The sequence below is a fragment of the Strongylocentrotus purpuratus genome, unplaced genomic scaffold (genome assembly GCF_000002235.5).
Source record: "Strongylocentrotus purpuratus isolate Spur 01 unplaced genomic scaffold, Spur_5.0 spur5_scaffold_15, whole genome shotgun sequence".
Lineage (NCBI taxonomy): Eukaryota > Metazoa > Echinodermata > Echinoidea > Camarodonta > Strongylocentrotidae > Strongylocentrotus > Strongylocentrotus purpuratus.
The window spans coordinates 29,544,156-29,666,051 of NW_022145600.1; the positions used below are offsets into that span (position 1 = coordinate 29,544,156).

At 38.2% G+C, this 121,896-nt stretch overlaps 5 protein-coding genes and 1 non-coding gene across 7 annotated transcripts; 1 reads left to right on the forward strand and 5 right to left on the reverse strand.

Moving 5' to 3' along the window:
- Nucleotides 1-13,796: 13,796 nt before the first annotated feature.
- LOC593811 (neurofilament heavy polypeptide) lies at nt 13,797-30,920 on the reverse strand. Of its 2 annotated transcripts, XM_030986133.1 has the most exons (6): nt 30,822-30,920; nt 25,114-26,364; nt 24,570-24,772; nt 23,629-23,685; nt 17,321-17,414; nt 13,797-16,945 (listed from the first exon to the last, which is right to left on the reverse strand). In XM_030986133.1, exons 2-6 carry the CDS (start codon nt 26,342-26,344, stop codon nt 14,424-14,426), a joined length of 4,107 nt encoding a protein of 1,368 aa, XP_030841993.1. In that variant the 5' UTR covers nt 26,345-26,364; nt 30,822-30,920; the 3' UTR covers nt 13,797-14,423. The 2 variants fall into 2 exon arrangements, with proteins under 2 accessions (XP_030841993.1, XP_030841995.1); XM_030986135.1 differs by lacking the exon at nt 23,629-23,685.
- LOC115924175 (biorientation of chromosomes in cell division protein 1-like) lies at nt 27,210-30,941 on the reverse strand. Its single transcript, XM_030986042.1, has 3 exons — nt 30,822-30,941; nt 28,605-28,729; nt 27,210-27,399 (listed from the first exon to the last, which is right to left on the reverse strand). Exons 1-3 carry the CDS (start codon nt 30,939-30,941, stop codon nt 27,210-27,212), a joined length of 435 nt encoding a protein of 144 aa, XP_030841902.1.
- Nucleotides 30,942-33,875: 2,934 nt separating this feature from the next.
- On the reverse strand, nt 33,876-84,744 carry LOC591301 (kinetochore-associated protein 1). Its single transcript, XM_030986136.1, has 47 exons — nt 84,690-84,744; nt 84,242-84,303; nt 80,004-80,112; nt 79,347-79,490; nt 78,656-78,712; nt 77,736-77,843; nt 76,930-77,052; nt 76,484-76,627; nt 75,813-75,905; nt 74,579-74,682; nt 73,887-73,989; nt 73,092-73,232; nt 70,914-71,039; nt 69,649-69,783; nt 68,909-69,031; nt 67,852-67,916; nt 66,904-67,005; nt 65,807-65,982; nt 65,348-65,445; nt 63,282-63,486; nt 62,797-62,993; nt 62,103-62,204; nt 61,259-61,378; nt 60,650-60,766; nt 54,838-54,944; nt 54,119-54,311; nt 53,015-53,110; nt 51,932-52,027; nt 51,467-51,557; nt 51,014-51,072; nt 49,617-49,701; nt 48,937-49,080; nt 48,306-48,379; nt 47,740-47,947; nt 47,154-47,272; nt 45,774-45,841; nt 43,904-43,973; nt 42,917-43,032; nt 41,940-42,075; nt 40,899-40,994; nt 38,549-38,660; nt 37,749-37,812; nt 37,131-37,260; nt 36,231-36,317; nt 35,492-35,637; nt 34,718-34,811; nt 33,876-34,076 (listed from the first exon to the last, which is right to left on the reverse strand). Exons 1-47 carry the CDS (start codon nt 84,720-84,722, stop codon nt 33,993-33,995), a joined length of 5,262 nt encoding a protein of 1,753 aa, XP_030841996.1. The 5' UTR covers nt 84,723-84,744; the 3' UTR covers nt 33,876-33,992.
- A 182-nt stretch (nt 84,745-84,926) lies between these two features.
- LOC115924176 (kinetochore-associated protein 1-like) lies at nt 84,927-99,908 on the reverse strand. Its single transcript, XM_030986044.1, has 14 exons — nt 99,693-99,908; nt 96,726-96,846; nt 96,090-96,205; nt 94,381-94,456; nt 93,373-93,453; nt 92,887-92,921; nt 91,887-91,997; nt 90,773-90,857; nt 90,322-90,383; nt 89,363-89,457; nt 87,816-87,966; nt 87,160-87,339; nt 85,320-85,544; nt 84,927-84,938 (listed from the first exon to the last, which is right to left on the reverse strand). Exons 1-14 carry the CDS (start codon nt 99,822-99,824, stop codon nt 84,927-84,929), a joined length of 1,482 nt encoding a protein of 493 aa, XP_030841904.1. The 5' UTR covers nt 99,825-99,908.
- Nucleotides 99,909-102,528: 2,620 nt separating this feature from the next.
- TRNAK-CUU lies at nt 102,529-102,601 on the forward strand. The gene has a single exon. It is a non-coding gene; the product is annotated as a tRNA-Lys (tRNA).
- Nucleotides 102,602-104,167: 1,566 nt separating this feature from the next.
- Nucleotides 104,168-116,388, reverse strand: LOC115918655 (peroxisome proliferator-activated receptor gamma coactivator-related protein 1-like). Its single transcript, XM_030986137.1, has 9 exons — nt 116,153-116,388; nt 114,865-115,010; nt 113,564-113,804; nt 111,409-112,737; nt 110,480-110,561; nt 109,794-109,915; nt 108,940-108,998; nt 108,185-108,268; nt 104,168-107,453 (listed from the first exon to the last, which is right to left on the reverse strand). The coding sequence occupies exons 1-9, from the start codon at nt 116,374-116,376 to the stop codon at nt 107,305-107,307; spliced, it is 2,436 nt and encodes an 811-aa protein (XP_030841997.1). The 5' UTR covers nt 116,377-116,388; the 3' UTR covers nt 104,168-107,304.
- Between the last annotated feature and the right edge of the window lie 5,508 nt (nt 116,389-121,896).

A 121,896-nucleotide genomic window follows, 5' to 3' on the forward strand; every position in this document is an offset into this window, starting at 1 on the left:
AGCTTCAATTTATATTTTTTAGAAAGGGCTCAATATTTGGAATGACACATCTTTCCATATCAAACGCAGTCCTTTACTGATTTTTTTTTCACTAAAAGATAGTTAAAAATCACTATTACTGAATAAGCATAATTCTTAATTTACTTTATATAATTATGATCATGCTTTTCTCTCACTTTTATAATGTTTCATTTTTTTTATTAGCTTCTCTGTTTAAACTGTATTCATATACATCTGTCATGTTTTTTTGTTTGTTGTTATTTCTTTGGTGGCAGCACTCGTAAGCCTTTATAAGCTGTTTCCTCATCGATGCATCATTATTTCGTTATCTGTTCTGTACATTTGGTATAAAAAAGAATATATGAAATCCCTTTTAGACAGTTTCTTTTAATGAAAACATATTTTAGCAAAGAAGGAAATTAGAAAAACATATTACTGCGGTGTACATAATCGCATATTATAATCGCATATATAGATATAAAGTCCACCGTTAATAATGTGAATGACATTCTTTTAGAGGTGTTGTACTCGAGAGGTATAAGCACTTGACTGGAAATGCAAAGTCGTGGATTTGATCCCCGAAACGGCACTCATGTCCTTTGGCAAGACAGTAATCTACATTTGCCACTCCATACCCAGGAGAGACATGGAGGCTTGGAAGAATGACGAAAGCCTTTGTGATAGAAATTGCCATATGCCCTCACGATGACCATATGGTAGGAAAACTCCACAGAAGTGAAAATGGTGCACATTGTGCGTGACTGAATATGATGACCGGTGTAATAATAATAGTTGCAAATCGCTTAGAGACAGTATTCCGTAAAAAGTGCTACATAAATCCAGATTTATTATTACCATTTACGAAAACCTTTTGATTTCAACATTAAGCCTCATCGGTGTTAAATCCTGGTCGAGTTGGTGATTTGAAACTTCTCATAAAAATCCATATTGATGTTATTCATGTATTCATGACTTTGGAAGAATGTATTTTGTCACTAATTCCTCCTATTTCATATAAAATCTCAGCGTCATTCTCTCTCAGAGAGCTTAATGTGTCATAAAGGAAATGAACTCCAAGAAAAGTTTATAATAATATTTTTTTTATAGAAAATTCAGGTTTAAGAAAATTATCCTGCATGAATGCTCAGTCGAAAGGTTATTTTAACCGATATCATGGAAATTGAAGCAGGTTTCCTATTTCCACTTGATACTTGATATAACCTGATACTTGCTTGCAACTTGCTTTGAATGAAAGTATTTTTGTTTTAATTGTCAGGAAAACAAAACAATATTTTACTCTTTGTTGATATCCCAATCAAAGGTTTCCACAAATACTCATTTAGGAAATAGTATTCTAATTCCTACGAAATTTATATCATTCAAGAATATTGATTTGACGATATTTTAACTATTCAATTTCTTTATTTTCTGCTTTCATAAAAAGGCAATTCCCTTCCAATAGTAGCACGGTTCTCTTATGATACTATTGATTACAGGATTTTTTAAATTTAAACAAAATTATGTTATTAAGCCATCCACACGCTACTTTATTGGATAGAGTTAAAATATCAAAGAAACAATCACAAAATTATATATGTTTGCCTCACTTGGTTACGATTTGTTTCTCTCGATTTGTTTCTTCATACAAATACTAATTTAAGCGACTGTCATTTAATAACAATTTGTTAATGAGTACCAGATAAATCATGAATATATATTATTTTGTTCTCATAATATTGAATAATATTGTTTTTTTAGTCATAATGGTTTAGAAGGCTAGGTATTTAGAATATCTATCTAAAATAGGTATAGAGAGCAAGAAAGATACTGCACCGGATAATGGACTTGTGGCAGATTAGCCTTGTGCTATAAACAAGTTATCCAATAAAGTCTATACTACTGCTACTGGTACTACTATAGAGGTGTCGTGGTCGAGTGGATATGTCATCGGACTGTGGATCACAAGGTCCGCGGTTTGAGTCCCGCCGCGGTAGGACATTAATCTACATTTGCCACACTCAACCCAGGTGAGGTAAATGGGTACCTAGAAGGATTATTCCTTGAAATGCACTGTGCGCTGATTACGGCTACCGGAGCTAAAGCAAGGGTAATAATTTCGAAAGCTCTTTCGAAGTGCATAGTGATGTTATTTCATAACGTATTATGTGTTTTGCAAGAACTTAATATTATTATTACTACTACTGTCATGACTACTATACTGCTGCATGACATGTATGCCTTTAGAGTTATGCTTTCAATTAAACTAAAACAAAGTGAATATGCTTGTAATGAAAATAATGAATTGAGGAAATGCTTACGGAAGTGATTTTATTAGATTACATTTTCTTTATAAAACTATTTCCATCCTTATTCTTACGTTCTAGAATGCATACCAATCATGCCCCTTTTCATCTCGTTTGTATGCAGTTTTCTGGCTTTTCTCCAACATCAAAGCCGGTGACATCAATTTTACGAAAAACACATATGGATTACATTTTATGAGCTTTGCAATCAGAATGGATTTTTTAATAAATATTATAGAAATCCGTTTTAAATGACGATTATTTTCTGGCAAAGCCGGCCGTAGACGTTAAGTAAGGCTGACGTTTCGCACGAGACAGAGTGGAATCGAATATTCTTTTCTCCCGAGTCGGACGGGCGACAACCTTGGTAAGACAAAGGGCATTTTGAAATCGAATCCAGGCTTGTGTGTTTTGATACCTTAATGAAAACCATCAACATTTATCTTTGGCGCTCATTAAGAAGAGCCCAAGCCATTAGTGTCATCTGACGGAGCTATTAGGAGGCAGCTCTGTGGGATGATGCTAATTGAGTCTCACCATGGGATCGCCATCCTTAGACCGGAAGACAACACCGCCAGGTCCAGAGCGATGCGGTCCATCCATGTCAATGGAATCGGGGGCGGATTTAAGGGGGTGTAATCGGTCCGTGCCCCAATATTAAAAACGAACAGTCCGTATTTTACTAGTTCATTTAAACTTGACGCTGGGTCTAAGATCAGCTTCATTTTCAACAACGGACCATTTAGACCTCAGACTAACTTCCTTTCTTAAACCCGATTTTGAATAAAAGCTTTAGCCCGACGTCGGGATTAAATTTGAGTAGAATATGACTTTATAGGGTACAAAGAAACAAAAAACCTATATTATGTGTTCTTGTTCCTCCATTAGAATCAAATGGCAGTGTGAAAATCCTTTTTAGTGATTGCTTCTCAGAGATTCGTGCCCCGCTCCCCCTCCCCCGCCTTAAAGAATCCTGGATACGCCCCTGAATGAAATGAATCGTAATTACACAAGCTCTGACTGATATTAAGACCATGATGGTGAAATAGGAATACCTTAACCCTCATCGGTTATGACATAATGGAGATTTGTTTTGGCGTTTGATACTGTGATGATATGATTGCGACGGTCTGCCCTGCGATTAAAGCGAAACATAATCTATTACAGAAAGGATGAATGGGGTGAGAGGGAGGGGGGGGGGGGGGTAAAGGGGTTAGGAAGGCGGTATAATGATATTGATTCGGAACCAGGGCATGTCAAGAACAATCTATATTGACGGCGTTATAATTTGGGTAACGTTCATTACTCGGGTGATGTAAAAACTCAGGTAATATAATGATAGTAATGTAAAGCCTTGTATTATTTGAAAAGGAAGGTATTGACTATTATATCTGACAGCAGGCGCGTACGCAGGAATTTTTTAAGGGGGGGGGGGGTTAACATTTTTTAAATCGGGCCGCCTAAAAATTCGCATTGACTCAGCCAGCCGCTGAATAAGCGGAGGGGGGGGGGGGGGGGTTAAGAGGACACTTTTTTCTTTTTTTTGGTCTCGAAATTGAAAATTTGACATTTTGCTCCGATGGGGGGGGGGGGTAAGGTCGCCTTGTTTAGGTCAGCCATGGGAATAATTTTTTTTTTTTTTTTTTTATTAAAAAAAAAAAAAAAAAAAAACCCAAAGGGGGAGGGTTTTTTTTCAGGGGGTTTATACACATAAAAATACCAAAGGGGGGGGGGGGGGGTTAACCCCCCCAAACATCCCCCTGCGTACGCACCTGTCTGACAGGGGATAATCCAGGATTAAGGAAGGGGCAACATTTTTACAACATGAAGACAATTAAAAAGAAATTTCATTTTCAGGTGCTCTTGTTAGTTTAAAACTGGAGGAAGAGGGTATAAAAAAAACACTTTAAGGGGGCATATTTTCTTTTTGTTTAAATAAGAAATGCCAGTTGGATATTTTGAGGGGGACATGGTTAGATTGTCAACCATAAATTCGCCAGTGATATCTTTTGCATCATAGGACTGTGGCCTAATTCGGAGAAGGGGGGGGGGACGTCTCGTTATTACTCGACAATATAATTACTGATTTACAAGTGATGACAAAGACAGTATGATGACAGTTATGATTTCAGGATTCGATTCCTATTACAGTTATTGGAGCATTGTTGGCCTTTGGGCCACACTATATAAGTAAATTATCATAATTATGCTTTTATCAATAACCAAAGAAGGAGACGCGATGGCTAAGTGGTAAAGAGCAGTGGTTTCGTAACCAAGAGGTCCTGGGTTCGATACCAAGTCGATGTTCGCCTTATTACCGAGTCCTTCGGAGGGGACTTGAAACCGTCGGTCCAATAGTTGCTTACTTACAAGCATACACATGAATTACTAGTAGTCAAGTACAAACAACAAATCAACCCACCAAGACAGGGCTGTCGTTTTGTTTTGTTTTAGTAAAACAAATATTTGGCATTGTAAACTAAACGAAGACCTTACATTATAGGGTGGCGGCGGCGCAGAGGGCGCATTTCCTCCATCAGTGCGTTTGTTATGACTTGTGTATATTATGTCGACACTCATTTGCATATTTGATATAAACCAAATGTTTTTAAATCAATTTGTCTGCCCTTTCGTTCCCAACCACATCACTAACCAAACGAAACGCGGATTTTTAATTTCTTTATAGTCTTTTGTTATTGTTCTTGTTGGTCAGTATTTCGTTTATTTTATTGAAGAGATGGTGTTATGCTTAATAATAATTATGATGAACAGATTTAAACGAAACCGTCTAATTTAATTCAATTCAACTTTTATTGATTATAATCTTAATATTTTTAAAGATTATAATCTTAAAAAATAATTCGCAATGTTTACTTCAAATCAACAGCTAATGAGTTCTCCTCAAACAAATTCGTATTTGGTACGAGTCTCCAACCCCCTATGATAATCTCTCTCTCTCTCTCTCTCTCTCTCTCTCTCTCTCTCTCTCTCTCTCTCTCGTAGGGTAGGGATGTGTTGGATTTTAATCCAGGTACCGTCAAACTACATTCAGTCTGACAACATGGTTCGTATATATTAATGATTGCCTTTTGTTTCTCGCACACGACCTGACTTTACAAAGAAATGTTCGGATCGGACCTCGTCCTCGTCGTCAACAATCGGTAATTTCCGGACCTAATTGCCAATTTCCACACAGAGGGGTCCTCTCGTAGAACCTGAAAAAATACCGTACAAGCAAGATCAAACTGAAGAATTACAGACGGGTGAGAGAGAGGGAGAGGGAGAGAGAGAGAGAGAGAGAGAGAGAGAGGAAGAGAGAGAGAGAGAGAGATAGAGGGGGAGAGAGAAAGAGAGAGAGAGAGAGAGAGAGAGAGAGAGGGGGGGAGAGAGAGAAAGAGAGAGAGAGAGAGAGAGAGAGAGGAGGAGGAAAATGTGTATTGTCAGAAATTACTGAAATCTGCGGGTCCACGGCGCTTGCCCTCCCCTTCGCAACAAGCGGGGCATATTTCGGCATGGAATATGAACGCTGGCAAATTTTGGTCACAGCAGGAGAGCCGACGTAGAGTAATGGGCGGCCCTCCCCGGTGCCCCGCCGCTCAATTAGGGCGAGATGGGCATGATCTTGACTTCGAGTCGGCCCCCGCTCGCTGCGCTCACAATTACGGTTGAAATTGTTACCATTTAAGAGGCCCACCCTGCAATATTTTATCAATTTTGGTTTTTATTTGATATCGGCATGTTGCTCTGAGGGGGGTAACAGACTCCCTTGGACTCTCCTTTCCCCCTCGTACTTAGTTTCTGTTTTTAGCTTGTGTTTTCGAAACACTAAATTGTTAAAGACTGAAATACGGTGACTAGATGCTAAAGAGCTATAATTTTTATCTAAAAGTTCCCCAAATAATATATTCGTTTTTCAGCAAAGTGATTGCCCTTTAGTTTAATGAGAGACGGTTACGTCATAATGGGGTGGGTCTTATGCAAAAGCACAAAATTCAATTATGTGCAACCAAATTAGAGGTTACAACTCAAACTTTATTCCACACACTGGAATTTAAATCAATAAACTGTGTGGGCTATTTGCCTACTACTACACTAGGCCTATTTCAGAGACGTATTTAAAAATATGCTAAAAATGTGGTAAAAATAAACAAACACCAGAATAGTCAGTGTATCATAATTTATTAGTATACCAACGGTAATCATTCTCTGTAACGCCCTCTCCTACCCCCACTCTCTCTCTCTCTCTCTCTCTCTCTCTCTCTCTCTCTCTCTCTCTCCGTTCGTGCCTTTCTCTCTTCTCCCTGAACACATCTCTCTGTCTCTGTCCAACCGTCACTGTCCCTCTCTACAACCCTCCCCTTTGAATAATAGTATCTGTCCATGTCCATCTCTTCCCTATCTGTGTCTCTCCATACTTCTCTCCAACTCTCATGCCTATCAAAAGAAATTGTCTTATATAATTTTGTCTGTCTCTCCATGTCCCTCTCTTCTCACAGCACCCCCTCTCTCTCTCTCTCTCTCTCTCTCGCCCTCTCTCTCTCTCTTTGTCTCTTCTTTTTTTTCTCTTCGACTTCATCTTCTTTTGGATCCCTCTCTTTCTAATCTCTCTCCTGGCTCCTACCTCTCCGCCACCCCCCCCCCCCCCGGGGCCCATCTCTCTCTCTCTCTCTCTCTCTCTCTCCCTCCCTCCCTCTCTCTCTCTCTCTCTCCCTCCCTCCCTCTCTCCCTCTCTCTCTCCCTCCATCTTTCTCAAACCATTTAGGTTTCTCCTCCTCCATAATAATACTGTTCCACAAAAAAAAAAAAAAAAAAATCTGTAACACGAGTGCGCTATGTGAGGTCATACGCTGGGGGTGTTACAGCAGGTTTTCTCCCGGGGCCGGTCCCCCTGACAGAGACCCTCATTAGGCCTAGCACCAACTGGGCGCTTCCTTCTCGCGTCGGATCGTAAACAACCATTTAGTACCTGCTGAGAATTCAGCGTCGACCTTGCTACACTGACATCACATTTTTTTTCTTCTTAAAGCATTTCACAAAAAAGAACAGAGAAAAGTTCTCAGTTTTTTCAACTATATAATTGGTGGGATATCCGTTGGGAAATTTCCATCGTATATTACAAAAAAGCTACAAGCGCGTTCAAGCATTTCCGCAATTTACAGAATAAAAAGTAATAGTCACTCATTTGTCTTTTCTTCGACACAAAGAGATGGCAATTCAAAGATGGATGTCCTGCCGAGAGTAATCAATGTCTATATGACCGAATGATTTCAGATGGACAGCCGACAGCCACTTAATTATTAATAGCATTTTTACTCAGTTTGCATGGCATGAATTGGCGTTATATACGTCTTCACAATTTATTATTCCTTTATACAAAATGATGATACATGCGCTTGACTACACACCTCTTTCTTAAACGATTATATCTTGCACGCAAACACTGTGTCCACGATCTCCACTCCCTGGGTAGAATTCTTAAACCACCGCACACTATAATGATCCGATTTTGGAAGTATTTGTAATAGCATTTAATATAAACATTGAACTTATAAAATCTTAATGATTGAGAAATTTCATAGTCATATTATTTTGGTTAATAACATCTGAATTTCAGGAGATTTCAAGCTTCTTTGGATAAGGAAAAGCTAAATCGGCTCCGAATCGTAGGGTCGTCAGACCATTTTTCGTCAGTGTCTACGATTTGAAGCTTGAAGCCGATTCGTTTTTAATTCTGATTAAAGAGCTTAAATGCGCCAAAATTCCTGTCGTCGATATTCTTATCATCATTAAAAATGGGGAAGATGATTTTTGTTTAGATTTCCATATCAAATAGCAATTTCTTCGAAATTCGGATCGCAGGAGGGTCGCAGGAGGGTCGCAGGAGGATCGTGTAGTGTTCGCTGGACATTACCCTATATGGTCACAGAAAAGGCATGTATTAGTAGTAGATGAGAATAACTTTTAAATTTACATATTTTGTAATGCCACAATCAAATCCAAATAAACTAGTAGTTTTTTTAAGCAATGATTTGGAGAAGTTTTTTGCATCTTAAAGTACAAAACTACTTGTTTTATTATAGTAGACGTTTATTCTGAATGATTTAAGATTTAATAATCCCCAAAAAGTGTGTTGCTATGTAGTATTCAATGTAATATTAATACTATCCCTTTAAAATGCTCTATCTGATATTGTTTTAAACCTAAGGTTTTAAGTTGTAGCAAGGGCCACTGTCAAGTTGCTACAAAATATGACACCATTAAAATTATGTACTAGTAATTGTAAGTGCGAATTGATGCGAAACTCAATCTAACAATCGACTCTTTTTGTAGTCAGAATATCACAATTTATTCCAACAATATCTGATCATAAGCATAAATGCCGATTTTACCAATAATTTATATCAATTCAATTATAATTTAGTATTATTCAGTGATATATATATATATATATATATATATATATATATATATATATATATATATATATATATTGTTTGGCATGAAACTTGCAAAATAAAAAGCCTGCCAAATTTGCATTACCGAAGAGAAACAAACCTTGCTGGTTGTCATTACCGTAAATATTGAAATTATCGACATGTTTTAGTAATGTATTGATGATTTCGTTTCACTCTTACGAAAGGTATATACATGTACTACCCCGGTGTTTGGGTTTCTTTTTGTTTTCTTTAACCTCTCTCTCTCTCTCTCTCTCTCTCTCTCTCACCTATTTATCTATATATCTACCTAATTAGTGACCTATCTATCTACCCGCCTATCTCTATATCTATATATCTATGAACCCATATATAATATATCTATCTATTTAACCCGTTTATCTATCTATCTATCTATATCGATTCTATCTAGCTATCCCTTGCCCCCCACCCTTTCAATCAACAATCAATATAATGCACGCTTCTCCTCTCCCCATATTCCTCTTTTCGCCCCCTCTTCCTGCATCCCCTTTCCTCTTCCATCGCAGCCGTTGCAATCTCTTTTTCTCTACGTGCCATGGTAGTGTCGGCTGGTTTTGACCCCAAACCAAGCGCCCAATTACCGGGCTCCTCCCCGTTCCACAGAGTCGCTACCGCAGGACTGTCGAAAACCATTTACCAAACCTATTACTGTACGTAACGCATATAACAACACCCTCATTAATGATTGTAACCCTTGCAACAAAACATCCGGATACAGAAGGAAAAAATATGGTAAATTGTAAGTAATGCACCCCTCCGGGATAAAAAGAAGAGAAGAAGAGAAGGAAAAAAAAAGAAGTAGTAGAAGATGCAGAAGAATAAGAAGGAGAAAGAGATAAAGAAGAAGAAGAAGAAAAAAGACAAAGAAGAAAGAGAAGAAGAAGGAACAGAAGAATGAGAAAAAGAAGAAGAAGAAGACGAGGAAGAAAGAGAAGAATTGAGAAGAATATAAAAATATCATGAAAAGAATTATCTGGTATTCATAGGAAAACCTAGAATGTGATAGCCTGCTCTATTTCGAAAAACAAAGCTAATTCTTCCCGGGGCAATTTTCGAGTGAGCCTAGTTTCTTTAAATTGTTTCGAAAGTACAATGATCACATTTCTTTTTCCATAATTGCAATTCCCCTGAGAGCGAGAAAGTATGTTTCATTTGGCCAGAGGATAAGGAAAAAAAACATGAATTTTATTCAAAATATATAGATATAGTTTCCATTTCAATGCGAGGTGACTGAAAATATCATGTTGTCTCATAAATGTGATATTACACAAAAAAAAGGTTTAAACAAATTTCGAAACAATCGTTTCTGTCACTGTTGATAAATGAGCGCTACCTTGACACAATGGCAATACAGACTATTTTGATGAGGGTATAAATTGAAACAATTGCTTAACGCAGGACCTAACGAGTACAAAAACACATTCTCGTCTTCAGAAAGATACTCTAACGGTCTATTTTTGACAATTTGATCTCGATTGAGCGTCTCTCCAATTCACCCGCCAATTTTTCGCGCAATTTTAAAATCAGACGACGGTTTTAAATCAGGCATCTGCGCCTCCGGCAAAGAAAATTGCAGGTGGCCGATGCGGACCATGTAGAAATGTAATTTCCCAAATTAACTACCTTCTTAGATGTCCCATCAAAAGGAGGACGATGTCTAGTTGCAAAGTGGAAAGGTAATTGAATGAAAATTAGGAAATTTAAATTGCAATTCCGCGAGTCATTCACACATTCATGTAAAGATTAAGAAAGCGGTTCGGATTTCTTGGTATTTGAGGAGATTCCATCGAATCCCTTGGTTCTTGTAACCCCATATCTTCACCCCTGCTGGGAAAACTTGTCAAGTTCACGTTGATTTCATCCAACTTGTTTCACTTGCAATACTTTAGAGCTTGTAAAATATGTGTAGGGTTAACTAAATGATTATGAAGTAGCAATACGGTCACTATGATATACAGGTATATCTTGGAAAAAGTTGACCCCGATGCGAACTTATATCGTTCCTTTGCCCGCGACGATAAATTACGTATACTGTTTCTAAATTAAATTTTCTCATACATTTATTTCATGACAAAAAGATAACAACCATTGTTTTGTCGACATATAGTAGGCCCCACTGCTCCGTACATGAAATAACGTTTTGTTGCCATTTCTTATTCAATCATTAAAAATAATAGTGGGGGTGTCAGACTATACTATAAAACCATACGAAAGTACATGTAGAAGATATCATCGCCATAGAATTATCTCGAATGAGGGCGCTCATGCTGTTAATGACTCGACCGGGATTTTATTTTTATCACTCTTATATTTGGCACAAATATAAAGAACGGCGATGTCAAAGCTTCTTCAGTTAAAATTCGCCTTCATCTTTAAAGCTTTTGGGAGCACAGGAACGTCATATTGGCTGTAGGACTATAATACCATTCCATGCAGCCTCCCCATTCAGGCCCGTAGCCACGAGGGGGGGGGGGGGGGGGGGGGGAGGGGAGGGGGGGGAGAGGGGGGTACGATCAAAGATTGAACATGATTTTCAAACTATTGTGCTATAATCGGTATTGTTAACAATTTTGGGAGAGATTAGATTAGATCAGAAGATTATCAATAGAATATTGACATTATCAACAGTGATTTTTCGTAATTTAACACAATTCTGGACAGACATTCCATCAATCACCTGCACTCAAACACTCAGCACTAGATGGCGCTCTCCTGGTATTTCTATAGCTCGTCCTCCTTTTGATGGAACATCATAGCTAGTAAGGTTGTAGAACTAAAAAAAAGTTGAACATGAAAAAGCAAAATTAAAGGACAAAAATGGAAAATGTTACCCCTTAAGGCAGGGGAACTGATTGTATATATATTGTAATTCCTGTTCACTCCCTCACTTTCTCATCGATCCGGACACTTATCTACTCTCATTGTTTGCTTGTTTTTTATATTTTTATTTATTTAATAACGGTATAGTTACAGACCTCCACTGATACAAGACCCTCAAATAGTTATAATGAAATCTAGGAGTTAACAAAAAATGCACCATATCATTATATGTAAATATAATTTTTTTTGTTATCATGGGTTATGAAGCAGCACCTTCACCTTATACTTTTTGTTTATATAAGAAAATCTTTGTTCAGATTGCTTGATTTATATTGAACTAATTAATTTGCATAGAAGATATGTTGTAAAAATTGTTCCTTTTTATAAAGTTGCATCAAAAAATATTGATATAAAGTATTACCGTCACCTTTTGTAAAGGAATTGTAGCACAATTTGTACACTTGATTGAGTATGTACTATAATAGTTTGGAAACTTATGGAAAATATTTTTAAAATATGTCTGTGTTTATAATGTATGAAACAATGTACTACATGTATGTTTATACTGTAAGAACAATTGTTCCTATTCATCATTTTGTATAATTATGAATATCTGAATAAAGGCAAAAAAGCTTTAAAAAAAGAAGAAAAAGGTATTACCTAATTTCTTTCAATTTAGTTGGGCACTAGCACAAGCAGAGGTAGTGGGTGGTGGTGCGGGGGGGGGGGGGGTGAGGGGCTTATAGAGATGATTAAAATAGTTTCATTTGGGTAATATGCCTACAATTAATACTTATTATTTCTCATCTATTTTAATATCAATACATGTAGTAATTGTCCCTTCAACGTTATTTTAGACACCATCTCAACTCATACACAAATCAAACAATTAAGTTTGTAATGTCCTCACATATTTCGATAGGATCAGCCCTTCACCACTGGATACGCCAATGCACAAACCATACACCCTAAGAAGTTCTCAAATTTCATGTCACGACTGCATTATTTAGCTCAAAATATATTCGTCCATCCATTCTCTCAGAGTGCTAGCAATCAACTGCACTCATTCCATTTCTCAAGAATCTTCAACAAATTTTGAGTCCCCTTTATCAAATCACACTTTCGGTCTTTCTTCCTTTTCACAATACATGTACATGCATTTGTTGTGTACATTTGTACTGTACATGGATTTGTACTGTACATTCTTAACTCATGAACATAACCAGTAACAATGACAATTGAAAATACATGTATTATGTCGGATAGAAATCTTCGCTGAACATTTCTTGATTACCTCTTTGCTATTTCTCACAAAACAACATGAATGCAAGAAGTCATCGAAAGAAAATTGCATTGAAATGATATTTAATATCTTACAAAACACAGTAACATTGTGTAACATTACACATTTATAGGGTACTTTGTTGCACAGGCAAATTCAACATTTGAGCATACAGGTATTTACTGGGCCTGAAATATCCAGAATTCCAAATTGATTTCATATGTCTACGTTTGTATGATTAGAGGTGAATCTGAGAGCAGCAGAGAATATGTGACCATGAAACAAACAAAAATAAAATCTTGATTTCATTTTTACAAGGTTCTACTGTACATGGATTATTTGTTGCTTCATGAGAGGGGGGGGGGGGGGACGCAAGATATATCCACATATCTGCAACATTTAAACAACATTCTAGGACCAACAAAGCATACATGTACATGTATATCTATATTATTTTATCTATCTCAAATTATACATTCTGTTAGTAAACATTATGCATGCACACTTCATGATTCAGTTGAGAAAGAATGGAAAATTGTTCATGATCGATTCCCAAGAAGTTTGACACATCACAAGAAAAATTGTAAGTCCAGGCATAACGAGGTAATTCTTTATTCACAGAAATGTGAAATAAGTTATATTCAAATGCAGTCAATTGTACATTATTGAATGAAAATGATTTACAATGATGCCATTGCAAAAGGATTCCCAAACAGAATTTCATTTGTTGTAATAGATCATCAGAACATTAAGGATATTTTTCCTATATTTTGAATATTTGCATTTAAATTCAGGGTAGTATTGAGCTCCAGCTTTTATTTAAAAATTGATATGAATAATAGCATTTGTCAAATCAGGTATTTTTATTTATAATGACCAACTGGAGAAATTTTATTTGTTAAATCTAAAAGAATTCGTGATTTGAGTAGGGTTTCAAAACACGAAAGATGAACTACTTTTTCAAGGGCATCAAATTAACAAAGTTGGAATACAATCACATGTATAAAAAAAGGCAATTCTATTTCAGAAACATCAAACTTCATGACACTCCAACATGAATTTTCTTTTTTTTTAATAAAATCAAAATGATATTTAAGAAACTTGTAAAAGTTCTCCAGATTGTGTACACAAGTACCTGTAGACATTACAAAGCATTACAAAGCACATACTGAATATACAAAACGATGCAATACCATGCGATTAAAACAAAAATCACATGTGCAATACACATGTTTAATGTAAATAAAGTACATTGTATTTGCACCATGAAGTATACATGCATGTACCTTTGTCAAATTGATGAGAACAGCAATACAGGTACATTTTTTTGCTTTCAAAAGTACATGTAGTCAATGATCTTTAGTTCTTCCTTCAAATTAATTGAGCAATCTCTCAGAATCAGAGGAACGTTTCATGTGAATCAGAAGCACAAGTTTGTTGACATCCTACAGAACCTATACATCAAATTTAAACATGTTTTCAATGGAATGTCAATAAATTTGAACTTTTGAGCTGCCCAGATTCTCATTTATAATTCATCATCTATCGCTTCCTTTTCCTTTCTTCTCCTCCTGATGTCCTCCTCGCTGGTTTACCTGAAGCAGGTGCTTGATTGGTGTTACCTCTTGATCTCTTGTTGTCATAGTAATACATGTCTTCATAGCGATGAGGCCTCCTCTTCTCCTCATCTCTCCCACTCATCCGTCGGGTGAAGTGACGATGTGGTTGCTGGGGTTCAGAGGGTTGGTCAGAGTCATGTGGTGAGGGTGAAGGCGATGATGTCGATGGGGCAGATGGTGGGGTCACACCGCCTTGGCCTTTGCCCTTGGGTGCTGCCCTCTGCTCGCTCGGTGAGTACCTATTAGGAGGTGACACTCTCCTGGAGTAGCGGGATGATCGACGCTCTGTCGGGGCCGAAGGGACCCTCTCCTCCTGCTCCTTGACCGGTCCTGGGGAGTCTTTGGCCTGGCCAGCTGCCATCCCGCCAGATCTTGAACGTTCCCTGGTGAGGGGTTTCCTTTGGGCAGCTCCTTGTGTCGGAGGAGTAGGAGACTGGGCTGGTGGTGTTGGTGACTGTCGCCGTGTCCGCTTTCCAAGACCAAAGTACAAGTACTCATCATCTTTGCCTTGATGTGGGGAGAAGGTTCTCCTACGTGGGCGCTTTCCATACCCGGATGATTCCTCCGAAGGATCACTTTGACCACTAACGTTCCTGTAGCGTGACCCACGACCTGATGCCTGCTCCTTTTCCTCTGAAACTTCCCCTTCTTCCATTTCTGCAAGTTCTCCCTCTTCAATTTCTTCTTTTTTTCTGCTGTCTTCAATCTTTTCTTGGATTTTTCCATCACTTTTCGGAGTGCTTTCCCTTGTCCTGGTTCCTTCTGCATCACTTGATGATCCTGTGGAATAGCTATGTCCAAGACTTTTACCAGACCCACCAGGATTACTAACAAGTACTATGGGAATAGTTGCCTGTCCATCATTGCTCCCTTCTCTGATTCCTTCAAACTCTGACGGTTCATCCATGGTTGGAGTTGGTGGATTCTCTACAGATTGAGTATCAGAGAGTTCATCTCCTGATATATCTTCAGTGAGTTTGGTAATTGATTCTCCCTCTGCAAGGGGTGGGATTTCTTCATCTACCTCTCCTTCAGATTTCTCCTCTACCCTATCCCTATCCGCCTTGTCCTTCCCTGATGAAGATGGCATGATTTCATCAAGCTCTTCATCCGAAGATATTGCCTCAGTCTGCTGGAATATGGAGGGTAGTTTCACCGATTTATCTTCAGAAGAAACCTGCTCCTCTGTGATATCTCTCTCAGGGTCATCAAAATCCCCTTCCTCGCTTGATATCTCTTCTCTCTCGAGCACGACAAAGGTTGGTACTGTGTCTTCTGCAGGTGTATCAGTATTCTTCTCATCATCTTTTGTACTGATTTGTACTTCTTCCTCTTTGTCCACTTCCTGTTCTTTGTCAATGTCATCATTTTCTTGTGGTTCCTCTTTTTCCTCCTCCTCCAACTTTGCATCCTCCTCAGCATGATGATCCTCTGGAGTAACCCTCTCTTCTGTTGCCACATCCATCTCTTCATCTTTAATATTTCTATCTTTGTCCGAACTAGTATCACATTCTTTAGTATCAGTGACACCAATGTTTACTTGACTGGGAGACACCCTCAGTGTTTCGTTTTCTTCCATCTTTACATCAGTGGTGTCATTGGCAGTATCATCACTGGCTTTTCCAAACTCTGATCCTGTTTCAGCTTCTGTTTTCTCCTTGAGTACTATATCCACATTCTCACTGCTAAGTCTATCACTGTCTACCGTATTATCAGTTCTCTCTGGCTCTAGCTCATCAACCTTATCCGTACTACTCTTTCCAAATTGATCAATGTCTAATTCAGTTTCAGGACTTTTGATAGATTCATATCTTGAGCCACCCTTACTGTCTTCCTCAGGTTCTGGAGGAGCTTCATCAGGGCTTGTAGGTGATATCATTTCCAGCCTATCCTCTTCATTGGCACATTGCACTTCCTCATGCTGTTCAGCCTCATCCATAGCAACCGTTTCCAGAACTGCCTCTGGTGCGGATGGCGCTTCTCTCTCTGACTTCCACTTCTTCCGCTCTGCCGATGCTTGCAGCCATCTGGACTTTCTGACATTCTTGCCTGGAGCATGGAAGGTAAACCTGCTGTACGACTTCTTGCCTTCTTTCTCTTCCCTCGCCCTCATAGCAATGAACTTGGTCCTCTGCTGACTCTTCTTCAGAAGCTGCTTGTAAGCCATGTCCAAGGTGAGCAGGTGATGGAAAGGAATCTGGGAGTCCCGTCGCTTCTTGATGAGGAAGTCCTGTCTGAGGATACGCGGGGCTGTCCACTCGGTCTCCCTCCTGGGTTTGGAGTCCAGTGCTGCAGGGCTGTCTTCACTCTGAGATAGGAGGCTGCGCTGGCGCTTGGCTTCTCGTCGCTTCTCTTGGAGCTTCTGTTCCTTGAGCTGCTGCTTGGTGTAAGGCTTGCTCTCGGCTCCTTCGTCTTCACTTCTCCCTCTCCTCTGTCTCCTGGTTTCTGTGGAATAAACATAACGTAAACACCATGTGCTTGTGACAACAACCTAAAGAATGTTTCATTAAATACCAGTCACATTCAAAAGATTATTCATAAATTCTTGAACTCATGAATTTTGTGGTTTCATGCAAATAATTTAATGTTCACTGCTGTATCATTTGTATCCAATCTGTAAAATTGAAATATAGTTCATGGTTACTATAACAAAATAATACATTGTTCAGAATGAATGAAGTACAATTCATAATACTTCATTCTCTCTTTTTTAAATTTCTGTTTCAGATATTTGACAAAAAAAGAGAAAAGCCGTAAAACTAGGGTTGAAAGTTATACAAAAAGACAAATGGAAAGAGGGACAAAAAACGTAAGTCGTACCTATCTGAGATGGACTTGTAGCACTTTCCCTCAGATGTTCTCTCTCCTCCTTCATTTGTTGCCTGCGCTTTGCTCTCTCTTCTTTAGCCTCCGCCTGAACAAAGATCAAATGAGTGAGAAGGGGAAAAAAAGAAATGACATTATGTACAAGGCATTATGGAGACTAACAAAATTGTTTGCAATGAAAATTGATGCACCTTAACTTCACAACAATTGTTTAAATCTGAAACAATTAGTTCATGAAGGGTGCCACAAATTATATTATTTTGGTTTGAAGTTGTTTTGTTTTTGCTTTATTTTACAATGCCCTGCCATCACTTCCTGTATAAAATAACAGATTCGATTCAGAACACCACTAGCGATGCAAAGCCATGCAAAGTGTTGCATCCAGGTCAAATTTATTACAATTTTATATAACTGCTTTCATTCCAACAAACAAAACAAAATTTGTATGAGAATTCATTCATTCATTTCAAACATTATTCTGAGATGTCATTCTGCAAGACCAAATGGGGCAGGTGAATGGCAACATGTTTATTTTAATTGCCCTATATGGCCATAACCTGCCCTAGGCCAGCATAACATGTAACAACCTACTATGACTCTGCTTTGACATTAAAGAAGCAATTCCTTCCAATGTGGAAGAAGGTTAGGTGTGAATTTGAAAGTGAGACTCAGGGATCTCATACAAGAAAAACAATTAACCGAACATATTCATAGAATAAGAAAGACCAGGAGAGTGCAAAAAATATCATGAATGTATTTAATCATTTTGGCTAGTATTCTTGAAAGCAAACAATCATAAACCTCAAAAAGTGGGTTGAGTTGTTCTGCTGATCCCTGAAGCACTAAGTGACAGCGTATCTATCCCTAAAATCATCAAAATCCTGTTACTAATTGAATGAATAATATCATGTTCGATCAATTCACCATGATATTAATTTCACATTTCCATTTTATGATTAAATTTTTTCAAAAAATTGATTATTCACTTCAATAAAGTAATCTCTATGGAATAATCAGGCTGACACTTGGCTTTCCATAAATCAGCAGGCTAAGTTAAAGCCAGGATTAACTCAAGTTTGCTTTAAAAAAACATGAGCTGCAGTTATTTATAGCCTCCCTCTTACTGGTTAGAAACCAGAGGGAACAAAAGCACCACGCCATAATTTTAAGCATCCTTTAGCTTAAGATAACTTAAACCTCTAAAAGAAGCAAACAGGAAAACTACAAGCTCATTCAAAATGCAAAAAATATGAACGTTGGCTGAATAACACTTTGTTTCAAGACAAGTTTCTAGCATCAAGCATTACTAAAGCAAGCCTATTTCAGTCTTTTTATTCTATTTACATTTTTAGATGAATCAAATTTAAGCTAATGAAATGAGCTTGGCTGAATGGAAAGGGTTACAAGAAGGATTAGAACAAGCTCTTTAGTCATGCAAAAGAGAAGAGTAATTCAAAATTGTAGGTGGAGTAAGTGGAAATGTCATAGGAAAAGTGAGTGATCAAACAAGTAGGAGATAAACACTTGATTATGGATACCGGTACTGAAAAACCAGAAACTTTCATTTCTATGAATTTTGTCAAGAGTTTTCATCTTGGTCTAGACTATGCCAAAACAACAGTCATCTGTTTCCATGTGTTCACTGCATCATAAATTGCTGCACCAGGTTTGGTGGAATTACTAATTAAATGTGTACAGGCAGGGGCGTACGCAGGATTTTTTCGAGGGAGGGGGGGGGGGGGGGGAGGGGGGGGGGGTGTTTAAATAAATCGCGACAAAAATTAAGCAACGACTCAGCCAGCCGGGGGGGGGGGGGGGGGTTCGACCCCCCCCCCCCCCCCCCCCCCCCCTACGTATAGGTCTCCTAGGCAACCAACTATGACCTACAGGAAAATAATTCTAGCTTGCCATCAATCTTGAGTGTGAGGGGAATTTGTGATGATATTTTCAGGGGCGATTAGTGGAGGGCACAGTACATTACATTAAAACCTACGGGTCATCCTAAAAGATGAATCCACTCCTTGTGACTTTGACTATTAAAGAACACCTGATAGTGGGTAAACACCTAAATAGTATCAAATTAGTGAGAACCTGTGACTATAGGTCTTCAAAGTTTCTTTATGCTGCAAATTAAATGAGTCAAACACTGAACTGCACACTTCCAAAAAGAAATCCTGCAGCTGAAAGTTTAAAAGACCAAACGATCTTGTATCTGGTTTTACAGTGCCATTCATCCATGATGATTGCCCAAAGTTGATCTTCAGTCCATAGAAAGTTTGAAAATTAGACTGAAAATCTACTTAAAGCAAAAGTTGTAAACAATGATAGACGATATAATTCAGTGAAAGATCATGAAAAGGAATCCAAAAGTTCAACAGGTTCATTAACAATCAATAAAATAAGTGCTAAAATTAGTTAGGTTTAGAACTTGTTTTTATATATATATTTTACAATATTTGTAGTACCGGTAGTGTTACGGTTTCATTATTAATATGTTATCATCACTAGAGGTATTAATATGCTATATCTGTCAGAGCCTATAGTTGTGACATCTACCCACAGAACAAGAAGTATTCTTATTAACAATTAAATTCTTTCTACCCTTTTTATAATACCAAAGTTCGATCACTTTCTTGAAAGTATTGCAGGGGCTCTTTTCTTCCAATCTCAAACCAATTTGCAAATAATTAAACTATGTTTATGTCTACGTCAAAAGGTTGAACAGAACCTTCTCAAGATTGAGCAAAACAACCTCATTGTAATAGTATTCTCAATCTTTTTGGCAATGTCGGTAAGGTTGTGAATGGTAAATGTGTGAAAAGCAAACATTCGTTGTAGTTTGTAATTTGCAATAAATATGAATGATGTTTGGAAACTATGAAGGAAGGAAATTAAAAGACCGAAATGTGAGAAGAATGGATCAAAACCCCAAAAGAATGAAATGCAAAATTATGAAACAAAAGATATAGAAAAATGTGATAAAAAATTGAATAAATGTAAATGACTGTTTTTCCAATATGCCACCCTATGAATGTTAATGATAACCTTAGATCCCTCACTTAAAAATATGTTGCCCAAGAGTTTAATCTTTATAATCCCATTATAATTTTGAATATGCAAATAAGCTTGTCATTTCTTGAATGATCAACTCATGTAATTCAGTATTTAAGGCTATAAAGTCTTTTTTTAAGTGTTGTTAGATGGTATATTGCATTATGATGTTTAACATTATCTGCCTCAGTTCCTTTGACCTCCTCCCCCCCAAAAAAATAAAGGTCAAGATACCTAATATATAAATGACTAACATCACTTTCATCTCAACCTGGAAATCATCTCAATAGTAATCAGCACATGCTTGTATGTTTTTTTGTTATTTTCTTCTCCCCCCCCCCCTTTTTTCATGGCTTATAAATGTTTTTCATGATTCAAATATTGTGATCTATATCGTCGGTGGGGTGACAAAACCTTGTATCTCAATTTTTTGAGATTTTGATCTTTTTGCATAATTTTGTACCTAATGGCCTACGACACCACCTGATAAATCCATGGAATGCCTCCTGTCTCGGTTTTTTCACAAATTCCAAACAAAGGACGGTGTCACAGCACTAAATCTGTTGAGACAGGAAAGGTTTTTGCGCTCTCCTGAAAATTCATGATTTTTGAGATACGAGGTTTTGTCACCCCACCGACGATATATCAAAATGCACAGGGCCTACTGTTCAGGGAAACAACTGTGGCATCGACACCTGACCTTTAACCTCTTGACTGCATTCCCATTATAATACCAATACAATATTTAAATGGGTACTAAAGACAACCAAATTCTTAGACAGATGGACAACCCAGAAATGCATGAAACACCACCTTCAGTGGCAAAAGATGTGAGAGGTAAGCAAAAATTGGGGAAAAAATTCCAACGGTGAAAAGAAAACTGAAAACAACAAAAACTCTACTAATTTACCCCCAGAGTTGGGGTAGCTGAGCCTGATTAATCCCTTGACTCCCAGCTGCTGTTATTCCCACATGCCTAATACAAAGGCAGCCTGGTTACAGTACAGAAAGGGTTAAAGAACAGCAATGTTATGTCTCACGCCACACAGTTTAAACACACCAAAATGTCATAGCAATCAGAGATATATCAGCAATAATTGTTTGAGAAGAGGTTAATTGCAGTCCGTTTACTTTAAGCCTTTAAGAGTTGGTGGCAGAGTCATGATTCAGTCTGTTATTCTCAAAGTAAGCGTCATTTTTCTTCCATAAGTTATGCCTTAAAAAGCATATCCATGTTTTTGAGCTACCGGTAGTTTAAAATTGTATAAAAATTATGGGGTCTTTAAAGAGTTACTTTAAGCATAAGAATGCCTTAAAAAGCATATCAATGTTTTTAAGCTAGTTCAAAATTGTATACAAATTCTGGGGTCTTTAAAGAGTTAAATGAAGAATAAGAACAAGAATATTGTCACGAAAGCACGTTCCAAATTGAGAATCTCTTGTCAGAGTCTCAAGTTTCCTACACCAGACAAGTTTTAGTTAGTCTTTTTAAACTCACATGAAACCGGAAAAACTTTATAACTGGTATCACGCAATAGACACATAAAATATTACATCTAAAATAATTTGTTTGAAGTCAATTTATCAAGTAATGTCTACTTCCCTGGGTGTTGTTTTTGTGACTTTTTTCCTTCAAAAATATCAGACCGACTGTGACTGCTGATAGTAACCCAAGTATCAATCAGAATCAGTACAAATTTGTCTGACACCAAACCATGACTGAGCCACCAGAAATAATATCTATCTACACCAATTAAAAATAAATGCTTAAGAACTCACATCTTATAGATTATTTGGTCAGCAACTACCTACCTGGCTCTCTCCATGTGTATACATTTTCAACTAACATCATTTTTGTGACAAAATAAATTTGTAATTTACCTAATTTGTAATTATTAACCAACAGTTGGAAAACAGTTGGAAAAGATAAACATTTTTGAGTGGGCTTCAAATCTTTTTTTTCTTCTGACTTAAAACATGCCCTTAAAACACCATTTTACTTTTAATAAATAAGCTGCAATAGTATCTTTGCTTCGGATATTGCAAACAACATGTAAATAAGAACAAAATGAACAGCCCAAGAGAAATTCATTTTGCGGGTACAGGAATTTTCAAACTAACATTAATCAAGATTTTTCATACAAAAGAGTAGGCTATTTTCAAATTTTGATTTGAAAGCAATGCTGTTCACAACTTGTTGACAAAATATATGTGTGTGAAGTTTTAGTTAATGACCTAGAAAATGACAATGGAGAGAGTCAAATGGTTGTCCATTTCCCCAGCCCCCAAACCACAAAACAGACATGATACACCCCCATCCCCGAAACATAATTTCAAATAAATGCGATGATTTCCATTCTTCTTCCAACTTTCGACCTATGATTTCCCCATTTTTCCAACCACTTTATGAACTGAAATGAAGTTTGATCATGTGATGTGGTTTGTGTGCGGGACCTTTCACACTGGATGCACATGTGAACACATTACCTGGAGCATTATATAAGCAATTCTTTTGCGTGCATGTGCATGACACAACATCAATGTGGCCTCCATTGTGATGTCACAATGGATTTACTGTTGTGGCTCAATAGAATACCGAAGTGGTAACGGCATATTCGCTCGTCGTCCAGGTTACTGGTTCCAAACAACAGAGCCTGTGCATGAGGTTCACCTCGAAATAATTCAAGCAAAGGGCTGAAGCAGGGCCAATTACGTGATTAGCACTGGTGTGATCACCCCACCATTGTTTAGCTTAAAATTGTTTGGAACCAGCAACCTTAATTACTTGGCCAGTATGATGTCACACTTCGGTACTCTATACAGAGGACTTCATTGTGTAAATCTTTATGATCTCATTTTCATTTTCAAGGATCATACAAAATTCATCTTTGAATGCATGCAGTAGATGCAACGATCACCACACAACTGCTTCCCCAAATAATCATGCCAGAAATGTAATAAACATGGAAGTTACAGTTTGAAATCATGTAGGGAATTATCCCATGTTGAATTGATATTATTTGATGCATCAGGTGTACCGAGGTGACTATTGTAGATTGTCAGAATCAGCTTGTGAAGTGTAAATTGATAGACTGTGCCCTTTTTTCTCTTTTTAAAAATCATTTGTGTGTGAAGGTGAATCAGTATACAGTGTATGCAACAATTGTGCCTATCAATGCTCTGTGTGAACGCGTGCATGCATGCACCCAGTGTGACAGGGCCCTAAGAAGAGGAAGGTGTGAACAGGGCACCTTCTTGGCTTTGGATCCAGAAGCTTGGTGATGCTGATCAATCCAAACTTTCGTATCCTGTTTCATATTGGAACGGAAGACAAAGATATAACAAACACTTAGATTTGACTGGCCATTGTCATCATGGATTTTAGGGATTTGAAGTTACTTGCATATATTTTACAACAAATTGATATTTAAACAACAAAGCAGGTATGCTCTAAAGGACTCCTTCCATTTTGTGACAAGGTTATCCAATACAATGCTTTAAAAGAATATTAGGCACATTTGGTAATACCTAGGCTACAAACTATTTCCTCTCCTACCTCCAGTTACTAAATCCTAACTTTTACCAAATATTTGCCTTATGGTCTAGTCTAGTCTCTCACCCATATACACGTATGTCAGAATTATCATTCACACACCATTGGTGATGAGGGGGAAGCAGATATTTTAATGTTTATTATGCAGGAATTCAAATAGCTTTATATTATGGATGCTAGTGTGTCATTCTATTATTTCTATCTTAATAAATAAAACAATACTGACAACTTAATTGCACCACAACATAACCAGTATTCAAACCGAGCACTTGATTTCTAAATCATAATTTCAAAATTAATAGAAAAGGCATTATTTTCCCCAACATAAAAACATAAATCCCGCTGTGTCATGCTTACAATTATAAATGTATTTTATCAATTGTCACTTTAGCCTTCTTCATCCCGTTTAGTTTGAAACAATGCAAGATGAAGAGAATTCGAAAAAGGTCTTGGAACATTTAGCTGCATTAACATGGATAAATCTAAAGCAAATCTCTAACACGGACTAACATACTGCATTGCCATGCCAATGAATTCCCATTGCGATACATGCAGCACATTATAATACTATAGCTAGAACAGACAAAGATGGCCCTGCCCTGATGACAGACAGCACGACCATCTCACTAACTAACTTACCGCCCTCTTCCTCCTGTCTGCTTTCGTCTCCTCATCCTCAATGTCCACCATGTGCTGTCTCTTCCACCTAGCCTCTACCACCGGCCTAGGAGATGTCTTCCCTCCACCGGATGATGCAGGAGACACGCTTCGGTCGAGGATCTCCTCCTTGGAGGCCAGAAGCATGGGCTTGGCATCTGCCCTGGACTGGTCCGTTGGCTTTGCTGAAGGTTGGATATATTAGGAGTGTTGATAAAAGTCATAATCTTGATGACAAAATGTGAAACACCCCCCAGCATGGGTAATTGCAACTTACAGGCACAGATATCAATTTTAATTAAAGTCAAGGGTTCATCAAGTCGGATACAAATATCAAGGCCACAATGAACTGTTAGGAGTACCTTTTGGACCAGGCACCAGATGAAAGTCCGAGATGAAATCTTCAACAAACTAATATAAGTTTCTCGAACTGCTCTTATTGGAAGTAACACGCCTTTGTATTTTGTATGCAATAGATGGGGAAACAGGGTTTGCGAAAAGGTAAATTCTTTGGAAATTAACTTACCAGGCTTTTTGCCATAGTCATCGGTATCTTCTTCGCTTTCTTCACTGCTAGAAGATGAACTGGATGATGAACTGATCTTGTCATCAAATGACGAAAGGTCACTGGTATGCACAGAGCTAACAGTAACATCAGACACATGACTGTCAGAGTCAGAGGCATCAGCAGGGAAATAGTCTCTTCTATCTGGAGCAGAGTTACTACTAGTTCCTTCTTCAAAGTCCATGTCTGATCCTGAAGAGGATACATCCTCCAAGTCCTTGGACAGACTGTCCTCCTCCTTGGGAATCACAGGGGATGGCCTTGATTCCTCATCACTGTCTGAGGCATCGTGGGCAGCTGCTATTTCTTCCCTTGAGAATCCTCTGCGCTTTGGCCTTTCTGGTCTGGGAGTCCATTTCTCCTCATCCCCACTGCTCATTGGTTCATCCTTGACTTGAAGAGCAACTTGAGGATCTTGAGCTTCAGCCACTTTCAAATATTTGGTGTCGATAGGCAAATGTTTCCTTTTGCCCAGCAATGGACTGACTAGGACATCACCTGAGAGATCATCTTCCGGCAGTTTGATGCTCTTGACAGGACTGTCTTCTTCCTCAGGTTGCTGTCTACCCTCTTCTGTCTTAACTTTGGCAAGAGAGATGGGTTTCCCTTTGGGTGATCCACCCTGATCACCGGCAGCTCTTGATGTGGCCCTCATCAAAAGCCTTTTGGCTGTTGCTTTAGTGGGGTCCATCCGGACTACCCGGACCACCTTGGTGCCATCTGCTTTCCGAACCACCACCTTCTTCAGGATCACTCTCCTCTTTCCTAGGGCGACCTTCCCAGTAGATGCCTTTCCTGGAGTGGACTTGGAGGAGGAGGCAGGAGATGCAGTTTTTGGTGGACTGGTCTTCACGACTACCTTTGGCTTCTCTTCCTCGCTGTCAATGCTAAGCGGATCAGATGATATCGAGTCCAAACTTGGTGAAGAGGACACAGAAGATGTGTGCCTGGTTCTCTCTGGAATCGTGCTTGGTGGCAATGGAGGTGGGGATGCTTCTCTTGAGCGAGGTAGAGGAGGCTTTTCCTGGACGGCGCTTGAATCTGGCAAGGGTGGAGGCTGGGGTTGGTCTGGGGTTTCACCAGGAAGTGGGGGCTGATTGGGGAAGGAGGTTGAAGACTGCAGAGAGGTGTTAGCAGCACTCCACCCAGGAAGAGGACTGTCTGCAGGAGATCCTTTTACTCCAAGAACCATAGGACTAGAACCACTGCTCCCTGTATAGAATAAAATGCAAAATAAATCAAATTGACAGGGTAACATAAGTATTCTTCAATATTTTCATCAAAAAGGGGGTGGGGGAAATACACAACCTATAGAAAGGTTTACAGTTGAACCTCATTACAAGCTAATACAACTGTAGAGATCCTGACAAGGAACAACAGAAATTTTGGTACAAAACAATGTCTAAGAAATATTGAACCACTACATTTATTTTCAAGGTCTCGAACGCTTGATAGCAAAGTAAAAATAGGCAAAAGCAGGGACTTAAGTAGGAAAAAATCATGCAAGCATATTCAGGTTACTTTTTGCATTGAACACGATAACACAATTTTAATTTTGTTGCGACTGCTCGTGAAAGGCTACTTCAATGATTACGATATGTCATGTGCTTGGTTTAGAAAGGCAAAGTAGGAATTATGCAAGCTTACGATAATTTCAGTCATTGACTTGAGGAGACATGAGCACCGAAAGGTGGACCTGTGCGCTATACAAGTAGCCACTATTATTATTTATTATTATTATTATTATTATTAAAAAAACATATGTAAGACATTGGGTAAGAACAAAGGCTAGTTCACACACAATGTGGTAAACTGCTGTGGCAAAATTACAACTATTTTACATGTGGCAAATGGCAAATGGGGTTGAGAAAGTGTACATACAAGTAACAATAGGCCTAAAGGCATAACAACTTATATATGTCTTATACATGTTGTAAGGCACAAAAACGTGTTGTGCACTATTATTTCATTTTTTGAAGGGCAGTTTACCATGCCATGTGGGAATGGGGCTTAAGGGGTGATATAAAAGCAAATATGACTGAGAGTCACCACTAGGGTTACTGACCGGGTTGAGGGGGTATGGACCCACTCTCCATGCCCGGTTTGACATCACTGGAGGAGGGTGTGTTATCACTGTGAAGGTACTCCTTGACGACCGTCTCGATGCGAGGGAGGAAGATCTGCTGGAGCTGGGCGTCCACCACCTGCTCAATGACTCTCTCCACTCCTGAGGCAAGCATCTCAGATCTAGATAGTTTAAAGGCATCGTTTAACAATGTTAAAACTGAGAAGCACGGCCCTACGTGTTATCAGTGTCTGTGATATGGTGTAATATTGAAGCCCCCCAAAAAATCATGCATCAAAATGATCAAGAAGTGCCTCAAAAAAGTAAAAATCTTTGAGTGACCGGTTTTACCATACTCATTTTCCCTAATAGACTGTAGTAATATGAAAACCGTTGGTTTCGATTTCCAATCATAAATATCTTGATAATCAGACAGGCAATTGGCTTGTAAAAGTTATGGGGTTCCTGACTGACCTAAAGGTTTACAATTATCATTGCAGCATGAGCTAAATCCACGATTTTGTTTCAGAATCTGAGACAAAGTTACCTGATCCCTGTAATGATCACAGAGAGTGTGATGGGGTTACTCAAAGCAGAGGCAATCTGAGTACATTACAGCGTAATCTATCAATTATACTGTCACTCGTTAAGTTACAAGTTAATGAAATATTACAAAAATTAGGGATCAGCTGAATCATCTCATCTCACTTAATATCTGTAGCATGATTGTTTATTATCTTATCAAGTTAATATGTTCTGATAATATATCATTCCAAATTTGCTGAATTGTCCAGTATAACTTGTAAAGAAAAATATCACCTTGAACCAAAAAGTTAAACCCAAGATTTAAATTTGTAATGAAATTTTGGACAGAATTCTTTTCTTCTTTAAAGTGGCTCATTTTTTAATTTCAAGGTAAGTCATCAACCAGATCTAGTACTGCCATATTATTGAGACCGACATGTACACTGCAATAATGACATGAAGTTTAAAGGTATAGATCAGTTTTGGAAACGCCCCCCTCTCAAAAAATGAAATGTAAGCTCTATTACCAATCATGTGAAAGAATATGTTTTGACTAATACGTGATGATACAAGTTTTGATGGGAAACGGCCTACTAATTGATATATTTGGTAAATTATCATATCGGTCTTGCCTGGATAGATATCGCGAATGCACTTGAACATTGAAAATTTTGGCATATATTTCTGCTTTTTTGCGAATTTAGGTTGAAATATTGCCATCTAAACCTCTGAAGGCAATATTTAAACAATATTGAATGGATATTTTGCACCCAAAACCCTTGAACCGCAATTTTACCACTACCCCACTATATCTTTAATTCCAATCCCACGCTGAAAAAAGGAGGTTAAAAAGCTGCCTTACTCATTAATTTGTCTCCTGAGACTGTTCCTCAGCTGGTTCTTGTTCATGTCCGGTGTCCACACGAAATCGGTCAGGAAAGAGGAGACATAGCCCTCCACCCGGGTTCCCAGGTTCTGGTATGCTGGCTGATGTAATGCAACAATAAAAAAGAATGCAACTATGAAACAGATTTATTACAAAAAATAGAAAGGCCACTTCATAAAGGAGCTTTATATCTCAAACCATGGTTTAGGTAAGTGTAGTGCATATGTACGTAGCGTAATGATCATTATAAATTTATAATGTGAATTACTTGCATGAATTTAATGAGGATCTGAGATTAAAGTCGCTAACTTCACGCACATGCGCACGCACGCACCCTGGCCTACTACTGCAGAGACGCCAAGTTCAAAGATCGGCAATGCGTGACATTTTCATGATTCGGCGCGCAAGCGCGTGTGCGAGGGTATAACACACCTATAAGGTATAGCGTTTTTCAAAATCTAGCGCGCGTCGTGCGTAAGAGCATTTTCAGACCCTCGAAATGCGTGATGTCACGCCTAATGCTGGTACTTGCTAGCTCCGCTAATGTCGGTATGCACTTGTATTGTGCAGCCGTGTTTGCCGTGAAACCTGTGGCTGTGTGAAAGTGTTTACTAATAATCTATTAATGTCTTGGTTTTAAGGAAAAATACTCCCAAAAAGAAAAGAAAATTGACACGAAACAGGTATTAAAGAAAGATTAGGGTGTCTGATCGCGCACCCGATGTTGTGTGCTAAAATTCTTCCCATAGAGATTACACGCATCCCTATGCAGCCTACGTGCATTGCGCGACCATGCAAAAATTCGAGATCCAAACCTTTATCTGTTGTGATCCTGAAGGTGATACTCAATAAATGAGGTGTCATATGAAAGAGCAGGTGAATTCCAATATTTCCAAAGGGGCGTAGCCCCCGAAATTCTAAAAATATCTTGGTCAAAACAGCAATTTAAACATTGTGTCCTGGCTAACTCTGAGGTTTGTCACTTTTGAGATATGACGCCCAGATCGATAAGTATTCCCAGTCCTAAGGAACAATTCTATGTGCTTATATTTTCGCTAGCCCCCAGGGATCACAACTGATAACAGTTTAAAAATACCCTTCTCGCTATTTGGTGGATCAGCTAATTAGGAGGCGTGCGCTCCGCTCAGTCCAAACCATGGTTACATCGCGTAACATCTCCGCGTACGAACGAAACCCCAAATTCAATTACACATTATAGTGAATGAAAGTATGGGTGGCCGTTCGCGGCATAGAACCCGGAAGTGAATACACGTTGTAGTCAATGGCAATATCGCGGAGACATTGCCATTGACTACAACGTGTATTCACTTCCGGGTTCTATGCCGCGAACGGCCACCCATACTAGTCAATTGCACATATCGCGGAGACAGCGTGGCTCAAGCTGCAAGTCGCGCATTGGCTTAGCAACATGCGTACTATATGCATACGCTTGCATATCGCGCGATACAGCCGTTTGTCTGAATTTAGCAAAACAACATCACTCTGCGTGGACGTCTTTTTCGTCGATTTTGACCAAAATGATATGAATATACCAGCGTTTTGGAGGGGCTGTAACTTTTGATAGAAACATCGGTGAGACATAAAATTTGGAATGTATTATTCTGATAACATTTTTTATTCAAATATCAAACAAAAGTGGTGAAAAACAATCCCAAATTGAAAATTGAAAAATCGTTCAGACACCCTAGAAAGATAACAACTTTTAAACTGTTATTTGAACAATTGTGGAAGAATTAGATGATTTTTGGTGTTATAGTTAGGTATCTCCACACCGGAGTCACTCTCAGGTCGAAATCAATGGTCACAGTTGAGAACAAGCGCCACAATTAATGAATTTTAATGAAATTTTTTGGCACACACTGACTAACATAACTGACAGTGGGACACTACTCTACTCTCTAGCTCTTTGAGTCTTTCACATCCCTTTAATTTATTATGAGGGAATGATATCTAATTAAGCATTAGAGGGATGTATAAAATCCTGGTCAATTTCGGTTCAAACGTTAACTAGTTGCACACAGACAGATAGTTAGGGCACCCGGGCCCAATGCAATACTACAGCCTCCAACAAAAGAGTCCAAGCCCAGGGCCTAAGCCAGGGAGCTCCTCCGCCGCAGCATTGGGCGGCGGCGACAGAGCTCCGTGCCTGGCATTACACTCTCGTGAAATTACCTTTGTGTCCACATCTGCGAGACAGTCACGGCGAAACTGATCAAAAATTCCTTGAGATTTCACCCTGTCCACTATTCTGGTAACGAGAGCGGGATCAACTCCATTAGCTGTGGCTGACATGATGCCGAATAATGCAAGGAAATTGTAAAAATTGAACGCGTTATTAAATTCTTACGTGTGCATTTTTATGCTAGTACGGTACTCGGAGGATTTTAGACAAATCGACTACCTTTAATCTTGGCAACCCGACCACCGACAACTCGACTACTACCCTGGATAGGTCGACCCTATAGTAACCTGTTGAGTTTGCCAGGCGGACACGACAAACTTTACTTTTAAATCAATTCGGGTTAATTTATCATGCATTGCTATGAGATTGATAACATGATTTTTTGATAAGTACTTGCATGGTCATATTCATTGGGTCGAGGGTCTGCAGCCCCTGCCCCATTTGATCGCAATTAAGGATAAAACTGCATGAGAAGAGATCAAGACCAGAAGAGAAAGAGGGATGGCAGAAAGAAATGAAAAAGAAGTTCAATGGAGTAGAGAAAATTGAGAAAAGAAAATGAGACAGAAAGATTAAATTGGAACCAATAGGGCCTACAATGTTTGTGTGTGTCATTATTACTAGAAATGGGAGCAAATTTTTGCTTTATTCTGTTTTGTTTGCATTTTTGCATGGCAATCCAATCTTTGGTACCTAAAAGGTACAGCTATAATATACGAGAAGAAGGATGCAACACCACCCCCACTCCCCTCCATATTTTTCCAACTCTACGTTACCATACATTCACAATGTGGAGTATTCATGATTGTTATGACTTATCTAGTATTTATTTTGATGAGATTTTATTGTCAAATCACTTTATCACAATTTTTGCTTATTGGCAAAATGCAAGTCGATTTTTCGAGGATGCCAGTCACCCTGTGCCTAAGTTATTACGGCTTTCGGTCCTCTACATTTCTTTCCTTCTGTCTTTAGTATTTAATAATTTGTGAATTTAATATTGTCCCTTTGTATTCATTGGCAATGAGATCATACAATCTTACTGCTATATTCCATTTCCCTTTTATTGTTTATAAATATTCTGAACTCTTGTCGACAAAGCTTAAAATCTGTGAACCATTTTATCATAAGAAACAACATTCACTCTTTGTATCTAAAAAAAAAAATTAGGACCCCCCCCCCCCCCCCCCCCCTCTTGCTCTCTCTCTCTCTCACTCTCTCTCTCTCTCTCCATCTCTGGATCACTAGTGTATTTTAAGGATCAAGGGTGTAATCTGCATTCTTCTTGCATAAATTTACAAAGTTATTAATCTTAGTGATTTAAATCTTACTCGTGGCCTGTATCTCCCATCACATGGAAACCAACAGAGCAAAACTGAACACCAGCCTATTGAAACATACAACTGAACAGATTAAATATGAAGCATAACATTTATTGTGTATACTTGTATGAGTTTCTCGGTGAGGAAGTTCCGATAATGTACAATTTAGGCGACTTCTATGTATAAATTAAACAAAATAATAAAATACAAAATACAATTGCATTAAAATAACAAAGCGATGTCGATTCTGTACAGAAAATTCATTATTGGAGATCTAAATATTTCATTCCATGCATTGATTTTGTTTCTCAAAGCATTTTCCTTGTACTATATCACATTCATGAAAGGCACAATGTACAGCACTGAAATAGATTTTAATATTTTCTGTGATATTTTGCTCTTTCTGCTCTTCTATAACATGTGTAATTCATAGCGTTCCAGATCAAAAGATAATCCAAAAAATGTCACAAAAAGAAGACAGTGTACTTCTATAGCATTTAGCATTGTTGGTCAATTCAAAAAGTTTGGTAAAGATATGACAAATATGATCAAGGACCAAAAATAACAATAAACAAATTCTTAATTATGATCAGTCTTTTAATAGCCCAGAATTTTTTGGAAGACAATGCTTTCCCTTTACTAATATTCTCTTTTTGTTAACTTCTAATCCATCATTTATTACTGTATATGCAGTCCCAACATGAGCACATAAGGACCATTGGAATAATATATCAAAGTAAAAACCTCTCATATATGTATGATGCCATAGGTTGCAGCGCCGCATAGGCCGCACCCCGAACTTTGACATAGAAGATCAAAAATCATAATTCATTTAAAACATTATGTAAAATGTATGTTAATGACAAGTGCAACTTTATGAATGTCAAAGCCTAGCATTATCATTAACCAACATTGTGTTTATAACATGTCAATTGGTAATTATTGTATGTCATTTTATGAAGTTATTGACAATAGAGACGAGTAAAACCTTGAGATATTGCTTTGGAACAAACTTGTACCTTTTATTAGTCCTCTGCTTTATAACTGAAAATAATAACTAAACCAATACCAAAAACAAACAAAATCTCTATTTGGCATCAGCCAAAATCATTTGTTTTCTCTTTTTACATAGGTAATGGATATACTATCCTTATGACTGCATGGACAAGCAATCACTTAGTTGTCATGTAAACTCATTTAGATTATAGTGTCACAAGGTTATTTCACGGAAAGATATAGCAAAGATAGAAAGCAGTAAGGCTGGTCTAAATGAGGATGCTCTAGACAAGAAGAAGTTGAGGGAGGGAGTGTCATCATGGCGTGAAAGTCAGTAAAGCCTCGTCAGAGGGAAAATGCTGACTTTAGAAAGTGATGATGATGATGATGATGACGTCGATGCAGGATGTAAAATGTGATATTCAACTATAAGTGAGAAGCCTCTTATGCTCAAAGAAGTCCATAGTCAATCAACATACATGATCACAGTTTACTACAAGTTTTATAATGTTCTTTTTTATAATGTTTTTTCCTGTAACATGAGAGTAATTTTAATAGTTTCATACTTTTAATTAAATGTAATGTTAATTGTTATTGTATAATTGTTTTAAATGGGGGCACGCTACATGAGTCCTATCTCGCACCCCGGGGCAACGTGTCTGACACGGCCGGTTGTAGCAACTACTCCGAAGATCAAGATACATTAATCTTGATCTTAGGAGACACGAACAAACAAACGTATGAAATGTTCTTTGGTCTTGACAATCAAAGGAATGATAAGGCACAAAAGTAGTACTATCGGTAAAAAATTGAATTCAAGGGAGAACACTTCAGCTAAAAGCATCAATCAGCGTCGTCGTCTTCTTCCTTCATTAAATTCATGATGTTCATGGCATCATCCTCCAGACCATGGGATGCCAGGTAGACCTGGAGAAGAGAAAGATGAGAATGGGTTACTGTAACTTCATAAACATATGTGCATATTTAAAACGTGAATGTGGGAGTTCATAAAAGCATACTGCGTTTACTCTAGGTTTAAAATCCCTACTCAGAGGATTAAGTTAGTCCACTGTTTACAGAGCGCCTTGTTTCAAGGTTTCTTTATTTTCACATAATATAACATAATCAAATGAATATGCAATATATACAAATTCAATAACATGATATTAACCAAAGATTCAACAAATGATTATACAATTATTCAAATAAATTATTCATGATTGGCACAGAGCTAAAACAAAGTGGAGAAGTCTATTAAAAAAGCATGGCTTGTATTTTATAGACCTTGAGAACAAAAAAAGTTACAATTGCTCTGTAAAATAATTAGAAAATATATGAATAAAAATGCTTAGGTACATGTAATCCTACACCCACCCCCCCCCCTACGCTACGCTACAAAAAGGTTGTCTTTAACATTGGTGTATATACAACAAAATTAAAAATTGTATTATTTACTTTTTACTTTAGGAGAAGAATTGTCACTTGAAAAGGAACAAAGTTTATAGTACAGGTAACAAATCTAGAAATGCTAGAAATTGGCAAGCACAAAATGGAGGTTCGTTCCTAACCTTTAAGAGTTCCATGCCTGTTGATTCATGTGCAGTCGGTGTGACAGGGTAGTAGACATGAAACACATTCACAAGGTTGATGGCATCCCATAACCTGTGTAATAATGCAGACAAATATCAGGTGCAACAAGCTCTCAATAATTCTATTTTAATGGGCTGTTAGATTCACATGAAATAAGTTAATAAGGAGGAATTCAAGTCACAATTTGGCTTTTAAGTTGTAACACAGTTGGAATAGTTGCTTCAAAATGATGAGAAAGGATATGAAAGAGGATACTCGCTTTATGTATTTCAAAATAAACTGTCCCTTTATACAATTATACAACAGTATTCATACCATTGTTCTAACTTTAGTCCAGGTTTAAGAGAGTACATTTTGTCAACTGATTTATGGAGTGCCAAGTCAATTAACCCATAAATATTAATACAATTCTGAATTGAATTGAAGAACAAAAGTCATGCCGTTACAAAATTGATTTCTAATTCTAATTTCATGACTGGATTTTTGTCAAAGAATAACAGTTATTTGTACAGAATAAAGATCTTGACATTTGGTACTCCGTAAATCACTGGACTAAGTTCAACCTGGGTATAGTTTCACAAAACCATCATAAGAACGATTCACCGACATCCCATCGAAACACATGTTAATTGTAATACATGCGTTTCAAGGGGATGGTGGTGAACTTGTTCTTAGGACAGTTTCGTGAAACCATCCCCAGGTTTGACTTCGATAGTCCACCATTAAAAATATAAGCCTGAGCATGTTTGTACCTGTCTGCTTGTATTGTCCTCTGGACTAGCTCCTGGAGTTGATCATGCTTTGCCAGATGGTGGACCAGTCCCATGAAGTGCTTGGACTCTAGAAGGAGTTCATACATGCCCTTTGATGCTATGTGTCTGTACACTTCAGCTACAACCTATCAACATAAAAAGACAAACAATAGGGTAAATCTCTTACAGGGCTCTGCAAAAACAATTTTCCACAGGGGCTCTATGATGAAGGCTGGACATTATTTAATCAGTCAAAGAGACACGTTTCTATTAAAGATATCCACCAACGTAACCTTAACCCTAACCGTACTGTGTGGAAATAAGCAACCTGAGTTATATACTGGAGTTTTTCAGAAACATGCCTTTACACCTGATTAAATAATGCCTACCATAATGAAGACCCCCTGTTAAAAACGTTTAAGTTTTGGGGGTCCAGCGTTAAATTTTGGGTGGCCCATGTGAACATCATTCATGCTAGTTTCAAGCACAACCTTGTGCTTTCAATTTTTTATAGTTTAAACTGATAAGAAATTCACTGAAGAATTCTTTATTGTTGTATGTCATGTTTTCATATATTCAATTTCTATACTTACATGGTATACTTACAATAAAGAGGAGACAAAGAAAAATTGAATGATAAGAACTGCTCCAAGCAGTCTTTATGGATATAAACTGAACATTTTTTTAATACAAACCTGATCTTTAATCAAATAACAATAAAAAGATGACAATGGCTTACATGTTCATGTTCTGGTAGGGGTTGTTTCTTTTCCATAAGTTGAGACAGAGAATCTAAGATGATAATGTGACGTGTATCCAAGAGGGTCTGTAAAGGAGCAAACAAAACAAACTAAATTCTACTCCTCAATCCTATCAAAACAAAAAATTAAGATAGCAATCCAGTGTATCTACATATATTGCATTATATATAGAGTTGCATATTAGAACAAATGCTCTCTAGCATTGTTTCTAAAAGCTACAAACATATGTGATATCCTTCATTAGTATTACATTCAATCTACCGGTAGTCATTTGGTAATTAATTAAATAAAAATAGAAGCATCAATCAATCAGTCAATGATCAGTTCATCAAACCATCAGATAACCTACTAAATTAACCGCTTACTTAATCGATTCGTCAATCACACAAACAACCTATAAATCATTCATTCAACCAGGTGATCTGATAATTGCTTCGGTGTCACTTGCTCTGGTTTCAATCGCTCAATGCTTTATTTCTCCAAACACACATGGATAGGATTATGGTTGCGAATTAGATTTAGGGCTTTTGTTAAGGTAGGTATAGTGCTTGGTCCTGCCTCTTGTTACCTCACTAATGATTGACAGATGATGTCACAAGATGAGTGAAATCTGGAGCTTTTTTTAGGGTGGAGCTTAGCAGGTCTGAGAGAATTATTTTACAAAATATTTAAAAATTGAAGAAATATATTTAGAGTTGTGTGCAGACCTGCACACCAACAGGAATCAACTTATATTTGGATGTCACCCGACCTTCAAGTAGATCTGAGTCTTTGTGAGACACCCCCTAGGTGTCCTACAGGTGTACAACCATTAATCAATCAATTAATACATTTATTTATCATAGTAGAAATGAATATGAAGCAAGAGATGTTCTTACATCAATCTGAGTGTCTCTCTTGGTTTTGTCTGGTATGTGTAGAAGGCAAGCCAGTGCCTCTGCATGCATATCGACCCTCAGAAACTGACAGCTAAGCCGTATGAAATCAAGATCATACAGGACCGGACACCTAACATACAAATCAAGCACAGATAAACAGTGACTGACATTTACATTTCAACTTTGTTAATTCCTTGTGGGTCTTGGGAGACTAATCCCGCCCCAAAACAATAGTATTTACCATGGTCCATTGTATCAGGATGAAGGATTACAAGTGGGAACATATATCTTCCTAAAACTGAAACAGTTTTACAAGTTGGAATAGCTGAACAAACAAAAATCCCTTGAAAAGGTATTTAATGCTTCATTTGACAATGAAAAAGCAGTATAATAGAAATTAAAAAAAACTCTTTACAGACAAATAAAAAAGCAGGTACACTAATAAAAGAAGAACAAGATAATCTATAATAATTACAACTGTATATCCATTTTCTATTTCTCTGTTACAGACAACATATCAAAAGTAATCCAGTCATGTCTCGACAGAAAGTTAATAAAGTGACATTTGTGTCAGTAATGACCTGTGACCCTAAACAAATATTATAGGACCTCACTTACTTCTGAACCAGTGACAGCACATTTCTACACCTCTCCGATTGTTCCTCACTCAGTGGCGTACAGCCTGCAAAGAAACATCGGTTGGAAGATTAATAGTCCAGTCAAAAAAGCAATTTAATCAAAACGAATTGGAAAAGAATATATTCCACTGCATAGTATGTAAATTAAAAGGGATGGAATGAATCTAAAAATTGTTTTCACTGTGTTTACTGACCTTATAAACATCACTTAAAAAGCCTGTCTGCACTACTTGCGCCCTCTATATAGCCTACAATGCCTAAGCGGTACCTGTTGGTCCCCCATGGTCCCCTTTTTCTTATGTTAATTGAGAGCTGATTTGATGAAATAACCACCTGTCAGTAACCACGGCACGGACGTCTATTCCCTCCTGGCCAAACTAGTGCAGACAGGCTTCAAGTATAGCACTCAAAGTGCAATATATGAATTTTCTAATTTGGCAACTCAAGAACTTGTAGGAAAAGGCATCCAGTACAAGAATCAAAAGCACCAGTATATAAAGTGAGAGTGGGGTGGTGAGCACTAGATGGTGGTGAGCACTAGATGGTGGTGGTGGTTGGTGGTGGTGGTTATTTTACCTGACTGTTAAGAAAGCATAAATGCTTGTAAGTAAGCAACCAGACGGCCGACGGCTTTAGGTCCTCTCAGACGGACCTGGTAATGAGGATTAATGCCTTACCAAAGGGCACTAGCGCATCGCCTTGGTTTCGAACCCGGGTCACCGGATCATGAGACCACTGCTATACTGACTGAGCTATTGCGCCTCCTTATGAGATACTCACTTGACATGAACGGAGTAGCGAGGATGACAGACCACACCTTAGGAAGACACTGAATGGACCTCAGTTCCCTTAGCCCAGCTAGTTGGACCAATACATACTCCAGATAATCCAGCTATGTTTAGAATCAAGAATAATGTATCAAACAAGAGACATACATGTATATTAGCGGTCATGTTGAAGAGAAACATCATATGTAATGCAGTACTTGTAAATTAAGTGAGAATCTCAATATATTGGACCAGTCTGTATAAGTAAGCATATTGCAAATTAACAAAAGACATTTTAAACAGACGAAGATTCCCTCTCTACATTTCAAAATAACAACTCTTAAAGTAATAGAGGTGCTGTGTAAATACACAACAGAATTTTGTTAATAGGGTGATGACCATGTCATTAATTTTCTATGAAATTGTAAGTATTACTTCACAAAATGAAGTAAAACTACCTATTCAAAAGGGAGATCATAAAACAAATACCTGCATATACTACATATAATTTAGACACCAGCTAAATCTTTAAGAGCTGAGCCCCTTTTGAAATAACACTATTATTATGACAATCCCCTTTACCTTGTAGATTTATTGAGAGTGTCTTAGAGCCTGTCTGCACTAGTTTGGCCAAAAGGGATTAGACCTCCCTGCATGGACACTGACAGGTGGTTATCTCATCAAATTGGCTCTCAATTAACATATGAAAAAAAGGATCATGGGGGACCAACAGGCACCGATTGGGCATTGTTTGCTACATGTATATAGAGGAGGCACTTTGATTGGCTGAATAGGAAGATTCAGGCTGCTACTTGCCAGAATCGTTGACACTGTCGAAGAGAAGCTACCTACTACACAGGCAGGTTTCAGGAAAGGTAAATCAACCACCGACCAAGTAGTCAGGCTTGTAAACGACATAGAGACGGCCTTCCAGAAGAAGCAGAAGTTTGGTGCAGTTCTTGTCGACCTTACTGCGGCATTTGACACAGTATGGCACCGTGGCTTATACCTCAAGACCCTGCAGACCATTCCAGATGTAAGAATCGTGAAATTCATCATGCTGCTTGTACAAGACCGGTCATTTGTCCTCGAAACATCAAACGGCGAATGCAGTAGGAAGAGGAAACTCCGCAATGGTGTGCCGCAAGGCTCTGTCCTCGCTCCGATACTTTTCAACATCTATGTCTCTGATATGCCCAAAGGGGAATGCATGCAGTACTCCTACGCAGACGACACCGCACTGGGGTTCAACAACCACTCCTTCGAAGCAATCGAAACATCACTGGAGAAGGACCTGAAAATGCTAGCCGAGTTCTTCAACAGATGGCATCTCAAGATAAGCATAACAAAGACTGTATCCTCCGTCTTCCACCTGGCTTACCGATGCGCCAACCGAGAGCTGAATATCTCACTAGATGGGTCTAGGCTGAACTTCGTCTCAACACCAAAGTACCTAGGTGTCACTCTTGACCGAAGCCTCACCTTCCACGAGCATGCCAAAGCCACAGCCCAAAAGACCCAAGCCAGAGTGTCTCTCCTAAAGAAGCTTGCAGGGACCGGATGGGGAGCTAATTTCACCACCCTTCGCACCTCCACTCTAGCTCTTGCCTTCTCCACTGCCGAGTATGCTGCACCTGCATGGAGCCACAGCACCCATGTACACAAGGTTGATGTTGTCCTCAATGACGCTATGAGACTAATCAGCGGAACACTCACTGCAACACCAGTCAGCAACCTGCCAATATTATCTGGCATACCACCAGCTCAGCTCAGACGAGATGCGCAGTATGCTAAGCTTGCCCAAAAGCATGACAGAGATAAATGCCTTGTTCCTGCCCCCTCTGCCTTTGAAGGACAGCGTCTCCCTAGAAGACACTTTGCAACACAGGCTGCTGAGCTGCGGCCTGAGAACCCCCCCTCCACCTTAGCCACTTGGATAACAAAACGCTGGTCAGACCAGTGGAATTCGTCCACTACCAACCTGAAGGAGTTCATCCCAAAGCCCTGTGCAAAACCAAGTGGCAGCGACCTCCCAAGAAAAGCCTGGGTCAACCTAAACCGTGTCAGAACTGGAGTTGGCCGCACACAATATTTCCTACATAAAATTGGAGCTGAATCATCACCAAACTGCGCCTGTGGAGAGATCCAAACTATGGATCATGTCATTGATGATTGTCCGATCCACAAATCCCCCCACGGCGCTTCCGGACTTCGTGAGCTCGATGATGAGACGATCTGTTGGCTCAATAACGATCTTCCTATCTAGATGATGTACTCCCTGATATTCTTTGCACGAACGAACGAGAGGAGGCAAGTAGCTACAAGTAGTGCAGACAGGCTTTAAGACAGTGTATATTATTTACCATTCCAAATTTTTGGAGCTGTTGAAGCATACTGTTCCACAGATGTTTGTCATGGACCTCGTACTCCAGACAAAGCTTGGCAATCAGTTGAACACTCTGAGGATAAAAATAATTATGAAAGACTTAAAAATGTACTTGTGCAGCTTATGCCATAATACTTCTAAACGATTTCAAGTAGAACAGAGTTTAACACTTTTTGGCAGTACAATTGCCACACTCCACCCAGGTGAGGTACATGGGTACACTGGCAGGAATAGGTTCCTTGAAATGCTCGAGCACTGTAACAGCAGCCGTCCTAAAACCAGGGTAATGATAATGGAGCACCAGGAGTGGCAATGTGCCAGACATGAGCGCTATCAAGACTTCACTGTTATCATTATTATTATAATTAACCACTGAAATACAGATACTCACTCTTATAGGTTTGACTATGAAAACCCCTTATTTTCTAAATGAAATTTTAAACAAGTTCAGGAACTGTACGCTTTGACATTATTGCACATTATATCCAAGATGAACGAGGACAAAATAATCTTAAGAAGACAAAAAATGGTGTCGTGAAATATTCTCTGTGATACATCATCATGAATTTGGATTAAGAGTAAAAATGAAAATCTTTAACTTCCAATTTTCATCATGATGCAGGCTGTAGGTTAGGGTTAGGGTTCATGTTAGGTCCGAGTTAGAAGTAAGCAGAACAAGTTTGTAGAACCAGTGAAGAGAGGGTGTCATAGGACCTCCTATGGGGCGTTGCAAGAAAGTTGCAAACAATTGCAAATCCCCAAAATCAAGCGTAAGTCTTGCAATTCATTGCAAATTTGCAATTGATCGCAACTCAACTTTCTTGCAATGCCCCATTAGTAAGAGAGAGAGAGAGGGGGGGGGGGGGGACGTTATTGTTAAAACTGTAATCTTAACAAAATCCTAGGAAAATTAGGAGACTAGTGCAAGAAAGTTGAGTTGCAATCGATTGTAAATACCAGTTGCAAATTTTGTATCTTGCAATCGATCGCAACTTTCTTGCAACGCCCCACTACTCACCCTGGGCTCATGGTTGTGGTTCTTCCATAGACCCCTGACCAGACTGGCCTTGTTGGAGGATGTCAATGTGGACAGATCCATGGCAATGTTGAGAGCCTCAAACTCACTCAGATACACCAGATTCTTCAAGTACTCTCTGTCAAAGGAAATTAGTATTTAAAGGCATCGTTTTACAATATTAAATCTGAGATGCATGGCCCTACGAGTTATCAGTGTTTGTGATATGGTGTAATATTGAAGCCCTAGAAAAATTGTGCTTCAAATTTCGAAATGATCATGAAGTGCCTCAAAAAAGTAAAAATCTTTACCATACTCATTTTTCCAAATAGACTGTAGTGTTATAAAAACTGTTTCGAAAAAAAAGAAAAAAAAAAAATGTGGTTTCCAATCATAAAAGTCATTGGATTCCAGACTGACCTAAAGGTTTATAATTATGATTGCAGCATGAGCTAAATCCAGGATTTTGTTTCAGAATCTGAGGCAATGTCACCAAGTCACTTTAATGTAAGAGATCATAGTTGATTGTTGGTTACTCATGAGGATTTATGATCCCAATTGCATTATAGTATGATACATAATATTTTTATTTCCTTCTCTATCCCTTCTCACTGTAAAATGCAACAAACTCAAAGAGGGAAATCAGAATGTCAGAGAGAATTTAAGAGATTTTTAATGATATACCTGTATCATTGATCAATTTAAACTGATTCGCATTGTAGATTTAACAATTTCTAATGTATTGTCAACAAAACTCATCATATTTTCACTTCTTTAAATATATGGTATCAGAATTTGGTCAAATGTTCCAAGCTATTTCTAGTTATATTTGTAATATGAGAGAACTTCAGGAGCAAACCATCCAATGCATTGCTACAATATCATTCTTTCATATAGTACTAAAAATAATGAAAATACAAATTATTTTTGAAAATTCTCAAAACCTTGCTCAACTTTCTCTTTACATTCTCATTACATACCTGAGCTCAGAGGCAGACTGTTTGGAGACTTGAGAAATGACGGCATCGTCGGAGAGAGAGAAGAGACAACGTAGTGCCCTCACCTGGCATCCCGTAGTGACGTGAGTCGAGGTTTGCTAGAAAGAAAAAAAACAATACATCATCGATACTTGTAAAATCCCATCGTCATTCCTCCTCACTCATATATACATGTATATTATTTTCTGTGCATGACTATATCTTTGTTTTTGTTTTTCGTCAACTTAACAATTATTGTATTGATTTTTGTATGAGTATATGTATGTTATATATGTGTATCGCAATACCATGTAACACAACAAATTTTCATTGTTTAATGGACAATAAATATGAACCTTATGAACAACATTACAACAAGAGTCATACTTCTCTTCATGAGAGATTCAACAATGCACCATAGAATCGGGGAGCAGTATTTGCTCAATTTGATTCCATTTTTGTTGACCCTGTTCATACCTCCTGCCTAAACATAGCCGCAAATATTGCTGCTCCTTTATGGATATGTTAGCAAAAGCAGCAAATGTGAAAGGGTATTGCCAAATTACGAAGTATTTTCCTGTCTCATATTGCAGAGCTATTCTACAGGCTTGTACCCTAGTAATGAGAACTAGGAATATAACACACTGCCTTTAACATGACCGGTAAGCAAGGAAAATACGATACCAAAATCCAGAACCAGTGTAAATCAGCAATTTGACGGTATAAAAAGGGTATTCAAAGAATGTTATTTGATTTACCAAAAGTGTATCTGTCGAAAGCAACAATAGAATTTTGTGTATTTGTGAGAAAAAATTGTATTTCACATGAATATTATGAATTTCAAGTTCCATTTCCAACACAGCCTTATCATTGAGTGGATAATTTTTATTTTTTTAATTTTTTTTTTGGATAATGAGAAAGAAAGACTGGATGTTGAGACAAAGAGCCACAAAATGAAAACACAGAGAAGAAGAACACAGAGAAAATTACCTTGAATGCAACATTTAACAAGAAGAGAACTGTACTCTCTGGATTCTGTCTTTGCAGCAGATATTTCAACCTAGATATTGAAGCAGGAGAAAAATGGATTTTTATTCAAGTTTAAAATTATGCATACTTTATCCATCGTCATAATAAAACGGACAGGCACACATGACATTGAACAGGGATGTCAAGCACATTGATCTTTGTTGAGGTGGTGGCACAGTCATGGATGGAGGCCCCATGTGCAGGAGAATCACAACCTATGCACATTGAGAACCCGCGACATACTTTGTGGGTGAGTAGGGGGACACCCTGGTGAAGTATCCCCCCCCCCCCCCCCCCCCCAAACAAAAAAAAAAAAAAAAAAAAAAAAAAATCCTAATCAAGATAGACATGAGGGTTATAGTGATTAAGTAATAGTGATTAAGTCGTCCCCCACCCACTGCCAGGCACAGGTGATGCTGAATACTATGAGAGGGAGGAGGAGAGAGTGAAAAAAAAAGAGAGAAGAAAAAGGAGGAAGAGGAAGACTAGAAGCAGTGGGAAGAGAATACGGAAAAATAGAAAGAGGAGAAGGAGATGTTTGAAAAGGAACAAAGTGAGATGGAAAAGAGGAAAGTGAGATGGAAAAGAGGAAAGTGAGATGGAAAAGAGGAAAGTAAGATGGAAAAGAGGAAAGTGAAATGGATGGAAAAGTGGAAAGTGAGATGGAAAAGTGGAAAGTGAGATGGAAGAGAGGAAAGTGAGATGGAAAAGAGGAAAGTGAGATGGAAAAGAGGAAAGTGAGAGGGAAAAGAGGAAAGTGAGATGGAAAAGAGGAAAGTGAGATGGAAAAGAGGAAAGTGAGAGGGAAAAGAGGAAAGTGAGATGGAAAAGAGGAAAGTGAGATGGAAAAGAGGAAAGTGAGATGGAAAAGAGGAAAGTGAGATGGAAAAGAGGAAAGTGAGATGGAACAGAGGAAAGTGAGATGGAAAAGAGGAAAGTGAGATGGAAAAGAGGAAAGTGAGATGGAAAAGTGGAAAGTGAGATGGAAAAGAGGAAAGTGAGATGGAAAAGAGGAAAGTGAGATGGAAAAGAGGAAAGTGAGATGGAAAAGAGGAAAGTGAGATGGAAAAGAGGAAAGTGAGATGGAAAAGAGGAAAGTGAAATGGAAAAGAGAAAAGTGAGATGGAAAAGAGGAAAGTGAGATGGAAAAGAGGAAAGTGAGATGGAAAAGAGGAAAGTGAGATGGAAAAGTGGAAAGTGAGATGGAAAAGTGGAAAGTGAGATGGAAAAGAGGAAAGTGAGATGGAAAAGAGGAAAGTGAGATGGAAAAGAGGAAAGTGAGATGGAAAAGTGGAAAGTGAGATGGAAAAGAGGAAAGTGAGATGGAAAAGAGGAAAGTGAGATGGAAAAGAGGAAAGTGAGATGGAAAAGAGGAAAGTGAGAGGGAAAAGAGGAAAGTGAGATGGAAAAGAGGAAAGTGAGATGGAAAAGAGGAAAGTGAGATGGAACAGAGGAAAGTGAGATGGAAAAGAGGAAAGTGAGATGGAAAAGAGGAAAGTGAGATGGAAAAGAGGAAAGTGAGAGGGAAAAGAGGAAAGTGAGATGGAAAAGAGGAAAGTGAGATGGAACAGAGGAAAGTGAGATGGAAAAGAGGAAAGTGAGATGGAAAAGAGGAAAGTGAGATGGAAAAGAGGAAAGTGAGATGGAAAAGAGGAAAGTGAGATGGAAAAGAGGAAAGTGGTGAAGGAGCGGAGGTGGAGGAGAACAAGGAGAAGATAAGGGAAAGAGATGAATAGGAAGAAAATGAGGAGTAGATAGAGGATGTGGAGGAGGAGAATGAGGAAAATAAACAGGAGTAGGAGGAGAAGGAGAAGAATAAGTAGATCAATACCTCATGAGACTTCTCTCTTCTTCTGGAATCTCATCCTCTCCTGATGACCCAAATGAGAAGTTCATGGTCTACGAGTGAATGACAAAAACACAACGCAACATATAATTTATTTTTTTTAGTTTGGTGATCTAGGCATAATATTTATTTCATTTTAGCATACTTCACAATGCATATCTGTATCTCCCATTCTGTTTCAAAACAAACCAACAACAACAAAAAAAGATAAAAACAAAATAAATATCCCATTACTTCTTCCTAACACATTATACCAGTGCACCTATTTTTCTACAGGGGAGCCTCATTACAAAGATCTAATGAACACTGTTATAACAAACTAGTGGGAACCTCAATACAAAGAACACTGTAATAAATTCAAATTACAAGTAAGCAATTTTGCTGGTCCCACTCCCTTGGTATTTTAATAGTTTTTAGCCCCTGATATAGCAAGGTTTCAACACAAAAAGGAAATTACTACAGTCGCAGGAAAAACTAGATGGAACTTTGACTGCACGCAGTCGAAAATGATGCCTCCGTCATAGAGCAATTTTACAAACCAAAACAGAAGAAATTTTTCAAATTCAAGTTCAATTGTATCCATTAACAGGTTCTCAGAATATCGTGATTACAAGCAATTTATCACATACATATATGACCCTTTGATCTTTGACCTCATGACCCTAAATTCTACTCAGTTCATTGGCTCTGCAAGATGTCCTGAGTTAAATAGTAATCCATCTGTCAGTTCTAATGAGAATGCGTTCACAAGCTATTTTTGCATACATAATGAGCCCATAACCTTTGACCTTATGAACCAAGAATCTAATCAGTTCATCAGCTCTGCAAGTAACATACATGACCTAAGTTGGCATGAATCCATCAATCGGTTCTTGAGATAACGCGATCACGAGCTGTTTTTGCATACATAATGAGCCCTGTGACCTTTGACCTTTAACCTCGTGACCCCAAAATCTATTCAGTTCATTGGCTCTGCAAGATACATACATGACCAAAGTTTGGCAGAAATCCATCAATCGGTTCTTCAGATAACGCGATCACGAGCTGTTTTTGCATACATAATGAGCCCTGTGACCTTTGACCTTTGACCTCGTGACCCCAAATCTAATCAGTTCATCGGCTCTGCAAGATACATACATGACCAAAGTTTGGCAGGAATCCATCAATCGGTTCTTCAGATAACGCGATCACGAGAACGGGACGTACGTACGTACGTACAGACGGACGGACGGACGGACGGACAACCCGAAAACATAATGTTTCCGGCTACTTCGTAACAGAGGCATAAAAATTGTTATAACACAGTCCCGCTTTAATCCTCATTTCATGATTAAATATTTTTCAAATATCTGGAAGGTAACGAACCGTTTCTTCTTGTTTGCTCATGACGGGTTGAGGCATCCATTGTTCCATCAGATGAATTCTAATCTTCTCTAAATTACTGTTGTTTATCTTGGCAATCTCCTCCACTGCAGCATTAATGTCTAGTGCACAGAATAAACAAATAAAATAAATAATGGAGTTAACATATTTAAAGCGTATATGTAATTACATATATTGAAACCCTGATTTTTTGCTTGATTTTAGTTGTTAGTATAGATATCTTGACTGCTATGAGACGCATTGCGGTTTCTATAGGCTCAAGGGGAAGTTACATCCTGATATGCCCCCGAGGCCCGTCATTTGCCTGGGTGGCAATTTTAGTAAAGAAATCAGTATCCTGGGAGCCAGATATTACAGACAATCAGGGAACAATCAAAGTTAATTTCTAATGGAATCTTACAAAGATTCCGAAACCTTATGATGATGAATTAATGGTTGCGAGATTTTTTAGTATGTTTACACAAATTGAAACTTCAATGAGATTACTTACAAATAGCCCTCTAAAAAACACTATAAAGCAATTATTTGTGTAACAGTCCACGCCCACTGACTGACCACAAAACCATACCTGGTAGGTTATGCTGGTAACCCTGCAGACACTGCTCAATGCTAGGGTGTTCGTAGAGCTTGAAGATGAGCTTAGCAGGTGTAGCGATCATCTGAACGTGCAAAGGATCGGCCAGGCCATGCCTCCGGAGAGCCTCCTCCGTGCAGACAGCTCGGTGCTCGGCAACCAGACGCTGGTGGGTGGCACAAGCCTTCTGGTGGTCAGGAGTCTGCCGTAAACAGGAGGTAAAAAGAAAAAATAATTCTAAGCTTCGTTTACAAAAATTGCCTCAAGAAAACTGCCATAGCAAAATTTAAAAGACCTTTCATCTGTTTGGAGCCAGACAGGTATTAACTCGCACACTGTATTACACAGAGTCCTATGCCCAACTGGCTATGAACTGACAATATTAAAGCAGATCGCAACTCACATTTTAGTTTCAAGCACCTGATATAGCAAGGTTTCAATACGGCAAGGTTTCTGTACCTTATCACACAAAAATAAGAGAGTACGCTTTGTTGTGTGTAAAACCCCTTTGTTCATCGCCATTTGCCATTCATTACGTAATAAGGAGGTCATATACTTACCCCTTCTTCACTCAACTCTTGCCATCTGCTAGCTAGTCGCTCACACATTTTCAGAGCCATCTCCTTCTGTTTACCTGGAAATTCAAGATGAATGAACATTATTGAGGTGTCGTGGTCAAGTGGATCACAAGGTCAGTGGTTCGTGTCCCGCCGCGGCACTAATGCAGAGTCCACGCAGAGCCAACGCAGAGCTAATGCAGAATAATCCAGAGCAAGCACACTTCTGGATCTAAAATGACAATATCTGCATATCTAAACAGGACGAGTTGGCTTGATTGCCTTTCAAATGTTTCGCAATCATTCCAAACACAGGAACATTAAACCAATACAAAATTTAGAAAACATTTTCCGTAATTCAAAAGATACTCATTATTTTGAACGCTTGGGCACATACAATAAACCAGAGCATCACATCATAGCTTTTCAGCCAACAGGATATACTGACAAATACGGTGAAACCTGTCTATTAGGATCACCAAAAGGAGACAAGAAAAGTGGTCTTTATGTACAGGTTCCTTTAGTACATGTTTCAAAGAGAAACCAATTCAACGGAAACAAAAAATGTGGTCTTTGTAGACAGGTGGTCACTAAAGCAGGTTTGACTGTACATAGGTCAGACAGGATTACTTACTGACTTGGAGCTCCTTGGCTATGAATCTAGCTGTCACGACGGCCATCTCAGGCTGCTTCACTTTGAGCAAAATGTTCTTGACCTTAGCTAGAGTATCCATGTCCAGCTTACAGGGTGGCCGGAATCCTTTGTCGCCCCTGCCATCTGTCATCAAAAAGAAATGATATAATAATTCGTTTTTCTTTCATTTTCTAAAATTAGATTCTAGATACGGTACATCCTGACAGAAAGGCACATTTTGTCATTGCCGGATGTATCATGTGATGATCTTGCATTTTTCACAAACGACGGGTATGATAAAGATGAAAAATGATTTAAGAAATAGCTCAAGTGCAACTGGAAAAATTTGGCAGCTTTGCCAGTCGTCTTTGAAAAGAAACTTCTCTCCTATTCGAATTGGTAATTTTATTTCCTGAGGCTGTTTCATTCTAAGAAACATACAAACACACATACAATTTGAAGCAAAAAAAAGATAGATGCCATTTTTTTCTGTACGTCATTCAAAAGTGGTTGGGAAAAATAATTGTGTATGAGAGCAAGCCCAAGGGATATCAGAAAAAAAATAAGACAAAAAATGACACTGGCTATGTTAATTTTTTTTTATTTTTGTGCATTCTTGCTCATTTATGTGTAAGACTATTAGTTAAACCCATGAGAGGAAACAGGTAGTATGACCTTACCTTCACCTGTAGCAACTTTCTGACCCAGCTGTCTTGCCTTGACTATGTTTTGGATGGTGGTCACATACAGCTGATCGGTGGAAAGCTGGAGAGGGAAACAGACAGTTAAACCAGAACTGCACTACTTGTACTACGCTCCTTGCGCCCTCTTTACAGCCAACAATGCCCAAGCAGTACCCGTTGATCCCCCATGGTCCCCTTTTTTTAATGTTAATTGAGAGCTGATTTGATGAGATAACCACCTGCCAGTGACCACGCAGGGAGGTCTAATCTCTCCTGGCCAAACTAGTGCAGATAGGCTTTAAACGCAGTGAACAAAAGTAAATATGTTTTTATTGTGTAGAGGTTTCATGGTCTAGTGGATTCGTCACTGGACTGTGGATCACACAGTTAGCAGTTTGAGTCCTGCCGCGGCACTCATGTCCTTTGGCAAGACATTAATCTACATTTGCCATTCTCCACCCAGGTGAGGTAAATTGGTACCCGATAAGAAAAAATTCCTTGGACGCTTTAGTGCCTTATTATGGCGGCTCAGCTACAGTCAGGGTAATAATAATACATGAGATTTATAAGGCGCCAAATCCACTTGACAGTCAAATGCTCAAGGCGCAGCTTGTGCAAAAGATGAAATACATGATACATATATACAAAAGTGCAATAGGAAATGTACAGATATGAAAGGTAACGGTAATCAATTATAAGCTAAATTAAACAGATATTTCTTAAGATTGTAATAATGTGATACTTTGTATTAAGCGCAGTATAGTATATTCATATAGTAGCTATGCTATATAAATGGACCTATTATTATCCTTATAATTGGGAATTGATAAGATATTTAATTAAGCCCATATTTAAGACTCGCAGTGAAGATTCAATTCCCAAAAAATTTACTTAGAAATCACTGTGAACTGTTATCACGCTCTAAATTATACGTTGTAGTAAAGTTTGTTAAATAAAATGTCAAGATGTGATTTAAGATTCTGCCCACCAACCCAAACAGAAAAGAAGAGGCTCACAAATTTATTTGTGGGGACATGGCATTAAAAGTGTATGTTTATGTGAAGACACGGCTGATGCACATAACACGTATCTTGCAAATTGTACACAACAGGATCGCTTGATTTTAATGTGTTCACGTATACTTCTATTTGATTCAATTCAAATGAGGGTTTATCCAAGACTTGTCAAAAAATCCAAAGACTAAAAATGCAAGTTTACATCAAACATACAATACTAAAAAAAAAGCATTCAAAAACATATATAAAATTTCTGAAGAATTGCTGAAGAACAGCCTTCAGCTGTGTAAAATGAATCAAATGAAGAGGAAATGACAGGCACAATTTTTATAACAATTGAAAAACAAAAATATAACAAATGATAATTGAGAAACTTACCCGTAGTACTTCAGCGATAGGTAGGAGTTCAGCCAGAGTGTCTTCACTGAGTTCACGACCTGCAAGTCAAAGTTCATAAACAGGTTAAACAGCATCCATTGTATCACCTGCACCCCTTTTGTTCTTTATGATTTAGGATGAATAGTAAACCCTTTTTTTTGTGTATGCCAAATTTGAAAGCAATTGGCCAAACTAGGCAATCACAATCAACTAAAATAAGTATAATCATGCAAATAATTATGCCTCTCAAATTTACCCGTTCTACTTTTATCAACTAATGATTTTCTTAAGGGCAACTATGCCAAAGGGTTGTTTCGCTTTTGCTCAGTGTATTTTCCACAGCTTTAATGACATAAGCATTTTAACAATTGACAGAAATACTCAAAATGTACTTATCGGTGTTACAAAGCTCTGTATTTTTAATTCAGTTAAATCTAAATTCATCTAACTCACAGAGAATTTTCCACTGTCCACCTTTCAAGAGAGGATGGAATGGTAGTCGTGTCTTTGAGAGCGGTGGTAGCGGTTTTGTGGTAAGCATCAGCTGAAAGGAAATTTAATGGAAGTTAGAAAATATGACGCAACATGAAATTCCATCGCATAACACTTACTTCCAAATACATATGACAACCTTCTACCCGTCAACGTGCAAGCTTTAGTTTCGTTTGAATCTTTAGCTTTTTAGTTATTAGCAGTATTTTACACCTAGTACATGTATGTATACCATGGGGACACATATAAGTGATAAATGAAAAGTGATACTAAAAATATTTATAAAAGGTGGCTAATCAGCATATTTTTTTTCTTCAATTATTTAAATTTAGTTTTTCTTTCATTTGTAAATGATGCATCCTGCTGTAGACCAGTGCAATCCACCACCCCTCCTATCTTAAATGCAAAAGAATGGACTTTGCTTACCCCTTCATCTTCTCCACTCTGTTGAAACATGATCTCATACTCTGACGGGGGCTTACGACGTGTATATGCCTCCAGGTAGTCCAGAAGTTGCAGACCCTACATGTATGTTAAAAAGATCAAAAAAACAAATTTGTATTAAAATTAATAATATTCCATATACTGTACATACAAATGAAATCCCAAGGCGAGTTTGGCTCGTTTTCTTTTACCTGACTGCTGTTAAAGTATGTGTATGCCTGTAATGTGAGCTGGTTAACTTGCAGACCTATGGCTGTAAAGTCCTCTCTGAGGGACTTGGTAATGACGATTAATGCCTTACCAAAGGGCTCACCCATCAACTTGGTTTCAAACCCGGGCCCTCCCGGTGAAGAGACCACTGCTTTACACCGAGTCATTTTAATTCCTTGATATTGGGTACATCATGCATTTTCTATTGAAATCACTAGTGCTTTTGATATGTTTGGTGATATAAAGAAACTTCAAAAGGTGGAAAAGGAAACAAAACAACCCAAACTGTAAGGCTTTTGTTTATAAAGGTGGACTAAGTTAAACCTGGTAAAACTGATTTATGGAGCATTAAGCTCCTTATGCTGTCCAAATTACTGTTCTTCTGTAAGAAAATGAATAATGAATTAAATCCAGTCATGAAATAAAAATGAGAAATTGATTTAATGTTGACAAGATCTTTGTTTAAGCAATAATAATAATAATAATAATTAAGCTTAAAACTATGTTTCATAGCGTTTTACATTGTAATTTTTATTACCGTCATTGGATTCAAATGCTATCTGCACATGATAGTGCACAGGCTTCGCTTCCTGAGGCGTATTTCGGCCAGGCACAATTTTTACAAGCCCAATCATAACCATAATAACATCTGCATCCTAGCAGGTGCCATTTTAACACCTAGGTGGAGAGTGGCAAATGTAGACTAATGTCTTGCCAAAGGACATTAAGTAATCCACGAAGCAATGGACTACCCCTACCCTATTAAACCTGGACTAAAGTTCATACGCTCTCATGAATAGCAGCCTAAATGAATATCTGATATTAAAATCGTTCTAGAGCACTGTTTATACATACCACCTCAGTAGAATGGGTTTGGTCCGTCACATCTAAGCAGCTATCGCTGATAATACCTAGCACTAGACGAAGCATCTCATAGTCATAGCAGTCAATCTGTGAGTTAAAATAAGGACAAATAACATCAGCAAGAACAAAAATGCACAAGAAGTAGTCAAGTTTTGAGTCCAAGCCCACAATAAAACGATCCCTTTCCATTTGTTTTACACTATTAAAGACTATATGCCAACTCGCGAGTTGAATATGGTCCGATCTGCAAAGCAGCTGCCATCGGGAATAGCTAGAACTAGACAAATCATCATTATGGAAGTAGCAGTCAATCTGTGTGTCAAAACAAGGCAAATTCATGGCAAAGAAAATGGTCAAGAAGGTGCGTGTACATGATGTAGGCAAGTTTCAAGGCCAAATCCAGAGTAAAACAACACCAATCGTTTTAAGGGATTGGTCACATATTGATAATTTGATAATGCTTATGATAATACATGTATACAATTGGTCTGTGCTGAAAATTTACTGGATTCAAGAAAATCGGTAATGAAGGATCATGAACAAATCAGTGAGCACCATAAATTTTCTAAACATATTGATTTTATATCGTTATCATTACCGGTTACATATTTGACGCCTAGGTGAAGAGTGGCAAATTTAGATTGATGTCTTGCCAAAAGATATAAGTGCCATGCCAGGACTTGAACCGCAAACCAAGTGATTGTCAGTTTGGTGAAATACCCACTAGACCACGACACCTTCACGTCATTAATCATTGCAAAAACAAGTTGCAACAATGGCTGTGTGTCTGTAATCCATGAAAATATCTGTACACAAAATATTGTCTTATAATAATAATAATAATAATAACCATAATAATATTCCACTTTTATATAGCGCTTAATACAAATGTCTCTAAGTGCTTTACAGATATACTATCACCCCGATCATTGGATTCAATACTTGCCCCCACACAATGTGTGCACAATCTCCACTCCCTGGGGAGTATTCCAGCCAGGCGTTACGTGACGCTCAGAAACTGTTTGATCAACAATGACGGTTGCATCCTACTGGGTACCCACACCTGGGTGGAGAGTAATTGCTGAACATATTCACCTTATCTACATTTGCCTTCAGCATCTGAACGAGAGCTCCTCTTTTTTGGATCATAGAAACGGCTGAGAGGATCACTTTCTTGTCCAGAGGCTTTTTGCTGTTGCCATGGTGATCTTCCCTTTCACTGTCACTAGGCAACAGCAGCAGACGAACATACATCATGAGCGCCTCCTGCTCATCTAGTTTGAAATCTCTGTACAAGGCAAATCAATCAAGGAAAGAAGCATAAGAGTATTAATTTTTTTTTACCCGAATGTTAAGATAGTATAGGCTTGTATAGAGGCAAACAGTGCACCTAATGCTTAAAGCCTATCTGAGGGACTTGGTACGCGTAACTAAATGCCTTATCAAAGGGCAGTAAAGTATCTGCTTGGTTCAGACCTGCCAGTTACAAGATCTACCACTAGGCCATCATAACACAATGACAGACTTGAGCGCAATACAAAAACCCACTTTTATTATTATTATTATAAAGCATAATTGTTCTTTGACTTTGACTACTACACATATCTTCTCATCCTTATGTATTTCAAATGTTGATTTCTCTCATTTTATTGTATAAGATTGTTTTTACATTTCTTTGGGATGAAATCCAAACTATGGGTGCTTACTTACAAGCATACCGGTACACATGCTTTCTTAGCAGTCAGGCAAAACTAAATATTTACAAAAAAACTAACCTTGGTGGTTGCAATAAATGAATATTAAAGTAGACTTGCCTGCAGTATTCAGTGATGAGTTCTAGACTGGTTTGTGGGTGAGTGATAAGCTGAGGTAACAACAGACGTTTCTTCTCCATGCTGTTGAACGCATCTTTGAAAGACACCTGGTATAAAGATCAAAGACAATCGAACAGTGATTGGATTTCTGCAACTAGATGCAACATATGATACACAGATTTTACACGCACCATTGCAATTATGGCTGATTACGAACCGTTACCAGTAGCTTTTTTTATTCTGATGAAATTTGTAAGACCCTACCGGACATAAATCATCTACAAGGCTGTGAGAGAATAAACATACACTGTCGCTCATAAAGGTGGAATATTTTTTTTTTACCCCAATTTATGGAATTATTTCAAAAATAATTTAAAAATAATAGATCTAGATAATAGTATACATACTCAGATTTTATTGAATAACAATTTGCCAATGTGTGTTTTGCGTGACTGCTAAAGCATGTGTATGCTACTATGCTTATCAACTAGGGGACCTACGCCCTTAAGTCATAAATGACTGTGCGCCCATGCCTTGAGCCATAATGCATGGCCTTCCAGAGGATTTTTTTTTATGTTGGGGACCAGGGTAAAATGCAATAAATTATTGAAAATTTATTGCATTTTCTGTGTTTTTTTTTTATTTATGTAATGATATGGATATTCTCGTGTTTACGTTTTCCTCAAAGGTTCATTGACGTACATGTACAAGGCAAATTCCTGGTAGATTTCGCTAGAACTATTTTTACAAACATACATGGTGAATTCCTTGTAAGCTATTTTTAACACCTGTTCCGAGACGTTGCGCTCTTAATTTTGGCTTTTTCGGCTTGGCCGATTGGATTAGGTGTCGCTGGGCGTGTCGCCACAGTTGACTTAAATTTAATCAGGCAAATTTGGGAAATAGATTTGTATTACAATTGGAAGGGTTTTTCCTTGTTGCCGGGTCTGTTCACACTATCGAAATAGTATGAGAGGGGAAGTGAGGATTACAGGTGTGTAATAGCCAGAAGCATGTGGGCTCGCTAGTGTGGACGGACATAGCAACATTTATCCCTTGTTATATTCCAGGGTTGTTGGGTCTCCGGGTGATTTGCATCTCTTGTTTGAGAGATTAGAATGTAAGAGACACAGGTGGGTGCGTGAAAGAAGTATGTGAGGAATAGAGATGCGGATCATCCGGAGCGCCTTATATCCTGGGGGTAAATTCGCCAAGAAATATAGGACCTTTTAATACGGAAACTAATTATGGGTGGATTGATATTACGCAATGCGTCTGTGTGACACGCCTCAATTTTTGGGTGCGCGAGGCGTGTCAGTTCGGGGGTATAAAAACCGAGTTGCGTCTCTAGAGCGGGAGCTCTCTTCCGTTACGATCGACATGAGTTGCTAATCTGTTTCGATTGGGTTGCCCAGCCCCAAAACATGAACTTCGTGATTTATTAATTCTTCGTTTATTTTAATAAATCTTCAACTCCAATCAAGAATTTGTTTCAGTGACTTTGATTTATCTTCGTTTTCTACACTTCAAGAACTAAAGCTATACTTTAACATTTTCTGAGTCGGTACTAGGCGGGGCGGTTTTGGCCACCGGGCCGTCTCGCCGTGGATCGCTTCAATTGGTAGTACGGATGGGGTAAGACACTTGTTTATCACTTCAACCATTACCATTGAACTTCAAGATATATTAGCGACGTCAGCGGAGAGCTGCAGAGATTTTTGTTAGCTCACATCCGTCAACTAGTTATATGTGGATCTGTTAGGGTTGTCACGAGGACGGAGTCCAAGAACCCCTGGGCTTCGAACTAACTTTTTTTTTTGTCGGCCGCTCAGCATCGAAGAGTATTGAGAGGAGTGAAATTTTCTTCTGCTGGTGGTTTCCTGACGAGGGAGCCCAGGAGCTTATTTCCGCAGAGCTACAGCGCGACGAAGCGACGGTGGAAGCGTAGCTGGTGATTCTTTTATGCTGGGAAAACGGTAGTACTTTAGGGCCGCGTGGGTGTCATCTTGAAGGGGCTCGCTGCTTGTGTCAGCGGGGAGGTGATATCGTCACTTCATTCATGGTCGGCGGCACATGCCTTCAGTGTTGCATGCTTGCATCGTTCCGGTGAATTAGAAGGCCGCGGTGCCGGGAAACTAGGTACGTTCAGCTGGTCTCGTAGCTGGTCTACGGGTTTTCTGCGTAGCCTAACGGTTCGTCCTGTGATCTCCGTAGACGTGAAATCTTGCAGTCAACTACATCGACGCGACACAACATCATCGCCATCGAGAGGGACTACAAGACTGTGTATCTACGGCGATCTAAGGCGTGTTCAGACATCATCTAGGAGGGAGTATTTCTGAGGGTGACGGATGCAGGCAGCGGATTGACATCTCTGGTATGTCTTGAACTTAGAACACTTTATCTATATATGATAATTGATTCTATGCCTTGTTGCGTATGGCATTATATACAATTAGATACATCTTTTGATGTATACCATTATTCAGAACATTTAGTGTATTATCTGACGGCATAATTCATTAATTGACTGGTAAATTTATATAATCCTTGTAAACGAGAACAGTAGTGAAGGTGTGTTTTTTTCATATATACATATGGTAACTAAGAATATGGTTCTGGTTTCACTCTGGCTCGCCTACATGTAGTATACATCTCTTCCAAAAATTAAGGTAAGCAGTATTTAGGGGTTTTATACTATATATGGTAACCCGAGGTTGCATCCCTTGCCTTAATGTTCATATTAGACTAAGTATTTAATAATATTTACATTAGATAATAATTATGGCGGAAGAGTTGGTTAAAGATTTGGTAACGGGTTTTACCGAAGCTCTACAGGGTATCCGGATTACACCTACTGGTAGGACAACCGCTACGTTGGATAGATTTTCAGGGCAGGGTGGTATGTTATTAGAAGATTGGTTAGAAGAGGTTGACCTATATTGTGAACAGTCACAAATTTCAGAGACCCAAAAGGTCAGTGTGATCAAGGCTCATTTGGAGGGGCCGGCACGTAAAGAGTTACGATGTTATTTTGAATCACTAGATACAAATCAAATAGTTACTATTTTGCAGAACCACTTTGGTACGTGTGCATAGTGACAATCCTGACCAACAGTCGTTTGCAGAGCCTAGCTCTTCAAGTTCTGGCATATTTCCATCTTACACAAAAGATCAGTTAATCCAAATGCAGAAAGAAGACCCCGAACTGAAGTTTGTATGGGAGCGGTGGTCCCAAAATTGGGCACCCGGTGATGAATACTTCAAACATCCTTCAGAACCTGATAATGTTAAATCATGGTTGACTCATTGGTCTCGCCTTTCATTGAAAGATGGTTTGTTAGTAAGAAGAGTGCTAGACCCTGTATTTGGGCAGATATTCCAAGTTTTACTTCCTCAATGTTTACGTAAGAATGTGTTGGTAGGATGTCATGATGAATGGGGACATCAAGGTAGAAATAAGACCTAATTTCACTGATGTACATGTACATGATAAAGTATGTCCTCGTAAACAGCAAGATAAATACATGGGAGAGTATATGTTGGTTCCTAATTTTGATCAAGTAGGTATAGTATAGATCCAGTAGGGGAGGAGGATGTAGCAGGGCGAGCTGGAGATGATAATGTTAATGTTCCAGGGAATCAGGATGGTGCCATCCCAAGAAGGTCGCAAAGACAAACTAAGGGTAGACATTCTAACCCTTTTAATTTACCAAAATCAGTTTTGCGCTGATTATCTACAAATTTTGAGATATTCTATGTACAGTCTGATATTTCGTATTTTTTATTGAAGGGACCGTAATATTGACGGTTAATTATCACGGTAATTAGTCGTTTACATCAAATTGGAGAGTTAATAATGTTAATTATCAAACTTTTACTGTTTTAGGGCTGGGCACCCGTCCTGATTTTATTTGGGGTCATTTATGGTTATGGTGATTTTTGCCAAATTGCGTGTTGAAATTGGTTGTATATTCCATAGGTCTGCTTATTACAATTTTTTATATTTTTCCAGTTACACGTATCGTTGTCTTTTCCAGTGTTCGGAGAAGGTGCATGTATTTTCACTAGTATATTTCAATTTTTAAGTAGTTTCTGATTACATATGGATGTTTACAAGTGGCAGGAGAAGTCCCAACAACCGGTTGGAGGAGGTCTGGGGTATCCGGCTCTGACCGCCGGGGTTGTGACACTTCCCTAAGCTTCGCAAACAGTTTCAGGCTATAATTACAAGTAGTTGGAGACATGATAGTGGTAGGTTTCATAGTCTGCTGTAGGGAAATTTGGGCGTTTTTGTTAACCATGCAGGAATAGGACACTCGAGGAAAAAAAAGAAGAAAATTTTGGAGTTTGAGGGTTTGTTTAATTGACTATTGCGTTCAGGTTGTGCAATTACTTGCAAAATATTGACATGCTGTTTTAATATGCAAAGGGTGTCATTAATGGGAGGTGATATTTCTAAGTATGTTTGAACTAGTGGGTATTTTTGTGAGTTGGATTACCAGTTTGATATGTGTGTTTATATATTGTAATTTGGAAGCCATGTTGGCTTTATATGATGTATATGAAGTTATTGTAGATGTTTTAGGGCTGGGCAGCCATGTACGTGTGTGTAACTTGGAGGGGAACGTATATACGACGAGAATTTCTATTTTTTTTTTTTGCGATCTTATGGGACAGATCGTTTCAGTAGGGGAGTTTGTAATGATATGGATATTCTCGTGTTTACGTTTTCCTCAAAGGTTCATTGACGTACATGTACAAGGCAAATTCCTGGTAGATTTCGCTAGAACTATTTTTACAAACATACATGGTGAATTCCTTGTAAGCTATTTTTAACACCTGTTCCGAGACGTTGCGCTCTTAATTTTGGCTTTTTCGGCTTGGCCGATTGGATTAGGTGTCGCTGGGCGTGTCGCCACAGTTGACTTAAATTTAATCAGGCAAATTTGGGAAATAGATTTGTATTACAATTGGAAGGGTTTTTCCTTGTTGCCGGGTCTGTTCACACTATCGAAATAGTATGAGAGGGGAAGTGAGGATTACAGGTGTGTAATAGCCAGAAGCATGTGGGCTCGCTAGTGTGGACGGACATAGCAACATTTATCCCTTGTTATATTCCAGGGTTGTTGGGTCTCCGGGTGATTTGCATCTCTTGTTTGAGAGATTAGAATGTAAGAGACACAGGTGGGTGCGTGAAAGAAGTATGTGAGGAATAGAGATGCGGATCATCCGGAGCGCCTTATATCCTGGGGGTAAATTCGCCAAGAAATATAGGACCTTTTAATACGGAAACTAATTATGGGTGGATTGATATTACGCAATGCGTCTGTGTGACACGCCTCAATTTTTGGGTGCGCGAGGCGTGTCAGTTCGGGGGTATAAAAACCGAGTTGCGTCTCTAGAGCGGGAGCTCTCTTCCGTTACGATCGACATGAGTTGCTAATCTGTTTCGATTGGGTTGCCCAGCCCCAAAACATGAACTTCGTGATTTATTAATTCTTCGTTTATTTTAATAAATCTTCAACTCCAATCAAGAATTTGTTTCAGTGACTTTGATTTATCTTCGTTTTCTACACTTCAAGAACTAAAGCTATACTTTAACATTTTCTGAGTCGGTACTAGGCGGGGCGGTTTTGGCCACCGGGCCGTCTCGCCGTGGATCGCTTCAATTATAGAAACTGCCCCTACCCTAGCCCCCTTACAGCAGAGAGCTCAGTGAAAATGCATAGAATCTTTGTTGCAAGCAACTGCCATTCATTTACACATAAACAAAAAACAGCAGGCTCTCAATAGGAAATAGAAAACTTACCTTAATCTTAAGGAGTCTATCTCCCCATAATGCACTAGTAGCGAGGTCTTGGAACACAGTCTGTATTTTTGCATCCTGATTCATCTTAGCCATCTCACATCCTACTTGGGCTATTGCCTGGTGAAAAACAAATGAAGCCTTTTGATGTGAAGCAAGTATATTTTATACATACAATAACCTAATTATCTACTTTAAAAAATACATATCACTCAATTTTTTCAATATTTTTTTCAATTGAGTGATAGAATACATCCCAAGGTATTCATTGTTACTCTTCTAAGGGTCTGAAAATTTTGAGGTAATCTGAATAACATTACAATCTAAAAACAGCATCCATGTGTACAAATGTCTTTACTAAGCTGTAATTCCCAAATAACAGAAACACATTGATATTCTTCATCTTTTTTCTTTCCTTTTTTACTCCCTACATTTCATCTTTTAGTGACATTGAGCAATTTTTGTTTACATCAAGGGAAAAAATAACAAACACTTGCTCTGTTAAAATTAAATATACAAATTGAATCGAACATGAAATGCTTCAATATGACACTAATTTTAGTATTATCTGAGGCTTTCCTACAAAAAAATGACATTCATTCTAGGGCTTACTAAGATTTTCTTGTAGTTTTGTCCAGCATTGTAGACAAGCTTCTTGATCTGTTCTTTGGATGGCTGAATGGTGAGGTAACACAGCGCCAAGAACTTATCCACAGTCCGACAGCTGAATATCTGGACGAGGTGTAAATCAAATCAATGTGCGGTTATTTATTTGACTAAAATCAATGGCATTTCCACGATAGGGTAACAGGTAGTTTTTCAAAGATTCTGAAAAAAGGACCTTTCTCTAATTTTTATTTTTTGAGTGTATAAATGTACAATTTGTTTTGTGAATTCATATTAAAGGTTATACAGGTGTGTTTATATTCTACCTGCTCTCTTACCATTCTCCCCTCTTCTTATCATTATGTCTTTGTATACATTATTGGCTTGTGTAGTCTTGTATTATTTGTCTGTTTTATTTTGTTTTTTGTGTCTGTGTCTCCATGTCTTGTCTTGCCAAATACATTAGGCATGGTGCCCAACACAATGTGCTTCAAAGGCAGGGTATTTTACCGACATCGCTACAACTGCTGTAAGCTATTTTCAATTGTGCCATCTTTTGGTTCCTGTAGTCACGCAACATCAAATGCACGTCATGTAGTTGGTGATGCATTGTGAGACATGGCTGTAGACACGTCGGGACGTTGTGAGCTGCAGGTGGCAATATACATATAACTGAAGTAGTGTCAGTAGAATACCCTGCCTTTAAGGGATCAACTCCTCCTTTCTTGCATGTCAATATGAATGTCATAAAATGAAATTATTATTCTTTTGAAATGAAAATTAAATGAAATGAGAACTAATCAAATGAGGACTAATATTGTTGCCACCAATAAAAGCTCTCCTTGCTCACCTTGTTAAGTAGAATAGATGACAGATTGCTGATGTTCTGCTTAGCAACAGGCATAACCTCAGCCATTTCTTTCATTTCTTTCTCTACAGCTGCTAATGTAACCTAAAGAAAACCATTTACTTGTTAGAGATTGCAAACATTGATTTTAAGAAATAATCAAAACTCTAACATAAATTATTAGAAAGTAGTACAGTGGACATTCTAATTTTAAACTGATGTGGCTAAGTCCGAATAATAAGTATCATCTGCACCTTCATGTGTCCTCTATTTATAGTAAATATCATAACCCGCTAATCATCATCACGTTAATCATCATCATCATCTTTATCATCATTCATCATCATCATTATTGATTCCATCATCATCATCATCATCATCATCATCATCATCATCATCATCATCATCATCATCATCATCATCATCATCATCATCATCATCATCATCATCATCATCATCATCATCATTACAAACATAACCATCATCATAAGCAACATCACCAACACCACCACCACCGCCACCACCACCACTGCCGCCGCCGCCACCACCACCACCACCACCACCACCACCACCTCCTCCTCCACCACCCCCACCATCATCATCATCATCATCACCAACATCCCCATCATCAACATTACCATCATCAGCTTCAGAGTGTCAAGTTGCAGGGTTGTACCCTCTAGGTACATGTACTCACCTCATCTTGTAGTGATCTGTTCCCGGTGTTGACTGAGAGATGGACCAGGGACATGGCAAGCAACTCCATGACATAATGAAAGGCCAGGCAGCACTGGTTATGCTCCTTGAATGTCTGACACAGGTACTTGGTAGAGGCTGCAACCTGACCAATGTAACCTGACTGGACGGCTTCTTGCTTATTACTCTCTTTGGAATCTAAAGCGAGTCAGGAAAAAAAGTTCACACTTTTGAAATAACATTTTGATTAACTCTTAATCTGCTTCTCAAATGATTTCCCAGTGCCACAATGAAAGTAAATGGACAGATATACCAAATGCTTCTGAAGCATTTGAAACAAGATTTTTAAACTGTTTCCAGTGAAGATTACTCTACACCAGGAGACCTGCAGTTGGCACAAGTGAGTTTTGACATTGAGGGATTATTTATGAAAAGAGTTGTAAGTCCCAGATGAAACTGTTATTTCCTGCAAGATAAATTTCCTACCTTTGAGCAAGACAGGTTGTCCAGACACCCTGGCCTGCTGGAACGGCAGAGCGTCCTTTGGCCTGACCGTCGGCTGACATGCCAGAGCAAACTCTGCTGCTACAGGAATGACATCTTGAGATGATAAAACGAGTGAATCTTCCTTGAAGAACATCTCATAGGTGTACTCCTCGTAGGGATCTTTCTTGGTCTCTGCAGCCCCAATCTAAAATGCAAAAGTATGGATAAGTCAGCAGAATGCAGAGCTGTCAACCTTGTGCAACTAAAAAAAGGAGCCATGATGGCAACAAAAAACGGAATTTCAAGCAAAAAAAAAGGAATTCATGAAAAAAATCTTACAACCCCGGCGACACACTACCAATGCAAAAATGTCCATTCCTCTTGCTGTTATTTCCGTATTATAGTTCGTCCCTCTTTGCTCATAGAATACATGGCCATTTGCCAGTATGTTCTTCAAGCGAATGTTGCCTTTTCCTGGCAGATTTAGCACTGACAACTTGAACGCCCGAACGTGCGATACCGATAATATACGTAATATACATGCAGCGCAAGGCAGTAAGACAAAGAACTTGTATTTGTTAGAACCGTGCACCCACCTATTACTGTCAAACATTTTAAGAAGAAAAAAACATACTACCGTAATTTTGAGAAAAAGACATAATTCCAGGATAAACGTAATGGTTGGCAGCTCTTGCTTTGACACATATGGTGTGATAACAACAGGGTCATATGCTCTAGCAAAGGACCAGCTGACATAGCAAGCTACATCGCTCACATGGGCAGCTACAGAGACAGAGGGAGATAGAGAGAAAGGAGGTAAACTAAATAGAGTTGCAGCAATCTCATTGACACATATGGTGTGATGACCACAGGGTCATATGCTCTAGCAAAGGACCAGCTGACATAGCAAGCTGAAACCCTCACATGGGCACCTACAGAGACAGATAGAGAGAGAAAGGAGGTAAACTAAATAGAGCTGCAGCAATCTCACTGACACATATGGTGTGATGACCACAGGGTCATATGCTCTAGCAAAGGACCAGCTGACATAGCAAGCTACATCGCTCACATGGGCACCTACAGAGACAGATAGAGAGAGAAAGGAGGTAAACTAAATAGAGCTGCAGCAATCTCACTGACACATATGGTGTGATGACCACAGGGTCATATGCTCTAGCAAAGGACCAGCTGACATAGCAAGCTACATCGCCCACATGGGCACCTACAGAGACAGATAGAGAGAGAAAGGAGGTAAACTAAATAGAGCTGCAGCAATCTCACTGACACATATGGTGTGATGACCACAGGGTCATATGCTCTAGCAAAGGACCAGCTGACATAGCAAGCTACATCGCTCACATGGGCACCTACAGAGACAGATAGAGAGAGAAAGGAGGTAAACTAAATAGAGCTGCAGCAATCTCATTGACACATATGGTGTGATGACCACATGGTCATATGCTCTAGCAAAGGACCAGCTGACATAGCAAGCTGTATCCCTTACATGGGCACCTACAGAGACAGAGACAGAAAGAGACAAAAGAAACTACAGGCCAAACATGTAGACGTATCCACGACACACCTAGATGTTATGCGGTTCAAACCTTCATCAAGGTACTACCGTATGTTCTTCAGGAAAACATTGATCACAAGGCTCAAAATTAGTAATTTTGGGAATAAATCAGTAAATTCCTATGCGGCGCTATAAATCTTTTAGAAACGGCATGCCAACACTTGGCGGACGCATGCCACATGATTATCTTTGGTGCCTTACTCACACAAAGTTGCAAAACATCAGTTTTCCATGACTATTAAGAGAATACTTGATACTTTTACGTCTGTCTCAGTGAGTGTTGGATGGCCGCCATACTGCACAGCACTCGCTACAATAGATCACATTTACGCCCCCCCTCCAAAAAAAAAAGAAGGAAATCTGTACTAGTTGGCAGCTCTGCCTAGCATGCTTGAGTGCCTTATCATGGTGGCCTAGCTAAAGCTGGTGATAGTTTGTACATATAAAGGGACATTCATCCAGTCACAGGAAAGTTTCTTGTCATGTTTATTACCTGCACTGAGATACCATAGTCTCCACTCTCACACTGGTCACACAGGTCTCTCAAGGAGCGGACCTTGGTGCTAAGATCAAGGCAGTCTGCAAGTAATTCTACAGGGAAAACAAACAAATAAAGAAACAAATTACACTTCATTTCTAATAGGTTCACAAAATCATTGAAAAATGTCTTTAATAAAGGCATGTGTAGAACATATTCAGTGCAATCGCAAATATTATCACATTATCAAACCAACCCTACTGTCCATATTTTGTGGAATTCTGACAAATATTTTTGAATGAGATCATTGTTTCAAAACTTATGCTTAACTCCCTAAAAAATCTGAACCTGACCTAATTGCCCATACTCGATTTTTAACACACTACAGTTGTATCTGTTGACAGCAAGGAGACTAAAACCAAAACTAGTCAAACGATTAAACAAGCAAAACAACATTTTAATAGGTTGGTGTACCTGGGTTACAGGAAGCAGTTGCTTTTTGGGTTAGATTTAAGAGTTGTTTGATGTGATCACCTCCCGATGGCCCACCCAAGATGTCATGCTCATTGGCCAGCTGGGTGCAGATAGTGTGGGAGACATGGTAGAGGGTGTAGGCTACCTCGGGGGAACAGTCAGGCTCACACAGATCACTGGATGGAGAAAGGTGAAGTGAGAGAATTCAGGGGGAGGGGAAAGAGAGGGGAGGGGAGGGGAGAGAGGGGAGAGAGGGGAGGGGAGAGAGAGAGAGAGTGAGAGAGCGAGAGGGGGGAGAGAGAGAGGGAGGGGAGAGAGGGGAATGGGAGAAAGGGGGAGAGGGGGAGGGAAGGGAGAGGAGAGGAGAGAGAGGGGAGGGGAGAGAGGGGAGGGGAGAGAGGGGGAGGGGAGAGAGGGGGAGGGGAGAGAGAGGGGGAGAGGGAGGGGAGAGAGGGGGTGGGGAGACAGGGGAGACAGAGGGAGACAGGGGGAGGGAGAGAGGGGAGGGGAGAGAGGGGGAGGGAGAGAGGGGAGGGGAGAGAGGGGGAGGGAGAGAGGGGAGGGGAGAGAGGGGAGGAGAGAGGGAGGGAGAGAGGGGGAGGGGAGGGAGAGAGGGGGGGGGGGAGGGAGGGGGAGGGAGAGAGGGGAGGGGAGAGAGGGGGAGGGGAGAGGGGGGAGGGGAGGGAGAGAGGGGAGGGGAGAGAGGGGAGAGAAAGAGATAGATAAACAGATGGAAAGAGAGAAATAAGTGCGGAAGGGGGAGTTGTGAGTTAAAAGGAAATCAAACTACAGATTCATCAGGTATATTACAGAGTTGCTCCACCATCACCACCACTACCACCACTACCTCTAATAATAATGATATTAACTGTTTCTTATAAAGCGCTTTATCGAGTTATGTTTAATCAATTCCAACTTTAAATATTCATAACTTTCTTACTATTTTACACAAGCTTTCCTCAAACTTTCACTGATTTGTTTCTTTCATTTATCTGCTTTTATCAACACCAGCTTTAATATAACATCAAGGTGAATTTTGCCTGCCTCTGCTTAGCTCTTCATACTATTGTATACATGAACACTTGGCCCTATCTCACCTGCATATAGTGACAGCTGTGTTGATCTCTCCTGTCTGAGCAGCTTTGAGAGCAATCTCACCTCTCAGCTCACTGGTCGATACACCTAGGATTTCACCAAGTCTATCAGAAAACGTTCAGAAAACAGAATTATAATCATTCACTGTCCTTCAAAGACCCACTGCACTAGTTTGGCCAGGAGGAATTAAGACCTCCCTGCACGGTCACTGACAGGTGATTATCTCATCAATTAAGCTCTCAATTAACATTGTAAAAAGAAGATCATGGGGGATCTACGGGCTGTTTTCTATATAGAGGAAGCAAGTAGGTAGAAGTAGTGGAGTGGGGCTTTAAATTGTATTTAATCTCATATCTTTTTTAAGACAAAATGTAACAATATTGGTTTGTTCAGATTTTAAAACCTCTAACAGAAGGAGGATGCTATGAATAATTCACATCACACATCAATCTAGCCCCTGTGACAATGGTAGAAATGAAAATATCTTTACTAATTGATCAAACATATTTAATATTTAGAACACTGAACATTGTCATACTCTGTTAAATGAAACATTTGTTAGACATGTAATTGGATAATTCTACTGGTTCCAAGTCTTTGTCTTATATTGTTTTAGCCCTGACGAAACGAGATTTCAATATAACGACATGCTTTCCTTGGTACCAAGGAGACTGTTACACAAGGGACCTGGTCGGATGACAAAAGCCTTTGTGTTAGTGAATGCCATATGCCCTTACCATGACCATGTAGTAGCAATACACCCCAGGGAGAGGAGATGGTGCACATTGTGCGTGAATGAATCCGAAGACAGGGGCAATAATATATGTAAAGCACTTAGACGGTATTTTGTATTAAGCGCTTTATAAATCCAGATTATTATCAAATATTATTACCATCACATTAGTCCTCCATTACATTTGACTTGCATTCCAAGACCTTAAAGAACTCACCTCAAAACTCTGACAAAGTTTCCTGGTTTGAGATCCCTTGACTTCCTCTCGGCAGCTCCACAATTCTGAGAAAAACAACAGCAATAAGAAAATCTAAACATCATCTTGTTCTTAACAATGCTCAGTAAAGAGTATGTGCTTATCGCAGGGTTCTCACTCTTCTTTAAAAAAAAATCAATTCCATTACTTTCTCATGACTTCTCAATGATCACAAAAAATCCATGACTTTTTTCTTAGCGATAATTCTCTCTGGTTTAACCTTATCAAGTTTTTCATTTGTGTAAATGACAGATTTGTTTCTTTACTAGGATATTCATTCACTGATATTATCTGTTGTATATTGATTTTCCATGACTTTCCTTTAACTTATCCAGGCTTTTAAATATGTTTTCTGTTTTCTATAACTTTTTGTGGTTTTCAATAACTGATTTTGAAGGATTCATAACTTTTTTATTTGTTGTCCGATTTTTCTCAAACTTTCATCGAATTGTTTCTCTCATTTTCTGCTTCTATTAAAATCAATTAAATATCAGGGTTGAATTCCCCTTTAACCTTTTCAAATTTTTCATTTGTGTAAATGACAGATTTGTTTCTTTACTAGAATATTCATTCATTGATATTTCCCTGTTGTATTTTGATATCCCATGACTCTCCCTTCATTTATCCAGGCTTTAAAATATACTTTCAGTTTTCTATAACTTTTTGTGGTTTTTCAATTACTGCAGGAAGTTGGAACCCTCTCTTCAGTGTAGAAAAATAATTTGTAAAGCAAGTGCAGACGATTCAGACAATGGATATTCTGTACTTCCGTTGCTCCACAGCCTTATTGGTGGAAGAAATTAAATGGATGAATGAAATTACAGTCAAACCTGCTTTAATGACCACCTGTATAGAAAAACCACCTGTCTATAAATACTGCATTTTTTGTCTCCCTTGTGCAGAGTTTCCAATTGAAACCCATACCAAAGGAACTTGTACACAAAGACCACCTGCTCATTAAGACCACATTTACCGTCTCCCTGGAGCGGTCTTTAAACACAGGTTTCACTGTACCCACCTCTTTCTTTCTGATTCCTGTGCGAATCTCTTTGTAGTGTTCAACGACGACCTTCTTGAGAAGCTGTAATCTGAAGACATCGTCCCTGTAACTACCCAATGGAACAAGAAGACCGTATTCCAACTGCAGTAAAAAAAAAAAAAAAAACAATAGAGAAAAATCACCCTCCATCGGTGAATTTCCACTTTGACAAAATACAATTTTCAATCAAATGTGACATTTTTATCTGTAGGTATATGCAATCAATTAAAAACTAGCTTCGATAAAAATTGTAAATTAGTAAGTAAGTTGGAATGCCATGTACTTGCCTAGGTTATGTTAATTGGACTAACCTCAGTCTGCATTTTCTATTTTGTTTGATAGTTCCTTTTACCACATTATGTATATAGCCAGGGCTGCACACTAGTGTTTTTCATTGGGTGTCCGGACTTGAATTTTGGGGCCTATATTGCCTTGAGCTCTATGTAGAAAATCTGAAATTCTGGCTGCCCAATATGTCCCGGGCGCTTGTTAGCATGAGCCCTGCTATAGTCAACTATCTAGCAATATATTGCTTCTATATAACATGAATTTGGATAAGAAAAAATTGGGGAAAAAAAAATAAAATTGGGAAACCGATTTAAATCAAGTAATTATCAGGCCTGAATACCTGAATTAAAATAATTTAATAATTAAAACAGAGAAAGAGAGCAAACAGAGGGCATATAATTCAAAAATATTCAAATCTTGAAAGATATTACCTGCAGATAGAGAAGACTTTGAAGCTCTTCTTCTTTAAGATTGTCTTGTGTTGGATCTTTACTGAGCTCCATATAGAGATCAGTCTGCAGCAATCTTATAGCAGCCTGCCCTACCAACACCCGATAGTCTTTGCTCTGAAAAAACATGAGAGATTAAAGATAAAGTTGACTTCCGGTCATGCGATTGCATTGTGAAAGAAACTGTGTTGAATCGATCAGAAAAAGTGATCATGTAGCATAACTCTTGGTGTGTACTGCAATGTTCTGGTGTTGATCTAAATGATAAGAAATCTGGCCCAGTCTTGGTAAAGTAACAAGCACTGTACACAGAAAGATGTATATGGAACTACACAGACCTGTGGCATAAAAATTGGGCTCTTTTTTAAGCTGTTAGTTTTCATATTAAGAATACGGAGGCATGATTTGAAGAGCCATGCTTTTCAGGGAACATATTGTTCTGATGTTCTTCCACACTTGCATAATAACAATGATAATGCTCACAAATTATTTTTCACCTCTTCCCAGAACTCAACTTTCTCTATAACTAGATCAACATGAGGCTCTCTGTGATCTTGAAATTAGCCAATTGTTTGATGTAAGATATACCACAGATCAATTCAGTAATACGATACATGAAAACATGAAATTAATAATTTCTATGATGGCCAATATGATAAATTCCACACATGCAAGACTGGCACAAGAAATGGCATCACAGCACAATATTTGAAAGATCCGTGTTCATGCAAAGCTGATCTTTGGGCAAATTTTGGTGCAACAATCTTTTCTTTAATAAAAGTGTCAATCGAATGTGTACAGTGACATTTTGAGGGTTGTTCTCTCCTTTTGAGAAAGGGTAAAGTAAGGTTTGAGGCAGCTGATGAGTAGAGTCACACACCTTCAACTCCCCCCCCCCCCCCCACCCCTAAAAAAAAATTATTTCTCAAGATTTGTCTCCGTTACTATTTATGACTCTTTGTTTTGTTATTTGCCGCTTGTTTGTTTGCATATTTGATTGTTTTGTTTGTTTGTTTGATTGTGCAAGTGTGTGCTTGTAAAATGGCAACTAGCCGGAATGCTCCCCAGGGAGTGGAGAATGTGCATATATCGTTTGCGGGTGAGCCTGAATCAGATGAGGGTAATAATATATACTGCGCCTAGAAACAAAGTATTAGGCGCGTTATAAATGTGATCTATTTTCATTATTATTATTATTGTTTTGTTTGTTTATGCAATGATTTGATTTTCTTATTATGAGCATTCACCTCTTCATCACAGAAGGTATCTGCGGGGTCGTTCATGATGATCTCAGCCCAGGACAAGATCCGAGACAGACAGAGCAAAGCTTCTTGGTGCGGCAGATCACACAACAAATCCAGGCATTTCTCAACCTTAAAACAAAAAAGAAAATTAAACATGGTTGTGATATTAAAAATGTTTTATCAGCCTATATTCACAAGTACTGTTTGGAGGAGAGGGATACAATAATGGCGTAGGTGCTGGACTGGGATTTAAACCTTGAACCCTTGAATAGAGAGTCAAGAGAACAAGGGAAACGCTCTCGGCGGTCTCGCCTGCATAACGCAATTCAATATGATAAACCAGAACGTCAATGACGTAGCGCTCATCCGCATCTCACAACAACAAATATCGTAAATTTTATGTGGTACACTTTTGAACTGGTCAAAAAATAGAAATTTGATGCCCTGGAAGGGATATAATTTCATTTCATTTGCATAAAGTACCATAAATAATCAATGGAGCAAAATCTCACAATTCTGTGTAGAAGTTTATTGTTCCAAATTTAGCTCTACCAGATAAGGCAAAATCGGTCAAGAAATGAGGGAAAAGAAGCAATTTTTGTTATTTTTGGAATAAATTTGCATAAATTACCATAATTAATTAATGGAGAACAATTTCAAAATTCTGTGTAGAAGTTTAGTGTACCAAAGTTAGCTCTACGATATATAAAGCAAACGAAATCAAAATCGGTCGAGAAATGAAGGAGAAGAAGCCTTTTTTGTGATTTCGAATAAATTTGCATAAATTAGCATAGATAATGAATTTCAAGATTCTGTGAAGAAATTTTAAATTCCCTCCTAGCCCTATCATATGAAACAATCAGAATCAAAATCGGTTGAAAAATAACGAAGAAGAAGCATTTTGAAAATCTTAATGTTGATGCCACAACAAAGTCTAAGTTTGTTGACCTTAAATGGCCTTTGACCTTAACTTAGTGACCTGAAATTCTACTCACATGATTGGGGAGACTTGATAACCCTATAGTCCAAGTTTCATTGACTAAGAACTTATACTTTCAAAATTATATCAAAAATTCAAAAACTTAACCTTAGGTTAAGTTTTCGATGATGATGCTACAACATAGTCCAAGTCTGTTGACCTGAAATGACCTTTGACCTTGACTTTGTGATCTGAAATTCTACTCACATGATTGGGGATACTTGATTACCCTATAGTCAAAGTTTAATTGACTAAGAACTTATACTTTAAAAATTATACCAAAAATTCAAAAACTTAACCTTAGGTTAAGTTTTTGATGTTGACGCCGTCGCCGTCGCCGTCGCCGTCGCCTCGCCGTCGCCGTCGCCGCCGCCGTCACCGGAAAAGCGGCGCCTATGTCTCGCTTTTTGCTACGCAGGCGAGACAAGGCGAGACAATAAACCACTATACCATGACACATCCAAACATTAGGCTAGGTGAATCCCTTCCCAAAAGCATAGACTTAGTCCATCGATTAATCCATCGAGTGCCAATTGTCAACCTCTCTGTCCTCTACAAATCACAATACTGTAACTTGTAAAAGTAAAGTAATAGTATTGTCATAACAAATCTAAATCAGGACAAGTCATTGGATAATTTTGCGCAAAATGGCTGCATGCGCATACAGATATCTACCCGAGCAAGGATGATTTGATTTATTTATTTCTGTTTGATTTTCTTTTTCTTTTTCATTTTTACAAATATATAACAAATAAACATTGCAAATTTACACATGACAAAAGAATATATGTAGAATAAAGGATAGGATAGGGGTCTTTATTGCGCAATTTCAATTTGTTTTATATGACAATCAACATACTTTTTACTAACATAAAATATACCATAGTATTTTGAATACAAACAGGATCTTTTTTCACATAACACAAATACAAATACCACATTTCTGAATTTTCTGGATTTAGGATGGCAACGCGATAGCTCAGTGGTAGAGCAGTGGTCTCGTAACCGGGAGGTCCCAAGTTCGAAACGAAGTTGATGCACTAGTACCCTTTGGTAAGTCATTGATCCTCATTACCAGTTCCTCTGAGAGGACTTAAAGCAGTCGGTCCCCCGGTTGTTTACTTACAAGCATACACATGCTTTCTTAGCAGTCAAGTAAAACAAACAATCAAAAAAAAAAAAAAAAAAACAAACAAACATACCTGATTTGACCTGATGAGGTATTGGAGTCTGAAGAGATAGGCATCCATCTTGGAGAGTTCACTGGAGTGAGCTTTGACAACACGTAAGGCATCCTCTAGAACCGCAGGGTCCTCCCGACTCAAGATATTCTTCACCGCAATCTAGGAGAAACACAGCAAGGATCACATTATGATTCATTTTTTCTTTTCTTCTTTGTCTTCAACCATGTTTTACATTGGTGTATCAATTCATTTTCATACTGCAATCTACGATATACACGACAAGGATCATATTCATCAATATTTTTCTTCTCTTCTTCGTCCTTAATCATGGTTTACAATAGTGCATCAAGAAGACTCTATATGTCAATTATGATTTCATTTTCATACTCTGTATATTCTTCACTTCACATATTTTTCACAAGAATTGCCTATGGTTTCTTTTTAATCAATCATGGTTTACAATGGGGCATCAAAAACTCTCTTAATTTTAGATCTATGTTAATGCTTATATGAGACAAGAAAGTAGTGTCCTGATTACAATTTAGCTGGATTATTGATGTCCCCTTGAACATCGGTAGCAGGATTTTATATTCAATCCTGTACTTGTCCGGTAGCCAACGCAGTTCAGTGAGAGCTGGGACCTGTTTCACAAAGCCTTTTTTCAATGACAAATGACAAAAATCAGTGACAAATCTGCTGATAACCAATCAGAAGCAAGGATTTCAGTAGCTTATAACAAAGACTGTCATTTGTCACTGATGACAAGTTTTGTGAAATGGGGGCCAGGTGTGATGTGATAAAGTAATAACTAACCTTCATACTATCTGTATCTCCTAGGCATACCGATGTCAGGTCATACTTCATGAACATGTCTCTCAATTTCATAATACCATGACGTTCCTCCAGCTGGGCAACCCTGTGATCATAGGAAATTAGAAATATGGATTGGAAACTCTTTTGCATAAACAAATCAGCTAAAATCAGTAAAAGGATTTAATGGTACTGCATCTCTAATAGATCTTCACCTAGTTGTACATGTATGTTTGTTGATCAATGATCCTGTGACCTTTAACATACGTAAGACCCCATGAACTTATACTCTTTTCACTGAATCTTTTAAAACTTATACATGCTTAAGCACTGTTTGGTCAGGAGTGATCCAACTTTTCTAGGTAACACTTTAACAAGATATTTTCTGGGATTTTTAACACTTTCATGACCCTGAGAATATTCACTTTATATATCACCTGAATTCTATTCAGCTCGTTGCTACATACTTGAACCATATTTTTGTTGTTGATATCATTGGTTTAATGGAAGAGAAGTAAAATACCAGTGATCAACCTGATGCAAGGGCTACAAAAGGAGCTTTTTGGAACAATATGGTCACTAAAATTGATAGCTATGGAACCTAGAGAGGGTGAGAGAGAGAGAGAGAGAGAAGGGGGAAACAAAGAAAGGGGGGGGGGGGATATTACAGAAATGTGTGGGAGGGCTTTTCTTACATAGGATGTTTGAGGGACAAGCCATACTGGACCACCTGTTCCATTCCCCTGCTCCATGGTACGGGTGCCTTCTGCATCAGAGCTAGTATGGCTCCACACTGACTCTAAAACGATAAAGATAATACCAGCTACTTTAAGATTGTGCAAATATCCATCCAGGGATGCTCAAGCCGCTTACAAGCCACCTACAGGTATTACTAATACATCGGCTTTAGCTAAGCTGCCCTAAATGAAAGCATTCATGGCATTACTTCCTACCAAGTACCCATTTACTTCACCTGGGTTGAGAGTGGCACATGTATATTATTTACCAGTAAAAAGACATTAGTACCAATGCTGGGACTTGAGTGTAAACAGGGATACTAACATTAATAAATAAAAAATACCTTCAAAGCAACCATATTTAACCCATTCTGAATCGAACAGTTAACACACCATTGTGATTTAAAATAGAAAGGTCATATCATATCTCCATCAGTCAATCATATTTTTAGATTAAATTTTAAGTTGCCAATCACTCAAACATACAATTTCTTGTAGTAAGAGTTAAGATACATATAATATAAATATACTTTTTCTACTATTGATTGTAAGGAATTTTATTTGTTACAGAGCACAAAAATGAAAGAAAGATTGAACATAGCATTGAAATAAACTATTATACAGTGATGGATCAGAAATCGAGAAAACTAGATGGACCTTTGACTGCACGCAGTCGAAAATGATGCCTCCGCCATAGAGCGATTTTACAGACCAAAACAAATTTTTTTTTTAAATTCAAGTATGATTATACTCCATTGACAGATTCTCAGAGTATCTTGACTACAAGCTTTTTTCATATGTACGACCCTTTGACCTCGTGACCTTAAAATCTAATCAGTTCATTGGCTCTGGAAGATACATACATGTCCTGAGTTAGATAGTAATCCATCCATCAGTTCTCATGAAAATACGTTCACAAGCTATTTTTGCACACATAATGAGCCCTGTGACCTTTGACATTTAACCTCGTGACCCCAAAATCTAATCAGTTCATATGCTCTGCAAGATACATACATGACCTAAGTTTGGTAGGAATCCATCAGTCGGTTCTTGAGATATCGCGATCACAAGAACGGGACGTACGGACGGACAACCCGAAAACATAATGCCTCCGGCTAATTGGTAACGGAGTCATAAAATATCTGGTCACAGACTAGATTTGCTTGATGAAACAAATTTAAATGTTACTCACAGTAAGATCCTTGATGCATCTTATGACAGTGATGGCTTTGGCTTCCCAGGATGCTTCATAGGTGGCGAACAGACTCGGTACAGACAGAAGGTCCTGTATGCAAGAATGCAGTTTGTATTCACAAAGACATATTAAGTTTCAATACTGATTAACTGGGTAGAGTAAATCCACTGATTTATGGAATGCAAAGTGTTTACCTCATTATCCTGTCACAAATTAAAATCATGTCAACACAAAAAAGTGCTTAGAGGATACATGGAGATTCCCAATATGTCAGGGTAGAGTGAACAACAAACAGGCAAGTTCTTCCCAATCAACTCAATGTCAACTGACCAGTTTGCCATTATGAGATTTACATTATGAGATTTACATCTAAACTTTCAAACAGGGAGTGGAGAATGTGCATACATCGTGTACGGGTAAGCCTGAATCCAATGACCGGGGTAATACTATACTTATCTGTAAAGCGCCTCCGGTCCTGAAAAGCGCTATAGAAGAACGAGCTATTATTATTATTATTATTATCTGTCCAAAATTGTTCTAACTTTTAACAGTCTACTTTCCTGATGTTTATGGGTTTTTTTCACCCAATACAACTAGTTAAAACATCAAATTACCTTTGCTTTACTTAACCGTCTTGTTTTCATAGTTATAACAGACTAGAATCGTACCTGTATGTATTTCAAGAGCAGGTTGTCCACCTCTAGCTTGTGATCCTTAGCATAGGGTATGATGCATTTGGTGATGGTCCCCGGAACAAGCTCGGGAGCAGCAACCCTCTCCAGCATCCTGAACGAGATGCTCTCTGTCGTTTCCTTCAAAGCAACGACAATACAACATTAGAGCATGAAGCCTTTGAGTCTTGAATGATGAAATGTAGTTAAACAAATATTTAAAAAAATAAAAAGTACAAAATGATAATAAAAATAAAAAATAATAATACAAAGAAGAAAAAAATAAAGTTTTTAAAAAAATCAACAAAAAAAAAAAAAAATCAAAACAAAATCAACAACAACAAAAATCTGAGTTCTGGTTACAGCAAATGTCTAAAATAAACGATTGCCAGTAAAATTTGGGCAGTTGGACTGCATTCTATTTCAATTAGTCCAGAGCTCACCTTGCAAAACTGGTCGAGAGTTAGGAAACACCTGTATCTGGTATGGAGGATTCTGAGCTCTTGAAGGTTGTGGACCAGTTCTTTTAGTCTCTCCATGGACTCCTTGCAGTCACTTCCGTTTGTCTGAGATAAAAGAAGAGATGAAAAATTTATATCCCTTTAAAGAAATGGAGCAAAAATAAAAAGGAAAAATTATAACACAAAACTAGACAGAGAGAGAGTCTAATAGAGCATGTAAGAAAGAGGAGGGGGAATTGATTTTCAATTTTTGGATAAATGTTCTTTCCTCTTCTATGCAATCAAGGTCCAAAGCTAATGTTCATAATACTCTACTAAAGGTAAGGGGCGCACCTTTAAAGAGAAGGTTGAGTTCTGGGAAGAGGTGAAATAATTTGTGAGCGTTATCATTGTTATTATGCAAGTGTCAAAGAACATCAGATAGAACATGTTCCCTAAGAAGCATGGTTCTTGATGATATGCCTTCATATTCTAAATATATGGCATGTAAAAGCAAAAACATCGGGACAGATTTTTATGCCACACGTTTGTGTAGTCCCATACACATCTTTGTGTGTACAGTGCTTGTAACTTTACCAAGACTTGGCCAAATTTGTTATCGTTTTGATGATTTCAGAACCTTGCAGTACACACCAATACTTATATGCTAGATGATCAACCTTTTCTGATCGATTCTACAACATTTCTTTCACAATGCAATCGCATGACCAGAACTGGTCTATACCTTTAAGGGTTTAGTTTCTTTGTCTACCTTCTCAACTGCAGATGGAGATAAAAACTCAACATACCTCTGTTAGTGCTTGTGAGAAATGGGTTCCACTGGATGACTTGATAAGCTGCTGGTTACCTTTCAACATTAATTCAGCTAACTCTAGACCGTTGCTGGGCCATCCTGTCTGTGGATTAATAAATAACAAACAAAAACGTATTATTCTATATTCTGTATTCTATTCTTTTTTTCTGTATGTACATGAATTCTATTCAATAAAGAGAATACAATACTGGATACTTGTTTGAAATTTTTTAACATTTGTCAACCACATTACTCTATATTCTGTATTCTATTCTTTTTCTGTATGTACATGAATTCTATTCTACAAAGAGAATACAATTGTTCTAACTTTTTAATCTTTGTCAAGCACATCCCCTCTATACATCTCCTCACTGTTTCAGCAACAGAGAAAATCATATTCACTTTGATTTATATCAGCTCCTTCCTTTCTCATTCCAATGGCTTCAAATCATTCCAAAATATTTGCACCGTGACTATGGAATAAACTCCCTACATTTCTACGACAAAGAACTTGAAAAGATATACATCTACAATATTAAATTTGTCCTTAGACTAAGAGACAGCACCTTGTATCCACTGGAGAAGGCGCTATATAAACCAGTTATTATTATCATTTATCATTATTCTTGCTTTGTCAGCACAGTTCACGCAGCCTAGCTAGTAGAGTTGTGTGACAAATTCTCCTGCATTGCTTCCCCCCCCCCACCCCCCGCAATTTCCTACACTAACCAAATTCTTATCTTCAACCCTTTACATTAACTTCTCCTCTCGAAAACATAAACACAATGCATACTTCCAACCTATACAATTACTTTTATCCTCCAAAATCATCCCTGGGATTCTGCAAAAAAAGTAACTCGCTCTGTTTAGACCAAGAGAAAGCACTTTCCTGACAAGATGTATATGGTTACATACCTTTTCAGTCACTTCCAGGCAGGTCACTCTTTCCTCAATCCATGAGATCACTAGCTTCTGAAAAATCAATCAGTCAATCAAGATGAAACGTGAGGGCAATTTTACGACAAATTATCCAATAATAATTGAACTGTGGTCAATTTCTAACACAAGACAAGCCCTGGGGCCTGTTTCTCGAAACCATCATAAGTCTAATCTCATAGATACGCTTGTTAATCTTATAGCACACGTTTCAATGGGTTGTCCAAGAAGTTAGACTTATGACGGTTTCAAGAAACGGGCCCCAGACCCTTAATCTTTGATTAAATACAGCCTGGAGTAAATGGATCATTACCACAGCAGCATTAACTCTGTAAAATGCAATCAAACTGTGATATTTTGTAATCAAATGTATAAAGCCTGAAATCACTTCACTTCACATCTACATCGTAAATTTACTTGTAAATATTAGTGATGTTTTTAGTTGGCTCATAACTCTTTATAATAATAATAATAAAAATGGTGCTTATAAAGCGCTTACCACTGAAGTCTCAAAACGCTATAACAACAAAACACAATGATAACAATTACATATTAAACAAAACAAAAAGAAAAAAACCTACAAGTCACAATACATACAAAATATATACATCAATGTGAACCAGAGTAAGTTAATCATCAAAAGCAAAAGCAAATGATGACTGCACTTTACCTTGCCATGGTGGAAGCTCTGATACACAAAGGGAATGATGTCATCCCTGAGCCATGGTATGATGTCATACGATGGGGAATCCCCTGGTATGGACCTCAGCATGTTATCCAGCAAGTCTTCAGACATCACCGCTACAAAGGCTTCCTGTCATGGTATGAGTGAAAATGAAAGTCAAGTCAATGCGTGTATAATACAAAAACCAGTGATGCCATTTGTGCAGATCTGCCAACCTCTGGAATTCAAAAATGGTTTTCTTTAATCCAAAAAGTTGTATTTTACTAACAAAAATTGTATTATAAAAAAAAAACCACGGATCAATGCCTTCTACAGTTCCTACATACAGGAAGAATTTTTTGTATGGATCATTGGTTGAATATGCATGATTTCATCACAAGTGGTGTATTCGATGAACCATGAACTCCCCCAATTTGCCAATGTAAGATGCTTGTAGGATACTTTACAGGACAGAATGGGTTAAAAATGGCACACATACACACACACACACAAATCCCCCCAAAAAACAAACAAAACAAACAATTGAGGCATATCGCACTGTCGTATTTACTTCTAAAAATCGTACGAAATACGAATAAATCGTACTGGTTGGCAACTCTGTTTGTGGGGCGCTAAGTGGAACATTTATGATGTTAGCCATACCTTGTGTCTATTCCAAATGACTGAAGCTCGGCTGAGGTTGGCTTGGCTGAGATGAAGGAAGTGCTCATCTAGAATAGATCCCGACAGGAAAGCATCCCATCTTGTCGGGCTGGACAAAAAGAGGTCACACAAATAATAATATTTTTAAGAATGTAATGTAATACATGTAGCATTTGTTTACTTACTGGTATATTATTCCTTACTGCCCATTGTCTATTACCTATGTTTTGTCTTATATTTGCTTACTAACTTTTTTGTAAATTAGTTTATAATTCATTTATATGTTTAATTATGTTTTAAAAAAATATTTTAAAAATCAATTTTTTGTTTTTTAATTTTCTTTTGGTGACAAATCGGCAAACATTTATATTAAGGGTAACCCGACACATGCTCCGCCGACGATTGCTCCTCCGACATTTACTCCGCAAAACGCGACAATTGCTCCGCGACATTTGCTCCGCGACATTTGCTCCGACGTCAAATGCTCCGCCGACAGTTGCTCCGCCGACAGTTGCTCCGCCGACAGTTGCTCCGCCGACAATTGCTCCGCCGACAGATGCTCCGCCGACAATTGCTCCGCCGACAATTGCTCTGCCGATAATTGCTCCGCCGTCAATTGCTCCGCAAAACGCGACAATTGCTCCGCCGACATTTGCTCCGCCTGAAGCGACACTTGCTCCGCCGACATTTGCTCCGCCGACAATTGCTCCGCCGACAATTGCTCCGCCGACAATTGCTCCGCCTGAAGCGACAATTGCTCCGCCGACATTTGCTCCGCCGACAATTGCTCCGCCGACAATTGCTCCGCCTGAAGCGACAATTGCTCCGCCGACATTTGCTCCGCCGACATTTGCTCCACCGACATTTGCTCCGCCGACAATTGCTCCGCCCAAAAAGTGTCCCATAAACTACAAATGCTACTAGTACTACGACAAATGCTTCGCCGACAATATTTTCTTTACACCTATTTTTTTCGTTTCTTTTTTTCTTCTTCATTTTCTGAATGCATTTCTTGAAATAATGTAGATGAAATGAAATGAATGAATGTTGATGAAGTGGGAGGAAAAAGGAGTTACCTAAAAGTCATTTCGAATATACTGAAATAACTTTCCATCTATCACTGTACCTCCCATATAATGTATACTAAACACTCATTACATGTCGTGGGAAGTTTTTAAAAAAAAGTAGAGCAGCAAGCCACATTCCCCAATACGCGCATACCTCCTAGTTAATTTCAAGTAGCTCATCAATATGTAATACCTGAAATTACCTCGATCAATGCATCTTACTAGGTAAAGCATTATACAATGTAATAGGTCATCATGGAAGTTTAGAAAATAAGTAAGGGGGATTTACCAAGTGTTGATCTTTTTAAGAGTTTTATAAAGAAACAAAAAGATATTGAATATTTCTCAGCGAAAAAAAGGAACAAGCTTGTTTCGCATTTTAAGAAATGGCGATTTGACTTATGATACTCATGTTGATTTAACTTTTATTCCTGTGCCCCCTCACTCCCCTTTATGCACTGGAGTTCAAACTATGATTTATATGTGTACAGTGTATTTTTTTTTTTTACTATAATGTTTTTTTTTATAACTTTCTTGTCCTTTCATTATTGTTAGTTGTTCTTATACATATTGGTTTTTTTGTTTGTCTAATTATTACCAATGACTTGTAAATATGTAATTTTTATATGATTGAAAATTTAATAAACACACAAATATAAAAAAAAAGTTTAGAAAATAAGGGCACTTATATACGTAAGGAAGAGAACCCATTCAGACGGGAAAATGAGATGGCAGCCTTTCTGCTTATTCACATTTATACAAATCATTTTGTTGCAGTTTGATGTTAGTTCTTCATGATAAGCCAATTGCTCTTCTTCCGGTGGCTTCGTGAGTCCCTTAAATTATTTAGTGAAAACAAAGTACTCGAATGAAACGGAGTGTTTTGCACAATAACATATATATATTAAAGCTACATACACTTAACTAAAGGAAAGAAACCTTTAGAAAATGGACTGGATATTATTGAAAATATTATTCTAAACAAGAATGTACTACATGATTGTATTACTTTACGTTTCAATTTCACGAGAGAAATAGAACTCGAGAGGGGGAGCAGAGAAGAAGTGATGGAAATGAAAGAAGACTAATAGCATGAGAGGAAAGAAAAGAGCAAAGAAGACAAGAAAACGGTGTAAACAGGAAAAGGAGGAGCATGGGAGAGAGAGAAAGAGAGAGAGAGAGAGAGAGAGATAGCCTTGAGCTTTGGATCAGCTAATGAGTAATACATGAAACAGATTTTGAGCGGAGTAATTATCTTTCGCCGGAGAACTTGCGTAAGGAGCTATAATTTTATTTTTTATTTTTTTAAATCAAACATTATGGGGAATAGCAAAAAACGGTTGTCTTTTTTGCTCTTTTCTTTCCTCTCATGTTATTAGTCTTCTTTCATTGAGGTAATTTCAGGTCTTACATATTGATGAGCTGTTTGAAATTAACTAGGAGGTATGCGCGTATTGGGAAATGTGGCTTGCTGCTCTACTTTAAAAAAAAAAAACTTCCCATGACATGTAATGAGTGTTTAGTGTACATTATGTGGGACGTACAGTGATAGATGGAAAGTTATTTCAGTATATTCGAAATGACTTTTAGGCAACTGCTTTTTCCTCCCACATTATCAACATTCATTCATTTCATTTCATTTACATAATGTCATGAAATGCATTCAAAAAATGAAGAAAAAAAGAAAGAAACAAAAACAACCCGTGAAAAAAAAATATTGTCGGCGAAGCATTTGTCGTAGTACTAGTAGCATTTGTATTTAATGGGACACTTTTTGGGCGGAGCAAATGTCGTCGGAGCAAATGTCACCGGAGCAAGTGTCGCTTCATGCGGAGCAAATGTCGTCGGAGCAATTGTCGGCGGAGCAAATGTCACTGGAGCAATTGTCGCTTCAGGCGGAGCAATTGTCGGCGGAGCAATTGTCGACGGAGCAATTGTCGGCGGAGCAATTGTCGGCGGAGCAAATGTCGTCGGAGCAATTGTCGGCGGAGCATATGTCACCGGAGCAATTGTCGCTTCAGGCGGAGCAATTGTCGGCGGAGCAATTGACGGCGGAGCAAATGTCGGCGGAGCAAATGTCGGCGGAGCAAATGTCGGCGGAGCAAGTGTCGCTTCAGGCGGAGCAAATGTCGGCGGAGCAAATGTCGGCGGAGCAATTGTCGCGTTTTGCGGAGCAATTGACTGCGGAGCAATTGTCGGCGGAGCAATTGTCGGAGGAGCAATTGTCGGCGGAGCATCTGTCGGCGGAGCAATTGTCGGCGGAGCAACTGTCGGCGGAGCAACTGTCGGCGGAGCACCTGTCGGCGGAGCATTTGACGTCGGAGCAAATGTCGCGGAGCAAATGTCCCGGAGCAATTGTCGCGTTTTGCGGAGTAAATGTCGGCGGAGCAATCGTCGGCGGAGCATGTGTCATGGAACCATATTAAGCGCTAAAGAAATATGACTTGATAATATTTTTCTTATATAAAACAAAAATGTGATGATTGAGGGTTTGTTTTACCTGACTGCTAAGAAAGTAATTATATGTTTGTATTAGTAAGCAACTGAGGGGACCTACAGCTTTAAATACTATCTGAGGGACTAGGTAATGTGGATTAGCACTACACAGTACGCGCACATCGATTAGGCTTAAATCCTGGGACCCAAACTAACCCTTGTTTATGCTCGACCATTGAGCTGTCATGGTAATACCAATTACTATTGTATTTGAAGTAAAAGATTAATCGCCCTTCATCAGTTATTGGTTGTGTGTGTGTGTGTGTGTGTGTGTGTGTAGTTTGCTTTTTAAAAATCGGCTCGAAATGCACAATTATTTCATTGATTCTTTTAAACATTTTGTATATTTTTTTTACTGCCAATATATGAAGGGCCTTCAAATAAAGTGTTGACATTACCAATGAATTCTTCATCACAAATATAATGCATGTTTAATCGTTACTTCTGATGACAATGAAATGTCTTTGAAAATCAAAAATGCAGTTAGATCGTATATTGTGTGGTTGGCTCAAGATTCTCTCAAAAGACAATTTTCCACAGACCCCCATTCTGTGTCTTTTGGGCCCAGTATTCAACACTTATCCTGCAACCGATCAAATATGTGTAAGATGATGAAATCATAAATAATGCAATATTTGAAATTTAAGGACAGTTTGCTACAAATATTTGATTTACCTGTATTCACTGGTTCCGTACACAAGGCTGAAGGTGGCCAGTCTGTGTAATGTATCCAGAATCTTTCAAAATAAATAAGAAAAACAGTAAATGTTTGATTAAATAGGTTAAATACCTTTTTATGCAAAAGACAAGCAAAGACATTAGGACTGTACAGTGTGCTGTAAAGCTTTCCTCCCATAACACATTTCAGTCTTCAAGACATTGTTCCGAAATATAAAAAAATGATTTTGAATATTAACTCTTGTCCCCACATACATCATAGTCAAATGATTAAAAATTCACATATTTTTTATTTTATTTATCCAACATCATTCAGCTTTCTCAATTCTTTTTCTCTATTTTTGTTGTTCTGTTTTCATCCAGCTCAATGTATTACTAGGTTAGATTGCCCTTTAAGTAGGCAATTTAATTTGATGTGACCATTACTGGATGGACCGAGACTCACCATAGAGAGTTGATCTTCCGTCTTGTTTTCCATTTCATCTTTACCCTTTATCTTTGCGAGCTGAAAATAAATTTGTGATGCACTGGTGATAAATTCAATTACTGAGAATAATACTTCACTTCTACCGTTAATAAAATATATTTGGATGCCAGAGTAAAAATGCATTGGGCAATATATCATTAGAGACAATAGACTGGAAAAAAGTGTTTAGTACCAAATTCTTTTTATTTAGAAAAGTCAACTCTTTGTCTGCAAAAAGAAAGCTGGACCATGATTCAACAAAAGTTCATCATGCCAAATAAAATTACCCCCAAAAATTAGAGCACTTCATATCAAAAACTGTTTTGGTGTTTGTACAATATACTGATGAAAAATACATTTGTCAAGTTCTATATATATTTAGATCATGCCCTGCATCAATGAGATACTTTATCAAGAGCTCTCTAGCGATTACTCAGATGACAGCCAGGTGAGTTCAGAGTTTCAACATAAGGATTTCGTTAAAAGTTACCCTGCTTTTTTGTGACTTTACTTATTCAATGGCCTCCACTTCGCATATGAATTCATGGAAACACATATTTATAATATCACAATTCCCAGTCGTCGGATTATACATTGTGCTTCACTCACTCTAGTCCTAGCATATTGCAGGATTTTTGCCGTGTCTTCAAAGGCAGGCATGGCAGCCTTGGAGCAGACATCAACCACAAACTCAACATCAGCGATCTTCTCTAGGCATGCCATCATGTCCCCGCACAGCTTGTTATCATCCCCTACAGGGCTCCCTCGTAGGGCGGCAGGGCTCCAGGATGATGCTTGCTCTAGAAGGGCCAAGGCCTTGCTTCGGTAGACAAGCTGCAAAGTGATAAATAAATGAACAAAATCAAATAAGAGGTAGTGTTGCTATTAGTGAAACCATGAAATGAACCTGAAGAATATCTTTGCTCCCAGGTTTAGATTTTAGGTTAGGTTTGGTATGGGATTGGGGACAGTGTTTGGTCCAAGATGATGCTTGCTCTAAAAGAGCCAAGGCTTTGCTTCTATAGACAAGCTGCAAAGTGATGCAAAAAAATAAATAATGATATTAATATGTCCATTTATATTTAGTTAGCGCTGCTACTATATGAAAATACTCTAATGCACTTTATTACCCCGGCTGAGCCACCATGATATGGAGCTAAAGCAGTCAAGGAATTTCTTCCTACTTTGGGTACCTATTTATTTCCCCCGGGTGGAGAGTGACAGATTAGAGTAGATTAATAATAATAATAATAATAATAATATTGGCATTTATATAGCGCTCTTACAGACATACATGTGTATCACAGCGCTTTACAACATTACATTACTTAATTGACATTGATAGCAAACAAAGGGTAGTGCCGCGGCGAGACTCGAACCACAAACTTTGTGATCCTCAGTCCGGTGACCTATCTACATCTACTAGACCACGACACCTTCTACTAAAGCAACAAATAAGTATAGGTGTTGCTATTCATGAAGCAATAAAATGAACCTGAAGAATACCAAGGATCAATGCTGAACCAACCTTTGCTATTTTAAGGACGATTCCTCCCGGGCTTAAGTTTTAGGTTAGGTTAGTTTTTGGATTGGGGATAGTGTTCGGTTTAGGGTTGATGTTAGGATTTTGGTTCATGTACAAAATTTACCACATAGCAACTGTTACAGGAGCATGTGTAGTACAACCCAATGTTTCTGGTAACATTTCTTAAGACTGTATGAACAATCTTATGGCTTTCCTCTTTAAATAAAAGTTTCAGTTGTGATGCTTCAAATGCAAGGATAAATTGGTGCATTCTTTTTGCTTAAGTTGATTTTTTTTGCTTATTGCAACAAGGATGGACAAATCTAAAGTATGATGATAGGAATGCGAGGATACTTTATAAAGTACAGCTTCTCTGGTTTCAAAATAGTTTCTCAAAGACTGGAAACATCCTAGATAAACATAAAGGTTCCATCCCACCTGAACGATAAAGCTATATCATTCCAAAATTATAATACTTATGAAGCGTGTATCAAGTACACTTTCTCTGGTTTCGAAATAGTTTCTCAAAGACAGGAAATATCCTAGATAAACATAAAGGTTCCATCCCATCTGAACGATAAAGCTATATCATTCCAAAATTATAATACTTATGAAGCGTGTATCAAGTACACTTTCTCTGGTTTCGAAATAGTTTCTCAAAGACAGGAAATATCCTAGATAAACATAAAGGTCCCATCCCACCTGAACGATAAAGCTATATCATTCCAAAATTATAATACTTATGAAGCGTGTATCAAGTACACTTTCTCTGGTTTCGAAATAGTTTCTCAAAGACAGGAAATATCCTAGATAAACATAAAGGTTCCATCCCACCTGAATGATAAACTGGAAATAATTGTTATAGGTCCCACCGCAACTATTTATGTTTATGCAAGGGAGCGAGAATGTACTGAGATTGCTTACTTCAGTGTTGAGGCTGAAAAGCTTGGCAAACTTCTCCGCTTCATCAAACTCCTTCTTGTGCAGGAGACGATGAAAACGAGTCTCAGGTAGCGCCTCCATCAGACATCGTACCATCAACATACCGACCGTGCTGGAACCATCCTCATCTTCATTGCGCCCTTCTACCAGGAAGATGGAGTCCTGTTTAATAGAGAGAAAGAAAGTGTTAAGAAACAAAATGTGAAAATTACTTAAGATGAGAGGGCCAGGAATATAAAATTAACAACTAAATTATTCATACCCTTACCAATTTTTGTAATTTTTGAAGTGAGTGAAAAATTAATTTGTCATGATTTATGTCTTTTGAGAATGTTATATATTAAAGCTTACATCTAAAAGTATCCAACAAAGGCCCTAATTCAACCAGTCCACGTTTCATTTTTGAGTTATGAAAAACACCAAACAAATGTTGACATTTCACATACAAATGGCTTAGAATTCCTTTTTTTTTCTTCAATGAAAAAAGACATGAGGTCTACACTGGAAAATGAATACATAAATACTTAATGAATGATGACATTCTAAATAAAGAAATTTATTCTTTTATTATGTTCTATCATACCCCCAAAACTACCGATCACATTGCATAACTTGTGGAAGAAAAGAAAAAAACTTGCCTGATTGTTTGGTGTGTCTGCTAGCACGGAGAGAGGACCGACGGAGAGTGTGTAGGTGCACTGCATGCTGGGAAGGTCGTAGACTTTCAAGTTACTTTCATTTTTGTCCGGGACCGTCAACATCACAAGCTGGAATTGGGGTTTTGCCTCACTACAAATCAAAATGTCATTCATAAATTAAGTCAGACTATACTTTTTAATACATGTGTGTGTAATTTGGTTTATCAGACGTGTATCAATCAGATATGATTATTTACGTCTGGCGACCGACCTTTAACCTCACCATCCGACAGACATGAGTCAGTTTCAAACTGGGGTCGCCTGAGCCAGTTTGTAAGTGAAGACAGAGAGCTGACCAAGTGAACGTGCCGCCAGACCAAGTCACATCTCCCTGAACATGCCAACAACAAAGTCTTTTAGGGTGTGAATGCATCTATGTATGAAAACTACATTTCCATATTTAAGCTACCTATTTAAGCTACCTATTTAAGCTACCTATTTAAGCTACCAAAGGAACTAAAGGTACTTGTGTTTTTCTTTAGGCTAAAGTTATAGCATTTCAGTCATATATAAGATAGAATACCATTCAAGAATTCCCCTCCAAATATAAGGAACTGGAAACAGGGCTTTCTATTGAATAGCAAACGGTTAGATTTCAAATAAAATGTTAAAAGAATCAGCAAATATTTTCCTATAGATGGGAAGCAAGTGAAACACTTTGGAGTTTAAAAGTTCCAATATCATGGCGCAATTAGCATCAACAGGTTTTCATTTCTCATTAAGATACAACTGCCCTATGGTTGCCACGACTGTAGGATTACATAATAATAATAATAATAGTGGAGTCTGGTATAGTGCTCATGTCTGGCACATTGCCTCTCCTTGCGCTCCATTATTGGTACCCTGGCCGTTCCAGCTGCCGTTCCAGCACTCGAGCATTTTAAGAAATTGATTCCTGCCAGGTTCCCGAGATACTTTGCTACTGCAGATCCCATCTATTAAAACAAAAATAATGCTATATTATCGAGCATTTGCTTGTGCAGCCCCAAAACTCTGGAATAACTTGCCATTTAAAGTCAGGAAAACTGAAAACACATCTTTTCAATTAACTGTAAATCTAAGCACATCAGGAGGTCTTGAAGCACAGTAGAATATATAGTTAATGTTGGATAGTTTCTGCGCTTTATAAATGTATTATTATTATCTACTTCATCTGGGTCCAGAGAGGCAAATGTAGATTAATGTCTTGATACAGGACATAAGTGCTGCAGCAGGCATCTGAACCCCGTACCTTGTAGCTCACAGACCAGAGACTTATCCACTGGACCACAACACCTCTACTCTACTGATGCTGGTAAAGTATGGTAAAATCGGTCACTCAAAGATTTTTTTACTTTTTTGAGGCACTTATTGATCATTTTGAAGCGCAATCTTCTTAGGGCTTCAGTATTACACCATATCACAGACACTGATAACATGTAGGGCCATGCATCTCAGATTTGGCATTGCTAAACAATGCCTTTAAGATTTTCCTAGCACTTGCTCACCTGTTGTTGTTGTCAGCAGTAAGGAAGAAGTCCCTCACTTTCAGCGGCCATGAACACACAAGTATTAGAGAAGCATTCCAACAACACAATTTATGCTGCATATCAGAAAAAATGTTCAATTGTTATTAGTAATGATAATAATATGTCCATTTATATAGCGCAGCTACTATATGAATATACTCTACAACGCTTAATAATAATAATAATAATACACAACATTTATTAGGCGCTTAATATGGGTGTTTCTAAGCGCACCATTGTCTGACTAAAAATTACCAACCAAAACTTTTAATAAACACACAAAATATAAATCTGCTCTTTATTCAATAAATTATGCATATGTAATAGAAATAAAAGTACAAATGAGATCAAATTAGTGTTAAAACTAATTCCAATCACCACTAGAACTTGGAAAGTAAATGCCAAGAAAAATGCCAACAAGTATCATTGATAACAGTATAAACTGACACAAAGTATCATATTATTACCCGGCTGTAGCTGAGCCACCATGAAAGGCGCTAAAGCATTAAAGGAATTTCTTCCTACCGGTTACCCATTTCCTTCACCTGGGTGGAGAGTGGCAAATGTAAATTAATGTCTTGCTAAAGGGCGGTGTCGCGTCAGGACTTGACCCATTAACTATGTGATCCACCGTCTAGTGAGGTACCCACTAGACGACCACAACACCTCTACTTATTAACCATCATTATTATCATATAGACACATTGAGTGACAAAGACAAAGACTGGGGGAGAAGGAGAACAAAGAAAGAAAGAGAGAGAGAGAGGGAGATAGAGAGAGAGAGAAAGATAGAGAGAGAAAGATAGGGAGCGAGACAAGAAGAGAGGGAAAAAAGAGAAAGAGAGAACAACAGAAGTAGAACAGAGGGAGAGAGAGACAGTGAAATTAGGAGCAGGCAGGGGGGAGTGACAAATATTAACATAAAAAACAAGTGTTACCTCATCATCTAAAGTAAAGATGTATTTCCCACTGACAACACATTTGATGAGTTGTTCTCCAGCTGAAAGGGGATAGAAACAAAGTATTATTTACCTTCAGACATAAAAAGCAATATTAAAAATCATAAAAAACATTAAAAACATTTGTATCAATATCATATCAGAGAAGTCAAGCAAATTTGAAGTGCAAATACCCAAATTTAAATTTTCTGACAGTGGCAAAAAAAACTGCAGACCTGTAGACTGGAATGAAAATGAAAAGACCTATGAATTTTGTTCAATGAAAAATGGCTGAAATTGCTTTCATCTTCAAGTTTGATTTGCCCTAAGTTAAACAATAATTGAGTCGAATCTTTCCTCTTCCATGGCACCTAAAAATAACACTCTTTTCTCACATATGTTCCAATAAGACACTAATGGAAACGAAAACACAACATACAAGTACACTCACCCATGAACATATTTTTCTTCAGTCTTCGGCGAACAGTTATCCGCTTCTGACATTTCCAAATGGCCAAAACATAGTCACCTCCACCCTGAATGGACAAAGATTACACAAATACATGTAGCATTATAAAACAGGTAGTGTCATTGCATTGTACAGATATTTAGATTGATTTTCAACTTCATGGACTTGTAAATTCTTATTTCTGAATCAAGTGGAGAGTTGTGTAAGGATTGTTGACCAGCTTGGTGATGTACAGGGAATAGTTTTCAAATCATAAAACATTACCTAGGTTACTACAGTCAAACCTGCATTAGTGACCACCTGTCTACAAATACCACATTTTTTTGTTTCCCTTGAAAATGGTTTCTCATTGAAACATGTACCAAAGGAACCTGTCTACAAAGACCACATTTGTGTTTCCCTTGACCGATTGCTATAGACAGGTTTGACTGTATCTACATACATTCACATCCTCACAGCACTGTACAACACATACTCCAGCAACAGTTGCTCTGTGCGAACCCATTGACTACTGAACTCCTTCATTCCTGTAGACTTAAGTCAGGAACCACACGGTTCCAGTAGGCAACAGGTTACTAGTGTACATTGACTAAATTCTCAACTAAAATTCTAGATCAAACATCATACCTAACCCCAACCCTATGCCTATGCCTAAACCCAACCTAACACCAACTGCAACCTTAACCTATATCTCGAACAAACTGAAACCTGGAGCATACGTCAGAGCATACACCATGGACCCATTGAATGAATTACAAATGTTCAATCACTTGAGCCGCAGGAACATTGAAATCTCTTTCTAATTAAGACATCTCTTCTAAAATTAGCCAAACACTGTCAAAATCTTTGATTATCCAATCCCCACTTCATGATAATATCAGGCGGTTACTTTCCTGGGCCCTATTTCACAAAACTTGTCATCAGTGACAAATGACAGTTTTTGTTATAAGTTAGTGAAATCCATGCTTCTGATTGGTTATCAGCAGATTTGTCACTGATTTTTGTCATTTGTCATTGAAAGAAGGTTTTGTGAAACGGGTCCCTGAAGTACATATAACTTGTCCCATCACATTTCAGAGGGGGTGGTTTCACTTACTGCAGTCACAATATGTATCTGTCCACCCACAACAATGGTTGCTAGGTCAGTGACACCTTCCTCGTGGACAGCAGACAAATCTGTTTCGTCCAAAGCAATCTCTCCTTGCAGCTTCATGGAACATGACAAAGAGATTTACATTTTAATAAATAATGACATTTTACAATTAAGGACTTTTACAATAAACAACATTAATACAATGAATAATATCAGACAAGTCTGTTTCGTTCAATGCAATCTGACCTTGTAGCTTCATAGAATATAACAGATCTAAAGGTACAACTTTAGAAAAATTGATTCAAAGTTTCATTTACCGGTATACATTTTTATAAACACACTATGTAAAATCTTGTTTCATGCCAAACAATTTGGGCCCTGTTTCATAAAACTTGTTATCAATAAAAAAACAAATACTACAATGCTATGACAAAATTGCTCTCAGCCAGTCAAATGCCATAATTTCAGTAGCTTATCACAGTTAGTGTAATTTTTTATTGATAACAAGTTTGATGAAACAGGGCTCTGACCTTGTATCTTCACAGAATAGGACAAAGAGATTTACATTTCCTCAAAAATCTGTTTCAGCCAAAGCAATCAATACAAAAGAGGATAAAGGGATTTACAATTAATTACTGTTGAGTGGTGAGATGCTTTTTAATGTTCATCTTTTGGTCAGCTCTGTTCAGCCCGAGTCTCAATAAAAATGAAACAATTCAATTGTATCCTAAATCTGATGTGATAGCTTCTTCTTTATTGATGTGGTAGCAGCAGTGGGATATTGGGTAACATTTAATTTGTTCTGTTTCTTTGATAAAATATATTCAAATTTACTTATTTATACAAAAATTAACTGCTTTGTGGGGCAAGAAACTGCACTGTATAGTGCAGTGTCATGATCACCAAGAAGCTGTACTTTGAACCATGACCTGAAAAATCAGCAGTCCAGTACACAAGTGAGTGTACCAAGCCTCAGATTGTGGCCAAACATAGTTTTTGTTACCTGTTTGGCAGATGCTAAGTCTCCATTCTGGATCACTGTAATAATAAACAAAAATTCCATCAGATTAATATGCATAGATCAAACCACAGCACACAACACAACATATAAAATTCATATTATAAAAACATATATAAAAAATCATATCATCCAATATCATGACAATAAGGATATCTTTAATAACAATGATATTGGAAACTTGTATAGCACTCATATCCACCTTTAAGGGGCTCAATATTATCACAGCTCTTTCTTTTTTGGGGGAGCACTCACAGCATTCAAGGAATTAATTCCTGTTAAGGACCAATTCAACGCCTGGCTTGAGGGGTGGCAAATGTAGAATGATATCTTGCCAATATAAGTGCTGAGCCTGTGCTTGAACCTACGACCTTCGCATCTACCTTCAAGTATTTTAACCACACAACTACAACATCTCTATGCTTTAAAATCATGATCTTATAAAAACAGGGATAGTAAAATTATCCTCACCGTCGTGAAGTTTCCTCAGGTCTACATTGGACAGCCTGAATAGCATGCTTGTTGATGCTAACAGCAGAATAACATGTTTACCTGCAAACATCAAAAGACATGATCATCTTATTGAGATATCATCATATTATCATTTATTATAAAAGTACTTTATGATATAACTTCTTCAATGTTTCTTTCTGAGAATAAGTATATATATTAATAATAAATGTTCTAAGCAGCATCTCTAAAGATGAGATGCTGTAAAAATTTGAATGGAACACAGTGTCTTTCACCAAACTGGATAGTTTTTCCATCTCACAATCAGTATTCTTCTTTGAGGTGGTGTTGGTGTTGGTGTTGGTGATGGAGGTGGTAGTGAAGTTGGGAATGTTACTGGAGCTGGAGTTGGTGGTGGTAATGGTGATGATGATAATATAGGTGATGGTATTGGTGGTGGGATGGTAGTTAAGTTGGGAATGTTGTGGAGTTAGAGTTGGATGTGGTAGTAGTAATCATGACGATGATACAGGTAATGGGGGTGGTGGTGGAGATGATGGTATTGGTGGTGGTGGTAGTGGAAATAATTGTGGAGTAAGAAGTGGTGGCAGTGCTGATGGAGTTGTTGTTGGTGGTGGCGGTGTTAGTGGTGGCAGTGGTGATGGTGGTAGTGGTGATGTTGGTAGTGGTGTTAGTGGTGGTTGTATGAGCAGTACCTATTACAATATCTGTAGCACTAGCACTAGTTTGATTCGATTTTATTTTATTTTATTTATTTTTCCACTCAAATATCCACAAATTAAAAATGACATATATGTATTACAATATATAATAGAACAAATGAATTACAAGTAACGAAATACTGATAAATATGTATGTAATAAAATAAGTTTACAGAGTACATTTAAGTTTTGAGAATAAGACAAAATATTTTATATTGCTTGATTTAACTGAGAGGGGAAAAGTGTTAGCAAGGGAGGCATTAGAGGGGGCCAAGGTAAAAAAAAAAATTGACAAATAAATATCTACCTTCCGTATCCTCCGTAATGCTGATCTGTTTAAAACAGACACTGTCCAATTCATCCTCGCTTCTTTCCAGTAGTGTCTATGGTGAAGCAAAAAGATATAGAAATCAAAGAAAAACAGTCATTGATATAACTACCGGTAATGACCATACAGAACAATTCTATATTTCAGAATCATTAAAAAACTAGATGGAATTTTGACTGCGCGCAGTCGAAAATGATGCCTCCGCCAAAGAGCAATTTAAACAAGTTTGGAGTTTAAATCTCCAGTGGTTCTTGAGATATCATGATAACAATCTCAATGTATGGAATTTCACAAGTTGACCTCTGTGACCCTTGACCTTTGACCTACATGCTCCAAAATCTAATCAGATTGTCTTCCTATGGTGATACACACTATCATTAAGTTTGAAGTTTAAATCTCCAGTGGTTCTTGAGATATTATGATATGGTGATACATACTATCATTAAGTTTGAAGTGAAAATTCTCCAGTGGTTCTTGAGATATCGCGATAACGATCTCAATGTATGGAATTTCATAAGTTGACCTCTGTGACCCTTGACCTTTGACCTACGTGCTCCAACATCTAATCAGATTGTCTTACTATGGTGATACACACTATCATTAAGTTTGAAGTTTAAATCTCCAGTGGTTCTTGAGATATTATGATAACAATCTCAATGTATGGAATTTCATAAGTTGACCTCTGTGACCCTTGACCTTTGACCTACGTGCTCCAAAATCTAATCAGATCGTCTTCCTATGGTGATACATACTATCCTTAAGTTTGAAGTTTTTACATCTCCAGTGGTTCTTGAGATATCATGATAACAATCTCAATGTATGGAATTTCATAAGTTGACCTCTATGACCCTTGACCTTTGACCTACGTGCTCCAAAATGTAATCAGATTGTTTTCCTATAGTGATACACACTATCACTAAGTTTGAAGTTTAAATCTCCAGTGGTTCTTGAGATATCATGATAACAATCTCAATGTATGGAATTTCATAAGTTGACCTCTGTGACCCTTGACCTTTGACATACGTGCTCCAAAATCTAATCAGATTGTCTTCCTATGGTGATACATACTATCCTTAAGTTTGAAGTTTAAATCTCAAATGGTTCTTGAGATATCGCGCTAACAAACTCAATACAAGGAATTTCATAAGTTGACCTCTGTGACCTGTGACCTTTGACCTACGTACTCCAAAATCTAATCAGATCGTCTTCCTATGGTGATAAATACTATTCCCGAGTCTTAAGTTTAAATCTTAAATGGTTCTTGAGATATTGTGATAACGGTCAAACGGGACGGACGTACGAACGTACGGACGGACAACCCGAAAACATGATGCCTCCGGCACCACCTTCGGTGGCGGAGGCATAAAAACATTATTGCCTCTGCCAGAGGTCACTCACATGGAGTTAAGTGTGCATAAGTTGAATCTGTTGGGAGTGCAATAAAATGATGCAACAATTCAACTTAGTAATATTCAATAACACATATTATGCATTGTTTGGTCATAAGAATTGATTTGACTCAAGGAAAATTCAATGAATCGTGTGTTTGGGCACTTACACATGACTAAAAATATGCAAGGTGATATATCCCTGAACACATTTTCAAGTTTGCAATAAGGACAACAACAACAAAGTAATATTCTTCAAATTTGACCATTGACCTTTGACCTCGTGAGTGAAGACCATACCTGTGAGATGAGAAGCCTGTTCAAGCCACTTTGGTACACATGGACAGTTCCGTTTCGTTCAGCAAGGATCAAGAATGGCAGGTCATTTGCCCAAGCTGCGAGTTCTATCACAGACTCTGAAAACATAAACATGTCAGAAGATTGATTAAAGAGGTCCGTGTAAACCTAGAATAGCTTTATTAACATTAAGATAGAAGTAATTAATACATACATAAAAGAATTATGAAATGTAGGTGACATAGAACTCCTGAATTTCAAAATAGTTCATGAAAGAAGAGAGCCACTTACAAATTTTCAGCCCATGACATATATGTAAGCTTCATGAAATATTTCTGGGCCTATTCCATAGCTACATTATTGTTGTCTTTCTCTTCTCCTCCTCATTTGCTTTCTTCCTTTCCCTTCTTCTCCTTCTTCTTCTTCTCCTTCATCTTCTTTTCCTTTTATTTGCTTCTCCTTCTTCTCCTTCATCTTTTTCTTCTCCTCTTCTTCTCCTTCATCTTCTTCTCCTTCTTTTACTTTATCTCATTCTTCTCCATCTTATCTCTTTCTACTCGTTTGTGACAAGCAGTATCTGCCCGTGATCTGGAGGCAATTGTGATTGTGAGCTTAAACTCGGCTTATCGCTTGACTTACCAAAACTTAGAGCGGCGCTCAGGGCCTGGCAACCGTCATTGAACAAAGAAGCATTTGTATCTGCTGTAACACACATACCAGCCTGAGAGCCGGATGCTGTGACATGAGGAAGGCGAGTGACCTTGAATAAAATAACAAAGAGATGGCGAATAATAATAATAACAATAAAATGTAGCAATCGACCTCTACTAAAAAGATAGAGTTGAGTTCTGGTCATGCGATTGCATTGTGAAAGAAAAGGTGTGGAATGGATCAAAAAAAGTTGATCATGTAGCATTTAAGTATTGGTGTGTGCTGCAATGTTCTGGAGTCATCAAAATCATAATTGGCCCAGTCTTGGTAAAGTAACAAGCACTGTACACAGAAAGATGCATATGGGACTACACAAATGATGTCGGGCCTACTTACCTTGATTTCCTTATCTTTCTATGCTCATTATTCAGCCAGAACCAAAATTGTCTGGCAAATGACATTTATTTGTAATCTTGAACATTCAGTGTATTCGTTTGATTCTGTGAGAATTCATTTTCTTTTTTTACCCTAACTCAAGTTTATCTTTATAGGAGGAAAAAAAGTCAGCATAATCAGCAAAATTCTTGAAAAATATTTGCTCTTTAGACACAAGAAAGATAGCATATTATTAGTAGGTCTTTCTTATTTCCAAACACTTCCTAGTGTATTAAACCTTGATCGAGTAAAATTTTCAGGCTGTTCTTTGTACGGCCAATGATCCGATTATTTATGTCTGGGACCAACCATAACCCTCTCACTCTCATACCTGGGTCTGATTGGATCATTGGACTCAGAGTCAGTTTGTTATGTTTGTAAAATTCAGTGAAAAAAAAAAAACGGGGGCTGAGAGCAAATTTGCCCCCAAAAGAGCCCCCGAAAATCAGAAAAGAGCCCCCATAAATTTGCATAGAGTTCAATGCAAAACAAATTTTAGAGTGTTATTTTTATGCAGTCAAGCTTGAAAACTAGCCCCCGAAAAATAAATATTAATTTTTTTCCCTGGTAAAATTGTAGGCAGAGAGCCAGCCAGCCAGATTTCTTGGGTAACGCATTCTTCAATGTCTTTTCTATTAATGATAATCTTCAGCTTTTTTTTTTTTTCAAGGGGTACCCACTTCAGTAGAAATCTGGCATAAAAGAGAAACAAGTCAATAGTCTTGACACTTGAGGTACGACGTACTCAATGGGAATTTTGTTGCATGCCTTCATCATTTCATATGTAAATTCTCGAATGAGACTAAACTACTCATTGTTAAATTCTTCTTGCATGCCTTTACCTTTACATTTGTAAATTCTCAAATTAGACTGTTTAATGTTAAATTTTCTAGCATGCTCTCATCGTTTCATATGTAAATTCTTGAATGAGACTAAACTACTCATTGTCAAATTTTCTTGCATCACCTTTACATTTGTAAATTCTCAAATTAGACTGTTTAATGTTAAATTCTCTAGCATGCTCTCATCCTTTCATATGTAAATTCTCAGTTAAGATTACTCAATGTGAAATTGTCTTGCATGATGCTGCTGTAATCTAATAAAATGACCCCTTACCAATCTATCTCTAAAACACCAATCATTCACAAAACCACTGCCAAACTTTAATCAATCCTGTCTCCTAAATCTCCAACATAAAAGTATATTCAAATGAAATACATCATTAACCAATAGCGCAAAATTTAGAAGTAAGACTGAATATTCAAAATAAAAAGGAGAAGAGAGCCAATGATAAGTAAGAAGTGAAAATACGTAAGATCCATGAATAAAGAATGAGAAGAGAACAAAGGAACAAACCAGGTGAAATGGGCGACTTGGTACATTGTATGTAGAGATGAATGGAGGAATTAGGAATTGGGTCAAGTGATGAATATGTAAGTGAATAAGCAAATGATGTGAAATAAGTATGTATAGTTCTAGAAAGAAGAGACTAGAGAAACAAATAGTAACTAACAAATACAAGTAGATCTATGGCAAACACTGCACTAAGTGCTATACTAGTCTATGTCACAAACACATCATGCATGCAGAACTACTTTAGCTTACATTTAGCACATGCGCAGAACGTTCCCAGCAAATTCCGATCCCAGCAAATTGCAGACCCATTTTACTAAATTGGCGCCGACAAGGGCCCTTCTTATTGGCTATTGCCGACTCCCATTCACTCAATGTCATAAGATATTTGTGCGAGGAGAAAGCTTGCAATTTTTTGTTTCATCCAATACCAAAATTATGATATTTCAGTCAAACCCTCTAGGCCTAGACCCCATCAGTTATGATTTTTTCAGCATCCTTAAAGGGTTAAGTATTTCACTTAAGTTTAAGTCTTACATAACTATTTTTCAAGTTTGAACAATTCTCATTTTCGTCATATTTAAGGTACAAACTGGAAATTTATTCTGACACGTTTGTTGATTTTTCTATATTTTTATGCGTGTGCGTTAGTTATCTGTGAAGTGCGTCACCTGTTTATTAAGCATGACATGTCAAAATCTCTGTGGTGTGTGACGTCATAATATTACGTATTAACTTTGCAATTCAACTTAATTTAAGTAGTCTAGGCCCTCTCTCACTTAAATTCAAAGCCACTCGAGCTAATCGGCCAATGAGAGCGCATACACTTACTGTAGAATCTACTGTAGCCTGCAAAGTTCTTTGTGACATGTGACATGTATGTATTGAATGGATATTCTCTGTTGGACAAAAATAGTCCATTACTCACCATCATGATCATGAACAAAAGTTAAGCCTAGTATCATCATCTAGACTGAAATTTCTGCCTCTTTCATTTGTTAGCCTCTGAGTCTGATTTGGGTTGGGTCCGCTCGTCAAAGAGAGGAGCAGACCCAACCCGAATCAGAGGCTAACGAACAAAACAGAAAGAAATTTTTGGTCTAGATCTAGTTATCATCATAGAGCCTTAGAGGTCTACCATAGTTTATTATACTCATTCATAGTTACCGTTTCATGACTTGAATTGGAAATTGTAGCCAAAGTCTGCACTTGGAAAAGAGCCGTCCCTGACTCTTGACGAGTTCCAAAGTTAGCGGTTTCTTCGCTACCAAAATCGAGTGCAATAACGTCCCAACTCATAATGCCAAATCCCCAGTACAGTTGCAGCGGAGGCTATAGTTCTAACACCAACTTACAGCTAGCTAGCTGAGCTTAGATAGATCTAGATCTCGATCTAGAATTAGCCAACTCACGAGCGACGCGACGTGACTGTAGTCTGTACCCGTACCCGTACGTAGCCGTGCCGACCACCACCCGATGCCTAGGGAGCTCGAGCTCGGTCGAGCCCTGTACAAATTTCCCGCGGGTATAATACTACAGGCATGCACGCAAATACGACGTAGACGGCAATATGGGACGAATGTCTAAACTATAGAATGCCAAGTGTGGTTTTGAATGCAAAATTGTTGTTGGCATTTCCATCGTCGTTGGATGATTTTCGTCATAATGTTTATACATTTGTTTAATGCGACATTATGCATGACTGTTATTTTATTCATTTACGGATGATCATTCTGTGACCTAGGGCACCGAGGGTGGATGGGTGTGTGTGTGTGTGTGTGTGTGTGGTGGGGGGGGGGGGGGGGGGTAAACGCATTTTTTCCCCGCCCCCCCCCCCCCAAAAAAAAAAGCAGTGAAAGAGTAGAGACGGTTCGTATTTTTAACCCAAAAGGACATAACAATAATAAAAACCTGAAATAATCACATATAAAATTCCATTAAAAGAAAAGGAAAGTTAACATGAATTTAATTTCATAAACATTGCGAAAGCCACCCATATTTATCAATGGAGGTTTTTATAATAGGGATACGCACATATCGTTGACATATCGGAGAATGGGAAAGCGTGTCTGTCGGGGTGAGAAGACATGAGCCACTGAATGCTAATGTACTGATGGGTGGGGGGGGGGGTATTTCTTATTCGATACCAGTAATTTACAAATGTTGCTGAATTGGCATGGTTTTCCGGTATTTTTCTCAATTTTTTGTAAGCACCTTTTATGCGTTTGTTGGAAAATTAGAAATCCCAAATTTACAGTCGGACGAAATATATGCTTTTTTAGAAGCCTTTATATCAGGGTCTGCATAACGGCTGGGCTCGGGGGCCCAATTTTTGAAAAAAAGTATATAGTATAGTTACATAGAAAAGGGTAGGAAAGAGAGAGAGAGAAAAAAAAAAGTGACCTGCCAATGTCACAAATGAGGTATCAAAATATGCTCATCTGACTGTAATTAAATGCCTAAAACCCCAGAGCTTACGGGGGCTCCGCACCTGGACCCCACCAAGGGCCTTAAGGCGGTCCCCTGGATGCTCATCTGACCGTAATAAAATACCTAAAAAAACCTGAGCTTCCAGGGGCTCTGCCCCCTGGACTCTCCGCCAATTAGTGACCTGCCAGTGTCACAAATAAGGTATCTAAATATGCCTAACTGACTGTAATTTAACGCCTAAAAACCCTGAGCTTCCGGGGGCTCATCCTCTTGACCCCCTGGGGCTCAGGTCATGGACCCCGGCAATTTACGCTATATACCTGATCGTTTATACTCCACTTTGAAAAACTTTCCGAGGGGCCTGCATGTAACGTGTAAGAGTGGTGTGGTGGTGATGCAATATATATATATATATATATATATATATATATTTATATATATTTAAAAAATAATAAAATGATAAAAATGAAAATGAAAAAAGGGAAAATGGGGAAGGGGGGGTGACAACTTCAGCTAATAAAGGGAAGGAATAAAAGTAATCGATACACATAAGAAGAAAAAAGGGAGTAGTACAAGTAATTGAGGTATATAATGCCCATGCAGACATTAGCTCATTATTTTATTTGAAAATAAAGCTCGTTAAAATGTGTGTGATGTTGAATGTGTTTTGGCCGCCGTTTTTTTTTTTTTTTTTGGGGGGGGGGGGGGAGGGGGGGGGGGGGGTGCTATTTCGAGATAAAATTGAGATATCACAAAGAGCGCCCCCCCCCCCCCTCCCAGAAACACGTCTGGTTTGTCAGGATAGGTCCAAAAAAAGGGACTAGGATCGGTAAAAGGGAATCTGGAAACATGATATCATTATCTTCGACCTTTTATTTGTTGCTGGTTTTTTAAGAAGAAGAAGAAATATACGCAAATAAAAACAAATTCTTTATAGTATTCGCAATAATATAAACTTACTGACTTGCCTAAATTACACAACAACAAACAACCAACATAATGATATAGCAGAAAAATAAATGTCAGCCTGGGAGCCCGCGGTTAGCTCAGTCGATCGGCCATGGAATCCTCCGTCAGACTCACAAATCTCGATACATTTCGATAGCGCATTAGCCAATCAACGCCATCATCTCTATAGAGAATTATTGACAATTGACCAATGGAACGACAGGATTCTATCGAAATATTGAGATATCACAAAGACATGAGGAAATCCCCCCCCCCCCCCCCCCCGAGAAACCTCCGTAACGTACCACGGGTTTGTACTAGTCTGCAAGCACAGACCCTAATTTGATATTTTTTCAAAAAATCATTGTGCCTTGAGAGAAGCCTAGCCCAGCTACCTACTGGTTGTGTCAATATGTGTCAGGAGCAGCTATAGTACATGGCCTATGGTAGTCTTATAGTGCAGACTCTCTTTTACGACTGACCAGGGTTTGTGCCAGCAAACTAGGTTTGTACATGGACGAAAAAAGGAATATTCCCGATCGCGTTCCATAACATCCTTGGATAAATGCCAAATGCTAAAAAAAGAATTGAATACATCGATTAAGACTCCTCCTGAGACAGCGAAGCCCGGTTAGCTCAGTCGGTAGAGCATGGGACTCTTAATCCCAGGGTCGTGGGTTCGAGCCCCACATTGGGCGAACATCTTTTTTCATTTTTTAAATTTTTCATCATCTCCATTCAGAAAGGATATCAATGTTATCAAAACAATATGTTTGCGATAAAAGTACATATTTAAAAAAACACACTTAATGTTAAATATGCCATTTTTGTCTTAGCCCAAGAAATGGTAATATTATAATGCCCACCCTCCCCTCTCTGCTTTGTTTACTTTATTATAATCCTTATGGGGATTAATCCAGATAAGCAAATTTTCCTTTTGTTTTTCTCCATCTGGTTTACTATGTTTATGTATTATTTCTCCATCTTCTTCTTCTTCTTCTTCTTCTTCTTTCTTCTTCTTCTTCTTCTTCTTCTTCTTCTTCTTCTTCTTCTTCTTCTTCTTCTTCTTCTTCTTCTTCTTCTTCTTCTTCTTCTTCTTCTTCTTCTTCTTCTTCTTCTTCTTCTTCTTCTTCTTCTTCTTCTTCTTCTTCTTCTTCTTCTTCTTTCTTCTTCTTCTTCTTCTTCTTCTTCTTCTTCTTCTTCTTCTTCTTCTTCTTCTTCTTCTTCTTCTTCTTCTTCTTCTTCTTCTTCTTCTTCTTCTTCTTCTTCTTCTTCTTCTTCTTCTTCTTCTTCTTCTTCTTCTTCTTCTTCTTCTTCTTCTTCTTCTTCTTCTTCAATACTGAAGATTCTTGCAGATGCCGTATCCACTCGACCTGATTGGGGTGTGCAGGTGGACCACTACACCGGGGTTTCCCCTAGGCCTACATTTATACAAATAGTGCAGTGGGTGCAATTAGGGTGGTGACTCTCCTGTTCAAGGGGCCTCCTTTTAACGTCCTATGCGAGGGAAGGAGTGTTTTCCACTTATATATTTTTTGTTTTCTTCTTCATATATATATATATATATATATAGATATATATATACTTGGTTACGTTTGTTTCTTTATGTATTCCTTTGTACATGTATTTTATGAAATGCACATTATTTTGTATTTTGCATGTTTAAACTGGAATGTGGAAAATAGATTACGGTAATGAAATGCAATTCAGTACTCTTTTGTTTAGATCCGTTTTGTGCATTCTCGTGCCACTTTTCGGTGATAACCAGCAGCGAATTGTTATGTAATATTGATGCAAGTCATGTATATGGTATTCATCACTGATCGAAGGACGCCCTATCCGTATCTAGATTTAATCTATGACCTTGTCCGATACCTGCGTTTTCTTTCACACTAAAGTTCCCACATTCATTACAACTTTTACACAACTTGTTTCTTTTTTTCTGTAACGTGCATCTCTTTATATATGTACACTTGAATTCTATTAGTCTTTACTGTTTATCTAGTCTCTCTCATAGCTGTCGTTTAAATATTATTTACTACATGTATATGGAAAATATTGAATAAGGGCTGCTATAAGGAGCAGGCAAGAAATAATGAGAGAGGAAGAGAAAGAGAGAGAGGGATAGAGAGTGAAACATAAAGAATAACAGAGAAAAGGAAATAGAGAGAGAGAGTTGAAAGGGGAGATGTTCAGTTAGGCACAGGGCTAGGCCAAGAATAAAAGAATACACCCAGGAAAAAAATATGCACAAAACAAGACTCTAGTATTTAATGCTTTTTAATGTTTATTGTGACCATACATATGCATGGTAGGCTAAATACTTCTTGACGGTGAACCACATTTAATAATGCTTCACAAGCGTAAAACCAACCACACAAAACCATGCTCTGGGATAAATATGCATATACATGTATAGTTATACAGCACAAATGCGAATGCTATTCCCTTGCTTTTACATAGCGTTCTACCCATCTTTGGGCAACATCAAAGAGAAATTTCATGACTATGGAACATGGGTGAAAATTCACTTTTCATGGACATTACTTTTTAGTAAAGAGAGAAGGGAGAGCAAAACTAACTAGGAATATTCTACTTTATCCTTAACAGATCCGGGGGGACAAAAAAAAGCAACACCAATCACAACAAAGTCTTTATTCTCGGTCTCATTTTCTTGAGATAAAAAATTCCATCAACAAAGGATGTATTTTTTTCTGTGATACTTTCCTTGTATTTAGTTTACCTTTTCCACCATTTTTTTCTAGCATTTTAACAATTTATAATGCTAGTATCATTCCTGTATTTTACTGTTCTAAATACTTCTCTATCTATTCCCTCCTTAGATACCTACATTACTACATAATAACTACCGGCTATTAACTAAAATAATATAAGTCTGCATCATATCAACAACTAATACTAGGTGTGTTCTATAAGATCTACCCTTCTCAACATATTAACATTATAAAAGTAAAAATGAAGTATTTCATAAAAAATCAAATGGAAATTCAAATACAAATAAAAAATATCTGTACTTATGGCATGGCAGCAGTATAAATGATATGGTCACATAATTTTGATTTTTGCATCGTACCGTATTATACGCTTTTCTAAAGCTCTCAAATTAGTTGTAACATGATCATACAATACGAACTTTTTAACAAAGTTAGAAATAAAAATTACAGCATACCCTTTGCTAAAGCTCTCACATTAGTTGCACATGATCATACAATACCAACTTTTTGTAAAAGTTAAAAGGAAAAAAAAGTTATAAAGAAAAAAGAAAGATTTAAATAATATTTAATCAGAGGTACTTGTTTAATGAAATACTAAAATGTTTTTTAATCTGTCTTTAAAATGAAATGAAGTCTAATCCTGTTCTAAAAGAAAAAAAACATGGATTCGAACTTCAAAGATACTATTCATCATAGTATTGATGCACACACAATTGACACAATGGAGCATTTTGGCAACTATAGAATTGAAGACATTTATATCATTTTTTATATAATGTCAAGTTATAAAAATTTTCATGTGCTTTCAAAGTAATTCATACTCAATATTTATTATACAAGTATTACCAACTGTTTGGAAAAAATTTCCACAAAAATTGAAATTATTGAGAAATGAGCTCTCACCTTTCAAGCAAATACAATCATAAACTTATTGCCATATTGATCTATATAAAATAAAGGTTTCATGCACTGTAATTCTGGGCAGAAACATACAAATTAAAGCTGCATTTTGATTTTCTTAAGGTATTAACTACACCTGAAGTGAATTAGTCTTACAAGCTCACTTCAATGAACATTTATTTTCAAAAATTTATATCTTTCTTTTGGCAATCCTTGCTTTTAAACTACATCTCACATTTTTTCTTCTTCAATGTTGAACATTGCTAATTATTAAAAAAAATAAGTACTGAATCTATTCTGCATGATATTAAAGGGACACTTTCCCTTGATATCTGCATTGCTACATACAAAAATAAAACACCTTATTCTAGAATCTTAGTAGAATGATAGGCTTCTTTCAAAAACATGAACACAGGGTGGTCCGTGAGAGGTTTAAACATGCAACAGTCGCAAGTTTGAAGTATTGTTGTAAAGGTTTGAAAATCGGCAATAGCTTAATTTTCATTCTCAACCAACAAATGTAATGCAATATTAGTAATAAAACATGTCTGAAAATACTTTATATAATGGCTCAGATTGCAATAGGCTGCATTTGAGAATTTAAGAGCCCTTGAACAAGGACTTTTTTTGAACACCCTGTAAAATCTACCAGCATAAGCACAATACTGGCCTTGTATATATTTCTGCTGCTTTCACTTCTAATGGGAGGGAATTCAAACCATATTATGTGTTTGTATTCTACACAAAGGGTGATTTACAAGTGGTGCTAGTGGTGTTAGTAGAATCACAAGTATTGGAGAGCAAACATACCGCCTGAAATCAGGGCCCTGTATTACAAAGAGTTGATATCAATCGCAACTATGTACATAAAAGATAGGAAATTGCAAACTTGCGATTGATTGGAGGTGTAAGACGGTCTATATTTAAGATAAAGTTGGGTTCTGGTCATGCAGTTGCCTTGTGAAAGAATCTGTGCGGAAGCATTGGAAAAGCTTGATAATGTAGCACAATAAGCATTGGTGTATACTGTGAACTTTTTTGTTGTAATTATCAAAGTGATAAGAAATTGGCCCAGTCTTGTTACAAGAAACATGCACTGTATATTGACATGCGTACACTGAAGCAAACAAAATGAGAGACTAACCTTTATCACCGAAGTGACTCATTTAAGGAATATTTTACCACTCTGGTGTATTTTTTGAAAACAATTCCAAAGAAAATCTGTGCCCTTTCACAACACTAACAGTAACCAACAAGGAGCAATTTTTCGATTGAATGATCATCTACCATCAACTTTTCTGACCATCAACTTCAAATAAGCAGAGTAACAACACTGCAGCATATTTCACAACAGCTCCAGAGTGAAAACAATAAATATGCATGGTAATGCCCCTTTGTTTGTTTTTTCCTGAAAAAGGTACCTGGTTCTTACCAGTACAATGTAACACCACAGCTCAACTTAAATTCACTTTTGAATTGTCTTCATCTTGATTTCTAAAATAATTCAACTCTTTGCTATGAAGCACTTTGCCAACCTGTAGCAACAGCGAAACACAACTTTGTTGTCTGTATCAATTTTTAAATCATTTTGTGAACACTTTTAAGAGAAGATAAATTACTCATCCTACCACAAGAAACCAGAACACATGATCCTTAATAATCGATTCATGTGCAACACATAAGTTCTCCAATTCTCTCCCCCCCCCCCCCAAAAAAAAAAAAAAAAAAATGGAAATGAAACAATGAAACAAAACTTTCTCCAATCATTATCTTGATTTGTTCTTATTCTTCATTGCTGCCTTGAGAAGTTTATCAAATTCACTCTCTTCTGGTGCGTCTACTTCGTCATCCTCTTTCCCTTCTCCGTTGTCATGGTAACCATAATCAAGCTCCGACGATACTTTGTTCAAGGAATCTACATAAAGACAAGACAGAAAAAATATGCGTCAGAGCAGTTGCCTTGCACGTAAAAAAGAACTTTTTATCAATGGTTGAAAGAATGAAAGAATGAAATGGGTGAAAATAGAAGTGACAGAAATGTATATTACCAGGCTACAATACAGTAGTAGACATATAGGGGCCTCAACACAAAAGCATGAAACTTTGAAGAAAATATTTTAACAATAAGATTTACATCAGACTGTAAATTTAAGTCATTGGATGATTTTCATCATTACCATGAAAATCATATGGCTAGTCTCAACAAAGATATTTCATTACGTTTTATGATCAATTAGACTGATAATGAAGTTAATGTACAAGTCTCAAACAATCACACCCGAAATGACTACAATCATCGAACACAATTACAGTCAAACCTGCTTTAGTGACCACCTGTCTACAAAGACCACATTTTTTGTATCCCATGAAAACGGTTTCTCATTGAAACATATACTAAAGTGGACTGTACATAAAGACCACCCGTCTATAATGACCACTCTTCTTGTCTCCCTTGGGTGGTCTTTGTAGACAGGTTTTGTTTGGGCAAAGTTTTATGATGGGAGATGATTATAAAGAATCAGAAACAAATTAAGGAAATTAACAGGTCATTTTTACTGATGTATTCCCACCTCAAAATTTCATAAATTATTCAAATCCATACCAAGTATAGTAAATATCAAATTTGTGCATGCAATATTTTCTTACCCAGGTCTTCATATTTCTTCATGCAGAACTTTCTTCTTCCTCCAAAGCAGAGCTCATATTTGGGCCAATTAGGGTCATGTCCAGCTGCAGATACCAACAATTAAAAAGTTAAAATTAAAATTAAAATCGCACTGCAAGGAAAATGTTACCAGCAGGTGTTGCGATAATACTGGGCAAGAAAAAAAGTGACGTAAAAAGCTGCTTCCACAATGCATGATTAAATGCTACTAAAAAAGTAGGCCCTGTCTTACAAAGAGTTGATATCAATCCCAATTTATTTGTGATTGACAATCGCAACTATGTATATAATAGATAGAAGACTGCAAACCTGCGATTGATTTGGATGATGATCGATTGCAATTCTTTGTAAGACAGCCCAGGTAATGATATAAAATAAAATTCCCACTGAATCCCAAAAACTCGACAACAATAGTTGACATAAAATATTTAATAACAAAAAGGATAGCTGATTAAGCACAACAAATTACAGATTATTAGGAAAAACAGTGTTAGAATATTTACAAGACAATAAAGATAATACAAATTTGTCCTTAACGTACTAATCTGTAAGGCTCTTTTCAGATTAAAGTTTTCAGCATTTTTTAAAGAAATTTTAAATACTTGTCAAATCTAACAAATTTAACTGATCAATAATCCTTGATGTTTCATTAGAGTCACTTTTCCTAATGTAAACAAAAAACAATGTAAGAATTGAATTTCCTTGAAGAATGTTAAATGAAATGAGATAAACTTACATGTGATGGCAGCAACAGCATCGCACTTGTAGCGAAACGTAATAAATCCATAGTTATCCCTGAAAAAAAGAAAAAAACAACATGAAGATAAATGGGTACACATCAGCAATTTCATAACAAAGAATAACACATTTTCTGAAAGAATTCCTTAAAAAAAAAAATACAGGTATTTGAGAATACCTCGCACTCAAACTAAAATAATCAAAAAATTAACACAACTAGCTATACACAAATGACTTCCATTGTGAAAAATTTGCTTTAGGTGATTTACCTTCATCAATACCGAAATAGAATCAACATCAAACAAATGTTAAAAGACTAATCCCGACATGGACTGCAGAAAATCATGTAAATCCTCTTTAAATACAATCATTTAAGGAGATCTCTCCACCCTTGTGATAAGCTTGGAAAGGATCATCATGTTACAGTGAAACCTGTCTATAAAGACCATCCAAGGGAGACAAGAAAGGTGGTCTGTTTAGACAGGTGGTCTTTTAGTACAGGTTGCTTTTGTGCATGTTTCAATGAGAAACCATATTCAAGGGAAATAAAAAATGTTGTCTTTATAGACAAGTGGCCTTTATAAGCAGGTGATCTTTATGTACAGGTTCCTTTAATGCATGTTTTAATGAGGAACCATTTTCAAGGGAACCAAAAAATGTTGTCTCTATAGACAGGTGGTCGCTAGAGAGGTTTGACTGTAATTGTGTTCGATGATTGTAGTCATTTTGGGTGTGATTGTTCGAGTCTTGAACATTAACTTCATTATCATTCTAAGTGATCATACAAAAAATGTGGTCTTTATAGACAGGTGGTCTCTATAAACAGGTGGTTGCCAGAGAGGTTTGACTTACATGTCATCCCTGAAGTAGAGCTGGATCTTGTCTACAGGACCGAACCGCGAGAACTGCTTCATCAAGTCCTTCCTGGATGTGTCCTCTTCAATGTTACCTATGTACACAACACGTCTCTCGTCCTACGGGCGGATGGAAACGATTCAAGAAATGGCATTTGAGCAAGATGTTCTGTCACTAACTGTTCATGGCTGTATGAATATGAACTGCTGCATTTACTTGAAAATTGGTAATATGAAATCAGAAACATTCTAAGAGCAGTAAAAAGAAGATAATTATTGATAAAAGGGATCTAAAAAAAGTTCATTAAAAAAATCTTGTCTTCATGTATTTCAACTATTTCTTACTGCTTTTTCCCCTTTTGAGTAGAATCATTGATTATTAATTTAAAATCGTAAAGAGTGCTTTATTTGAGATAAGAATAAGGGAGATTGTTGTTTGAAACAGTAGAGCCATCAAAACTTTAAATAAGACAGCTATACATATACATAATGTCTAATGCCTGCATACTATGCATGGTTTGTTCAGTTCTGGAAGGCTTATTTCTCTGACAGAAACGATATAGAAACAGATATACAAATTAACAAACATTATGGTATTCACTATTCAGCATAGGTTTTCTATCACTAAAATAGTTTCCCTGCTTTATGTAAAATCTGAAAACTCCATGTCTTTGGTTGACTTACAAATTCTTGCAGCTGCTCATCTGTATACTTGACTTCCTTGCTGTCACCCAGTGGATCATAAGTTCTGATACTTGAATGAGATCTGCAAATCAAAACATATACAATACGGGTTTGAGACATCTGACCTAATTGTGCTGCTGAGCAAAGAAACAAAAGAACACTTCCTAAATTATTTAAGGAAAACAATTGACCTTTATCTATAAGTTTGCTGTGCGACAGAAATTTGGTGAAGTGTTTGGTGAAGTCATATATGAATACCCTGAAACTCTGCAAGGCCACAGTATGTTAACGTTAAACGATGTTCATGCCTTTAAAAGTGATTTCGATATCTTTTTCATAATCTTGGGAGCAAGTTTAATAAATCTATGTCTGGGGGGGGGGGGGGGGAGGGGGTGGAACATCGACATGACCTAGTAATCACAAGCAACATGACTTGTAATCATAAGTTCCACATGCATGAACACATCACATCATAGGTATAAAATCATTTCTTTTTACCAAGATAGCATAAAATTCATGTCAAAGATCAAGATCCTAATACCTCCCAAAGGATGTATTTAAAGGCAGACGAGGAAGACTAGATATCAATCATAGATTGCATGTTTAGAAGCGTGATCAAATGCTTTTGTGACCATTTAGAAATTCATAATAAAGATGCAGAATCAGTCAGAATGTGTTACTGGATGCAAAAATACTAACAGCCAAAAGAGAACAGAATCAAATATGTTTGCAAACAAATTAAATATGTAATTCACAGCAAGGTCCATACCCAACTCTACCTCAATTTGCCTTACAGAAAGAAAAAATGAAAATCCCCAAATTTACAAAATTAATGATGATCAATTTCTATGAAACATCCAAAGCATGATTTTCATATCTTAAAATAATTCTTAAATAAATAAATACATGTACATGCGACTTATGCTTACCTGTTGTTGTTGTCTCTATGTCTGCTATGCTGACGTGATCTTGATTTTGACATGGACCTTGCTCTCGACCTTGAATGAGACTCCCTACTTAATCTCCTACTAGATGATCTACGAGTTCTTTGTGGGGACCTAGACAATGAACGTGAATAGGACCTAGATCTCCTACTGTAGTCTCTGGGGGACCTTGAACGTGATCGTGATCTCGATCTCGAGCGAGAATAAGATCGAGATCTTGAACGTGATCTTGAAAAAGAGGGGGATCTAGAAAATGATCGTGATCTCGATCTTGAAAAGGAACGTGACCTAGATCTGGAAATTGAACGTGACTGTCCTCGTGAATCATAACCACTGTAGGATGAATAGGATGGCGACCTAGAGCGCGAGTACGAAGGGGATCGTGAGTCACTTGACCGTGCAGAACAGATACTCTCTCTTGTTCGCCGCTTTCTCCGCACAACAGTGTTTCGATTTCTAGATTGGTTTTCTTGTTCTAGATCATTTTCTTCTGGATGAGGGGAATGTTCAGAACACGAGCTGCAATATGAACTATCAGACTGTGAAGACAAGGAGTTTTTCCTCCGTGAATCACGGTACGAGCGACGATGATGTCGTCGGACCTGCGGCCTACTCGGCCTCTCCATCCTTGGTTCTTCCACTCTTCCACCATCGTTCTCACTGCTCACAAAAATATTCTGGTCGTATCCCTGATGCACTGGCTTGGAGGGGTTCTCATTGTCTATTTCACGGTACATTCCCACTAAGAGCTTCTTTGAGAAGTACCCCGGTATCTTGTCAAACAGAGGCACGACCGCTCCAGGAGTTGGCACAGTGGCCTTGGGCACCTTCCCGTCGCTGACGACTTCAACTACACCAGGATTCGGTGACAAGCTAGCGGGGGACACACTGATAGGTGAACTGCTCACGGATGAACACTTTGACTGCGGGCTGTCCACTCCATCCGGTTTCTTCTTGACTCTGTACTTATACTTGTAGTAGGCTCTTCTTTGCTCTTTGGACATTTCGTTGGACAGATCGGACGCTGTGCTCTTCTCTGAAGCGGGACTCATGCAGTAGTCATGCTCCATGCTGAGGTACTTGGGAGCAGGAATCAGGTTCTTGAGGTTAAACGGGATAGGGGATAATGAATGGGTGCTCTTGGCTAGATTAATGGCCTTGTTGACTTCTGGGTTCTGTTGCTTGGGCTTGGTTTTCTTGAACGGCGAGGCCTCAGGGTCGAGGAGGATGGCTCGTTTCCTCTTCACTGGCATAATCTTCTTAATGATATCAGCAGGGTTTGGAAGCTCCTTCGTTGATGTAATGATTTTATACCTGTAATCAGATGACAAATGAACTAGGAATGATAATGGCTACACACTTTTTATACATGTCCATCTCAACGGAGCACCTACAAAGTACGGTAGCTTTAACAGCTTTTATCATCCATGTTTTCATTAAGTTGCCCTTACATGTAGGTGCTGAAAGCATTCAAGGAATAGCTTTCTACCAGGTTCCTATTTACTGCATCCGAGTACAGAGTTGACAAATTTACATTAAAGGCCCACTGCACTACTTGTAGCTACTTGCGCCCTCTACATAACAAACAATGCCTAATCGGTGACCATTGGTCCCCCATAATCCTCTTTTTCTTATGTTAACTGAGAGCAGAGTTGATGAGATAACCACCTGTCCAGTGACCTTGCAGGGCAGTCTAATCCCTCCTGTAAACTACGGCAGATAAGCTTTAATGTGTTGCAAAGGGTCATAGATGCTGTACATGTAGCTTAGACTAAAACTGCTAACCATGTCCAGTCATGTCCAGTCATGCTACAGTCCAGCAACACATCCCCTGAACCATGAAACCTCAACAGAGGTAGGATGAAAATGGTATTCCAAATAAACCTTTTCCAAAAACAAAAATATCTTGAGACAGCAATTTATTTACAAATAAAGATTTCAGGGTCTTCACTTAGAAACAAAATATTGCACACCTCCACACCATGATAGTTTTCAATAACCATGGCAGATTCTCGAGAAAAAGAAAAAAATATTACTGGTACACGAACATAAAGAAATGCTTTCACATGTGCATCTTGTAAGCGTGATGACTAATTAGATTTCATCAACTTGTACATGATTTCAAGAAATAGTTGTCTACCTTGTTGGTTCCTTTTGTGCAGGTTGAGATACTGGTGGGGGTACTGGTTGAGGTGCTGGTTGAGATGTTGTTAGGGGTACTAGTAGAGGCACTGGGTTGGATTTGGGTTGGGGTTGGGGTTGGGGTTGGGGTTGGGGTTGGGGTTGGGGTTTGGGGACAGCCATCTGTTTGGGGTTTGTCTGTGGCTGCTCAATCTCTTCAAACTGCTCCAGAAGACTTTTCAGATCGCATGCTTCAATTCCTGCAAAGAACAAAATGGAGTCTATATTGAAGCCCTGGTCAAAGATGAACAGAGTATCTCTCTTTTACATTCCCACATTCCTTCTAAAATATAATGAAACTGAAAGTTTAAGCCCTGATCAAGGAAAAAAAAAGGAGAACAAGTCTTTTACAATCACATTTCCCACCCAAAATAAGATGAAACTGAATTCAATCCTCATTTAAAAATGCGTTCTTATTAGCCTAATTCTTATGACATATCGGATTGGCAACTCAAAATATAAACCACACATAATCTACCAAAACCTGTGTGTCATGATTTCTTTTCTATCCCACCTCCTTTGAAACACATGCTGCTTATGGCCCGGTCCCACTGGCCGACGGACACAAAACGTATGCATAAAGGACACAGCGGACGAGCAAAATTTCGGGGGTGGCTCCATCCGTTTTCATCCGCTCCAGAAATGGACACATTTTGCGAAAATTTGCGAAAACAGAACGGAAAATAACGGACGTGGGTAGTATGTAGCGGGGATGTTAAACGGATGTTCATCGGAAGCCTAGCGGATGAAAGCGGATGGAAGTGGACGACAGCTTTGAATACTTTATATTACGAGATGCATACGCTTACATCCTTTCTATTTCCGTGCTACTAACGATGTATAGACGTTCCATGTACCTTATCTTTCCTCCCTCTTTCCGTTTTCAGCTGCAGCGGATGTGAGTTGCGAGGATGCCCAGACGATGCAGAAAGGATACAGCGGACGTTTAACGGATGATAACGGACATAGGACGTTTGTTGCTCGTATTTGTTGCGGATTTACATCGTACACGGCGGAAGTTCATCCGTTCTAAAAGTTTTGTGCAGCTCAAAACTTTTTGCGCGGATGAAATCACAGTGGACGGATGCTCGACGGATAGAGCGTATGAAACACGTATGCAATGAGTACAGAATGGATGCATAGCGTTTTCCAACGGATGGCAAGATTTTTTTACGTTTTACATCCTCTTTGCATCCGTAAGTGCAGTGGGACCGGGCCTTTAATGTACGATCAAAAAGACGCAACAAAGACGTTACTCACCGACATCTAGGATGTCATCTCTATGGTAATGTTTGGTTTCACCCAGGTTAGGAGGCACTTCCAGCAGGTGGACAAGTCCTGACCCATGACCCAGGTCGTCTCCTACATGCTCAATGGTTACATTGAATCCTTCACCAGGGTCAAGACTACAAGAAATGGAAGAAAGAGAAAAGGTTCGTCAGACAGAGGCAAGGAACGCTTTTCATTTTCCAGGAAGTTGAGGCATTTTCAATAGTCTGAGAGCCTGTCCCAAAATAGTCACCCCATTTTAACCATGAGAGTAACTTGTCTCAAAATAAGGTCATCTAACTCCTTTATGAAAATGCCTCAAGAGCCCCTAAAGCAGACTCATAAATTGGGTCAATTTCATCCCAAAAGTATCATCAACGTATCTTTGAGAGGTCAAATCTTAAGAATGAAGCACATGTAGAGTGATTATTTTGGGACAAACTCCTAGCCTACATGGACAAGAAGTTGAACAGGAACCCTATGATTGTTTGAAGAATAGAATATTTTCCAAATTCACTACAGCATTAACAAGTAATTCACAAAGAATGTTTTTAAGTATGTGATTTCAAATCGAAATTCTTTTGAGTTTTGACCTAAATAGGCCGTTTCAATCTAATGCACGATCCCAATGATTTGAGCACTAAACATCACAATGCTCTTTGTTCCGATTCACTAATATCGAATGGTCCCCTGTGGCCCAATAGGCTATAAAAGCATGAAAGCAAAAAGGCAGGGGATAGGTACTGCTTTACTCACAGAGCACAAAACATCTACATTTCACCTACAATAAAAGATCTGCAAACATGTATTGTGCCTCCAAGATATAAAAGAAGCTGCATTCCATGTTTACTTATTGAAAATGCCTTCACTACAAGAATACGCCTATCAGAAGTGTAACAAATCCATGTACGAGAAGAGATGTAACTGGTCATCAATTTGAGAACATTTCAAAACAGATTTTAGTACAGCGGTTATAAGTTTAGTTATATCTACAGGTACCGCTATCAAACTACCAGATTTAAGCCAATAACTATCTGCTATTTTATCAAACACAAATCGAATAATACAAGGCAACTGGACCATCCAGTATAACATGACTTTTGGTTTGATATATCTTTTTATTCATGGGAACTCTAACTGCATCACATTCATTTTAATGTATTTTATTTTGTCTTTAAAATATTTTTCAGATCTTTCCAAAGATTTAACACCTATAGCTCTGAAATATCTTCCTCAATGTAACGATCTGATCAGACCACATCTCCAACTTCCAACTTACCATGATGCCTCGCTATCGCTACCCTCTACATCCAGGACTCCGTCGTACTCCAAGAGACCGCAGTGGCCGATCTGGTCTGGGCCCGATGCATCTGAAAACTCCTCTGGCACTGCAACCAGTTCAAACTTGCTCAAGTCATATCCTTCGTTCTGCATTAGTCGGTGCCATTCTCTACCCCCACCAGGGGGATCTCCAAATTCAAAAGACCGATTTACTTGGGCCATTCCCACAGGTCGTATTCTGGAATTAAATTAATACGCTTGTGAAAACAAAATCATAAAATCAAATTGTCAGATATTAAACCAATTTAAAGATTTTAGAATGAATGAATGAATTTAACATACACTTCTCCAAAGATTTTACCCCCAAAATGGGCATGAAGACGAAATTAATAAAATACACAATTTGAATTTTCTGTTGTACGCAAAAATCTGTAGAACACATTTGATGTGAAACTCCTTCCAGAAGTGTGTCTTAAAATTAAACGACATCCACTTTGATTTTTCACAATTATGATATGTACAAGTGAAATTTTTGGGGCTCCCAACACTTTAGATGGGCTTTATAGTTTAGTTGAAGTACAAGTGAAATACAAAAATATAAGATTAAGTATTTTTTGTCTTCCAAGACTTCAACCATCAATGCATGTATATTAGTTTCACACATCAAAATAACAAACTGTCTGGGAATAAACATTCAACATGTGGCACCAGTCGCACGGACACTGCCTAACAAGTGCAGCGGGCAAAAAGTAAGTCTTAATTTAATAATTAGCCTAACCAACCAAGTAACCATGTATACTTTAGGAAAGATCCAATTTTTTAACACGAGATGTTTCAACTTGTGTGCTCATTCTGCTGGTGGTTGACCATGAATCAATGACAAACTACATACATGAACAGTACAAATATTAGGGTGTCTGAACGATTTTTCAATTTTCAATTTGGGATCGTTTTTCACCATTTTTGTTTGATATTTGAATAAAAAATGTTATCAGAATAATGCATTTCAAATTTCAAGTCTCACCGATGTTTCTATCAAAAGTTACAGCCCCTCCAACACGCTGGTATATTCATATCATTTTGGTCAAAATCGACGAAAAAGACGTCCACGCAGAGTGATGTTGTTTTGCTAAATTTAGCCAAACAGCTGTATCGCGCGATATGCAAGCGTATGCATATCGTACGCATGCTGCTAAGCCAATCCGCGACTTGCAGCTTGAGCTACGCTGTCTCCGCGACATGTGCGATTGACTAGTATGGTTGGCGTTCGTCGCACAATAAACCCGGAAGTGAATGCACGTTATAGTCAATGGCAATATCGCGGAGACAACGCACGTTGTCTCCGCGATATTGCCATTGACTATAACGTGTATTCACTTCCGGGTTTATCGAGGGAATTGCCAACCATAATTTCAGTCACTATAATGTGTAATTGAATTTGGGGTTTCGTTCGTGCGCGGAGATGTTACGCGATGTAACCATGGTTTGGACTGAGCGGAGCGCACGCCTCCTAATTAGCTGATCCACCAAATAGCGAGAAGGGTATTTTTAAACTGTTATCAGTTGTGATCCCTGGGGGCTAGCGAAAATATAATCACATAGAATTGTTCCTTAGGACTGGGACTACATATCGATCGGGGCGTCATATCTCAAAAGTGACAAACCTCAGAGTTAGCCAGGACACAATGTTTAAATTGCTGTTTTGACCAAGATATTTTTAGAATTTCGGGGGCTACGCCCCTTTGGAAATATTGGAATTCACCTGCTCTTTCATATGACACCTCATTCATTGATTATCACCTTCAGGATCACAACTGATAAAGGTTTGAATCTCGATTTGAAAAAAAAAAATTGACTTTTTTTGCATGGTCGCGCAATGCACGTAGGCTGCATAGGGATGCGTGTAATCTCTATGGGAAGAATTTTAGCACACAACATCGGGTGCGCGATCAGACACCCTACAAATATGAAATAAATATCAATCATTTTATATTTTTATAATTACTTAATCAATCATTCAATGTCAATCTCGTTTTCCATACTATTAACTACTAATGCACTATTAACTACTAATGCACTGTTAAACCATCCATAATCTTGATAAATATTCATGACAGACATCAAAATTACAACTTTCAAACTTCAAATTTCAATAATTTTGTCACGATGAATGAATGAAAAAAATTGCCTGTCATTCATTTCAACCATGTCAGTTGATCATGTCAATCCTAGTAAATTAAGACTAGACCTACCAACACATATAGAGTAGCAAGAAAGATTGGTGATTAAATTAAAGGTTTACAATTGCAATGTAACAATTAAAATTCAGAGTTGCTGACTGTATGTCGCCATGTGGTCATGAACTAAATTTGCAAGCACACATGTATCATCACATGCACTACGCATTGTACACACTACCAATTGCGCAATTGTGTGCAAAACATATGGCATAGCCCCATAGCCATAACAAACATGTAAAACCCATCATGAGACGATACTTGTTCTCTAGATTCCCTACAAAAACACAAAGTTTTACACTGAAACGTGTCCTGGTCAAACAAAATTAGATACGAACCTTTAGTCTGAAGTACAAAAAGGCAAATGTCAGTTCAATTCGTCGCAGAAGAAGAGGAAAACAACCACGAGGTGAGGTTGTCCTTTCTCAGTAACATCAATATAAATGTACCACGTGGTTTAAATACATGTATATTATTACACGCAAATGCCGAGTGCAGTTTATATGAAGCAGTGCTGTGTTTGTGTGTGTAGTGATGTTGTCATTGCGTTGTGTGTGTAGGAGCGCGGCAGGTGTATTATCATCACCACGTCACCGATTCGTGGAATGCACTGTGGAGGGAATGATGATGTGTCCTATTTCAAAGAGATATTACAAATTTATTCTAGGCGTTGTTGGGCTGTCCGCTCTCTGTAACATTTTGTCTACTTCGATATCCGTTGGGGGGGGGGGGGGGGCATACGGGGGCGTGTCGCTCTAATGGGTCACTTTTTCACCCCCCCCCCCCCCCCCCAAAAAAAAAAAAAAAAAAAAAAAACTCTAAGCAAGGGCCGGGAGCAAGGGTCCCACTTTTAACAAAAATTCCATTAAAAATGAGTACGTTTTTTCAAAATTTCCAAAATTCACAAAATTTCCGGGTGTTTGCCATGAAAACCACCCGATAATTGTGGCAAATAGGTCTTTTTCGAGAAAAATGACCCCAAATGACCCCTAGTAATGATCCCTAGTAATGGGTAGGGGTTTCGAGGCTACTGAGCGCGGCACACCCCCGTCCAAACCAAATCTGAACCCCCCCCCCTCCTGGGCTTCGATAGGCTATTTATTTCATCTTTCTTGTCTCCTAACCCATTTCGCTGTCAATTTTTGTCTCGATAGGGTTAGGAATAGGACCACTTAATGATCAGGGCGTGGTGCTCACCCCCTCCCTCAAGCGATCGAAACCCCAGCTGTATAAATAATATCCACCTACATGTTTATGCACTTCTCCTACCCAACATCCACTAAATGACTAACAAACTTGTATCATGGTCCCCCCCCCCCCTTTTTTTTTTGTAAGTAGAAAGGAAACAATGCACCAAGGGCTGGCTGCCTGCCTCTAATTATAAATTACATCTCTATTTCAAAACAAAGAAAAAAGCCCTTATTAACTTTTTTAAAGGATAATCGTAAAATTCCATTTCATCAAAAGGAAACAAAATGTTCTCAATAAACACCATTTAACAATGGCAGATCAAAGAGACATTTAGGCACGCCTCCGAGCCCCGGCCAGCCCACCCCCCCCCCCCCGGCGGCCAGAATCCTGGATCCGCCACTACAGGCGCGGATCCAGGATTTCTTAGGGGAGGGGGCCCAACTTTTTTTTTTTTGCTCCCGAAAATTTGAAAATCGCGCCGGCCGAAAATTCGCTCAGTGGGGGGGGGGGGGGGGGGGGGGGGGGGGGGGGGGGGGGGGGGGTAAAGAGCACAATTTTTTTTTTTTTTTTTTTTTTGCTCCCGAAAATTTGAAAAACGCGCCGGCCAAAAATTCGCTCAGTGGGGGGGGGGGGGGGGGGGGGGGGGGGTAGTGAGCACATTTTTTTTTTTTTTGATCCTCAAAAAAATTCCAATTTGCACCCCCCCCCCCCCCTTGAGCGCCAGGGGGGGGGGGGGGGCCCAACCCCAAAAAAAAAAGGTAAAAATCACGTGATTTTACATGATTTTTTTCTCAAGGGGGGGGGGGCCCGGGCCCCCGGGCCCCCCCCCCCTGGATCCGCCACTGCGCCACTATATGAATGATTGATCCCCTTTGATGGAGACAAATAAATCTGGCCGATTTAATTGGTCTCTACCACCACGATCTCTGCATCCCCGAATGTCTACGCAATTCGTTGATAACGCCATCTTCGGCGGCGTGTACACATATCAAGTACTGGTGGGGATAACAAAATATATATAAGAACTTCGGCCAGAGTTCGATCTGGCACGGGCTTGGATAATTTGTAATCCCCCACAGTTGGTATGGACCCGAGTTCGGGGTTTCCCCTCCCATCTTGTTTAATTTAAGCTAAAAAAATGTTCTAATACTTGTTGAAGGTTGATGAAAAAACAGCACAATAATTTTAGTATGAAATGTTATTTATCATATTCCTTCTACTGTATTAACCCATTAACCCTCTAACATGCGAAAAATCCTGAAAAAATTCTCAAACAACAAACAAATTTATGTTTTCTTTGAAGGCGCCACTGTGCGACACCCTCTGACCAGGGATATGAGAGTTCTCATATCCCTGCTCTGACAGTTAATTCTCCTAACCATTATTGAATTTTCCCACTCCGTTCTTCCATGAAATGAATAAGACATACTGACAGGCTTTTAAAAATGGATCATTGCAAACTAGGATGAGTGTGGGAGCTCTTTATATTGAGTTGTCAAATCTGTAGGTGGCCTACTTATAATACTAGTAGGCCTACATTCCTGGAATGGGTGCTGCCAAGGATGTATTTTGTTTTAAGGCTTAACAAAACCCTATGTGATGACATTTATTTTTGTTTTATTGCTACTTTTTTATATGAAGCAAAACAAAATTCTGATAAATATACCCCAAATATAATGAGCCCTTGGGGCATAATCTTCGCTTATCACACACAATGGAGAGGGGAAAAATAATGGCACTTCTCTTCCTGGTTGTTCCCCCCACTAACGGGAACGACTGCACCAAACCAAATTAGGCCTGCGTAACTTCAGTCCACACTACCCGGAAAATGAGCTTTTATCTCTACCCCCTTTTCGACACAGATGATATCTTTTCTATTTTATCGAGTTCAGAAGAGAAAAAAAAAATTGTTCCACCCCCCCCCCCCCCCCCCCCCCCCCCCAGCACTACTTTCAAAATCTCGGATGCGCCCTTTCCCGTATATAATTCAAATTCAACGTTATTGATTTCAATCCAAACAGATAGGATCATTTTCAAGTTTTGTACATTGGATAACAAATTTCAAGTTTAATTCAAACATTTTGTGGCTTATATAGACCCAGTAAATAATTGAAATTTCTCCCAGGAAGCTTTACATTATAAAAAAAAAAAAGTTATTGTGTATTACATAGCTTACTGAGTGTAAGCATTAGGTTCACGGTGTAAGAGTAAAGAACAATAACCACATGCAATATTATACAGGGATGAGAATAAATTATATTTCTTGTAATACTTTATACAAGTTTTTCCCCTTTTTCTTTTCAAATAAAAGGAA

Excerpts from the sequence above, each read along its gene's own strand:
- LOC593811 (XM_030986133.1), bottom strand. The coding sequence starts at position 26,344 with ATGGTTCTTGGAGTAAAAGGATCTCCTGCAGACAGTCCTCTTCCTGGG. Across the intron at positions 23,686-24,569 it reads CAGACAGGAGGAAGAGGGCG|GATACGAAAGTTTGGATTGA; the intron begins GTAAGTTAGTTA and ends AATATGAAACAG. Across the intron at positions 16,946-17,320 it reads TACAAGTCCATCTCAGATAG|AAACCAGGAGACAGAGGAGA; the intron begins GTACGACTTACG and ends TTTATTCCACAG.
- LOC115924175 (XM_030986042.1), bottom strand. The coding sequence starts at position 30,941 with ATGTCAGCCACAGCTAATGGAGTTGATCCCGCTCTCGTTACCAGAATA. Across the intron at positions 28,730-30,821 it reads TCGCAGATGTGGACACAAAG|CCAGCATACCAGAACCTGGG; the intron begins GTAATTTCACGA and ends GCATTACATCAG. Across the intron at positions 27,400-28,604 it reads CTCAGGAGACAAATTAATGA|ATCTGAGATGCTTGCCTCAG; the intron begins GTAAGGCAGCTT and ends TAAACTATCTAG.
- LOC591301 (XM_030986136.1), bottom strand. The coding sequence starts at position 84,722 with ATGGAAAACAAGACGGAAGATCAACTCTCTATG. Across the intron at positions 63,487-65,347 it reads ACTATGGTATCTCAGTGCAG|ATTGGGGCTGCAGAGACCAA; the intron begins GTAATAAACATG and ends TTTGCATTTTAG. Across the intron at positions 34,077-34,717 it reads CAGGCATGGAACTCTTAAAG|GTCTACCTGGCATCCCATGG; the intron begins GTTAGGAACGAA and ends TCTCTTCTCCAG.
- LOC115924176 (XM_030986044.1), bottom strand. The coding sequence starts at position 99,824 with ATGAGTTGGGACGTTATTGCACTCGATTTTGGTAGCGAAGAAACCGCT. Across the intron at positions 92,922-93,372 it reads CCTGAGGAAACTTCACGACG|TGATCCAGAATGGAGACTTA; the intron begins GTGAGGATAATT and ends TTATTATTACAG. Across the intron at positions 91,998-92,886 it reads ACTTAGCATCTGCCAAACAG|CTGCAAGGAGAGATTGCTTT; the intron begins GTAACAAAAACT and ends TGTTCCATGAAG.
- LOC115918655 (XM_030986137.1), bottom strand. The coding sequence starts at position 116,376 with ATGGCCCAAGTAAATCGGTCTTTTGAATTTGGAGATCCCCCTGGTGGG. Across the intron at positions 110,562-111,408 it reads CATAGAGACAACAACAACAG|ATCTCATTCAAGTATCAGAA; the intron begins GTAAGCATAAGT and ends TTTGATTTGCAG. Across the intron at positions 109,916-110,479 it reads ATGAGCAGCTGCAAGAATTT|GACGAGAGACGTGTTGTGTA; the intron begins GTAAGTCAACCA and ends ATCCGCCCGTAG.